Genomic DNA, 141,904 nt, shown 5'->3' with positions numbered 1-141,904 from the left:
GTAGTGGGTCAAATATCTATATCTATATACTATATAAATTTATAATGATTAAAACGGATCCAGTTATATAATAACTTTGGCCCAATATCTCAGTTGAATCATGATTCGTGAATGGTAAACAAAATGAACCATAAAAATATCTTAATTTCTCAGATCTTTAACAATATAATAAAAAAATGAATTTTAAAAAACTATTTATGAATCAATAAGAATAATTTCTATCCTCTAATGGGGAAAACAATGTCACCAACTTTTAGTAAAGTTAAATAAAAATATTACATTTTAACCAATTAAAATGTCCTACCATTAAGTTATCTTTTACGAGTAGAATTTTATAATTGATAGGGATTAATCACGGGAAGACCAACGTACTTTCTCATTTGTACACGGTTGCTCATTATATTTTTTTATTGATGAGGTTTACCCACATACTTTTTTTTACACGGTTGACCAATATTACCGACTATCACAGGTAATCCGGTCAACTTTGAGTCAACCGTGTAAAAAAAAAATATGTGGGTAAACCTCATCAATAAAAAAGTATGATGGGCAACCGTGTATAAATGACAAAGTACGTTGGTCTTTTCGTGATTAATTAAAAAAAATAAGTAGTGATGTATGGCTAAAAAAATATCTTATGTATGATCCCGCATACTTAATACATGCGAATCTTTCTTACTAAAAAAGGACTAACAAATAAATATTTCATACGAAGCCCAAAATACAAAAATTTTGAATATATTGACGTTGTGGATGTTGCATATCATTGCAACCCAATAATAATGAATGTTGGTGCCCGACCTCAAAACTTGTTTTTTCTTTATAACGAGGTCTTAAGACCAGTGCGTTGCACGTCCGGGATGAATTATAGTATTTTCATTTTTAACGTGTGATTTAAAAATGATCTATATTAGAACGATGTCGAGTTGTGTGTAAGAGTATAGTTATAATATGGACATAATTATGAAGATAGAATGTAAGGAAACAATTGACAATATAATATATAGTTGTGTTGATTAAAAAGTACATGTTTACGAACGTTGATTAAAATTGGATTAATCACGAGAAGACCAACGTACTTTCCCATTTGTACACAGTTGCCCATTATACTTTTTTATTGATAAGGTTTACCCACATACTTTTATTTTGTACACGGTTGACCCAAAGTTGACCGGTTAACCTGTTGTAGTCGGTAATATTGGTCAACCGTGTACAAAAAAAAAGTATGTAGGTAAACCTCATCAATAAAAAGGTATAATGGGCAACCGTGTACAAATAGAAAAATACGTTGGTCTTTCCGTCATTAATCCCATGATTCTAATAAAATTATGGTATATACAATTACAGTATTTGTATAACCTTTATGTATCATAAATGTTTCATAATTTAAAATCAAATTATCATTTAAAAAATATATAATATGTTATCCAAGCTATAAAATAGAAATAATAATTTGTAGTCAATGTCAGAATTAAGATTCCAAACACTAAATCATAATATCATATTATAATTTAAAGGAATCCTCATCCATATTATTATGTTTTTCCACTAATTTTGTACTGACTTCAAATATTTATTTCGTTTTGTTGGCAGCATCAATTAGCTTAGTTTTGTTTTTTTATTTATATATCATAAAACAAATATGCATATATTATTTACAAATAAATTCTTTTTATATAAAAGTTAAATTGTATTAAGTATAGAAAAATCTTTAAGATTATACTTAACATGTATAAAAAAGTTTATACTTTTTCAATAAGCCTACTCTTAAATTTTATAATTTTATGATGAGTATAGAATGAAAGTCCTTAAAGGTAAATTAAAATTTTTTATCTTACATTCTTACATACCAAAAAAATGCATAAATAATCTATATAACCGTGTTAAAATAAATCAAAATTTTTGATAGAATAAACGGCCTAAATCGTCCTTGTGGTTTACCCTAATAATTAAGTTTCATCCTTAACTATCTGAAATGATACTGATAGTCCTTTTAGGAAGGATAAGGATCACATTTTGTCCTTTACGCAAACAGACGTTTGCTCCAATCCGTTAGCCCTCGCACGTGGATAACTCGGGAGGGTAGTTATGTCTTTTGTCACTCTTTATCTTGTCTTTTTCTTTTTATTCTCTTTATGTGTTTGGCTGTATACAACAATGAAACACGTATACACATACACAATAGTACACACATACGCAATTACATCTACATATATTCATCTAAAAAAATTTATTATCCATCCAAAATTACAAATACAAGAAGGTCCATCCAAATACATACATACATACATATACAAGATCGAGCACAACAACCGGCCACCACTACAAGATTCGCCCACCACAAGTTGCCGCCACCATCCTCCAACATCTTGCTACCACCATCAAATCCAGGCACCACTTTGAAGATCTGCCCACCATCCTCCAACATTCGTTTTTTTGCGGAAACAAAGAAGAAAAAGAATAGTACGTCGGAAAAAAAGGATGGACGGATCTTTCTTGCGGTTGTGGCCGGATGTTGGCGGTGGTGGCTAGATCTTGGTGGTGGTAGCTGTAACACCCTGCTTTATAAATATGTGAATTTCTAAAAAATTTCAACTTTAAATATAACTCCGTTAATAAAATGCGGAAGCGACTTTTCAAAACAGATATGAACCATAATAGAATCATTAAACAACTTTAAATGGAGTTACTAGCATCGTACTGTCACAATAATAAAAGGAAATCCACAATCAATAATATGAAATGTCAACAAGTCATAATAAATAAGTCTACTTAATTCTACTAGCAAATGAGTACTAAAAGCCATCTTTATTTAACATCAACAGCTACCCCATCTCTCGCAAATCAACTAGCTCCATTAGTGCCTAACCTGAGGGCACAACACATTTTCCACAAAACAAGTGTCAGCTTTTAAAGCCAAGTAAGATAACAGGTTAGTATAACAAAAAGATTGCCAATTAAAATCATTTCAACAAAATCATCTCATGCACATATATAGGCATAATCATAGATATCAACAAGTATTAATCAAATAGGATAATAAACTCCTACAATGTGCCTCCTTAACAACATAACTACTTAACTCTTTAGCTCCTTAACTACTTGGCTACTTATTTATTTAGCTCCTTAACTACTTAGGTTATGCCATTTAAAATCAACAATAAAGGTTTTGTGTGTAGGCGGTCATAAGACCTCACAGGGAACCTCACACCCGACATGATGGGTAACCTTTTGGGGGTCCATCGGCGTCGTTATGGAAAGGCATAACCAATCCATGAGTAGTCCGCATTCTCCTTAGGGTCAATCACTCCCAACGGTGCTACTCTGCTCCTGAAATTGCACCTCACCAGGGACGGTATACGTTGCCCCCGAATGAGCTCCTTAAACACACTTGATCTAAATAGACCAATATGCAGGTTAAGCTTAACACTTTCTCCTTAATATCTCCTTAATTAATGCTCGAGACTTAACCACATTATATTTCTACTCAATTCTACTTATCACATTCGCTACTTTATTTTATTCTCCATTAAGGTTGCTACTCATTTGCACATATCAACATTAGGGCCCTTAACGTGCACGTGACATGACAACTTAATAATGTCTAGTGTACTATGTGTACAGGCATTCATCATATAACACAACTCAACAACAAGCTCCATTAAACAAAAATATAACAATAGTATCGTATCAACTAAAGCATGCATAAACAAATGTCCCAATAAAACTCCCACATACAACCCATACCCAATATAAGCATGAGATAGTTAACTTCATAAAAATGGAGTAACTATTAAAACTAAGTTTTGTTGTGTCACTCATGTGTCAAAAATAAGTTATCTTACCTCAAATTGGATAAAAACTCAAGGTAACTCTTACTTCTCCAACTCGTGATCACCTAAAGAATAAAATACTGCGATCAATACTGACCAACTAAAAATATATAAGTGATCCATCGATCATTGCACCTGATGCATTCTTCACTTAAATCTATGACTAATTATATCATAGAAATTCATATATACTATGTCATTTATATTATAAAGCCAAAAACATCTTATAATATATATCATAATTATAATTAAAGCTTCTAAATAATATAATTTAGTTTAAGTATTTTACAATTACTTGCATTTAGAATTATGGGTGGAGCTCGTCAAGTATCACACCTCTCCCATTAGTTACAGAATAATTTTCAATTGGTGTTTTAAGTAAATGGAGATATATAACTACACTTCAATTACAAAATTCTTTATTTAGCAATGGAACCGACTTCATTATAAAACTTGGAGTGACCTTAAGATTGTGACAACAGAAAAGACTATAATTTGACTAATACAAATATCGTGGCCTAGTTCTAATCTTTAACTTAATTAACAAGACACATGAGTATAAAATCATAGATTAAATAAATTACTACAAGTTTTAATATAATGATCTTGTACTTTACAGCTCACCCCCTGACTGATTTTCCTTCAAAACCACTTATATCAATTATGGATTTTACTAGAATATTTATATAATCGAAATCACCCTTGTTCCATCGTCTTTACCATGCATTAGCTTACAAAAATCCATTAACAAATATTTTGAGCTTCACTTTATTTATGCATTACAAACAGAATATAGCTTCTCCATAGAAGTTCCAACTCGATATATACAGTGGATGACATCCCCGAATAGACGAAACACGTTTTAGCACTACGACACCATTTTAAAGTTGATATTTGAATTGAACATAGAATTAACTCAAAAACTACATTTGATTACGCATAAGCTTTACGGGATTAAATCCCTTTAAAGTCGACATTAGATCCTTCTATTTTAAGAGCGTTAAATTCAACTAGAACCTAATTCTACTTCGCATGCTTAATGAAAACACTTAGAGGTACTCATACATAAAGTATATATGGCCATGTCTTGTGAGGAGTTAGATCATAACTAAACTAGCTACTTGTTTTTGTGTCCTATCGTGATCGACAAAACCTGACGTAAAAAGACAATATTTATTCTGATGAACTGAAACATCACTATTTAAAACAAGAATCATTACCTGAATCGCGGCAAATTGTTGATCTAATGACTCCGATGATGAACTAAGCTGAACACCCCAAAAAAAGTCCGACGAATTTCGGTGTTGTATGTGCCGCCTCTAGTTTTGGGTTTCTCCCTTTTTTTATATGGCAAATCACGTATTAACAAATTGTATAGGAAAACCCATGTGTTTTACTAAACCCTGATCCTTATTGGTGGCTTTTCTAATTTTATGTTAAGTCCCTCTTAGTTTCATCTAATCACATATACACCCAACTTAGCAAAATAATTGATCTTCCAACTTAACACATACATAATATATCACATACGGGTATTTAACAAGTTGTCAACTAAAATATACAGTTACTAAAACAAACACATTTTTTTAAGCCGCATATATATGATACATTACGCATCACATCTACGACATAGTAGCATCTACATGAAAAATCCATTTATCAAAATATGTCAATTTGACGACAACTAAACGACTATAGTTGAGACACGCAACGATCCTACCGGAAAGCGTCATTTGACTTACGACTAAGTTAATAATATTAGAAAAATATTTGGGATGTTACAGTGGCCGGATATCGGTGGTGATACTGGTGGCCGGATATTGGTGGTGAGGGTGGTGGTCGGATCTTGGTCGTGGTTGCCGGATCCTGGTAGCTGGTTCTTTCTTGCTCACCACCGTAACACCTGTCACAACGACTGCTTTCTTTCCCGCCGACGTATCCCACTGTTCCCTTTTATTCCTCGCCGTCTTCCACTCCTTTCCTTGTATATATTTTTCGATATATATAAATGTAGATATAAATATGAACGTATGTGTTCTAGTGCTTATTTCCTTTCTTTCTAAAATCAAATAGATATAGATATAATTATGATTTGGTATTGAATTCTTATTAGTTTATATATACATAGTTATAGTTATATATATGTATTTGTTAGGAAAAGTATATGGAGTTTGATTTGATGAATTGATTCTGGATAAAGAATTCGTTGATAAAGTTGATAGAATATCAAATTTGGTCTTTAGAGTGTAAAAAGACACAAATACTCTCATGTGTTGTGCACACAAGGGAGTTAACGGATTTGAGCAAACGTTTGTTTGTGTAAAGGACTGGATGTGATCCTTATCCTTCTTAAAAGGACTGTCAATATTATTTCAAATAGTTAAGGATGAAACTTGATTATTAGGGTAAACCACAAGGACGATTTAGGCCGTTTACTCTTTTTGATAAGAATATTATGTCCCTTGTCAAACACCCGCGAAAACCCTTGGAATCTCAAATCCTCTTTTCTTTTCCATCCAAATCTGTTCCCAAAATGAAAATCACAAAACGTTTCAATCGAGTTATTAAACCCCTAAAAACCATAAACAATCATGACCCAAAATCTCAAATCACTAAAGTCAAAACAAATTTAAAGCAAAAGTCAAAAAGAAAAGCAAACACTATAACAATCAAGCAAAAATCACAGACCCAGTTGGATATTTGTTCAAAAGATTCATTTTTGTTGGAGAAAAACCCGAAAAGATTGGATCTTGATTATTACCAAATTGATGCACTTGATCTTGCTCCAAGATTGCTTGGCAAGTATCTTAGGAGAGATGATGTTGTTCTCCAAATTACTGAGGTAAAAAAAGTGTTCAATTTACCTTTTTTTTTCTTCATATTATTGTATGTGTATGTATCATAGTTTAAAGTTGGACTTAGACACTTAGTATGTATCGAATTTCCAGTTCGTTGTGATTTTATATTTTTATGTGTGACACATTTCGTTAGGTAAACCATAGTATTTTTTTTACATGGCTGCAGTATACATAAGAGGTGCCTAGTTTGTTTGTCATAAGAGGTCAGATACATCATACATCAAACTGCAAAAGCTAAAACTTTGATACGGACAAATGGGTCGGTTATCCATCGATACGCACAAATAGGTTTTTGGTGTAAACTTGTATGTATCTTAAAACACATGTGAAGTTTTTGATAAACAGTTCTATTGAAGTACTAATTGCCTAATTGGTTAAATCACATACACTCTAATCTATGTTTGATGTAATTGCATGGATCAACTAGAGTACTGATTGGTAAAATTACAGGTAGAAGCATATAGGTCTAATGATTCAGCTTGTCATGGCCGAGTTGGAGTTACATCAAGAACTGCTCCTCTTGTAAGATTATATGAAACACTATTTCTGCTCTTTATTTTTGCTTGTTCTTATAAGTTTTCTGCTCCTGGGTGATGACATGACGCCACATTGCAAATATATGATGTATATAAAGTTTGTTTTTAAAATGTTGAATGGGCATATCTGTGTTATTATCATAAAGTCCCAGAAGAGAGTACTTACATGGATGTTGATGAGTTAGTAAGTAAGCTTGGGAAATCACGAGAGTCTATAAGCCAAGCTAGTCATATAATTTCCCTAGTAGCACCACATCATTTTTCTCAATGTTGCATTTGCGGCTCATAGACTTAAGAACCTGATAAAACATTTTATACCTTAAGTTTATACTTTAATGTTGTACATGCTAATATTTGTTAAAACTGGGATTGAAAGTAGCCTTACAGGGATCATTCTTTTCACTAAAAGTGGTACTCCATGTGTATAAGATTTGGAACAAGGTTTATTATGAGGTGTTTTATGTGAATTGGAAGTTCTTTTTACATACAATTTTTTTTTTTTTTTTTTTGTTTGGAATATTGTAAGTTTGGACCAGGTGGACATGCTTATGTATATCTTTGCTACGGCATGCATAACATGCTAAATGTTGTAGCTGACAAAGAAGGAATTGGGTCGGCAGTGTTGATCCGTTCTTGTGCTCCTGTCACAGGTAATGATCTATTTTTATTTTAGCAACGTTGAATAAAAATTGCTTGTTTACTGAACAATCACATGTTTCTTTGGTCCTTGAGTAATAGTCAAAAAATTTACTGAACCACGTAGAGTAAAATGTATTGTTTAAAATCTAGCTAGAAAGGAAGAAAAGATCAAGACAGACTCTGACTTTTTAGCCCAACAAACTAATCTTTAACTTTGGAAACAAAATTGGATTTCTTACATTTATGTGAGATATTGGAGAACATCTACTATCTGTACCCTATGTTACAAATTGATTAAGGCCTCTTTCTTTGTTTTCTGTGATGTACGCTGCCGTCTGATTGATATGAATTAACAGGGCTGGAAACTATCAAACAGCGTCGAGGTTTGGATACCGATAAGCCCGTTCTTCTTACCGGGCCTGGGAAGGTCAGTCTCCATTGCCTTTCACAGCTCTTATAGAAGTTGATTTAATACATTCACTGATAGATAGATTAATTTGAGTTGTGTTTTATCTTGAATGTGTCAAATTGAAAAGTTAAGATATGAGGAAATCAGGAAAACAGATCAAATGGTGAGATGGGTTAAAAGTTGCCCATATATTATTTAAACTCTTTCATCATTTTTATTACTCGTATAAGATTCACATTACTTTTTTAATCAAGTATTTAAAAAGAATGGAGATTAAAGTATTGCAGACATGTGGATTAACTCAACGAGGCATGTCTCAACCATTTTATAGATAACCTGTTTCAACCGACTCATGCTGGCATGCTGCCCTGCCTACCCATCTTTTTCCACTTCTACAGTACGTGTTATGTTTTGAAAAGTAATATTTACATTGGATAACATCACTTAGGTGGGCCAAGCACTAGGGATTTCAAAAGACTGGTCTAACCATGCTCTGTTTAGTCCTGGTAATGACTGATCATACATCTTGTTTTCTTTCTGTTTTCATTTCTTGATGAAATTTAACAAGTGTTTAATTGGACTCTGGTCTTATAGGTGGCTTGGAGCTATTGGATGGGCCAGAAGTGAAAGATATAGTAGTGGGTCCACGCGTTGGCATAGATTATGCTTTGCCTGAACATGTTAGTGCCTTATGGAGGTTTGCAGTTTCAGGTAGCCCTTGGATAAGTGCTCCTAAAAACACCCTCAAGGCACCTTAATTTGCAAATCATGGACATGACTGATGGAAGGAGTTTTTTTTTTTTGGGGTTGACAATCTAATTGTTGCATATGGTGTTTTTTGTGTGGGTGTTGAACCACAATGCAGTGTACATACTGAAAAAGGTTGAAGTAAACTAATGGAATTTAGCTTTTACTACATTATGCAATTACCTTGAATTCGTGGCTCCTGGATCGATATTATGCTGCATCTGAATAGGGCGTTAATCTGAACTACTGAGCCACAATGATTATCTCTGTTTCGAACCAATTAAGAGTTTGTGATGACAAGAACATATGTAGACAAATGCAACTCATAACAATCAAACAATCTTTTTCCCTTTTAATTTAAGATGGCTATTGCTGAACTGTTTCTTGGTGCATTCATCACTGTGTTGTTTGAGAAGCTGTCCTCTAGTGACTTGAGGAGGCTTGCTCGATCTGCAGGTATTTATACTGAACTCCACAAATGGAACGATAAATTGTTGCAGATCCAAGCTGTCCTTGTTGATGCAGGCCACAAGCACTTAAGTCAGACATCTGTTCAATTATGGCTTAACAAACTCCAACATTTGGCATATGACATTGACGATGTACTTGATGACTTGACCACTGAAGCCGCACGGCGCCAGATGAATGATGACAGTAGTACCAGCACTAGTAAGGTATTGAAAATCATTCCAACCAAAATTCATGCTTTTAAATATAGCCGTAAGATGCGTTCTAAGCTAGATGATATTACATTCAAATTGCATGCTCTTGTTGAGGAGAAAAATATGTTGGGTTTGATTGATAATGTTGGAAGGTCAAATAGATCAAGTAAACGACTAGAACAGCCAAAGAGATTCTGCTTTCACAGACTGACCCAGAACAAAAAACTCCGAGAATATATCTTCAAGCTCCCCTTCCAAAACCCAACTCCTCACCATCTCAAACAAAGGCGAACAAACTCGACGAAGCAACCCTTTTATAAAGTCATGAAGAAGAGGATCACCATGCTGCGCATGCATATGGATGGCCCCAGCCAGGGCACCACTCTTTAGACCTCTGCAACTATCCACAAGAACAGCCATTAACCTCATCTTCACCATCGGCTCTGAAAACCACACCAAGAGCCTCCTTAAAGAAAGATAATTTCCTGAACTAACATTTTCCGAAACCAGAGGAATCGGATTCATCGCCTGCAAATGAAGAACCGCCAACAACTTATAATATTCCGACAACTCATCCTGCAACGCTGCACAAATGGCTTGAGCTACAGTCCCAAAAAAATTAAATAATCTTAGATACTTTGCCATTATAGATTCTGCAAATACACTATTTAATGGGATTCTGGCATCATCATACAAAAAAAACACATCCCATGTCCTGTCTCCAGTATTGTAACCTTAATGAAGTCTAAAACCTATAACCTTAATGGGATTCTGGCATTGCAAAATGAAGCCTAACCTTCTCTAGTTCTCTCCAATGAGATTTTGCTTTTACAAACTGATCCGAAGCAAAAAACTCCAAAAATATATCTTCAAGCTCACCTTCCAGAACCCAACTCCTCGCCATCTCTAAAAAAGGTGAACAAACTCGACAAAGCAACGATTTCATAAACTCATCAAATAGAGGCTCACCATGCTGCGCATGCTAATGAATTGCCCCAGCCAGGGCGCCGCCCTTTAGACCCCTACAGCCATCCACAAAATCTGCCATTGCTGAACTAATTCTAGGTACATTTGTTACTGTGAAAAGTAAAGGACTATATATGCAATTAGTTTTAAAGTAAAGAAGGATTTATATAATTTTGGATATTTAAAGTCATTTATGAACATGAAGTATTATCCGTTATAGTCACAACTCGTAAGTCTAAGTCTCCTCCTTATTACATCCACACAAATTTAATGAATTAACTTTGCTTCGTCAATTTCCTCTCCATCCACCCAAATTTCCATCTGCAAAATTCCAATAATATTCTCTCAAATCAAAACCCATAACAATCAAACAATCTTTTTCCCTTTTCGATGGAAGTAGTTCTTGGTGCCTTTGTTACTGTGTTGTTTGAGAAGCTGGCATCTGCTGACTTGATCAGGCTTGCTCGATCAGCAGGTATCTATTCTGAACTCAACAAATGGAACGACAACTTGTTCCAAATCCAAGCTGTTCTTGTTGATGCAGGCCACAAGCACTTAAGTCAGACATCTGTTCAATTGTGGCTTAACAAACTCCATCATTTGGCCTATGACATTGATGATGTACTCGATGACTTGAGCACTGAAGCTGCACAACGCCAGATGAATGAAGCCAGTACCTGCACTAGTAAGGTATTGAAAATCATTCCAACCAAAATTCATGCTTTTAAATATGGTCGTAAGATGGGTTTTAAGCTAGATGATATTACATCCAAATTGCATGCTCTTGTTGAGGAGAAAAATATGTTGGGTTTGATTGATAATGTTGGAAGGTCAAATAGATCAAGTAAACGACTAGAAGAAACTTCACTGGTTGATGTATCTAAGATTGTGGGTAGGGAAGGCGATAAGGAGGCATTGATCGGGAAGCTGTTGGGCAATGAACCATGTAGTCAAAACTTCAGCGTCGTGTCAATAGTTGGTATGGGTGGGGTAGGCAAAACCACGCTTGCACAAGTTTTGTACAATGATCAAAAAGTAAAGGATCACTTTGAACTTATGTCATGGTATTGTATTTCTGATGAGTTCGATGTATTTAAAATTTGCAAGGCTATTTTCAAAGATGTGGGTGGGGATGACAAAAAATTTGAAACTTTAAATCAGCTGCAAGTAGCTCTCACAGAAAAACTCTCAAAGAAAAGGTTCCTAATTGTACTAGATGATGTTTGGAGTGAAAACTATAATGAGTGGGAACTCTTGCGACGTCCTTTTTTCGTGGCGGCACCTGGAAGTAAAGTTATTGTAACAACACGTAAGACCACAGCTGCACCGGTGAGGGACTCCATTCAAGCTTATCCTTTGGAAGTTTTGCCAAGCGTAGAAGCTCTATCTTTGTTTGCTCAACATGCATTGGGCAAACAAAACTTTGATTCACATCCGACGCTTAAATTGTATGGAGAAGGTATCATGATGAAATGTGGCCGATTACCTTTGGCTTTGATAACACTTGGAAGGGTGTTAAGAACAAAAACACTTGATGAAGAATGGGAGGAGTTGTTGAATAGTGAGATATGGAACTTACCGAATGAAGGTAGTAATATTCTTCCAGCCCTAAGGCTCAGCTACTATGATCTCCCTCCGCATTTGAAGCAAATGTTTGCTTATTGCTGCTTATTCCCCAAAGATTACATGTTTTACATGGATGAACTAGTCCTACTTTGGATGGCAGAAGGGTTCTTGCATAAGTCAAATGGCAACATGTCAATGGAGAAGTTTGGCCATCAATGTTTTAGAGAGCTAGAGTCAAGGTCATTTTTCCAGCATTCCACTAGTGATAAATCACTATACACAATGCATGACCTTATTAGCGACTTGGCAATGAATGTTGCTGGAGAGTTTTTTTATACGTTAGGTGATGAAATGAGGGTTGACGACGGAAAGGCAGTTTTGGAGAATTCCCGCCACTTTTCTTTTGTTCGTCAGCGTTATGGATTATACAAAACATTCAAGGCACTACATAGGGCTCAACGCTTGAGAACATTCTTACCAGTGTCAGTAAGGATGGATACATGGCAAAGTTTCTACCTATCAAGCAAGGTCCTTACAGAAATACTTCCTCAAGTCCAGTTTCTAAGGGTGCTAAGCCTAGTTAATTACAGAATCACAATGGTACCACAGTCAATTGGCAGTCTCCAACATTTGCGATATCTCAATTTTTCTAAAACTGACATCGCATATGTACCTCAAGAAGTGGGTAACTTGTACAATCTACAGAGCTTGCTGCTTTCTGGTTGTCAATGGTTGTATAGGTTGCCAAACAGTCTTACAAAACTGATAAACCTGCGACATCTTGACATCACTGATACTCCAAGTTTGAAAGATTTGCCCATGGGGATTGGTGGATTGACTGGTCTACAAACTCTATCCAAAGTTGTTATCGGAGATGCTAATGGGTTCAAAATATCCCATCTTAAGGACCTACAACATCTTCAAGGTCGGCTTACCATTAAAGGACTGCATAAAGTGAAAAATTCAATCAACGCAAAGGAAGCCAACTTGCAGCAAAAGAAGGGCCTTCGTCATTTGGAGATGGATTGGGGTAATGTCTTTGATGATTCTCGGAATGAAATGATTGAGTCTGAAGTGATTGAGGGACTAAGGCCTTTTGAGAAGTTGACCAACATCAAGATAAATAACTACATGGGAACAAAGTTTCCTAGTTGGCTTGGGGATCCCACATATGATTGCTTAACTCAGATTACGTTACGTGGCGGTAGAAGTTGTACAATGTTACCAACACTTGGACATCTACCGTCACTTCAAAAGCTGTTTGTTGAAAGCATGAATGGGCTGAAGAGGGTGGGTTCAGAGTTACTTGGAACTGCAAATGTTAATGCATTTCCATCACTTGAGGTTTTGTTTTTTAAGGAAATGGCGAGTTGGGAAGAATGGTCAACTATTAATGGTGGTGGCAAAAATGGAACTGATGCACCGTTTCCTTGTCTTAGTGAAACTTGTATCATAAACTGTCCGAAACTGGGTGTATTGACAATTGAGCCAATACATTCACTTCGGGTTGTACATGTAGAAAGATGTTCAGCAGTGGCGTTAAGAAGCATGATAGGTGTGTCTTCAACAATTACCAGATTGACAGTGAGGGAAGTTAACGGAGTTACTACTCTGCTAGATAGGGACGTTTTAGAGCATCTTAGGTCACTTGAATATCTAAGGATTTCAGGGTGTGACGAACTCACATACCTGTGGGAATCAGGAGAGGAGGCATGCAAGATTCTTGTGAGTTTACAGGAGTTGGAAGTAGTTGGGTGTAAGAACTTGGTGAGATTGGGAGAGAAAAAGGAGAATTTGGGGATTCGCATGAAATCTCTTAGAAATGTAAGTCTTGAAAATTGTGAGAGATTGGAGAGCTACCATTGTGGTTCAGATAGCAGTATGGAGAGGCTGGAGATATGGGGGTGTGATTCAGTGACATCATTGACTTTCCCAGAAGTGGACTTGCCATCATCCACTTTTAACTGTCTTGGAATTTGGGGATGTAAGACTGTGGAGGTGAATTGGCTTGGGAGCAGCTTTTTGTCATCACTTACATCGCTTGTTTTACATAGAAATCCAAATCTGAGGTTGTTACCAGAAGGAGGATGCTTAGCTCATCTTACAGAATTGAGTATTGATGGATGTGAAAACATAGAATCCATTCCAAAGAAAGGTTATGGTTTTCTTCCCCGTCTGTGCCTGAGATCTCTTCGGATCGTTAATTGCAAGAATATGAAGTCATTTCCGCATGAGGAGTTGCCAAGTCTCGAATCATTGGAAGAGATGTCGGTAATGGGTTGTCCAAGCATGGACGCCTCGTTTCCTGGTGGTTTGTGGCCCCCTAATTTAAGGGAGTTAGAAATAGGAGGATTAAAAAAGGCGATGTCAGAGTGGGGCCGGATGCAGAATTTCCCAAACTCACTGGTGCATCTAGCGTTGAGTGGTGAGAATTCAGGGGGAGTGGTTTCATTTGCAAATGAACAAGATAGCAATACTACTACTTCCACATCATCATCATGTTCTTTCTTACTTCCATCATCTCTAACTTCTCTATCCTTGGGCAATTTTGAGGAACTGGAAACAGTTTCAAAAGGAATGCAACACCTCACCTCCCTTGAAGAGCTTTCTATCGATAACTGCCGGAAGCTAAGAGATCTGCCAGAGACACTCCTCCCTTCTCTTTCACGTTTGTATGTGAGTGACGTTTCCCAGGAACTGAGAAAAAAGTGTATTAGTGATGGAAGAAGAAGAAGAAGAAAAGGAAAGTATTGGCCCATCATCTCCCAAATCCCTGATCATTCTATCGGCCGATAAAAAAAAATAATACGGAGTCATTATAATGAATGAATGAAGAGCGGAGTTGGAATGGATGATTGTAGGTGATCGGTTATTGATTTTTGAGTGGAGGTGGGTGGTGGCCCATCAAGGTTTTATTTTCATTTGGAAAATTCAATTCAAAATACCTAATAATAACACTCCATTATATATATTAATGGCTACCACAACTAAGAGAAAAAAATATAGTTGTACGATGATCTTAGCCATTGAAATGGATCAAGAAATAAATCTTAACCATCTAAATTAAAAGTCAAAATTCACTATTTTATATATGACAACTTTTTAATGTTTGACTACTTATATAATTATGATAATTACTTTGTGCTATTTAACTAAACTTCCAAAACGCTTTACAGATTCCAATCCATTGCTACAAACTACGGATGTGAATATTTTTTTTCCATTAATTTAATACAATTTTACTTTTAAAAGTAAAACTTTCAAGCTTATGCATGCAAGGGGAACATGGAAATCCATGTTGTATATAAATTGATACTCATATATACAATATTTTATTTTATTTTCAACATAATATGTGACTTAAAAAATAAATATAAAATTAAAAATATCGTAAGGTGTCACAATTAAGATAAGCTTTATTTTGAGCAAAGAGTTAACACATAAGTATTAAAATTCTCAATTAGAAAAATCCTTAATAACTATATCATCGACGTGGTTATGGCTTAATATCAAAAATTGATTTGAAAATCTCAACCCAAACCTGTCAATCCGTCAACCTAAACTTAACCACAAACAAAAAAAAAATAATCAGGTTAGCGGGCGGATTAAATGGTTTGGTGGGTTGATTTTAGGTGACATGATTGGTGGTTGGCGGATTAGTTTTAAGTAAAATGGGTTATGGATTGTCTGATCAAATAAGTTTGTAGATCCACCTATTAAAATTTTTTATTTAAATTTAAAATATTTTAGGTAGGTGGGTTGAGCTATTAACCCAAAAAGTGAACCCGACCCCCTAACCCTAAAATATCAACTTGTCGGTTACCGAGTCGAGATTTCACAACCTTATTTAGTAAGGTCTATATTGAAAATCTTAATATATATCAAGCCGACTCCATATATGTTATACCAAAAAAAGTAGAAGGTTTGTTATCTCAACATTATGACGGATTTCATATAAGATATGTATTTTCATATACTATATGACGTAAATTTTTGTAGTGAGTGATACATGTATTGTATAAGTTTATTTTGTAAGTTTATTTGGTAACCTGGTTATCGACCGGGTATAATCTAGAATATACATATGGCCCATGCTACAAAGAGAAAAAAATAAATTCAAGTTTTGATCTACGCCATTTAAAATAATACACAAAACAATCCGAGCCCTTGAAATTAAAGTCAAACTTGGTTAAAATGTTAACTTTTTAATGTTATATATATACACTTTTTAATTATGTCATGTTTTTATTATTTTCAATTTAAATATTTTATGTAGCTAATGAAATTAAAATGGTGATAGACTTGAAACCAGGAAAAAGGAAAGAATTTAAGAAAGCGCTCACATCTAAAAATCTTTATATCAAGTGCGGATAAGTATTGTTGTGTGGGATTTTCGATCGAAATATATAGAAAGAAAGAAAGGCTTCATAAAATGAGGTTTTAAATTTGTAATTTTAAATTAAAAGTAAATATATTTCAAGTGAGTGCAATGCAACATTGGTGATGGGTGACAACAGTGGTGTCGTGACGGATGACAGCAGTGTTAGGCATGAGCAGGGGTCAAAACCCGGCCAAAGCCGTGCAAACCCGACACCTGACAATGCAATAAAATTTAATTTGTCATGATCTTATACGTATTTGTTTAAAATAATTGTTATTAAACTAATACTAATAACATACGTGCCCATCTAAGTTTCGATATTTTTTATAATACTATTTATGTCTTTTATTTGTATAGGGGTGTCAATAAGGCTGGGTTCAGGTTGACGAGTTGAAAATACCCAGCTTGATAACTTTTGGGTAGAAAAACTAACCCGAACCTACTAACCAGATAACCCGAAACTAACTCGCCAACCTAACTTAATCAGGCTGGCAGGATAGTGGACGGGTTTAGGGTTGAAAGGTTTAACGTTGCTTGCTAAAAAAAGTTAGATATTTAGACTTTCGTCAATTTATTTATCTTTGTATGTAAAGTTCAACATGTACTGTTTCTAACCCGGTCAACGACCAGGTATTGATCTAGTTATTATTAGTTGCTGAGCTTTGGGTTTTGTTAATTTTTTAATTTTTTTATATGTATATGTATATCTGAATTTGGGTTTCATGTTCTTGCACTTGATTTAGCTTCCAAAATAGCTTCCTTTTTTTCATAAGTTATTCTTAAATTATGTATTGTCAAACATATTTTAATACATCGATTCATGACCATCTATGGACCTATTTCTACAAAACTTGTAATTTTGTGTTTATATACATACTAAAAGTTCATTCTTTCTACAACACTGTTAAGCCAGTCACTAGAGGTACGTTAATGATTCCAGACCAGTATGGGTATGAAATCTATGTATTGTAAACATAGCAATATCTTGTGAGTTTCATTTGATGTGACAATGCGATTTTTTTTTTTTTTTGTTGCATACTCTCATCTTGTATCACAATTCGATGGTAAACAAGTGTTTCTCTTAAAACATCAAACAAAGCCAGTTAACTTATACAAAACCGGAATCATGTTTCTGATTCGACAGAAGTTTGTCCAGTTTGATATTATGTGAAGTTTGTTCCAAAGTGTATGATGTCGAATTTTGTGCTCAATATAAGCATTCAGTTGATACCAAAGATATCTCTGAACTAGAAATGAGTATCACCAATAATCACTAAAACTTGACTAAATACTCATCAAATAGAACCTGTTTGAAGCAAACAGAACTAAAGTTTACATCAAAACAGCTGCTGTGCAAAATTGGGAGTTTACATATCCTGCCCTACAATTGAATGGCCTTTCCAGATACACTTTTCTTCCTACACTGTTCACAACAAACAGCAGGCTGACAAAGTTGTGGACTGTCAAACTTCAAGAACCCTGGATACAAATTGTTAATGTTGAACCCTATAAACCCAAGTGAGTGAGAATCTGTAATCCACTGATTTTTAATGTTACGCTACATATCTTGGGCTGGTGATAATCTTCGATACCCTGAGGTCACATAATCATTCTACAATAATGCAGTCTAATGAAAGAGAACATTAACAAGGAAACAATCACCCAAACCTGCATTTCCATTGGCAAACACATACCAAACTATTGACACAAGTTTTAAGACAAGAATTGGTGAACAAGAGCCCAAAGCTCACAAACGGCACCCATCACTCTTAATTAAGCCAATAAAAAACTATAATACACATTTACAATCTTGAGAATTTGGCTTTAAACCACGCTACCAAAGCAAACATAGTTGGACTAAACGGTTAGGAACATCAGCATACGTTCAATTGAACTGCATTGTGCTTGTGGATGATTATCGCGTTAAGTAAATCAAATCTGAGAAGAAAAGAAAAAAAACGAGAGAAGAAACGCATTAGTGTCACCCAAACCTGCATTTCCATTGGCAAACACATACCAAACTATTGACACAAGTTTTAAGACAAGAATTGGTGAACAAGAGCCCAAAGCTCACAAACAGCACCCATCACTCTTAATTAGATAACTATGTATGTAACTATGTATATTTGTATTATCATCATAAAATTCTAGAACAGATTATCATGTTGAATGGGCATATTTCAAATACTTACATGGATGTTGATGAGTTAGTAAGTAAGCTAGGGAAATCGTAAGAGTCTATACGTCAGGCTAGTCATAAAATTTCCCTAGTAGCACCACATTATATTTCTCAATGTTGCATTTCCGGCTCATAGACTTAATAACCTGATAAAACATTTTATACCTTAAATTTATACTGTAATGTTGTACATGTCTAATATTTGTTAAAACTGAGGTTGAAAGTAGCCTTAGAGGGATCATTCTTTTCACTAAAAGTGGTACTTCATGTGTATAAGATTTGGAACAAGTTTTATTAGGAGGTGTTTTATGCGAATTGGGAGTTCTTTTTACATACAATTTATTTCTTTTTTCTTGTTTGGAATATTGTAAGTTTGGATCAGGTGGACATGCTTATGTATATCTTTGCTACGGCATGCATAACATGCTAAATGTTGTAGCTGACAAAGAAGGAATTGGCTCGGCAGTGTTGATCCGTTCTTGTGCTCCTGTCACAGGTAATGATCTATTTTTATTTTAGCAACTGTAGCATAAAAATTGCTTGTTTACTTAACAATCACATTTTTCTTTGGTCCTTAAGTAATAATCAAAAGAATTTACTGAACCACATTAGAGTAAAATGTATTGCTTAAGATCTAGGTAGAAAGGAAGAAAAGATCAAGACAGACTCTGACGTTTTAGCCCAACAAACTAATCTTTAATTTTTGGAAACGAAATTGGATTTCTTACATTTATGTGAGATATGTGAGAACCTCCACTATCTGTACCCTATGTTACAAAATTGATTTAGGGCTTAAGGCCTCTTTCTTTGTTTACTGTGATGTACACTGCTGTCTGATTGATATGAGTTAACAGGGCTTGAAACTATCAAACAGCGTCGAGGTTTGGATACCGATAAGCCCGTTCTTCTTACTGGGCCTGGCAAGGTCAGTCTCCATTGCCTTTCACAGCTCTCATAGAAGTTGATTCAATACATTCACTGATGGATAGATTAATTTGAGTTGTGTTTTATCTTGACTGTGTCAAAATGAAAAATTAAGATATAAGGAAAACAGATCAAATGGTGACATGGGTTAAAAGTTACCCATATATCATTTAAACTCTTGCATCCTTTTTATTACTCGTATAAGATTCACGTTACTTCCAAGTATTTAAAAAGAATGGAGAATAAAATATTGCAGACATGTGGATTAACTCTACCAGGCATGTCTCAACCATTCTATAGATAACCTGTTTCAACCAACATATGATGGCATGCTGCCCTGCCTGCCCTCCCGCCCATCTTTTGCCACTTCTACAGTACAGGTTATGTTTTGAAAAGTAATATTTACATTGGATAACATCACTTAGGTGGGCCAAGCACTAGGGATTTCAAAAGACTGGTCTAACCATGCTCTGTTCACTCCTGGTAATGACTGATCATACATCTTTTTTTCTTTCTGTTCTCATTTCTTGATGAAATTTAACAAGTGTTAATTGAAATCTGGTCTTATAGGTGGCTTGGAGCTGTTAGACGGGCCAGAAGTGAACGAAATAGTAGTGGGTCCACGCGTTGGCATAGATTATGCTTTGCCTGAAGATGTTAGTGCCTTATGGAGGTTTGCAATTTCAGGTAGCCCTTGGATAAGTGCTCCTAAAAACACCCTCAAGGCACCTTAATTTTCAAATCATGGACATGACTGATGGGAAGGAGTTTTTTTTTTTGTTTTTGGTTGACAATCTTATTGTTGTATATGGTGTTTCTTTGTGTGGTCTTGAACCACAGAGACATTGTACATATAGAAAAGGGTTTTTGTAAACTAATGGAATTTAGCTTTTACTACATTATGCAAATGCTTTACCATGAATTCATGGCTACTGGATCGATATTATGCTGCATCTAAGTAGGGCATATATCTGAACTACTAAGCCACAGTAATATTATTTCTGTTTGCAAAGCTCTATCCATATACAACCAAGTTGTCCTCCGTTCTACATTTTTATTAAGTGACTGGGTTGGATAAAATATCAAACATGTTTGGGTAAAAGTTACTTTGGGATAGGTTAACCCAAAATACTTTTGCCGAATTTTACTAAAACACATCCTAAAAAATTAACTGTCTGGATTTTATTACAGATATCATTTCTGTAGTTTGATGATATCATCGAAATCTTAGATATAAATTGCTTGTTATGGTATTCAGCCAAAAATTAATTCTTGAATAAATCATATAATAAGACTGTAATCTTTAAGAAATAGATTGATGTGACTTTCATAAAACCCTCCCAAAATATCCAAACCAATGAACTTTTAAGATCAATTAATATTTTAGGTTTTTTTTTTTAAAAATTTTCAATCCCGTTGATACAAACCAAACGTATCTCCTCGTCCATATGCACCCTTAAAAAGTCATATGTGGACATGAAGAAGTGTTATCTGATAGTTTATATAATGTCAAAAATCTACTCCTTGTACCATCCACTCAAATTCAATCAAGTAACATTTTTAACCCTCTTTTGGTTGCAGAATTTCCTTTCAACGATAATATTGTCTCAAATTAAAACCCGTATAAACAATCTTCTTGATGGAAGTAATTCTTGGTGCATTTGTTACTGTGTTGTTTGAAAAGCTGGCATCTGCTGACTTGATCAGGCTAGCTCGATCAGCAGGTATCTATTCTGAACTCAACAAATGGAACGGTAAATTGTTGCAGATCCAAGCTGTCCTTGTTGATGCAGGCCACAAGCACTTAAGACAGACATCTGTTCAGTTGTGGCTTAACAAGCTCCAACATTTGGCCTATGAAATTGATGATGTACTCGATGACTTGAGCACTGAAGCTGCACGACGCCAGATGAATGAAGCCAGTACCTGCACTACTAAGGTATTGAACATCATTCCAACCAAAGTTCATGCTTTTAAATATGGCCGTAAGATGGCTTTTAAGCTGGATGAGATTACATCCAAAATGCATGCTCTTGTTGAGGAGAAAAATATGTTGGGTTTGATTGATAATGTTCAGAGATCAGATAGAAAACGAACTGAAGAAACTTCACTGGTTGATATACCCAGTGTAGTGGGTCGGGAAGGGGATAAAGAGCTATTGCTGGGGAGTCTGTTTGGAAACGAATCATGTAGTCGAAACTTCAATGTCGTGTCCATAGTTGGGCTGGGTGGGATTGGCAAAACTACTCTTGCTCAAGTTTTGTACAATGAAAAGAAAGTGAAAGATCACTTTGAACTTAAGTCATGGGTTTGTGTTTCTGATGAGTTCAATGTGTTTAGTATTAGTATGGCTATTTTTATAGATGTTGGTGGGGTAGTCACGACTTTTAAATCTCTAAATCAGCTTCAAGTGGCGCTTTCAGAAAAACTCTCCAATAAAAGGTTCCTGCTCGTTCTAGACGATGTCTGGAATGAAGACAAAACTCAGTGGGAACTCCTCCAACGCCCTTTTTGTGTTGGGGCACCTGGAAGTAAAATTATTGTCACAACACGGAAGAATAAGGTTGCAACAGTTGTAGACTCCACTCAAGCTTACCCTTTAGAGATTTTGTCAAGTGAGAAAGCTTTATGTTTGCTTGCTCAAAATGCCTTCGGTGAACTGAACTTTGATTTACATCCAACATTTAAATTGCATGGTGAAGGTATCGTGAATAAATGTGGAAGACTGCCTTTGGCTTTAATAACAATTGGAAGGGTGTTGAGATCAAAAACAAACTATGAAGAATGGGAGGACTTGTTGAATTGTGAGATTTGGAATATACTCAATGAAGGTAATATTCTTCCGGCCCTAAGGCTAAGCTACTATGATCTCCCTCCACATCTGAAGCAAATGTTTGCTTATTGCTGCTTATTCCCCAAAGATTACATGTTTGACACGGATGAACTTGTCCTGCTTTGGATGGCAGAAGGGTTCTTGCACAAGTCAAATGGTGACATTTCAATGGAGAAGTATGGCCATCAGTGCTTTAGAGAGCTAGAGTCAAGGTCGTTTTTCCAGCATTCAACTAGTGATAAATCACGATACACAATGCATGACCTCATTAGTGACTTGGCAATGAATGTTGCTGGAGAGTTTTTTTATATTTTAGGTGATAAGATGGACGTTGACGACGGAATGGAAGTTTTGGAGAAGTTCCACCACTTTTCTTTTGTTCGTCAACGATATGGACTATACAAAACGTTCAAGGCATTACAGAGGGCTCAACGCTTGAGAACATTCTTAGCAATGTCGGTTGAGACTGCTGGTTGGCAGGCTTTCTTCATATCCAACAAGGTTCTCATTGAAATACTTCCGAGGCTATCATTCTTAAGGGTGCTAAGCCTAGCTAAGTATGAAATCAGTGAGGTACCACAGTCTATTGGCGGTCTCAGACATTTGCGGTACCTCAATTTTTCTGATACTGCCATCACATGTTTACCTGAACAAGTCGGTGATGACCTGTACAATCTACAGAGCTTGTTGCTTTCTGGTTGTACAAAGTTATTAAGGCTACCAAACAGTCTCGTAAAGCTTATAAACCTTCGGCACCTCAATTCTTCTAGAACTGGCATCACATATTTACCGGAACAAGTCGGTAACTTGTACAATCTACAGAGCTTGTTACTTTCTGGTTGTCAACGGTTGTCTAGCTTGCCAGACAGTCTCATAAAGCTTATAAACCTGCAACATCTTGAGATCACAGATACTCCAAGGTTGAAAGAGTTGCCCATGGGGATTGTTGGATTGACCGGTCTACGAACTCTATCCAAAGTTATTATTGGAGATGCTAATGGGTTCAAAATATCCCATCTTAAGGACCTACATCATCTTCAATGCCGGCTTACCATTGAAGGACTGCATAAAGTGACAAATTCAACTGATGCAAAGGCTGCCAACTTACAGCAAAAGAAGGGTATTTGTGATTTGGAGATGGACTGGAGTGACGTCTTTGATGATTCCCGGAATGAGTTGATTGAGTCGGAAGTGCTTGAAGAACTAAAACCTTTTAAGAAGTCGACCAACATCAAGATATCGAACTACATGGGAACAAAATTTCCTAGTTGGCTTGGGGATCCTACATATGATTGCTTAACCCAGATTACGTTACGTGGCTGTAGAAATTGTATTTGCTTACCAACACTTGGACATCTACCATCACTTCAAAAGCTGTTTGTTGAAAGCATGAATGGTTTCAAGAAGGCGGGTTCAGAATTTCTTGGAGCTGTAAATGGTAATGCATTTCCATCACTTGAAATTTTGGAATTTAAGGATATGGAGATTTGGGAGGAATGGTCAACTATAAATGTTGGTGGCAAAGATAGAACTGCCACATCATTTCCTTGTCTTAGTGAGATTTCTATTATAAATTGTCCAAAACTGGGTGTATTGGAAATTGAGCCAATACATTTACTTCGGGTTTTATATGTAGAAAGATGTTCAGCAGTGGTGTTAAGAAGCATGATCGGTGTGTCCTCAACAATTACTAGATTGACAGTGAAAGAAGTTAATGGACTTACTACCCATCTAGATGGAGAAGTATTAGAGCATCTGAGGGCAATTGAATATCTAAAGATTTCAGGGTGCGACGAACTCACATACTTGTGGGAATCAGAAGTTGAAGCATGCAAAATTCTTGTGAATTTACAGGAGTTAGAAGTAGAAGGGTGTAAGAACTTGGTAAGATTGGGAGAGGAAAAGGTGAATATGGTTATTCACATGGAATCTCTTAGAAATGCATGTCTAAGTAATTGTAACAGATTGGAGAGTTACCATTGTGGTTCGCATAGTATTGAGAGGCTGGAGATATTAGGTTGTGGTTCTATAAAATCGTTGACCTTTCCAGTAGTGGATGATCATGACGTGCCATTCACTATTAACAGTCTTGGAATTTGGAAATGTAAGGATGTAGAGGGGAATTGGCTTCTCAGTAAGTTCTTGTCATCACTTACATCTCTTACCATTTCGCGATTGTCAAATCTAAGGTTGTTACCTGAAGGGTACTTACTTCATCTCAAGCACTTGAGAATTATGAAATGTGAAAACATAGAATCCATTCCAGAGAAAGGTTATGGTTTTCTTCCCCATCTTTGCCTGAGATCTCTTTGGATCATTGGGTGCAAGAACATAAACGCATTTCCACATGAGCAATTGCAACGGCTCACATCTTTGGAAGACATGTATATAGAGGATTGTCCAAGCATGGACAACTCCTTTCCTTGTGGTTTATGGCCTCCTAATTTAAAAATGTTAACAATAGGGGGATTAAAGAGTCGGATGTCAGAGTGGGGCCGGATGCAGAATTTCCCAAACTCACTTGTTCAATTATGGTTACATGGTGAAAATTCAGGAGTGGTTTCATTTGCAAATGCAGAAGATAAAAGCACCTGCAATACTACTTCCTCATCCTCATGTTCTTTCTTACTTCCATCATCTCTAACTTCTCTATTCATGAGAAATTTTAAGGAATTGGAAACAGTTTCAAAAGGAATGCAACACCTCACCTCCCTTGGTCATCTTTTTATCGATAACTGCCGGAAGCTAAGAGATCTGCCAGAGACACTACTCCCTTCTCTTTCATGTTTGGAAGTGTATTCTCTTTCTAGTGAACTGAGAAAAAAGTGTAGTGGTGATGCAAGAAGAAGAAAAGGGAAGTACTGGCCTATCATCTCCCAAATTCCTGATCATTATATCGGCTTATATCAAAATCAAAAGTGATGGGGGATGGTAGGTTGTTGTTGGTTTTGAGGTGGGATGAGTGATGACGGTGGGGGGTTGATAGTAGTTGACGGTTGGAGCAAGCATAACGATTTTCTTTTCATGGGAAAAACAGAATAGTAATACTCTCTATTAATTAGTGGCTTTTGATTTTCTTGTTCTTTTTGTTTTTATATATGTATGTATGACTCAATCTGGGGTTTGCTTTTACTGAGTTTTCATTGTTTCTTCTTTTTTGTTTATGGGGTTTGGATTTACAAATAATTTGGAAAAGAAAATTCAAACAGTTGAAACCCAAATATTTAAAATATATTTCTTCCTTAGTAGCTTTGACAACATTCATAATCCTAACTGGGATTTTTTTTTACTAAAAGTTGTACTCCAATACTCCATGGGCATAAGATTTGGAACAAGTTTCATTATGAGTTGTTTTATGTGAATTGGGAGTTTTTTGTTAATAAATATTTTTTTCCCCTCCCTTGTTTGAAATATTTAATAGTTTGGACCGGATGGACATACTTATGTATATCTTTGCTATGGCATGCATAACATGCTAAATGTTGTAGCCAATAAAGAAGGAATTGGGTCGACTGTTTTGATTCGTTCTTTTGCTCCCATCACATGTTTCTTTGGTCTTTTAAGTAATAGTCAAGAATTTGTTGAACCACATTAGAGAAATATGTATTGGTTAAAATCTTGCTAGAAAGGAAGAAAAGGTCAAGACAGACTCTGACTTTGAAGGCCAACAAACTAGTCTTTAACTTTGGAAACGAAATTAAATTACTTATATTTATGTGGGATCTTTGAGAATCTCTTACTCTCCCAATGTTACATATTTGAAAAATGTCAGGTGATTAATTTCTAACTGAACCTGAATCAAGTTCAAGTCCAAAAAGTAATAGTAACAAGTTTGACCTCAGCAAGGCGGCCTCTTTCTTTGTTTAATGTGATGTATGCTGCTGTCTGATTGATATGAACTAACAAGGTTGGAAACTATCAAATAGCGCCGATGTTTGGATACCGATAAGCCCGTTCTTCTGACCAGGCCTGGCAAGGTCAGTCTCCATTCTCATAGAAGTTGATTTAACACATTCAATGTTGGATAGATTGAATTGAGTTGTGTTTTATCTTGAATGTGTCAAATTAAAAAGTTAAGAACTTAAGATATAAAAAAACAGATCAAATGGGTTAAAAGTTGCCCATATATTATTTTTTTTAACTCTTATGCATCATTCTTATAAAAAGATTCACATTACTTATCTATTAAATATTTTAAAATATGGAGAATAATGTATTGAAGACATGTGGTTCAACTCAACTGGGCTTGTCTCAGCCATTATGTAGATAACCTGTTTGACCCACCCATGTTGCCCAGCCTGCTTATCTTTGCCATTTCTACAGTACAGATTATGCTTTGAAAAGTAATATTTACAGTGGATAACATCATACTCTGTTCACTTCTGGTAATGACTGATCATACATCTTGTTTTCTTTCTGTTTTCATATCTTGATGAAATTTAACAAGTGCTTAATTGGGATCTGGTCTTATAGGTGGCTTGGAGCTGTTAGACGGGCCAGAAGTGAAAGAAATAGTAGTGGGTCCACGCGTTGGCATCGATTATGATTTGCTTGAACATGTTAGTGCCTTATGGAGGTTTGAAATTTCAGATATCCCTTGGATAAGTGCTCCTAAAAACACCCTCAAGGCACCTTAATTTTCAAATCATGGACATGACTGATGGAAGGAGTTTTTTTTTTTTTTCGGTTGACAATCTTATTGTTGCATATTTTGTTTTTTGTGTGGGTCTTGAACCACAAGGCAGTGTACATACTGAAAAGGGTTGAAGTAAACTAATGGAATTTAGCTTTTACTGCATTATGCAAGTGCTTTACCATGAATTCGTGGCTACTGGATCGATATTATGCTGCATCTGAGTAGGGCGTTCATCTGAACTACTGAGCCACAGTAATATTATTTCTGTATTCAAAATGTCTGGATCATCATAGTATGCATTAGATGACCGGATGACACTCTCTAATATACCAGCAAGTTGAAACGAGCTGGATAGAATTAACATGCTCAGAAAGCTCGGACCATTAAGTACTAGCCCAACAAGAGAGATCGTTCAATAGCAAGACAATGCTCCTTAAACCTGTTCTGATTGTAAACAACATCCATTAAATGCTTATTAACTTTTTTTCCTGCTTTGCTGACTAAGGACTCAAATGCATCGGTTCCCCTATATCTAGGCCCCCCTCTCCTAGTCGTGGACCATTAAGTACTATGGACAAGTCTAAGTCTCCTCCTTGTTACATCCACACAAATTCAATCAATTAACTTTCCTTTCCATCTACCCAAATTTCCATCTCCCATAATATTATCTCAAATCAAAACTCATAACAATCAAACAATCTTTTTCCCTTTTCGATGGAAGTGGTTCTTGGTGCCTTTGTTACTGTGTTATTTGAGAAGCTGGCATCTGCTGACTTGATGAGGCTTGCTCGATCAGCAGGTATATATTCTGAGCTCAACAAATGGAACGACAAATTGTTGCAGATCCAAGCTGTCCTTGTTGATGCAGGCCACAAGCACTTAAGACAGACATCTGTTCAGTCGTGGCTTAACAAGCTCCAACATTTGGCCTATGACATTGATGATGTACTCGATGACTTGAGCACTGAAGCTGCACAACGCCAGATGAATGAAGCCAGTACCTGCACTAGTAAGGTATTGAAAATCATTCCAACCAAAATTCATGCTTTTAAATATGGTCGTAAGAATCGTTCCAAGCTAGATGATATTACATCCAAATTGCATGCTCTTGTTGAGGAGAAAAATATGTTGGGTTTGATTGATAATGTTGGAAGGTCAAATAGATCAAGTAAACGACTAGAAGAAACTTCTCTGGTTGATGTATCTAAGATTGTGGGTAGGGATGGCGATAAGGAGGCATTGATCGGGAAGCTGTTGGGCAATGAACCATGTAGTCAAAACTTCAGCGTCGTGTCAATAGTTGGTATGGGTGGGGTAGGCAAAACCACGCTTGCACAAGTTTTGTACAATGATCAAAAAGTAAAGGATCACTTTGAACTTATGTCATGGTATTGTATCTCTGATGAGTTCGATGTATTTAAAATTTGCAAGGCTATTTTCGAAGATGTGGGTGGAAATGACAAAAAATTTGAGACTTTAAATCAGCTGCAGGTAGCTCTCACAGAAAAACTCTCAAAGAAAAGGTTCCTAATTGTACTAGACGATGTTTGGAGTGAAAACTATAATGAGTGGGAACTCTTGCAACGTCCTTTTTCCGTAGCGGCACCTGGAAGTAAAGTTATTGTAACAACACGTAAGACCACAGCTGCACCGGTGAGGGACTCCATTCAAGCTTATCCTTTGGAAGTTTTGCCAAGCGTAGAAGCTCTATCTTTGTTTGCTCAACATGCATTGGGCAAACAAAACTTTGATTCACATCCGACACTTAAGTTGTATGGAGAAGGTATCGTGAAGAAATGTGGCCGATTACCTTTGGCTTTGATAACACTTGGAAGGGTGTTAAGAACAAAAACACTTGATGAAGAATGGGAGGAGTTGTTGAATAGTGAGATATGGAACTTACCGAATGAAGGTAGTAATATTCTTCCGGCCCTAAGGCTCAGCTACTATGATCTCCCTCCACATTTGAAGCAAATGTTTGCTTATTGCTGCTTATTCCCCAAAGATTACATGTTTTACATGGATGAACTAGTCCTACTTTGGATGGCAGAAGGGTTCTTGCACAAGTCAAATGGCAACATGTCAATGGAGAAGTTTGGCCATCAATGTTTTAGAGAGCTGGAGTCAAGGTCGTTTTTCCAGCATTCCACTAGTGATAAATCACTATACACAATGCATGACCTCATTAGCGACATGGCAATGAATGTTGCTGGAGAGTTTTTTTATATGTTAGGTGATAAGATGGGCGTTGATGAAGAAAGGGAAGTTTTGGAGAGGTCACACCACTTTTCATTTGTTCGCCAAGAATATGGACTATACAAAACGTTCAAGTCATTACATAGGGCTCAACGCTTAAGAACATTCTTACCAGTGTCGGTATGGACAGATAGATGGGGAACTTTCTACTTATCAAGCAAGGTGCTTACAGAAATACTTCCCCAACTACAGTATCTAAGGGTGCTAAGCCTATCTAATTATCAAATGACAGTGGTACCACAGTCAATTGGCAGTCTCAAACATTTGCGATACCTTAATTTTTCTAACACTGACATCACATGTGTACCTGAAGAAGTGGGTAACTTGTACAATCTACAGAGCTTGTTGCTTTCTGGTTGTGAGCAGTTATCTAGTTTGCCAAACAGTCTTACAAAACTGATAAACCTGCGACATCTTTACATCACTGATACTCCAAGTTTGGAAGATTTGCCCATGGGGATTGGTCGGTTAACTGGTCTACAAACTCTATCCAAAGTTATTATAGGAGATGCTAATGGGTTCAAAATATCCTATCTTAAGGACCTACCACATCTTCAAGGGCGGCTTACCATTGAAGGACTCCAAAAAGTGACAAATTCAACCTACGCCAAAGAAGCCAACTTACAACAAAAGAAGGGTCTTCATGATTTGGAGATGGAATGGAGTGACGTCCTTGATAATTCTCGGAATGAGTTGATTGAGTCTGAAGTGATTGAGGGACTAAGGCCTTTTGAGAAGTTGACCAACATCAAGATAAGTAACTACATGGGAACAAAGTTTCCTAGTTGGCTTGGGGATCCCACATATGATTGCTTAACTCGGATTACGTTACATGGCTGTAGAAGTTGTACAATGTTACCAACACTTGAACATCTACCGTCACTTCAAAAGCTGTTTGTAGAAAGCATGAATGGGCTGAAGAGGGTGGGTTCAGAGTTACTTGGAACTGCAAATGGTAATGCATTTCCTTCGCTTGAAGTTTTGGAATTCAAGGATATGGAGGGTTGGGAAGAATGGTCAACTATTAATGGTGGTGGCAAAGATGGAACTGATGCACCGTTTCCTTGTCTTAGTGAAATTTCTTTCATAAACTGTCCGAAACTGGGTGTATTGACAATTGAGCCAATACATTCACTTCGGGTTGTACATGTAGAACGATGTTCAGCAGTGGTGTTAAGAAGCATGATTGACGTCTCTTCAACAATTACTAGATTGACAGTGGAGGAAGTTAATGGACTTCCTACTCTGCTAGATGGAGATTTTTTGGAGCATCTTAAGGCTGTTGAATATCTAAAGATTTCAGGTTGTGATGAACTCACATACTTGTGGGAATCAGAAGAGGAGGCATGCAAGATTCTTGTTGATTTACAGGAGTTGGAAGTAGAAAAGTGTAAGAACTTGGTGAGATTGGGAGAGAAAAAGGATAATTTGGGGATTAGCATGGAATCTCTTAAAAAAGTAAATCTTAATAATTGTGAGAGATTGAAGAGCTACCATTGTGGTTCAGATAGTAGTATGGAGAGGCTGTGGATATGGGGGTGTGATTCAGTGACATCATTGACTTTCCCAGCAGTGTACTTGCCATCACCCACTTTTAACAGTCTTGGAATTTGGGGATGTAAGACTGTGGAGGTGAATTGGCTTGGGAGCAACTTTTTGTCATCACTTACATCGCTTGTTTTACATAAAATTCCAAATCTGAGGTGGTTACCAGAAGGAGGATGCTTAGCTCATCTTACAGAATTGAGTATTTATGGATGTGAAAACATAGAATCCATTCCAAAGAAAGGTTATGGTTTTCTTCCCCATCTGTGCCTGAGATCTCTTTCGATCCTTTGGTGTGAGAATATGAAGTCATTTCCACATGAGCAGTTGCCAAGTCTCACATCATTGGAAGAGATGTGGATAGCGGGTTGTCCAAGCATGGACGCCTCGTTTCCTGGTGGTTTGTGGCCTCCTAATTTAAGATACTTAATGATAGGAGGATTAAAGAAGGCGATGTCAAAGTGGGGCCGGATGCAGAAATTCCCAAACTCACTTGTTCAATTATGGTTACATGGTGAAAATTCAGGAGTGGTTTCATTTGCAAATGAACAAGATAGCAATACTACTACTTCTACATCATCATCATGTTCTTTCTTACTTCCATCATTTCTAACTAAACTAGTCCTCAATAATTTTGAGGAACTGGAAACAGTTTCAAAAGGAATGCAACACCTCACCTCCCTTGAACTTCTTTCTATCTCCAATTGCCGGAAGCTAAGAGATCTGCCAGAGACACTCCTCCCTTCTCTTTCAAGTTTGTGGGTGTGTGACGTTTCCCAGGAACTGAGAAAAAAGTGTAGTAAAAAAAGAAAAGGAAAGTATTGGCCCATCATCTCCCAAATCCCTCGTCATTCTATCGGCCGATAAAAAAAATAATACGGAGTCATAATAATGAACGAATGAAGAGCGGAGTTGGAATGGATGATGGTTGGTGATCGGTTATTGATTTTTGAGTGGAGGTGGGTGGTGGCCAATCAAGGTTTTATTTTCATTTGGAAAATTCAATTCAAAATACCTAATAATAACACTCCATTATTATTAGTTGCTCTTTTTTTTATTTATACTAGAGTGAAGGCCTGTGCGTTGCACGGCTGGGCTTCACGGGTTGTTTTGTACGTTTGTAAGATTGTCTTATTTTGAGGTTTTTTATTGTTTAGTTCGAGTTTAATGTCTGTGTGATCACCATTAGTATATGACGGTTTAGAATGTGAAAGGTTAGCATTTACTCTACGTTTGGATGTTATTAATTGTTGAATGATCACCATTAGTATATGACGGTTTAGAATGTGAAAGGTTAGCATTAACTCTAAGTTTGTATTCCTATAAGTACTGAGTTGGGTTGGTTTTTTTTTCGTAAACAGGTTCTTCAAAAATGTCAAGTTTACCTAAAAAGTTGTTTGTAAGGTTAAGTGGGGAAGTATATTTGATTAATGGGTCCGAAAGTTGGTATTTTGTGGTGGTTCATTATAGAGAGTTTAGAGCGTATCTGTGTTGGATGGACAGATGGTAAGAAGTCTGAGCATAATGTGGAGGAAGTGGTATTGTTGGATAATATTGAATGGATGGAAGAGTTAGTGCAAGTTGTACCGGATAATCTCTATTCTAGTAGTTTTTTTAGGGCTTTTGTACGTATATTCAGGAAAGGGTTGTTGTCTTAAAGGAAGATAAAATTACTGTGTCTGGTAGTTGATGCAGCTGAGAAGGCAAAGGTAGAAGAAGAGGTTGTTTCGGGTTCAGAGACGGTTGTTGATGATAATAGTAGTGGAAATTAATGATTTTGTTTTCAAACTTTTGGACGGTTGGTCTGGTGAACGCTCTGTTTTTGCACTCACCGGTTGTTGGAGGTCAAAAGGATCAAGACTTGTATAACTTTTAGCCACCAAAAACTTATTATTGTGACAACAACGGACCAAAGTAAAACTTATTTCCCTGCCGATAACAAAAACCCAAAGCAAGTCTTAAAGAAACAGTAAAATATGTTGAAACATTTGGGATGAAAACTGATATGTGTCACACTAAAGGGGATTGTTTGGCATACTTGATTAAATTGCATTGAGTATCATGGATTTCTTAGTACTAATATATTGCAATACATATGTTGTTCCAAAAAAAATACATATAAGGTAACACGAAAGATAAACATTAAAAACGAAAAAGCTAACACAAATCATACCTCAAGCTTACGAATTGCTACCAATAGATTACAATACATTGAGCTCGTCATTCATAAATCAACAAATTAGAAATAATTATTAATCAACCTTGACTATACCTTGCTATATTCTGGAATTGACTTGGTAGCTTTGTAGATCTGCTCCCAATGAAAATTCAGCCATGATTAAGTGTTTTAATCAGCAAGGTCATGAGATGGTAACTGTGAAGCATAGCATACTCGATCCATTATATATGGTTGGCCAGCCTCAAGCTGCACAAAACACACATCACATACTCGTTTTGTGTCTGTAAGACAAAACTTTATAGGCAGCAAGCTTCATAATCAAGCTTACTTAGCACCCTACTTGAAGCATGACTAAACCAAATGTAACTATTCTTTCCAGATGCCCAATAAATCATTTTGATCATCATATCACCAAATTAGTTCCATTTTAAACTTTATTCTGCGTCGCGTTAACTACAAAGGATTCAATAGAAATGTCAACTTAATCATTCTTCTTAGCTCTAATATCAACTACACTAACAACGTTGAAATTTAACCAATGCTTAACCTAAAAAAAACCCACATCAAGATTAAAGATTATTACCTGACCAAAATAATTCCTAGATTTACATTAGCTCCATTATCAAGCAACAATGCACCAACCTACAAATTACCCACAACCCATAAATCATTGAACTTTATGACAAAAAAGAAAGCTATGTAAAATATAAAATAGTGTAATTTAATTATCAGATATATACATATATTGAAAAAAGATAAAACTATATATATATACACATCATTATGGCTTTAAGAGCTGCAAAATGAAGAAGTGAATTAAGCCCACCAAAAGTTGGATATTTAGCTAATCATTAATTACCATCAAGCAACAAAAGAACATCGAGCAAGAAGGAAAGCATTTTCGCCATCTGAAACAAAAGAACATATTTCACCAAATCTATCAACCTCACTTCAAGAAAGCTCGATATTGCACGACAAACCTGATAATCATGTCGATTATGCCCTGCAATTGGGGTGCAAACCAAACCAGCCTTTCTTTGAAAGCCGGTAAAGCAACTGCAACATGTCTTGGGACCCACAACCTCCAAAGCAACTAATCGAATATGATAGCTAGCTCGCCCTACATGTTCAATTCTCTTTCTTAATGATTTTCAAACTCTAAATCGATTAGTCTAAAGGAACAATTATCCGGAATCAGAAACAATAATTGCATCAAACTAAATCAATGGAGTGTGCGACTAATTAATGATATTAGAATCTTATTAGACATTTTAAGTTATATCATGATTGCCATATAATCATCTTAAAGAGCCTGAAGACAAACAATAACAGGAATCAGGAAACTAAATGATAAATTGGTAACCAAGGTGTGTTTGAAAATTCTAATAAAAACCTAACCTTAATATTGTTTTTAGATATTCAGATTTACGATAAATTCAATCTTTATGTCCTGCAACAAAAATTCCAAAAAAGTGAATTAAAAGATGACGAATCAACGAATGAAAGGAGAGTAATTAAGAGAAACTAAAAAGAATCGAGAGAAATAAAAAAGAAAATGTTAGATATCAAATAGATACAGAGGACGATTTGTATTTCTATTTGATCCATCATAATACCCTTTAAGCAGCGTGGTTTGGATCAGTGATAAACACCCTGACCCCTGGAGACAGAGGTCAAAGGTTCAATCTCATCCCACGCAAAGGCCGGAGGTCCTTTTCTATCATTTAGGTAGAAACTGAAAGCAGCCTCTCTACCTTGGTAGGGGTAAGGTTTGCCTACATCTTAACCTCCCCCATACACCGTCGAGGTATTGGGGCTCAAAATCCGCGGAAGGCGGCACTGAGCAGTTACTTCTACTTCCATCATAATACCCTTTATTTATTATCCTTGAAACCATATGTCAAAATCAGTCGGCAAGAGAAAACGAAGATTACCTCAATAAATCAACAATAGATATAAAGAAAAAAATATCACAAATTAAAACTACAAAGATAAGCATAAGATCGAAAATAAAGAAAATGCATACATACATTCATGATACAGTGGCATGAAAATGATGTAAACAGATCCTGATCAATAACGATATGAAGATTCACCTGCAATTAACATCAACCCAATTGTAAAACTAATCATAAAAAACACTAATTAAACTAATAGAAATCAACACTACACAAAATTATGTTTACAAATATGAAACTATCTAGTTAGTGAAATACGAATGCAAAAACAGAAGAGAGTGTGATAAGAAAACTAAAAGAAGATGGCGTTCAACAAGAAAATCATTAAATTCATATTACATTATTACCTTACTTAATGTTGCATCTTAACACATCTCCTTTGTCCTTCAAACGTCCCTTGGGCTTCCATTCTAAACCGGTTGGACTATGAACACCCAAAAGTTATAATTATTATATTAAGATGATTGAGTTTTATAATAAAACCATAAACAAATTTTGTTTTTTAATAAATCGGCAGCCTGTTTTGATGAAGGAAAGAGAAAAGGAAAGGGTTTTTTGTAATTTTAATCAAGGGATTTTTGGTTTTTTTTTAAAAAAATGGGCAGCCTGTTTGGGTTGGGCACGACTAACACATAAATGAATGGGCTTTGAGCCTTTAACAACACAATCAACGAATTATGAAATAAAGAAAACCATATCAAATAATTAACCCTTATTAAGTATACAACACCATGAACTAATTATTTGATATTATCAAATAATTAACCCTCATTAAGTACCCTAATAAGTACCATCAATGAAACGATAGAAATCGGCAAAATTTCCCACTCTCATGATAGAACTTTTAGATATATATAGATGATTATCTGAATTTGGGTTTCATGTTCTTGCACTTGATTTAGCTTCCAAAATAGCTTCCTTTTTTTCATAAGTTATTCTTAAATTATGTATTGTCAAACATATTTTAATACATCGATTCATGACCATCTATGGACCTATTTCTACAAAACTTGTAATTTTGTGTTTATATACATACTAAAAGTTCATTCTTTCTACAACACTGTTGAAATGACTCGAGCCAGTCACTAGAGGTACGTTAATGATTCCAGACCAGTATGAGTATGAAATCTATGTATTGTAAACATAGCAATATCTTGTGAGTTTCATTTGATGTGACAATGCGATTTTTTTTTATTTTTTTTTTTTGCATACTCTCATCTTGTATCACAGTTCGATGGTAAACAGGTGTTTCTCTTAAAACATCAAACAAAGCCAGTTTAACTTATACAAAACCAGAATCATGTTTCTGATTCGACAGAAGTTTGTTTAGTTTGATATTATGTGAAGTTTGTTCCAAAGTGTATGATGTCGAATTTTGTGCTCAATATAAGCATTCAGTTGATACCAAAGATATCTCTGAACTAGAAATGAGTATCACCAATAATCACTAAAACTTGACTAAATACTCATCAAATAGAACCTGTTTGAAGCAAACAGAACTAAAGTTTACATCAAAACAGCTGCTGTGCAAAATTGGGAGTTTACATATCCTGCCCTACAATTGAATGGCCTTTCCAGATACACTTTTCTTCCTACACTGTTCACAACAAACAGCAGGCTGACAAAGTTGTGGACTGTCAAACTTCAAGAACCCTGTATACAAATTGTTAATGTTGAACCCTATAAACCTAAGTGAGTGAGAATCTGTAATCCACTGATTTTTAATGTTACGCTACATATCTTGGGCTGGTGATAATCTTCGATACCCTGAGGTCACATAATCATTCTACAATAATGCAGTCTAATGAAAGAGAACATTAACAAGGAAACAATCACCCAAACCTGCATTTCCATTGGCAAACACATACCAAACTATTGACACAAGTTTTAACGACAAGAATCGGTGAACAAGAGCCCAAAGCTCACAAACGGCACCCATCACTCTTAATTAAGCCAATAAAAAACTATAATACACATTTACAATCTTGAGAATTTGGCTTTAAACCACGCTACCAAAGCAAACATAGTTGGACTAAACGGTTAGGAACATCAGCATACGTTCAATTGAACTGCATTGTGCTTGTGGAGGATTATCGCGTTAAGTAAATCAAATCTGAAAAGAAAAGGAAAAAAACGAGAGAAGAAACGCATTAGTGTCAAGACAAGGTGTGGTCAGCTTGATAGCGTCTTTAAATGAAATGTAATGAAATTAACCAATGACAAGTTATCTGATATACCTAAGAACAAGAACTGTATAGGTAACGCTACATCAACTGGAGTATGACTTGTCGCACTGCATGTTCTGATGTTGGCCATTTCATCAATGAAACCTTACAGCTACACCAACTGGAGTATGATGGCCACTGCTTGTTGCACTGCATGTTCTGATCAATGAAACCTTACATCCTCCATGACTAAAACATTAGGTTGATTTCATGTGGTAGCTGTTTCAACAGCATTTTGCCGGAGTTTCAACACGAGGAACTTTAAATCACTGTGTTGTTGCACAGGCAATTGAGAAATGAACCCCTCGAAAAGAGCGGAGTACTCCTTTGAGACTGCATCTAGATCCCGTCTTGTATTTCGTAAGAACTCACTAGCACGCTGAAGTATGGCTTCCCCCTCTTCACTAAGCCATAGATCAGAATATGAGCTTCTGTTTTTAGCATTCTTCGGCTGCTTGGTCGTATCTTCCATGGTTCTGCAGATGTCGGTCAACGAGACAGACATAAATTAGTATCTTCCAAGATATAAACTAGAAATCACAAGATGGGTAACGGGGTCATCACAGGTTCAGACTGAAACAGGCTATTTTTAGCAGGAGTCATAACAAAACATGCTGGGTTGGTTGACCCCAAACCTTTCAGATCTGTATTCCAAATCTTTCATAAATAGCATTAGCCAGTGCATTATTTATAATTAGAAAAACACTATTATCATAATAACTATCTGAATATTTGAAAAGGCGATTTTTTAGGTTGTCTGAACTCTGAACTGAGAAAATATTTTTTTCGGGCACTTTCAACACGTTTGCCCCATTTGTCGCATTACACTGTTAGCTATACAAAAAATAATTAAAAAATATCCCTGTTTTGATATAAAACACAATAACCCAGATCAACATATTCTTAAGTAAATTGGATCAAAACCATAGCTGCATTTATTGAGAACATATTAAAGCAAATAAAATTTGATACCTTGCTTGAAAGTCGTAGATTCCTTCATAAAGCCGATCAGCATGACTACGGAACCGCAATATAATGTCAAAGAGCATGAACAGACTTTTGTAAAGAGCCTGAGAACGCTCGCCAAGAAGTGACTTCTCAACAATTGAGTGAAGGTACTTATCATGGGCAGCAAGCAGGTCATCAAAATCTTTTGATGCTTCCATTTCTTCACAAAACTTGGCCCATGACACCTCCAAGACTTCAAACATAATATAATACTGCAAATTTGAGATGAAATGATTCATTTTCCCCCTAAGAATATGGGTTGGCCGTGTTGCCGAATTAAGCGTCTTCTTAAAATCCTTTGGTAGGTTAGTAAAGAAACGAGAAGTGATCGAGTTTGGTTTCATAGTCTTAAAAGCACGGGTAAGTGCATGCTCTACCCTTCTAAGCTTCCACAAAAAATTAAAGATTCTTAGGTACTTTACCATTATAGATTCTGTAAATACAGTATTTAATGGGATTCTTGCATCATAATCCAAAGAAAACACATCCCAACCCCTGTCTCCAATATTATGTGGCATCATTTTAACTCTCAGTCTCTCCAAAATGTCAAGATCATCATATTGTGCATCAGATGACCGGATGGCACTCTCTAATAAACCAGCAAGTTTAAACGAGCTTATAGTATTAGCAGGCTCTGAGAGCTCGGGGCCCACTATATCCATTAAGTACTGCACAAAATCGCCTTTCCCTAGCAAGAGATATCGCTTGATAGCAAGACAATGCTCCTTAAACCTATACTGATTGTAAACAACATCCATTAGATGCTTATCAATTCTTTTTGCTGCTTCAGTGACTAGAGACTCGAGTGCATCGGTTTCACCATACCCAAGACCCCCTCTCCTGGTCGTGGTCCCTGTGGCAGCTGCAGCTTGTGTTGCTGCGTCAGCCCAGCTACGATCGTCACAACAAACTCTAAGGAAATTAATGGATTTCCCTGTTCTGAGTATACGCCTGGCAAGAGATGGAGAGATAAAAGAAGGAATCATTGCTGAGTGAAGTCTATAACCTTCTCTCCAAAGAGATTCTGCTTTCACAGACTGACCCAGAACAAAAAACTCCGAAAATATATCTTCAAGCTCCCCTTCCAAAACCCAACTCCTCACCATCTCAAACAAAGGCGAACAAACTCGACGAAGCAACCCTTTCATAAAGTCATGAAGAAGAGGATCACCATGCTGCGCATGCATATGGATGGCCCCAGCCAGGGCACCGCCCTTTAGACCCCTGCAACTATCCACAAGAACCGCCATTAACCTCATCTTCACCATAGGCTCTGAAAACCACACCAAGAGCCTCCTTAAAGAAAGATAATTTCCTGAACTGACATTTTCCGAAACCAAAGGAATCGGATTCATCGCCTGCGAATGAAGAACCGCCAACAACTTATAATATTCCGACAACTCATCCTGCAACGCTGCACAAAAGGCTTGAGCTACCGTCCCAACATCCTCATCATGAAACCGCTCAATACATTCATTAACATACCCTTTCACTTTCCTAAACAACCAACCAAGCTCACACAACCTCCTAACCATAATCTTCGTCGACTTTGGCACTTTAATCGTATCCGGCAAAACATATCCATCCACACTCTCATCAAACAACACATACTTTCCATCAATCCCTTGACACGCATACAACACGTCTCGCACCAAAACCTCCTCCGTCACAAAATTTTCCTCCTTTACTATAACCGCAAACTCCCTATACGCTACGTCTAACAAATTCTCGGGGTCTCTAGACACTAACAATACTCCACCATTATCCTTACCAACCACATTCTTATCATTATTCTTACTAACCCTAGTTTCGGGCTCGAATAAAGCCGGGAGACCGCCATCGGAATAACTAACGAGGCTCGAATTATACGTAGTTTTACGCTTACGGTCATCGGAAATGATTTTAAGCAAATAAAGTACAGACCACTTATTTGTAACACTTCCAGGACCAATTTTTGAAGTAAATTTAGAATATAGATCCGTAAACAATAAAGCATCAGATAATTTACCTTGTTTAACGAGATTACTTTTGATTGAATGTGCCATGGCGGATTCATCGGCGGCGATTGACGGCGTCATGCGGCTGTCTAGAATCATTTTGGCGTACTTGACATTTTTAGGGTTAGGGTTTGAGGCGGTGGTGGTGGTGGTGGTTTGAAGACGGTGGACTAGTTCGGAAATGAGATCGTCGACGCGGCAGTTGGGCTCCATTGACGGCGGCGATGACGGTGGTTAGTGGTGGTGGTGACTGGTGAGCGAGAGAGATGTGATTTTAAAAAGTTTGTGAGAAATAAACGGATTTTGATTATTTTTTTGGTTTTTTAGGTTTTGATCTAGAGTAAATTAATGAAATGATACCTCACGTTTGCGCCATATTACTGGTTTTATACCTTTCTTTTCGAAATTACGCTGATCATACCCAACGTATGCAAATCTCCACTCGGACCACTGGAGGCTAACGTCGTTAGCTGGCCGTTAAAACCTCCCCCACGTGACTTGCACGTGAGGGGTAAATATGTAATATCGCGTTTCCTAATTACTGAAATGGTAACTAACGTTTGCACGATATTGCTGGTTTCATACCTATATGTTTTTTAATTACTTAAATGGTACCTAATGTTTAGTTATTAATTTATTTTTATTTTTTTAAATTTGTTTTATTTTTCTTTTATAAAAATTCTCCAAAACTTGTTACAATTTAATGAAAATAGTCAGAATACACTTATAATCCACTCAAATATAATACCAAATAGCTATTTCATAACAAAATATAAGTTTTAAAGTTCACGAATAACCAAAAATAGCAATAAAGTATCATAAAATAATTTTAAAAAACATTTGCGAGGAAATTTTTTTTTTTAAAAAAATTCCGGAAATACCGCAATGGTAATACCAGAAATACAAGTCAGTATTTACTGCGACATGAAGCTTAAAGCAATGTTTTAAATACCCGTAAATACCGGCTGATATTTCTGGTATTCCTGGATATTTCTGGTATTACCATTGCGGTATTTCCGAAATTTTTAAAAAAGAAAATTTTATTTTTTTAAAAAATTATTTTTATGATACTTTATTACTATTTTTGGTTATTCGTGAACTTTAAAACTTATATTTTGTTATGAAATAACTATTTGGTATTATTTTTTAGTGGATTATAGGTGCATTTTGACTATTTTCATTAAATTATAACAAGTTTTGAAGAACTTTTATAAAAGAAAAATAAAACAAATTAAAAAAAATATAAAAAAATTAATAACTAAACATTATGTACCATTTAAGTAATTAAGAAACATATAGGTATGAAACCAGCAATATCATGCAAACGTTAGGTACCATTTCAGTAATTAGGAAACGCGATATTACATATTTACCCCTCACGTGCAAGTCACATGGGGGAGGTTTTAACGGCCAGCTGACGGCGTTAACCTCCAGTATGGTCCGAGTGGAGATTTGCATACGTTGGGTATGATTAGCGTAATTTCGAAAGGAAAGGTATGAAACCAGTAATATGACGCAAACGTGAGGTACCATTTCAGTAATTAACTCTTTGATTTATATAGGCAGGGAAATGAGTTTTGGTTTTTAGTTCTGGTGGGTTTTTTGTTTGGAAAAATGATAAATACATAGTCGTTGACTCGTAACTTTTGACTCGACTCGAAAACCTGATTTTTGATTCGTGATTTAACTCGTAAGAGTCAGGACATTTTTATATACTACATAATATTGTATAATTTATATATATGTGACGTATTTATAAACAAATAATAAGTTGATTATCTTAATATATTATCAAAATATCACATATTTGATACTTTTGAGTCATTATTTTACGGTTTATCTCCAAATTCATACGAAAATGATCAAAAATACATACACAACATACAAAATAATGTAAGCATAAATATGATATATGGTATATAATCATATTATCGAACTAAAACAAACATAAATTTGTGACTCGTATTGACTCGTTCACAATTACATCGCGACTCGTAAGAGTTGGGAGAAAAAAGAGTCACCCAACGAGTCGCCTCGTTTTTGGTATAAACGGACTCGATTCGTAAGAGTCAACTCGTGGCTCATAAGAGTCTAACAACTATAGATAAATATGTATCTTACTAATAAACAACGTAAATTTCTTCAACAATCTTTTACAAAGAACTGAATATCTTGAATATCTTTCCAACCAATCATAAGTAATTTTTCCGAAAGATATCATTTTCTTTTTTATTTTAATAACTGTCAAGATCCAATTTTTAATAGAATTACTTGTCATTGGGGTGTTATGCAAAGTAGTCAATTTTTAACAATGTCATTTTTTCTTTGAGAAGTAATATTTACATACAAATGTGGCGAATGAGTTATAACAATGTTATACACATCTAACACAGAGAGCAAATCCTTTAGAGCGTTATCAGGAGTTGATTCGACATGGTCGCATCCGTGTGGGGTATTAGTTATTTATCTGTTGTTGCCCTTTAAAAAGATAAAATTACTACTAAATTATTATTATTATTTTTAAATATCATTTTCTTTAATATAATCAAATATCTTTGTGTCATGCTATCTACATTTACTTCGCCTCTCATCAATCCTATTACTGCTTAAGACGATGGCAATGGTCTAGGCATGACCATGCCTAGCAGCAAACATCGCCGCCAAGGTTTAGGCATGGGCTAAGCATAGAGGCTTTAGGCAAAAAATTTCGCTTAGGCATGGAGTGTTGAAGTGTGAGAAAAGTGACCGTTGAAAGGTAACGGGTATATTATTTAAATATTTTGACCGTTCCAGCTTTTGTAAAAAAAAAAAAAAATACCCTTACTTAATTTAACATCTTCATCACTTTCACCCAAAAAACACTTTCATATTTCACTTTTATCTTCCATCTTTCACCCAAATCATCATAGATCCAAAAAAATCACTTCCATCTTTCGCACCCGCATCTTCAAGTCTCGATCTCAAGGTTTTCGTCTCTCGGCTTAAACGGCTAATCGTGGCCGATCTCAACCTTTTAATTGTCGTAATGTAGTAAGATGATTAATAAGATGAATGTTGTTGGTTATTAAGTTGTTAAAAATATATTTAAAAATACAAAAGTAAATTATTTGAATATAAGGAGTCATAGTTGCCATGGGTTAAACATGATAAACATGAAATGATGTAAAAGTATATTATTGATGGATTGCTAGGCATTGCTAGCCCATTGTCCTTACCTTTCCATAAAAAAAAAGTTCCATTATGCACCTTTCCAAAAAAAAAAAGTGTATTACTCTCCTTTTAACATAGAGAAGAATGTTAGTATGCTACTCCGTATTTCCTTCTTCTGTATATATAAGTTGACTGCTTTCATAAATCTCTACTCGTTATTGTTATCGTAATGACATTTCCACTGGTTATTTATTTTCTCATTTCTTTTTTAAATTTCGAATAATTCTAGCGGTCATTTGTAGCTCGCGATTATACTTATTTGGTTCACTAGTTCCATCCAAAGATAAAAGTTTAGGCAGCCTCATCTACTTTTCTAAGGTTCTATTGAGATGAAATCCCAGCAATTCTCTCGTCGACGCTGAGACACATCTCTTATCGTCAGTCTCATGCAACTAACACATTTAAGACGACTACTTGCAGACCAAAGTACTGGATCTTTTACATGCATCACTCTCGTTGGAAGTTGGTTTTGTTTCATACCTTGTTTCAATGCTTTAAAACCTCTCATAAAACTTGTAATAACATTCAGCAAAAACATAAAACAATGAAAAACAAGAAAAGCCTAACATACATTTAGCCACTCAACAAAATCGACTCGATAGTATTCAAACCAGAATGTATATCATGAACAATAAAGTTCAGACTGACACAGAGATAATTTGACACACCGTTGATGTACCCAGTAATATTCAGGGTAACCAGCCCATAATAACCAAATTTATTACTCCCGAAACTCGATACTTCTACATTCCAACAGAATAAAATCGGAAGCTTTTCAAACACCGAACCCAAAAACTGCCCTTATCTTGTGAAAGATTAGATCCCGCCATCCTCTCTCGGTGTTCTCCACAACAGTTGAATTCCCATACCTGCATTAGACGAATGATTTTTTAAGGTGTGCAGCACAAAAAAAAATCTTGGTAGAGGTAGCAAAACCGGAAGGCAGAATGCAAGATATACTGAATCCAGGACATAGAACAAGCTGGAATCATGTTATATTTCTTAAGGCATCTACGTAGCATATAAACAACCAAAACTTCTTTTAGATATAATAAGGATGTAAGCTTTTGAATGAGCTCTGGCAAGAACCAGTTGATCAATTGAAACAATTGGCATGTTCTACTTTTTCACGAAATTTTGACCCATTTTACTATTTTGGATTAGGTAAAGAACAACACATGTTGGCCTGTTTTGATGAAAGGGCTAAGACCGGCCCCTCTGCTGAAAATAAAATAGATAAAATCTTAAATGAACCTGTCTTCCTCCGGGACATCAGTCTGTGTCAACTTCACGACTGTCACGCCAGGCTCTGGCTCTTCTAAAACCAACCTCACCTGCAGAACAATTAGAGAATTAGACACACATTATTGAAATAAAAATCAGCTAATGATGGAGTTGACTTTATCATTTCTTTGAACATGACAAGAAAGTAAAACATCAACTTCAATGAGTAAAACATACAAGGCTGATAATCTACATAGACCCACTTTATTACACAAACATAAGCAAGAAGCTGAAGTTAACAATCAAGTTTTTCTTTTCTGTATTCTCCATTTGAGTGCCATTACACTTGCGGAAAGAACAAGCAGAAAAATAATACGTTCAATATCAATCGTTAATTCCTAAACAGCCATAAGAACAAAAAAAAAAGTGGCAGAAAGAAATACATGTCCACCTAAGAATCACATTCCTTTTTTTTTCTTTCGGTCATATCGACTGACAACTTATTTGTCGACTAAGCTCAAATCATTACTTCCTTAGCACAAGTAAGAAAAATCAGTGGGAGTTAGAATTGCCATATGTGACAGCATCCCTTAAAAGATTACTGCAACTTTTATATATCTAGCTGATCAATTTCAACTTCCACAAAAATATGTTCAAATCACTACATCGTTCCTTCAGACCTCAAAACTCCCCTCTACACTTGAAAGGTGTTAAACATCAAAACATTTGATGAGATCACTAATACATGGTATTAAGTTTCAACACCTGGTTCAACAACTGCATCAAGCATATGTTTTTGAAATAAGAACGGACATTACACTATCACACTTTAATCATCACTAACTATAGAACTAACATTACACTATCACATTTAACCATCACTATCTATACACCTACAAACCATGTGACACACATAACCATTAATTGAAGTAAACTCATTTGGACCCTACTATCCTTCCATACCATTACCCTAACTTTTGCCTGGTTAAGATCAAGAAAAATGAACTATTTGACTCATCCTTTTTATCGATCTAATATGATCAAACATCCACAATAGAGGGAGCCCAGATATGTATCTAGAAAAGATTATTTGCAAGGTAACTAAAAGGGTGTTTGGGATTACGTTTTAAAGTGAATATTTGATTATTACGTTTGCAAAACACATATAACCTAAAAAAATGTTTGGATGGAAAAGTGATTATTTGCTATGAAAACATAGTTTTGGAAAAGCATGTACATACATGCTTTTTCAACACACAATTTTGAAAATGCAAAATTTATTTTCACAAAAGCAAAATTTATTTTGATAAGGCAATAGCAAACACCCTCTAATTATTAGAACAAATTAAATCGCTAAATCCCCAAGATCAGCCTACTTTTCTTTTTTTATTTCACATTAATCAAAATGATGCTACCAGACACTGCAAAATCTTCCAAAACCTGATCCATATCATATCTTTTTCAAATTCCCCCAAAAGAAGCAATTCACTGATAGGAGCAAGAATACTAATTATTAGTACAAATTGAACTTATCTATGGTAGAACGAGAGTACGTAACTAATAGGTTTTTAACATCTAGACACATATGCACACTGAAAACATATTTGTTAAACTATCCATACTATCTGCATATACATAGTTACATGCACATAAACAATTAAACATACAACACAAGAAGTTGCATAAACATCAATAAGTAAACAATCAACAAGCACAAGTATATCTTTTAACAGCATGCAAACCAAAAAGCCAGTCCATATCTTATCTAAACAACACAAAATCGAATAGCTTACCGTAGAATGAAGCCCATCAGGCCAGTTTCCAAACCTCCATTTCTGAACAATCAATTTCCCTTCCACCAACTCCAAATTCGACCCAGTAACCGACCCATCAAAAATACTAATCTCACCACCTACTTCCTTACTTATCTTCGCATTACTCTGCGTAAACCCTTTCCATCTATTCTCATCCATCAATATCTCATACATATTCATCGCCCTACAACTAAACTTCTCACTCATCTTTATCGTCTTAAACCCTTCTTTCCTCTTCTCCTCCACCTTCTTCACCGCTGCAGGCGGCGCCGCTGCAGGTGTCGCCTCCTTCGCCACCTGCACGCTTTTCGCGCCTACTTTCTTAACCTCCAACTCCTCCTTAGCTGGCCCACCTTTCGCCATAGCCTCAACGAAAACCCGAACTTGTTTCAACACAAATTCTTTCCCTTTAACCAAAAAAGCATCTTTCAACCTCCTTCCAAGAGGCCCCTCATCCTTAACAATAACCCGAATATCGGGATCCTCATCGGCATTCTCATCACTAATGTACGGAATCTCAACAACCCCATCAACAATTAACAAAGATTTATCATTATTACTATCTTTAACTTCACCAATCCAATCAAGTTTCAAACTTAATTCATACCCAGGTATTATTTTCCCTTTTCTTACATTAACATAAGCTTCCCCTTCAATTTTATCAATCTTTTTAGTCTTAATAAACAAATTACCTTCACCTTCAAGAATTGTGTGATCAGAAAGCAGCTTTGATAGCAAATCTTTAGACCATTGCATACAGTCAGTTTCAGCCCAGTGCCAGTTGTGTACGTTGGCCCCATCTGGTCTGTCTTCTACAATCCATCTTTTGTCACCTTCGCCGTATTTGGCCATGTGGGTCTAGTGCAAGATTGTGAATTTGTGTGTGAAAAAAGTGTTGCGGCGAGTTGGGGTTTGTGGGTGAGGGATATAGGGAGGATATATGTATGTATTTGTGCGTGTATGTGTGTATCTAGAGGTTTTGAAAGAGTAGGAGAAGATTCGAGAGATGGGAATATGGAAACCCTAGATCTGTTATGGAAAGTTAAAATATTTGGGGGTACCGGCTTATGGAAGGATCTAGAAGATGAGTGGGTTGGGTTTGGTTTGGGTTTGAGTTGAATGGGTGGTCGTGGTTTGGTAAACTATCTAATGAGTCTAACTCACTTTGTAAAGGAAATTTTTTTTTTTGAATGATCAACAAAGGATGATGACAATGATAGAGGCGTGGACTAGGCCTATCTCATTTTAGCAGTAACACTCTCATCATATGAGAGGCATGAAAACAACATTAGAGAATAAAGGAACCATTATTGAGAAAACTTTGAGAAAGATAAATGATTTGATATTTAATTTTTTGTTTTTGTTATATAATAAAAAAAATATATAATTAGATGAGACATAGAGTCATTGTTGTCATTGGTTATGCATAAAAAAGATATGAAATGACATGACAAAATATTATTGGTGGATGGTTAGGCATGCGAAAAACATTAGGTGATAATTGTCATTATCCAAACACAATCATCAAGTTATTTCGTACAGAACAATTTATTGACGAAAAGTCACTCTTTAATTGTCCAATTCACCCACATAAATCTTAAGGCGTCCCGAGTTGCTTCATATCCAGGGAAAACCAAATAACATGTCTAGCTGTAGGCACAACGACACATTTATTGGTAATAATATCAATAATCGACCCTGGTTACCAAAAGATAGAGAATTTCTTAGCATTGACTTCCATGCCAATTGAGCTAAGGTCCATCGACGTCAACTCACTAAACGTGAGTGGTAAAACTTATTTACATCCAATTTTTGTATTCACTATATTGTTTATAGTAAAATTAGATATCATTATTGTGGTTGTTGTTGGGCGCCATCTTTAAACTTCTAAGATGGAATCAAACATGGTGAAATTAGATATCATTATTGTTGTTGTTGTTGGACGTTATCTTTAAACTTCAAATATTGAATCAGACATGGTGGGGGGTTTTGAGATAAGTTGATGATCTTGAACACTAAATTAAAATGAAAGGTTAAGATTTAATGATGTTTTTTAAATTATAACACTTAATTTTAATTCAAGAGTTAAAAAACATTCAACTTTATATCAAAACTAGAATAGAAGTGTTGTTTAGTGTAATTTAAAACATTGTAAACATTAATTATATGATAATAAACCGCATAATATTAATATTTTAGTTTTGAACCCGTCCTGAAAATATTTTTCAGGCGTATCTCTGATCAAGTCCAGCAGACATTTTGCCAAAAAGGTAAAGAGTTTGGAGGCCCAAACTGATGTGGCCCTTTGCCAAAAGTCCAAGACCAGGAAAAGGAAATAAAAAATAATCGACGCCTGAGAGATTCGAACTCTCGCGGGGAAACCCCATGTACTTAGCAGGCACACGCCTTAACCACTCGGCCAAAGCGTCTTGATGGTTACCTCTCATAGCTTTATTTTTATATACCGTTGAAAACACAAAGTCAATCATTACTCTCTTTTTGCTAATCTTGGCACCACAAAAACACTTCTACATGCCCATATCATCATGTTAATTAATACTCGTATATATTTAGGGGTTGTATATGAGTATACTTTTATGTGTTTTTAGGATCAAGTTCACAAGCAATGATGCAAACCTTTTTCCAGTTGTTACTCACAAAATTGATAAAGGAGCAAACAAGATACAAACCTTTTCTCATTGTATTTAACCTTTTTTCAGTATATGTAAATAGTATTGTAAAATGGCTTTGATGATGGAAACAGCCATTCTTTTTATGCCTTGTAACATGTGTTATTTGACTTGTTTCTATATTTCAACTTGGGAGCTCAAACAAAACTAGAACTTGGAGAAACTCAAACAAAACTTACTTGATCATCATCTCGACTATCGAGTTATTAAACGACCTTGAACACGACACCTCACCTTCTCATTTGATCTCGATTTTACAATATTAATATGTTAATAGTTGTATAATATATCGTTAAATAGACTTTTTTAAAAACATATTTGCAAATTAGTCTTTTTAATCAATTTAGAGCAGAGTTCTCTTGGCCTTCACACTAGCTCAATCCTTCCTGATCATTTTGCAAGACTATCTGATCTCTTGAATGCTAATAATGCCAATGCTGAACGGTTCATACATCCCGTCTTATAAGGACATATGGAAGGAAATGTTAGGCTTTGCTCTAGACTGATTCAATGGTACAATAAAGAGAATGTTTGCCCATATTGACGACGGGACCACATTCTTGAAGTCCTTTACTAAAAAACCAACTGAACTGCATGTTTGAGTCTGATCCTAAAGTTGATGCTTGTGAAAATTGGATCTGAGTTTTCATTAGAATGTCCCTCAACTACATTCATTAGGTTACCCGCTACCGTTGTCAGTTTAATCTATATGTTTAATTTCATACACATAGTTAAAACAAGATTAACGTAGAGCTGGTGATATGGGCAAGGTTAATGGGGCAAATTAATATTTTTACGTTTTGAAGACTTACGACTTACTTGACCTATTCCGTTTTTAGCTTAAACCTTTCAAAAGAAAAAGTTAGTATATACTTTAAAGATACAGCAGCACCCAAATTGTCCCATTTATAGGTAAATAAGTCGATATTTATCACCTCTAATAAGTGGTAAAGGCCAAACATATAAACATCAGAATGGATAAAATATAGTTCACATCTTAATGAAGAATCAAGCAGGTATCAAACTATTAACGTATCATTGTCAATTGACAAAATGTGAAAAACTAGAGCCTGTCTTAAGCTCATTTGGTCGATATGCTTATAGTTCGTAAACTGCAGACTGTGTTAAAATCACATTTTATGATATGACTATTACATGTAGATATAGTACTTAGTATAGAAAAAACTTGTTGAGCATTTACTGCAAACAAAATGGGATAAATGAATAGAACTATACATAAGCTTTGGTATTACTTGTATGATTTGAAAATATATATATGAGCAAGAATTTGCAGGTAAAAAGGACCGAAAATCATACATTATTTTGAATCATTTCTCTAACTTCTTCTATCACAAGCCACCCTTTATGGCCTCCGATCACCTCTGCTTTCATCTCCCCGTCTTTCCACAACTACACAAATTAAATGCAACATTTAGCTAATATGGACTAAAATTGTATACTAAACATAAAGTACATTCTCTATAACACAACTGAGCATAGCTCAATTGTGAACCACATCCGCAAAACATATGGGCCCACTGGAGGGACTTTCGGAGATACGACACAAAAAATCTAGATAAAACTCACCTGAATTGTTGGCATTTTCTGCATTTAACAACAATACAACACAGTTAGTAAGAAAAGTATGTTTCATTCATAAAATTAACAAGAAGCTTTCATGTAATTTAACGTTATGGAACTTTACGTACAGAGATGTTTCCACGTTTCACAAGCGTTTGTGGCACCTTGTTCACATCCACACAGTAAATTTTGAGCCTATTCAATAATTCAGATGTTAATCGCATGTTAAGCATCTAATTCCTCTGATAACTAGTAGCTTTCTAACCATGTAATGCAACATAACCAAAAGGAAACACAAATCTATAATCTTTGTTTGTATATTATAGAAAGTTACTTGGTGTCAAATTCTGCACCCAATTTCTCTAACTTAGGCTTCAAGTAAATGCATTTTCTGCACCAAGCAGCCATCCTACATAAAAACACAACAATTCACTCTGCATGTTTACCCACAATCTTTAAAACTTCCAATACATGACCGCAAGTACTAATTCATATGAGCCGATAATTCGTACACATTATATACTATCTAAAGCTAATATGTGACATGACAAAGTGATCAAGAAGAATATATATACCAATCAATGATGATGGGTTGAGAAGCTTGTTTTGCTTTCTCTAAAATGAGTTCCAAATGTTCAACATCATTAATAGGTTCCATTTCTACAAAAGCTGGCCTTGAAAAGTCCCACAAAGCTTCAACTTTACAATCTCTTTTCATGGTTTTCTTCCATTGATGATCCATTTTCTTTCCATCAAAACCAAACCCATAAGTTTTTATCAAGTTTGAGCAACACCCATTGCTCCAATTTGGTTGTTGTGCTTGTTGTTGATCTTTGTGATGGACTTCTCTATATAGAAGATGAGAATTTGGAGATAAAATTGACATTTTTTCTTTTTTAGTTATGTATTTTTTTTGCTTGTTTTTATGAATATGAAATTTTTGAAAAGATAAGATATTTTAGGCCTAGAAAAGACTTATTGAAATATATTTGAGAATTTTTTTTAAGTTTTAAGGATTTGTTGGCTTGTGGGAATTTTCTTGAATTAAAAGGGGGGAGTGTAGAAAATTGAAAGAATATAAGCTTATCCAAAAGATGAGTTGGAGATTGAATTTCATATAAATTCTGGGTCCATAACTTTAATCAACCCAAAATAGATATTTTTCCCCCTTTACAAACATTAACAAAGTTATTGGCTTTAATGAAATTTTTTGAAAAGTTGACTTATATTAAACTTGAGTCTTGTATAACTGAAAAATATCATATTACAAAGGTTTCTCAAAATAAAAGTACTACCATCAACTAAGTGGTTATGAATTATATATTATAATTTTTATTTTTTTTTTGTAAATATGTAATTGTGCATTGATACTTACTCGTTTATTTTTTTTAAATAAAAATATAAATTACTCACAATTTGTATGTGCAATAAAGGTTAAAAATAATTTGCAATTTTTCTTATATCTCCTTTTCTAAGTTGAAATTGCTATATATACAGAAAGTCTGCAAGAACCATTATGGTTTTTTTTTAAAAAAAATTATATTGAACATTAATGACAATATAAAAGGCTAACAAACATTCTTGATTTTAGATTATTATTATTACACTTGGAGCCTATGGGCTTGTTAATGGTTCCCTCGCTCCTACTTTGTAGATGGCCCATATATCCATAATAACCCATCTACTGGAGTCTGAATACTTATCCATATTTAAAAGCCCAGAACGATACTTAGTTATCCGCGATGTTTTAGTTTTCATATTCAGATGCTTCCTAAATGTACATCTTGCATGTTAAAAATAATACCAGGAAGGCAGTAACAACTAAAACCAAAGTTTTCAGCTAGTAATTATTGTCTGTTTTAATTACATCACATTTTAATGAGCCCGTTGTTAAGTTTACCCAATTTCTTGCATGGCCCATTTATTCATGTTAAACTGTGAAGTCTTTCACAGGGCACCTCTCCATATTCAAAAGCCCACATATCTTTGCTTTCGATTTCTGAATCGATTAGTATAAATTTGCAAAACAATGAACAGATATACAAATATATACTCCATGATTAATATATAAGGAGTATTATTTATTATTTATGACTTGCCATTTGATGCATGTCGTCATGCGTGTCTGGGTTTAAGATGGCATTATGGCAAACATCAATGAAGATTAATATTGAAATAAGGAATGATTTTTACGGTACTAATTTTTGACGATACACCACCAAATATGTTTTATTATATTGTACAATACAGTAAATTAAGCACAGGTCATCATATATATTACTACTAGCATCTTCCTGATAAGGCTGTAAACGAACCGAACGAACACAATACCTTGTTCATGTTAGTTTATTTAACTTAATAAACGGTTCATGAATAGATAAATGAATATAATGTTGTGTTTACGAACGGATAAAAGAACAAAATGGCTTGTTCATGTTCGTTTGTGTTCAAGAACGAATGTAAGATCAGGAACACCAAACACCATGGTGTGCCGTGGTAACTTTGCTGTTGGAGTGTTGGACAGTATGGAAGATTAGGAACATATGTCTTTTCACTTTGCAAATAAATAAAGTACTCAAAAGTGTGAGCTATCTTTGGTTGTCGAACAGATGCGAAATAAAACTTTCGGGTAAACGGGTAAACGCAGATTCTGAAAAAAACTTTAAAATAAAACTCTACATGTACCTTTGGAAGTACTGAATTCTTCGTAGAAATTCCTTTGTTACGAGTATAGTAATAATTGTAAAACGGTCAATGTTGTTCGAAAGTTTGGTTTTATGATCAATACAATGCTAACAAATGTATTAATGAAACACTTCATGTTCAACAACTAGAGTTAATGATAGTTGACAAAAAGTCTCCAGCTAGTATGATGATTGTGTTGATTTATATGCTCAAAATTACTCAATATAGTAAATTATTCGTATGGACAACTTTATAGCAAAAATTTATTAGTTTCGAGTAAATGAGAGAATACAAAGTTCAGATATATTATTCAAAAACTCAATTTTTTGAAGACCCAAAAAAGTTTTGGAAAGTGAATACTTGCAATTAAAATGTTTGCGACTTTAAGGTTGGTATTTTTTGAAAAATTGACTGCATCAATTACATCTTTTATTACTCACCAAACAGTAGTTGAACATTCAATTTCATGGTAATTGATTGGATCATCATCCATACATGATACATGCATCTAGAAACAAATTAAACATAGTTTAAACTAAGATAATCATTCATTATTTTTTAATTTGTAAGTATATATAACTAATGAAAATCAGTTAATATATACGAGTATTGTGGATAAGTGACACAAAACAATAACAAATAGTCAAAAACAAAAGGAGAAACATCTATTTTTTTATAATATTAATTTCTTAGTCAAACCTTAACATCTAATATAATGAGACAAAGCAGCTCCCTAATCTAGAAAAGAAACAAAGGAAAAACAAATAAAGATATGGTCAAAAAAAGGCAAAATCTTATATTTACATATGCAAGCATGCGAATTGCATTTCTATGGTTTTTTTTTTTTTTAATTTCCCTTCCTTCTCATTTGTTTAATTAGTCAAAAACACATGGGCCAAAACAAAATACTTGACGTGTTTATAGTACTACTAATGGTGGCTAGCGCCGGTGGCTAGCTGTTGGCGAGGAGTGGCTGCAGCAGTGGTGGTGGTAGTGGTAGCGATTCGTTCACAAGATGGACACATGGTTAACGTGGTAGCCGGTCTTTGCATGTAGAATGGTTGAGAAGTCTTTAAGGCTCGTAGTTCTTGAAGTTCTTTTTGCAATCTTCGATTTTCTTCTGTTAGGGTGTCACAACATCGTTTTAAATACTCACAATCGACTTCGGTTTGCTTCAATTTTGTCCTGTGATCAGTATAATAATACTTGTTATATACTTTTTAACTGGTAATTCATAAAATTTTGATTGTTTGTGAGAATATAAAAAGATCAATAACTATTGATGTACCTTGCCCTTCTGTTTTGAAACCAAACTTCGACTTGTCTTGGACGTAGATTCAATTGCTTTGCTAGAGCTTGTTTTTGTTTCTGCATAAAGTTATCCAAGAAATAAATAACAAGTGTCATTTTTATGTAGAATTGACATTAAAAATGAAAACATCTCTCTAGTAATGTACACACTTGTATAGATACGTTTATTGAACGAACTTAAATTTGAATTAATCAAAAATCTTAAACTTTATATAGCTAGCAAATGTAATGCATGATGGAGAGTGATAATACATGGCATAATGAGATGCAACATTTATCATGTCATAAAGTTAAACATTCATATAAAGTTAAGGTTAAAATAGTGCAAGTTTGTCGGACTATTATAATACATCCCACAGACATATAATCAATGACTAGTACAACATAACATATGGTAATTGACAAAGTAGCACCGGATATTTACTCCTTTCCATTCTACACCCAAATCATTTATTTCTCTAGTACTTGTTGATGTAGTGTGTGAAATATGTGATAGACATTATGGATTTTTGGCGGAATACATTCTTGTCATCTCCAAAATATGATCACACAAGTGTGGACCATTGGTTTCTTTTTAAGGTTTTAATGCACATACACAAGGATTATCTTGAAAATTCAAATATATATCTAGAAATGTTGGATTTTAACCAAATTTAAAGCTTAAAGTCACATGTAAAATCATGAGTTTGAAAATCACACTTATCCTAGATATCCCATAGATATCAAATCTTATATGGATCAATGAAATTATAGAAACCCATCATAATTTATCCAAGATTTCAAAAATAAAACATACTAACAACAAAACACAATTCCTACACTCGAGGTATAAAGGAAAAATAAAACATACACTTTCATAATCTATATCTATAATCTATAACTAGACCCTCGCTCTTTAAGTAATTAAGAACTTAAAAAGACTATAATACCCATTCTTCTTTTACATCTTCTATATATCACATACACAATTTGACTAAAATACCCTTAAAAAATTTCAACCCCAAAAACTATTATCACACACATATAACAAAACTCTTATAAATGACCTTTGAATTGAACGATCAACATAAAACATGTTATATTTAATTTGTTAGTGTCGACGCAACGCGCGGATATTAAAAAAAATGCACATAATCTTAAGTTGCTTAGAACGAGTTCTTGAAAAATGTTAAACTAAGTCTAAAGGACACTAAACATTTTCCTAGACCGACAAATACTTTTAAAATTAAAATGGAACCAAAAAATAGTTCAAAATAATATAAATTGTCAAATAAACTAGCTAGTAATTTGTACATTATAATCCCAAGATAAAATCTTTTGACTTTATGAACATGCAAATGATTCTAGAGAGAAGAGACTTACAGGATTAAGGGTACTGTGTTCTTTAAAGCTATCTTCAAGAAAAGAAGATTGTTCTTTGGTGAGTCGGAGCTTTTTCCGGGTCAACCCGTTTTCATCATCATCACTAATCATTGAAGAAGCTCTTTCACAAATAACATCATTCACTGTTGTTGTTGCTAATTCTAAGTCTGATGATCTTTTTCTTGAAGATGATATGCCACCTTTATTGAATATCGTTGAAAACTCCATCTGAAACGACGACGTTCCACTGTTGCTGTTGTTTGGTGATGACTCATCTCCGGCCACCGGTTCTTCGCCGGTTTCTTGATCAGATTGTGCCGCCATTGCCTTCACCGGTTTGGTTTGTGAACCCGGTTCAACTATCACTATAACAAAAACAAGATAGTATAAAAATTAAAATTTGTGATGCAAGATTTATAAATATCTGTGACATGTACTGCTTTATATCAAGAACAAGAAAAAGAACCATAATATTTTCAAAGTTACTATAAAGTATTTAAAATATCTAGCAAAAAAAATTTCATTTTAATTATATACCAATAATTGCATATTATAGAAAAATATTTGTTTTCAAGTAATGTTTAGACTCATGAAAAATATTCAAAGTTACAAAATATTTTTCTCTTTTTTTGAAAAAAACTTTCATACCAATACCAAGAAAGGCAATAATAATAGTAAATTATAGTAATATTTGGGTACAAATAATTAAAGACTACTTATTTCAAAAAAAGAAACAAATATCATAATGTTTTTAAAGTTATAAATTTCACTCTCTTATACTAATAATAGCAATTTATAGACTTATAGTAACCCCAAGAAGATATATAGTAATTAATCATTTAGCTATTATTATTGGTATAAAGAAACAAGTACATGACAAACATTTATATAATCTGGAATTAATAATTAAGCCAATTCAATTATATATTTTTTGTTATACATATATGGGAAATATATATAGAGAAAAAAAAAAGTTAACTAGTTAGGATTTTTACAGTTTTTTGAGAGCCATGGGAAGGACCGATGAGAAGTCGACGCCGGTGGTGGTGGTGGTGAACGGAGGACCGGCGAGAAAGGAAGGAGGTCAAGTTGCAACGGCGGTGAAGAAGAATTTTTCTCATTTTTTTCTTCAGTCAACAACATGTTTTTGAAATGAATATGATCTTGATGAAGAGTTTGAAGATTTTTGTTGGCTGATGATAAGCCCATGCAAAACCCTAAATCTTTGATAATATTATCATTATTGTTGTGATTTTTGGTATGATGATCCAATAAATTAGAAGTAGAAAATGGTTTTGGAGTATCACCTAAACTCAAAGCAAGCTCCATATTTTATTTTCTCTCTCTAGAATTTAATAAAAATCTGTAGTAGTAGTAGTAGTGACATATGGGATGGGAAAGAAATATATCCAAGGACAAATGAGACTTATATAAATAGGGTTTTAGGGTACAGTGTGTACGTATATAGAATTTAATTTTTAATTTATTGGTTTTTCTTTTTAAAAGTGATCATAAAGTAATGAGGGGTATGTACCGTCTGTATTGGTGGCATTTGCATACCATGACTACGGAGAAAAATTATTTTTTGAAATTATTCATTTAAGTATAAAAAATGATAAATTCTTTTAAATATAACTTAAGTTTTTTTCTAAAAATATAAGAAAGTGATATGTATTATCCATTAATTTTTTTTTTTTAATTTGTCACTTGATTTTGTTATCTTTCTTCATCTAATAGTTAAGAGGATTTTTAAGTCATTTTTTTTAAAAGGATTAATCATTTTCCTTTTAAGTAATTATGAGCATGGATTCTAAGGCTATCTCCAATGAGGATGTTTTTGGGTGCCCTTAGGTGTCCTTAGGTGCAATATTCTTTGGGTGCCCTTAGGTGTCATTATCTAAGAGCATGTTCTTACTTGTCCATACCTATTATATTTATGTTTTTAATTTGAGGTAAAGGAAATGTAAGGATTTTTGTATAGTTGGAGATAAAATTATAAGATTTGAAAAACTTATAAGGATATTTAAGGATTTATAAAGATATGATGTGACACCTTAATGACGTCTTATAATTGGAGATAGCATAATTAGTTTATCTATTTTAATGTTATTGAAAAAGTTATAAAATGGAAAGTATAATAAAAAGGTAGGAACACACGGCCCAACAAGAAAGACGAGGACAAAGACAAGTCATATTATATATATATATATGGCTACCACTACAAAGAGAAAAAAATAAACTTATCATTTAATCTTGATCATTGAAATTCAAAGTTAAATTAATCTTAACCATTAAAATTGAAGTCAAACTTTTTTTTTAAACATGGTAACTAATTTATTTTATTTAATTTATAATTTATATTAATGGTAACATATCAATTAGTCAATTTCTACACTTGCTGTCTTCGTAAAAAGCATGCAAAGTCTTCATGTTGTATGCATCTATTTTCAACCAAATTTATATATACATAAAATTTCAATTTTATCCATGTACAAAAGTGAAAATAACAAAATCCCCCGAAATAACAAACGATTAATTATGAAGTTGGTGTAGTTATATCACTATCTAATAAAAAAAAATTTAACTTTTAACTTTTTTATTTATTATAAAAAAAAAAATTAAGTTTTAAATTTTAGTTTATAAATTAGCATTAGTTCATTAATATATAATAATAATAATAATAATAATAATAATAATAATATATCTAATATAATATTTTTATTATAGCAAATATATAATATTTTATATATTATATTAGCATTAGTTTGAACTTTTAACTTTTGCTATCGATAAGATGCAATAAAGTATGATAGTTGAAATTTTATATATTATATATTTGATACAGTTATTTTTATGTATAATTTTTTACCTAGACCTATAAATAAGTTCTATTAGGATCGGGTTGACACGTTGAAAAGTTTCTGACCCCGAACCAAAGTTGAGTCGACCCAATCGTCTCGATTAATACATGGGTTGACATGTCAAACGAGTTGTTTTAGGTCAAATGAGTTATTTTTCGTTGACATGCCAAATTGGTTGGTTTTGGATCAAATGAATTGTTTTGAGTAATGTGGGTTGATCGGTCGAATGTGTGATACCCATATAAACTTTTTTTATTTGGTCATCCAATGTGTAAAAAGTGAGGTTTGCTCTTTAAGTTTAAGTTAAATGGATTGTAGGTTATTGGATCAAATGAGTTGATGGGTCAATGTACTATCAACATTGTATAAAATTTAAATATTTTTGGGTTGACGGGTTAACTTACTGACCCAAAAGGTCAAACCAACCCAAAAAATCAAGTTGATGGGTTACCGCGTCTAGATATCACAACTCTAAACTAACTATATATATTATAATATAAAAAAATGTACAAAGTTGATGATAATTTATTTTTTCTTTTTTGTTATGGGAACCATATATTTATATAATATATTAAAGGATTTAGCACGCGAGAATAAAACAAACTATGCCCAAAAATTTATAGCGTGCACAAACTAACGTTTTTTTTATTGTATGCATAAACTTAGTAAAAATATTCAATTCATGCAATGTGTATACGTGGCATCCCATATAAGCTATCACGTGAAAAGAAAAAATTGAACATGCCACGTGTAAGGTTTTGATTGGTCGGTCACAAAAAGTTACATGATTTAAACTTTTTTATTAAGTTTATGCATACAATAAAAAAACGTTAGTTCTTGCACACTATAACTTTCTGGACATAGTTAGTTGCATTCCGGCGCACTAAACCCTATATTAAACCGATAATAAGTTATTATTTTTGGGTAAAAAACTTTTAAATTACTTGGTAACCAATCAGTCATGCTATAATGAGAAAATATATATATATATCTATATATATATATATACATTCAAGCTTTGATCTCCATTTAGGGTAAATGCCTATGAACCCCTTAGTCTCATAGATAAAGTTTTTCTCTTAAGCTATCTAAAATAATACACAAAACAATCATAGCCTTTAAAATTAAAAGTCAAACTTTTGGTAAATAAGGTAATTTTTTAATGTTATATAAATACATTTTCTAATTACGACATGTATTTAATTTTTTTAATTTAAATTTAAATATTTTACATAGCTAACGAAATTAAAATGGTGTTAGATTTGAAGAACCAGTAAAAAGGAAAGAATTTAAATCAAAAGTAAAAATAGTTTAAGTCATATATGCATTGTTATTATTATACTAAAAGGGTACCCGTGCAATACAACATAGGTGACGGGTGGCAGCGGTGGCGTCGTGACGGATGGCAGCGGTGGCGATAGCGCTGTTAGGCATGAGCATGGGTCAAAACCCGACCAGATCCGTACAAAACCCGACACCCGACAATGCAACAAAATTCAACCCGTCATTATCCTATTAGATATATGTTATGCCTTTTACTAATAAAAGTTGGATATTTACACTTTTGTTGATTTATTTTATTTTTTTATATAAAGTTCAACACGTTTCGTGTACTCTTATATATATATATAGTTTTTGGGGTGGGTTATTTTAGGACCACCTCTTAGTTTAGGACCATTTAAGACATGTGTTTTTTGTAACTTATACACCACCATTATCATCTACTACGATATACAAGATTTTTTTTGTAAAAACACTAAGACTTCCCGGCGACGGGCCCACTGGAAAATTATGTGTAAGTTAACTTACACATGATTTTCCGGCGACGCGGTGGTCGGAAAATCATGGTGGTCGGAGATGATCATGGTGGTGTGTAAGTTATAAAAAAACACATGTCTTAAGATTGGTCCTAAAATAAGTGGTCATAAAATAACTTACATCTATAGTTTCTGACATATATATATAGTTTCTAACCCGGCCAATAAACGGGTATAGATCTAGTTCTTTTAATGTTGTTTTTGTTTATAACCAATTACAGTATATATATTATAGTTGTATGTATATCTTCTTTTTTGTTTTTGTGTTTTAATGAAGAATCTTTTTAGTATTTGATTTAGAGGTGGATGGTATTGTCAAAAACCAAATCTTGGTTGACATTTGACAATCACACGTGAAATTCTTTATTAATATTTTATGCCTACTTCTTGTGACTACTAGTAGTAGACTATAAATACATAAATACATTTGCATACGTATTACAGAGATAAAAAGATATGATAGGAAAATAAGAATACGTAGTCATCGAGAAAACAAATTTTTTACATCAAGTACTACTACTCTATATACTACTTACTGTCTTTCTTCTATCATATCAAGAAAGAAAAAAAGAAAAAAATCAGTTTACTAGAGCGATATAATATTGAGATTATATTTTGCTTATATCAGTTATAAAAATTACATCAAAAAATAATTCTGTAATAAAGTCACTTGTCAATCAACACACATACTACGAGTACAATTTATACTATACAGTATCTATTAGTAGTATATCGTTAATTATATCACTAATAATAATAATTATAAAATTATGACGTGTAGAATTTGATAACTAGTATAAAATACTCTCATTATTAATTTATTATAAGTAAAAAACTAGCTACATGTATATTAACCTTGATTAACTAGCCCTAAGGAGTCGGTAATTTCTGTACATTTATATACGTAGCTAGCTTAGGCCCTTGAATTGAAATGACTTGTGCATAATAAAATGGCTGCCCCGTATGCCCCTCCCAATGCCTGACCTCATACCAAATCAAATCCATCAAGATTTATACCTACCAAAATCAAAAGTAAATGTTAGTAATTTGAAAATCAATGAATGTTACATATAACCATTGTTTATATACGTGTAAATGTTTAATAGGTAAAGCAGTGTGCATTTATATTGTTGTCTAATACGAGTAATTAATTTGCTAGATATATATACTTCTGGACAGGGGTGTTCATCAAACCGTTAAACCGTAAAAACCGAACCAATCCGGGATGTATGGATTGGTTTTGGTCGGATTGAGTTACTAAAGTCTGGTCTGACAATTCAAGTTTTGAAAAACCGGGTTCATCGGTTCAGTTACAGTTTCAACAAAGAAAAAACCGCCATAAACCGGACCGAACCAAAGGTATATATGTATATGACTTTTGATGATATCTAGCCATTAATAAAAGGAATCATATACATATACATGTATTTTTACGATAATGTGTTAGTACTACAATGGATATAATATACATTATGTAAATATTTTGTTTCGACCTTGTATTTTTTAAAGAAATTAAACTTTCTCATGTATATTAAATGATGTGGAATCTATATGAAAATATTATATGATCGAATGTCTTTTGATTGTTGACTCAAACATATATTATGTTTTAATAGTTTCATAAATGTTCTAATTTTAAGTGTTTGTTATGACTCTTTGTCACAAATATACACAAAGATTATATGGAAATAAGAATTTAAAACTGTCAAACCGACCAAACCGGACCGGCTCACATAGTCTGGTCTGGTTCGGTTTGACAACATAGTTTGTCTGACTTGGTTTAATGTATATTAAAACCGGAAATACCGGTTTGGTTTGAGATTTAGTCAAAACTGGACCAAACCGGTCCGTGAACACCCCTACTTCTGGATTTTAGAGTTTTTAGTTTGTTAAAGTTATATTAAATAAATATTAATAATTGTACGTTTAAATTTTTTTTGTTAATATTTAAGTATACACGAATAACTTACAGATAATTTAAATTATTGAGAATCAATATCTATCTAGCTATGTATTTACTAAACAACTTTATTAACTTGGTTTCTTTTTTTTATCGAATGTAAATAAAAAGTAAAGTTACAATTAAACTCGTAGACCCAAAAAGCAGATCTAAACCTGATCATATTCCCCCTTCCCCTGATATTCTCGAGAGCTTTCGTTATGCAAATTAATTGAGGCATGTATTTGGTGTTTTTCTTACAGACCATGAATTAGATCCTTTACGAAGACATGTCTACAGAGTTATTCTATGAAGATGTCACTCTGCAGTAGCACAAAATCAGTTAAGACAATCTACTCGACTTGCCAAATCTTGAATTCAATAATTAAATGAAATCAAAAGCTCCATCATATCACTTTAGGTTGTTTGAAGTGGAGCGTTAATCAACCTACCTCTACCAATGTAAAGAGTGAGGGTTGGTCATGGGTGGGAAATTCTAATGTGCTAAAACCTTACTAAGGACGACTTACCACCCAATTGACAACTAGTCAGATTTCTAATCCTTACATCATATCGGATTATATAGAAAGGAAGGAACAATGTTGTTTTCTTCTGATATATGATCATCATGCCCAAAGATAGATGTTAAAAGAAATCAAATCAACCGGTTTTTATATGGTTATCTTCTAAAGCGAAGTTAGAAAGGTTTACATTACGCCACCATTATACAGTTAAAGGCCTTTGGTAGTTGGTCGACAATTTTTAAAGGGAAGTGATATTCGTACCACCTATTTTGATAAATTTACCACATTTATGCATTACATACTTGTACAGTATATTATAAAATATGTACAGTGTGGTTGATGACGTACCATCTCCCTAATAGCTTTGGGATAATAATCTTTGTTCTACCCTATGGAGGCTATTAGGCTCCAGCCCAGACGTAGCCTCCGGGCTTGAGCATGGTTGCTCCTTAGAGGCTCCGGAAATAGCCTCCGGATTGATCCACAGAGGCTCCTAACATAGCATCCGGACCCTCCTCCATTGAGGCTCCTGACATATCATCCGGACCCTCCTCCAATGAGGCTTCTGAGGTAGCCTCCGGAACTAAGTTGCGGAGGCTCCTGAAACCTTCAGACCTGAACATGACCTCATCTATGTTAAGTCATGGGCTTGATTTGGGCCCAAGCGTGTAAAGCCCATGACCCAAATCCTAAAACCCTAGCAGCATCTCTATAAATAGATGATGAAGGCACCAACCAAGGGGGACTCTCTCTCTCTCTCTCTCTCTCTATTTTCCCCTCATTCTCTTACACACACTCTTTAGCCTACTTCGGCTTGTGGCGTCACATCTTGTGGTCACCAATTGGGAACCACCACCCAAAGTAGCAACAATGTAATCTTCCCCATTACACCTTATAGATCAAGGATTAACCCCCATTATTTAAGGATAAATGTTATACCTAAACGGGTGTAGACTTATACTTAAACAGTGGTAAATACATCATAATATGTGGTACGATTATCACATTCCATTTTCAAACGTTAAAAAAAATGGAAGCATTATACAGATACATAATATATATTAAGGAAGATTCTATCTAGCGTTAAATGTTCGATTGAACTTATAGTATCATATCAAATTGGGGTAGTTTTAGTGATACTACATACATGTAATGTTTTTTCCTTTTCGTTCTCATTTTTAATTTACTATTGAACTTTCTACTATTAGTTTGTTTCGTTTTTCTCTATATTATTATTATTTGATACAATTGAAACGTTTTAAAATAAATGCTTCATAGCTAAAAAAATTTGTGTTTTTTTAATTTTAAATATCTTCTCTTTCTCTTTGTATTTTTAACTCCTAGCTAGTTCTTTTTTAATAAAATCCTTATGTAAAAAAATTTACACTAATTCTAAGTTAAACTAAACACAACACGAAAAAGCGTGAATCAGGAAAAGCGACCCAAGAAAAAAGAGACCAAAAAGGAGGGGTTTTGGTCGGGATTAGCACAAGAAATTAAGTTTGACCATTCACCTTGACCAGACAAACACACCCTTTTTTTACTGTTCCAAGAAAACTGCCTTTCATAAATTAATTGCAATTGTTATTTATGCTTTCACCTAATCTTTAAACAGAAAATAATGAATAATCAAAAGGGTCATAAAGGCAATCAGTTTGATAAACCGTTTTGAATGAAGGTACGGAGTCGCATTCCAATTAGCCGAAAGTTGAAAACCACATGAATTAAAATGATTGGAAAATGGATGGCGCAAATGCAAGAATTGTTTTGCTTTCACTTTATCATGATCGATACTAAATAGATCATCAACCCTATTGTTAACAAATCCATATAGTATCAATTTGTGTTGTTACATAATGATTAAGGTTGCGATTTATTTTTCTTACTTTGAAAGATACTACATTCATTAAAAACATAAACTTAAACCAATTTAGATTTTTTTACACAAAAAAACACAAAATTTCTTCTTCTTTTTTTTTTACCAATGTTGATCTGAGTTTTGACCCGATGCGGCCGATTATTGACCGATTCGGCCGATTTTTGACTGATCCAAACGAGTCTGACCGAGTTTTCACCGGATTCTAGCCAACTCGACCTGTTTAACCCCCGATTCTAATTCCGAATTTTCGACCGAGTCAGCCGATTTTTACAACACTGATTTTGACTCATATGCATGTTGTTGTTGTAATCATTTTTTAAACCATTTCCAAAGTATCTACCTCGTGTTTGGTTGATTTAGTGTAGTAATCATTTTTTTTTTGTTTCGACGGGGATGAAATGGATGTTGTTAGAATGGAGATTGTATTCCTTATCATCTAGATTTATTTTAATGATTCTCTTAACATATTGATTATATGACATGATAAATATAATTCATAACTATTTATACAATATTTTTCATATTATTATAGATATGTTTTTTAAAAGAAAAATGATAAACAGATATAAGGATATGTCTAAAAATCAACTATACTTTAAAATTTTGACATGTGTATTCCATTAGTTCTTTCTCATAATTTTATCCTTTAAATCTTTTAAATGTCATCATCTTATTAAGCTTGATTTTTAAGCACTTCTATTAGTTTGATTTATCATTTTTTTTTTAAAATGCATTATATATCATTAAGTTGGTCTAGTAGCAAGGACTTGTGTATCTTAAGTTCGAATTTTTATTCTAAATAATTAAACATAAAGAAATGTTAGGTAAACATGCATTACTTATTTTAGGTAAAGCAGAATAGTGGTTATGTAAAATTCAGGGAGCGGCTATGTATGTTTATCAAATTTAAATGTTTAATTTGTAAGTTTTTTTAAAGTAACAGTACCTACCTTAGATAAAGTCTGCAGTACGGATCATTTTCCTATTAAACATATATTAGGTGGCTAAAAAATGATTGAGTATATCATTCTTATTATTGTATATTTTTTACTTGAATAGTCGACATGGGAAAATTGGTGAATGAGATAATTGGTGAATGAGTGAAAAAGAAGGACCCACACGCATGGGATAGGCATTTAAAGAGCGACGAGTGTAACACCACTAGGTAAAAAGGGTAACACCATGAGGAAGATTGTGAGATCCCATGTCTGTAATGGTAAATTTAACAAAGAAATCATTGGGGCCCCTATCACTGTCAGAATAATAACGACGATGTCGTTGTTAATACCTTAATGGGTTGACTTTTGCCTGATGATGCTACCTTTTGCCTTAAAAAGGGGGTGTTTTGAAAAATAAATTGAAGGGGAAAGGGGGTGGTCAGATGTGTCACGCTTTTGGGATCATTGCAATAATTGAAGTCATGCTTGCTTTAATGATGAGGGAAGTGTGTACATATACATATAGAAAAGGCAATGTGACATTGACACCACCCCCAAGCACCACCCCTTCACACCTCCCATATTATTACTACCGTAATGCTATACAAAAAAAATCCTACTCGCAAAGAACAAGCCACAAGTGAAATATACTAGACAAATAGATAAATTGAGGTTCATTTAATTAAAGATCTTTTAGAGATTCATAACCATATGGGACTAAGCAAACGACGGACAAGAAAGATTTTCAAAGGGTATAGTAACGGTGACATGCTGGAGCATTTAGAAAGCGTGAGACGACTACAAATTTTCTAATGGCGGGATCAATGTTATGCTGATTTAAGCTAATAGTTATTGATGGCATAATAGATCAAAGAATGATAAAATTAGTTGTAATTGTTGTACCCGTACGTGCGAATTTTGCAAAAGGGTTTGTGAATGAATGAAAGTTACTTCTTAAAAGAAAAAAGATAAATTGAGGTTGATCTCTAAAGAATGAATTGGCCGGCCATAATTTATCATAAAATTGATACAGAAATTATTCAATAAGTTTGAGATTAAAAAAATAAAAAGAGTTAGCAAAAGCCATGAGAATGGTCTCGTCGGGTTGCTCATCAATTTACATCACAAATTTGAAATTGCATATGTTTTGAAATTTCATGGAACGATTGATAAATATTGATTGATGATATATCGTGGTTTAATTGGAATAGAAAATGTAAAAATGAAGAAGAGAGAAAGACACGTGATCGAGGGGAGGGAGGAGTAAATTAAAAAATGATGATGGGATTGGTGGAAATGATTGAACCGGCGAAATTTGTCCCCTCATGGTGGTGCACCACTGTCCTACCCTCACCCCCAATTCTGCTCTTTCACCAGGACCCCTCCCCCACCCCCTACCTATCATTGGCCTCGCGCCCCTAACCTTTTCTACGTTCATCAATTTACTAAAAAAAAAATTACTACTCTAAAATACGAGTACTACCAATATTTTTACTTCTTTCACGAAATAGGTAACAGTAAATTTGCACATCAACCTAAATTTTTAATTTTCGAATGTTGCATTTTATTCAAGTGACAAGATTAAATAATACCGAGAATGAAGCAAGTAATAATCAAAATGTACGTGGAAAAATGGACAGAGCTAGAATTATTTTTTATAAGGGTGCACGGAGTCGAACCGGTACCGGCGTGCACACCGCTCCGACCCCCCGGTACCGGTGGGGAGGGGACCAAGGGCGGTACTAAAGGGGAGGCAAGGGGGTCCAATACCCCCCTTCAAATTTAAATTTTGTCATGTATTTTTAAATTTTTTTATAAATTTCTAAAAAATTTCTATAGGTTTTTAACATATTGCCCCCTTTTAGATTTATTTTTCATAAGTTTTCTAAGTTTGTCCCCTTTGCAATTTTTTCCTGGTATCGCCTCTGAAGGGACGCGTCTGGGCATTGTGGTGCCGGTTCTCGTACTGCTGTTTTTGACCGTTAGAAAAAAGAAAAAAAAAAGAGGGGGGCCCACAAAGTAACGTCTCTCTCCTTCCTTCCTTCCTTCTTCTTTCTCTCTTCTTTCTTTCTTTCTTCTCCCTTTCTTTTGCACCGATCTGTTTCTTTTTTTTTCTTCTTTCAACAAAAAATTCACACACACAAATAACACACACATATATATATCTATATTTTCGGAATCATGAACCCTTTCTTCAACAATCCTTTATTTCTTGACAATCACGGCCCAACACCCCCAAATTTCCAATCAGACTCGAGTTCATTCGACGAGACGGAACGATATATTAATCTATTCACAATGGCGTATTATGCGATTCAACAAGATGTCCGTGATACTGCCTCCTTTTCAAGAATGTATACAAAACGCGACGATCGTGGTGAGTCTCACGACCGTCTTTTTCGAGATTACTTTGCCGAGGAACCGAAATTTAATGGGACGATCGGTTGTTTGTGAAGATAGCTTCATATTTGGAAAACAATTTTAGTTTTTTTCAAAGGAAGATCGACGCATGTGATAAATGGGGGTTTTCGGCTTTAAAGAGATGCACATCTGCAGTTCGCCAGTTAGGATACGGTAGTAATCCCGACAATTTAGATGACTACCTAAATATGTCGGAAAGATCGTCACGAGACACCCTTAATGCTTTTTGTGATGGAGTCATTAAGTTATATCGGCATGAATACTTGCGTAGGCCAACGCGTACCGATACGCAACACATTCTTGATCATCATGCGTCTTATCATGATTTTCCCGGCATGTTAGGTATATCTTTACTTAATATATATATATATATATATATTACGTAGTTTAGTTAATATTTTCGGTTTAATAAATGTGTTTATAGGGAGTCTTGATTGTACACACTGGGCTTGGGATAATTGTCCAGTAGCTTGGCGTGGCCAGTACACGCGAGGTGACCATCACGGGCCGACGATATCGCTTGAAGCAGTTGCATCACAGGATTGTTGGATTTGGCACGCATACTTTGGTGTTGCCAGTTCAAACAACGACATTAATGTGTTGAACTAATCTCCCTTGTTCAACCCTTTTGAAGCACCGTTGGTTCCTTTCACTGTAAATGGAACCGAATATCGGTACCCGTATTATCTCGTGGATGGGATCTACATAAGATATGCGATGTTTGTGAAAACGATTTCCCATTCAACCGGTGAGAAAAGGATTCGATATGCTAAGGCACAGGAGGCTGCAAGGAAGGACGTGGAGCGAGCTTTTGGTATTATAAAAAAAAAATGGAAAATACTTAGAGAACAGGCACGGCAAATGGAAGAAACCCCCATCCGTAAGATCATGTATGCGTGTTGTATTCTTCACAACATGATTTTAAAAGATGAGGATCACGCTATAAGTCCTGATTACATTCCGGATCCCCAGTTGTGCCACAGCCATCGGATGAATGACTTTTTGAGATATATGAGTCAAACGTTCATGAAGATCTTAAGATGGATCTCATTGACCATATTCATCGCACATTTATCCCGGGCATCGATCGCTAGTTTATTTATGTATTGTGTTGTCGTTTCGTTTTAATATTGTAGTTTGATGTTTGGATTTGTTGTTTTATTTTGTTGTTTGTTTTATTTTTAATATTGTAGTAGTTTTAAATTATTAAATAAAATGTTTTAGTTTTAAAAATAAATAGAAATGAAATTAAATAGAAAAGGGTGGGGAGGTGCTCCTAGCAAAAGGGGGGGGGGAGGGGAGGAGAAGAAAAATCGGGGAGGGGAGGGGGATGAGTGGGCAAGCTCTCTCCCCACCCTAAGGTAGAAGGGAGTGGGGTCGGGTAGACTATCGGGTACCTCGAACCCGATCGGGTACACGGCCGCAAGCTTCCGGGTAGCAATCGGGTAGTGAATCGGTTACTGAGCCGATCATTGGGTTCAAAAGTGGAACGTTAAAACGTGTGGGTCCCCCCTCAACGGCTAGTTGACCCTTTCATAAGTAAAAAAAAATAGAAATAGTAGAAAGTTGCAGGCGAGATGCACAAGAAGAAGAAGAGGTGAAAACAACTTATATATATATCATAAATTTAAATATTTCATAATGGCCCCTGAACAATTGTTATATCTATGAGTTTTATATGATTAGTTTGAAAAATTCTTTTTTTTTTATCCCTGAACTATTATTTCTCATTATTTCTATGTTTTATTTTTTTTAACTAATATTGTTATATAATGTTTAATTTAGTTTTTAATAAAATGTTTTAAGTTAGTAATATATTTATGTAATAAAAAAATGAAAAAGATAAAGAAATTGGATAGATTTGGGTAACAATTGAGTATGTATTGTTAGTGATTTGTGTAAGAATTGGTTAAAATTGGGTAGTTATGCGTTAGAGGATTTTGATTGGAGGATGAGTTGGGTAGGATTGGGTAAGGAGTGAGTACTCACTCCACCCTAACTGGTTCAAAACTTTTAAATGTTTAGTAGGGGTCAGGTGAGCTCGTTCATGAAATACTAGCGCGTCTCTGAGTAAATATTTGATATTCTGTAACATGATATTCTGTAATTAATTACATCAGTGTACCTACATTGTTATTTTTGACGTTGTTTGACGTGGAGGTCTCAACAAATATCCTCTTGTTGTTAGATTTCTAGTTACAAGAATAAATCTTCTCTTATTATATGAGACAAGGCTATACCTGATGCTCTAGTAATGTTTGGTTTACAAAAACATTCGTTCCTCTATCATGTTTTTTTTAGGACGTTCACATCGTAAAAATCAAGTCTCAAAATAAGTATCTACTTTTGTAGGTTTCACGTTTGTAATTGACACGTAGATTAGACAGAAAATTTTGATTGCCAAAAAACATGAAAATATATACATTTTTTTTATCAAGAAAATAAGATTTTGTAACTTAGTGAGTCATGTAAAAGCTCCCCAATAAAAAATTAAAGTCTGTTTCCTTCCTAAATCGGTGAAATTAATCTTTTGGGGAAAATGACATATACAAAACTTTATATTATGTCTTTTACAGTTGGTAACTTTGTGCAAACCTATTTTTTCTACGATATAAAACTATTGATATTTATTGATAATAAAAATATGGAAGTGCATTCAGTAATGTATTGAGATCATGGTATTGTCACTTTCCTTCTCAATTTATGTCCTTTTTGTTTCCCTGTTTTATCATTTTAAAGTACAAATATTAACTCTTCACTCGTAAAGTACATGTTTATTTTGGCCTTTTTTTCACTTACAAAACAGTTGTTCATATACAACAAAAATTTGAATTCATTATGTAACATACTTTAGGCATATGCTCATAAGATGTTCTTTTTGACAAAAAGATATTTGCATTTTAGGAATGATGATAATTTTTATATGATTATTTTGTGAATAAATTCTAACTTTGAAATGTAAAATCTGTAAATACAGTTAAATTTGTTTACTTAAACAAAAAAGCAAGAATACAATAATGAGAGAATTATGTTATTTGAAAGCAAAAAGGACAGTTGAAAATGCAGAGTGATTTGACAAGAGAATCTGAGAAGACCGAGGGAGAGGTCTGTACATGAAGATATGGTGAGAAGGCATTGAGATCCTTCTTAGCTGACCCTATGTAGTCACCTATGGTCAAAGCCTAATCTCTTAAAAACATATATCGGTGAGGGCAATTTAGTAATTACACGGTTCATTTACAAAGAGTAAAATATTTGAAGAATTTAAAAATAGATTACAAAATACGCTTTCGTATTCATAAAGATTCTATCAAAAAAGACAATTTTGTCTGTTAATTTGGTATGTTATGAAATTTGTGATAAGCTTTACAAATTACGGGGCCCATGAGGTTATGACTTATGAGTGAGAAATTAAAGATTGTTTTGAAACTTGTTTCGAGAAGAAATGAAATCTTTCGAAGTAATTGGATATTGACGGAATGTTTTTGATTTTTTGAGAATTCAAGTGACGGAAGGAATCAAATTCCTTCCTCTATCCCCAAGTAATGGAGATTTCATCAAATGATATAATGTTTACATTCCTACGGAATGAGATTCTTACTTCTTTGAACAACCAAACGCATTAAGGAATGAAATTGAATTCCAGTTCCATCATATTCCATCAAATTCTGTGAAACAAACGCGACCTTGGAGTTATAATGTTTTTTCAATAGTACATACTGTATTTTTTTAAGGTGAATTTCGCTTGAAACTTCGTGTCGTGATTCGACAACGAGAGGTCTAATATACGTTGTTTTATCCGGGTCCGCACTAGAGAGCTCCGTCGAAGTAAAAATGCCTATTTCAAATACCCAATGGGGAAAAACCCTTACTAATCCGCCCAAAGGCACGTCGATTAATAAGGGTAAATCCTGCCAATTACACTTGAACCTGAGTATACCCAATCCAAATCCTCATAGAATGACTACCTATATCCCAAAATTGATGGAATAGAAATTCAAACCTGAGACCAATAGTACATATTACTGTATTTAGGATCGGTCTTTAGATTAAAGCCATATTTGACTTTTATACTAAGCATGTTAAAGTTATATCTATGTGTCTATGTGATATACTTGTGTATCGCTATCTTTATTATATATAACAATCTTTGTCGTTTAATGTAATTAGGAGGGGGATGAATAGATGATGGCTTTAAGACTAATATAAAGTTTGTAATCAATTGTTTGGTAAACGAAAAGAAACCCGAAAGAGAATTAAAGAATTATTTGTTTTATGATTACTAGAAGATGATAGATTGCTCGAAAAGACATCTCATGCAAACCCTAGCAATGGATTTATTTTGAGGAGACAAAATGATTATAAATCGCCATGCTTTCTCTTATTTGATTATATCTAATCATCATCATCATTAGTATCATTTGTTAGCCATAATCATAATCATCATCATGATGCATTCTTGAATCCAATCCTACCTTTAACTTTCTTCAACCTGGGATGCTGTTTAATGTTGGCCAAGGGTGGGACATGTATCCCACAAACAAATGAATCATGTTTTTTTGACATAGATAGATGGACTACCATTATATAATCACTATGTTCCCTCAATATATATATACTTGTGATTGTGATACTATTTCCATCATGCCAAGACATGATGTGTGTTCAAGATATATTGGTGCTATAATTAAGTTGCACAAATCAATAATATTTCTACTCATCATTATTAACCTTCTTCATCATGATTCATGACATTATATATTTTGCAATTTAATGTTACATTTTCCATTGTACTACATATGTTACGGTTTAATGTTAAAATTTAATCTGTCGTATATACTTTATATACTCCCTTAATTTAGCGGAGTGCACAAGTCTTTTAATTCATATCGCTTTTCCTAACGTGAGTCCAAACACGACCATGAGAATACTATTTTATACGACATATGCACTTTACTTAGATTAGTTATGCTAACAAAGCATATAAAAATCAAACTTTACTAGCTATTGCATATGGAAGATCATTAAATCACCATAAATTTTGATTATATAACTTTTATAGCAGGCTATACAAGTTAATAGCATAATAGTTACAGTATATTTATTAAAAAAAAGGTATAGATATTATCTCTCATTATATATTGTATCTTTAATTTGCATTTGTTTTGTATATCATGGTAAGTGCAACATAAACATAGACTTCTTATTCACTCGATTACAATATCATCTATACATTTCTTATTTACTCAATTACATGAACAATATAATATATTATAGTACTTAGGTGTGGTAACATTAACATACAAATTCACTTGTAAAATTTTATATTTTAGTAATCAATACAAACAAAGATATCCTTGGAGATGTTTGAGTTGGGTTGGTCTTAGGCTTATTATCGAAGTTAATTGCTCATGCTTATTAGCATATGTAGTATTACATATTGAAATGTAAATGTTGGATTTAGTTGTAAGTGTTAGTGAAAATGAGAAAACACAGCTTAACAGAAAAATAAGGAACGGATCGGAATACTTTCACAGATCGAGTATATTTTGTAAAAGTAGTTAAAAGATGATTCATGATTCCTGGAAAACTAATGGGCTAATTATTTTAAGAGGTGAATATGTGATGGGATTGATCAATAAGCATGAAATGATTAAAGCATATTAATTGTGTGCTTGAATATGAAACAGACTCAAATGAATAATGGCATGCCTACTCATTCTTGATGCATTGATTAACCTATTTAATTTCCATATCATTTAGATTTGTACAAAAACTAGGTCTTCATTAGATTAGTACCCTCGCAGTCAAGGTCCGAACAAGGTGGGGTTTTTAATTTGTTGATTTCATTATGTAACTATTTTTTTACTCTTTTAGACTGTTTAGTGACTTGCTAGCCGTCTTTATAAGTAATATACTCTTTTGCCTTTCAAAAAAAAGTTGTATCAATATCAATTACAAGGAGAAAAATAATTTGAGATATCTATAAATGAACCATTCATTCAAACAACATAAGTTTTATATTTGTGCCATGTATATTATGTGAATATTTGAAAAATAAAGAAAATAAAAAGAACAATATGGAAAGTGATGATGAAAGGGAGAGTTGACCAAGATCAAAATGAAGATTTTTGCTTGGAATGGACTCATTCAATATTAGACAACTTTTCCTACTCAGACTTGCTGGTTCTTTTTACCAATCATCAAGCCCACTTAAAGCAAATCACCATAATCATGCCGTTCATTATCATCCCATATATATAATCTACTCACCAATAGATCTAAGTCATAAGAAAGATGTCATTTATCTAATATCTGTATTATGTATAAAACCTTAACATTGTTTATAACTATTATAGATTTATAGTAATTTAATAGTAATTTAATTACATGTACCCTACATTAATAAAATCTTGATTAACTTTATATAAAATACTCAACAATTTAGATGTTGCAATATGTCATTATTAAAACTTAGTGGTGTACAGCACCACCCTTTCTTAAAGTTCCTTTTATAGTTGGTCTTTCAGTTCAGTTTTGTGTTTTTAAGTTTGGGCCTTTTAGCCCAGCAATAATGTTTAATGCTTTAGTAAATTATTACAGGGTATATGGACTGGCAAGCCCAGTTGGTTCGGGCTTAACTATGGGTCTTTACTATTTGTCTATATGCAATAAGCTCAACAAAGCTTCTCTGTTTACCCACCCAAAAAAGCAGATTTTTCAGTTTTTGACAATTGTATAGTGAAAAGCTTTGGCAACTTTTATAAGATATACGGCCAGATTTTGAAGTTGTAACATTGTTGTCTGGACGGCTTGCCAAATTTTGATTTACAAAGATTTGGATGTGGATTTTGAAAATGTTATGACATTGTGTTTCTGTTTCATGTCTTTCTATTATTTGAAGTTGTAACATTATTGTATGCGTGTTTGGCATATTCTGATATTAAAATCGAATTAGTTAACAAATAACACAAAAAGTTAAAAAATAAATAAATTGTGAATCAGGATTTTTGTTAACTGGAGTGAACTTTCTCACATTACAACATGTGGAAAAATATATATACAACAACAATAATAAAAAGACTATTAACTCGGAGCAGAATAATATGAGCATCTAATTGCATAACACTCTCAAGTCTCAAGAACCCAAGTCTTTTAAACGCATCTATTTGCAGAAAAAGAACTGTGTACAAAAGACACTTTGTAACAAGAAAATCACTCAGACTCGAGCAGCCGAGTCTTTAAGAGTCAATTGCAGAAACCTAATGTATATCATAGATATTTTGTACCATAAACTCAGCGTTACTGAAATCTCCATTGAGTTTCTCTAACGTAATCTCCTCCTCCTAGAGCGAGAACTTCCACTATCTACATCTGAAATTCTAGACGTTGAGGATTCATTTCTTCTCCTTGAAGTCGCAGAAACAGAGGCCCTTGATTCTGCTTCAGCGGTCTGGCTATCAGACTGCAACATACCAGCAATGCTCGACATCGAATGTCTATCAACCAATGAAAGCTCTTCTTGATTCCTTTCATCAGGGCGGTCACGAAAATAAGACTCGACAAAACTTTCTGCAGATGTAAGATTAGGGATAGTATCATCTTGATTTGGCAAGTCCACTTCAGTATCTGGTGAGGCATAAGGTTCTGTATCTCGTCGTCCACTTCTAATCCCTCTGGAAGTGAAAATCCTATTTAGCAACGGGGTAGTTGGGCTTTCTTGTGGATTGTCAGAAATTGGATCCCGGGTAAGATCAAATCTATTATCAAGTCGTCGAATCATATCAAACACCGGCATATTTACTGCATTTCTTTGAAACACTTGTCTCCAACTTTCAATTCTATTTGCTTGCGGCCTGCTTGGAATCTTAACACTTGAGCTTGAATCTACTACCTTACTTACAAGTGTGGCGTTTCCACGACAGTATATAGGAGTTATAGTTTTCATGGTTACTTCTCCTTTACAATTAGGACACTCTTTTGCATCAGAATGAACAAACAACCATCGGTAAAGACAGGGCCAACAAAACAAGTGACCACAACAAGTCACAACAGGTTCAGTAGCTAAATCCAAACAAATATTACAATCAAAGAAGCCACCTTCATCTCCATTATCCTTCTCGACATCCTTCTTATCACCATATCCGTTCGTGCTGACCACCCCAGAAGACGTTTCATCATCACCAGTACTACCACCTGCCAACAGGAGACCCGTGCTTCCAGTATTCACTGGAAAAGGAATAAGTCTCGAAACTGGCAGTAGAGGCTGCCTAGAAGCAGCACGATTGGAAACGACTTCTCTCATTGATCCAAGTAGCCAATCTTCAAAACTCATTGTATGTAGCTGATCATTTCGAGAAAAATGAACATCGGGGGCTAAATTAAGGTCAAGATTCATTCCATTCTGTTGCAAATTATCCCCCATTTATAATATACAAAACCCTTCAATATAATTAAAAATATCCAACAATATCAACATAAAATATTTTAACAAAAATTCACAAATCCATTCAATATGTTCAAGCCAACAATATTAAAAAATAAAACTTAAAATCTGTGTTCATGCCAACAATGTTTTATATAGACATATTTAAAACACCATGTAAATGTATTTACCAAATACATCAAAAATTTAATTTTTTAATCACCAGACCCTAAATTCATTAAATATATTTTTAATCCAAACAAACAAAGATTCAAACTTTATGTCAATTTGTATCAATCAAACAAAACCCAAATCCCAAAATCATATTACAAAAAATATATATAAATTTCCCCCATTTTTTTTTCAATTACTAATTAAAATTTTTTAATTTTTTACATGAATTAGACCACTAAAACCTATAAATCTAACAAAATTAATTCACACCCAGTAAAACTTACTGATTTCAGAGCTTAATTATAATAAAATTGTAAACTTAATAATTAAGTAAATTCGAAAAGGAATCAAGATTAGGGTTTTAATTAGGGGGAAAAAGGAATTAAGAGATAAAGAACCTTAATTGAAAAGGATCTGGATCGATAGAAGAAAGGATTGATCTCAGTGAATTCGCCATAGAGTGAGATACCTCCTTTTTCTGGTCATTTTTTTTTGGTTTTATTTTATTATTATTATTTTTTTGTGTGTGTTATTGTTGGGCTTGTCCAAATTTATTATTTATTTTTATCTTTTATCAAAATATAAACATGGTGATGATATTTAATTGTGAACTTTACTGATGAGATAGCGAGTGTTTACACGTTTTCATTTTTTGGATTTTAAGTGTGAAAGATTATGGTGTTTAATGCCATTATCAAAGAGTGGTGTAATATAAAAAGCAATTGTACAATTGTTTAGGGCGCGTTTGGTTCACATAATGTTTTTGGAATGAATGAAATTTTTTGAAGAAATTAGAATCTGAAGGAATGAAATTTAATGGGGTGTTTTTGATTTTTTGAGAATTTAAGTAACGGAAGGAATGAAATTCTTTCTCCATCCCCATTGAATGAAAATTTCATCAAATAATGGAATGTTTACATTCCCACGAAATGAGATTCTTTCTTCTTTGAACAACCAAACGCACTAAGGAATGGAATTCAATTCCAATTCCAATTCCATCAGATTCCATCAAATTATGTGAAACAAACGCGACCTTATTGTTTGTGATATTTAAAGAACACCATTTATTTATTTATATATGTGGTTATTTTTGAATTTTTATTTGTAACCTCAAAATAATATTTTTAAGACATAAAAAAATGTGACATAAACACTCTCGTTACATGCTACACATGTTATTTTGGTTAGTCATAGGAGATCACAAGTTTTGAAAGCTTACTTATGAAAAATCTACGATAAGGTGAAAATGTTTATAAAGAGAGTGTTGTTATAGGTGATGACACGAAGGGTGTACATCAATGAGTGTTTGTAGTGAAAGATTGTAAAGGATGTGGAGACAAAGAGAGCGATTCCGTATGTATGTATATAATATTTTTATAGATATTAATTGGATATTTCTGTATGTATGTATATAATATTTTTATAGATGTTGATTGGATATTTGTAGGAATGATGAATATGTTAGGGCTAATTGGTTTAAAATGTCTTAAACTTGTCACTTTTTTTCTTATTTGAAAGACAAAAGTAAAATTTTATATAACGTGAGGTATATCGTGAAGGACACTTTCTATTCGAGGGTCTAAAAATACCGGATGTAGGGATGACAAAAATACCCGTACCCGCACCCGATTTGACCGGGGAATCCCCGATTTGACCGGGGATGGGGACGGGGATGGGGATATAAATCTAACCCCTGATGGGGATGAGGGCGGGGATGGAAAACCGTAAATCCTCGAACTTCAAAATACTATATATTTATTAAATCACTTTAAGTTCTTATCTATGTTCTATAATCAATTTTAAGTTTAGAGCTTTTGTTTAATACTTTTTATATGTTATATTTTATTAATCATTTACTTAACATATATATTAATTTATACATAGAAAGAAAATTACCAATTACACATTCCCCTATATATCTTCTATTAAGTTAACTTCATGTTTATTCAAAAAAAGATATCCCGATACCCGATAGAAACGGATATAGGGATGTAATTTAATTCCCCGACGGGGACGGGGATAAGGATTACAAGTAAAAATCAGGTATAAGGATAGGGATTGAGACCCCTAACAATACCCGCCTCATTTCCATTCCTAACCGGATGGTTGTATTGTCACATGTAGGTTGGTTTTCTACATGTGGCTTGCCACTTGGCATCCACCTTGACAAGTTTTTTCCCTCGTTGATTTAACCAGATGATGAAATCCTAATTTTGAAATAAAAAAGTCCCAATTTAAATCATCATAACATATTTTCAATTTTCTTATGCCTAATTAATTTCCTAAACCATAAATTGGTCCGTAACAATAAAAAAATGCACTAGCCCATTATCTAACAAATTCTGATCACACTATCACAACCACCATAATTTTACTACAGCTTGACCCCTGGTTATTTCTAATTTCTACCCTAATTTATCACTTTCTTGTTGAAACACAAAATCTGGAATCTCAACAAATCAATAAAATATTACTTGATGATTAGTTGAAATGCAAAATGCAATTCATTCTCATCTTTTTTTTTTATTCGAAGCTAAAAAACTAAAAATCAAATGCAATGAAAGACAACTACCAAGATACAAAACTAAATATATGTATATATATGGTATATGTATATACATATTATGTATGTGTACATCAATGTACACAGAAAAATTAGGTTACTTTTATTGAGAAAGAAGTCGCCACCATCAAGATCCGTCGGCAGTGGCGAATAGCGATTCTTCAATGGTGGTGGTGGCAGCCTGAAGAACGGTTAGGGGTGTTCATCTGGTTTTCGGTCTATTTGGTTCGGGTTTTTCGTTTTTTTAATTTTTATTTTTCAAAACCAAAACCGAACCAAAACCTAATTCAAAATTAAAAAACCAAACCGAAAACCAAATTAGAATTCAGTTCGGTTTCGGTTTAAAACCGAAAAAACCAAATATGAAAAACACAATTTCACCTTTTTTTTTGTCTAAGTCGTGTTCAATCAAAATAGGTTCATAATTTCCATTTTCACCAATGTGGTAATTTAGACTTAAAACACAACATGGATAAATAAGTAAACATAACTCAAACTGCTAAACTCTTGTTTGTCATCAATATTAAAAAAAATTCCATCGAGTTCTTCATTGTTTGTCATTTGAATTTTTCTAATTTCGGGAAAAAGTTAACATAACAAATAGACATAAAAAGTAAAAAATACATAAATAATTATCCATACAAAAAAATACATGCATTAAATATTTTTAATAATACATTATAATAATATAAGTTATTCGGTTTTTCCGGTTTAACCAAATTCATTATCATATAACCATAACCAAACCAAAAACCACATATTTAATTTGGTTTTGGTTACAAACCAAACCCAAAACCAAATTCAAAAACGGTTTGGTTTTTTTCGGTTTTTTAAACAGTTCGGTTTACAGTTTAACCGGGTAAAAACCAAACCGCGAACACCCCTAAGAACGACGACATTGGTGGAAGGTGCAGGGGTGGTTCGGGGCAAATGGGATTTTTTGGACTATGGCAGCAGCTTCGTGTAGCATTTTTCTTTTCTTCTTTGTTTCTTTTCAGATTTAGTGAATACTAATGGAATCGTTGACGTTGACATTTCTTTGTAAAACCCTAAAAAAAAGAAAGTAACTTTATGGTAATGTAAACAGGGCCATGAATCTGATAAAGATGGAAGGTTTACGGGCGAATCGATGATGATTAATTTGCAACAGATAATGATGGTGATGATGATGGCTAGGACACCAGAAAGAAAGATTATGACGGTGATGATTAGTTTGTTTCCAGATATATTTTTGATGATTGATATGATGGTGAAAATATATATAATATATAATAATAATAATACATATATGTATATTCAGGCTACAGTACAATGGTCAACACACCACTTTTGCTAACGTGTTAGTCAAACTTGGTCAAAAACACACAAAACTAGTACACGTAGACTTCAAATACCGGATGGTGGTTTTTGGTCTCTATATTATATGAGAAATGTCACGAATACCCCACATTATATGAAATTTTGCGTCGCCACCTTAAATAAGAAAAAGTGACAAGTAGAGGACCTTTTAAACCAATTAATTGTTTTGAGTAAAAAATGTTTATGAGAAAGAGGTTTGAAAAACTTATTTGACATGCTGATTAGGATGTTTATAGGAAAAATGACTTGAACTGATGCAGACAATCCAAGATGAGTTAGAGCTTTTATTGGGTTTAGGGTCTTGAAAATTGAAATGTATTATACATATATGTTTATTGGATATATCCGAAGACATGTGACAACCATATTAGTTGTCACAGCCCAATGCCACGCTATCATATGCATACAATGAACACTCGAGTATTTTATTACAATAAACATTCTTAATTCATGTATATTTTAATAGGTAGTAATGTGTTGTCTTGAATGTTAACGGTTAACTATTAACTCGCTTTTAATTTTTTCTTTTATTTATAACAAGTCTTATTTTTGTTAAATGGTATGATAATCTCACTCTAACTCTTAAAATTAATGTTGACGTGAAAAAAAGTTTAAATAGGTAATAATAATAATTGGAGCATATGGTTAAAACGAAAACAGAAAGTTAAGCTCACGCCAAAATCCAAAGTAGTCACACTGTACATCTATTACAGAAACGACGTCGCATCTCCTCTATCCAAAAAAATCAACAAAGGCTCCCAATCACACCAATAATTTTCCATCAATTCAATAATTAAACACACACAAAAAATCCCAAATTTATTTTTAATAGTAAATCATCAAATTTATACAAATCAATCTCCTTTTACAGGTTTAATTTCAATCTCTCATCATTTTCATTTATTTAATTTCTATTGATTCCCATTTAATTCAATTAACTCGTCTAAAAATCCCTTCAATTTTTTTTTTTGTAGCTTTAATTTTGAGCTCCAAAACCCTAATTTCCCTGCACGTATATAGATTGATCATCATATGGGTATAGATAATATATGCAACTAAAATGTTCAATTTTGTTTAAAATTGATTAATTTTACGAGGATCACAATTTTTTTGTTGTTGTTGCCCAATTAGGGTTTCTAGGGTTTTAATTGTTAATAAAGATTGAAGATTTATCATTTATGATTGTATTGTTGTGTACACACACACACTATATAATTATGATTATTATTCAGGGTGTTTAAAAAAAGGTTTTTTTTTTAATAGGATTGTAAAAAAAAACTTGCTTTTGTATGTATTGAACTTTCATTTTTCGCAGTTTGATGTATCTGTCGTCTTATGACGCGTAAACTGCTAACGCGGTTGTGGCAACTTATGCGGTAGGCACATTAATAAAAAAGGTACACATTACCTAATTGATACGTACAAAAACAAGAATTGTAACTTAGGGAGTGTTTCAGTTGCATTTCAGGGTAGAGAATCTGATTATGGCATTTGCAAAACGCATATAATATGATATAGTGTTTGACAGACTAATATCTGAAAAAGTTGATTGTGTTCTCTTAGAGAAAAGTGTGGCTTTGAAGAATTAGGTCCAGCCCTGCTATTTGGAAGCATCATTCTTCAAACACGAAATCGTTTTTTTGCAAACATAGTTGCAATTTGCTTACTTCTGATGTGCCAATGGCACATATATTTTGAATTTCACAATCATCTATACTACACATTATTATTTAAATTACATAATTTGCTTTCTTTCAGTAATGGAATACTATGATTCTACTTGGAGTACATGTTTTTCTGTTGTGAGTAATTTGAGAAAATTATTACTTTGTTTTACAGAGTTTTGACCAAGATGACACCTGTTGGTCCGTTTGTTAAAGCTTCTAGGCCTGATGACGGATCTTCAAAAAGGTCTAGTGAATTCCAAAGTAAGCAGCAGGGATGCCCTATGAGTAAGGAAGTCCAAAATAAGCAGCAGGGATGCCCAATGAGTAAGGAAATCCAAAATAAGCAGCATGGATGCCCGATGAGTAAGGACACTCAAAATAAGCAGCATGGATGTCCGATGAGTAAGGATACTCAAAGTAAGCAGCAGGGATGCCCAGTGAGCAAGGAAACTCAAAATAAGCAAGATTCTGGAGAGTCCAATGTCATTCCTGCAAAATGCCCTTTTGGATATGATTCTCAAACTTTCAAGCTGGGCCCATTTAGTTGCCTAATATGCCAAGCACTACTCTTCGATAGTAGCAGATGTGTTCCCTGTACCCACGTCTTTTGCAAGTAAATACACAAAGCTATAAGCTTCTTTTTGTGTGCTTATGTGTATTCATTGAGGGTTGTTTTGAATTACAACTGATCATCTAAAGTAGAAGTAAGAATTATTTTGTGGCCAACTAAATAGATCACACTATTGATGTACTTATTATTTAGAAGTCGAACTCCGATAATCAGTCTCTACCAATCGAAACAAAACTATCAATTATTTAACGGTGACGCGAAATTACCAAATTTTACATTTTGATTCGAAACACTAGTATTCCCATTTAACAAAATGTTTACTTTATTTTTTCACAATGTCCTTTTTTGGTATTTTATCTGTTGATCCCTCGAATTGTCAAAGTTTTAAACACTCGAATATCTAATACTTCATTTGCTACAACTTCAAAAAGGTAAAACCACATCTACACATATCCTGTTTATTGAATATCATATGATCACTTGAGAATATTCAAACACCTTTTTGATGAGCTCTTTTTATCCTTCATTGCACTTTATTGATTGTTACGGCTCTTCTTTTCTTATGTTAATACAGAGCATGCATATCACGTTTCAATGATTGTCCTTTATGCGGTGCTGACATTGAGAAAATAGAAGCCGATGCAAATCTTCAAAGTGTAGTGGATCGCTTTATTGATGGTCATGCTAGAATTAAGCGGTCCCCACTTGATACAGATGAAAAGCAAGCAGTTGGTGAGAAGAAAACAGTGATATATGAAGATGTCTCCTTGGAGAGGGGTGCTTTCTTGGTTCAACAAGCTATGAGAGTAAGTCACAGTTACATTAATAAGCATGTTGTTAGGATGAAGTTAGAAAGAGGAGTTGAACTTGAAAAATCTAGATTTTCTGTGAATTTTTTATTTCTTTAGATAGGTTTGTAAATATAGGTTCAACGTCCCAATACTTAAAAATGTAACTTTCAGAACCCACATCAAACACTCCCAGAATTTTGTTGACTCACAAAGTCACAATTTCTTGCTCAGCTTCACTAAATGTCGTTCATCACATGTAGGCATTTCGTGCAAATAACGTAGAAAGTGCAAAATCAAGACTAAGTATATGTGCACAAGATATCCGAGAACAGTTGGAAGTAGCAGGGAACACATCTGAGCTATGCTCACAGTTAGGAGCTGTACTGGGCATGCTTGGTGACTGCTGGTATGCATTATATGTGCTATAGCCTATAGCTTTTAATGACACTATCTGTTGATTTTTATGCGTGCTTGCCTTTTTTTATATTAATAATGATTCCCCCCAGTAATGAGGCATTTCTTTCTGCAGTCGTGCAATGGGAGATGGTAAATCTGCAGTTGCTTATTTTGATGAGAGTGTCTCATTCCTTTCAAAAGTAGAAACAGATGACCTAGAGGTAAAAATAGTCTAGTATGTCATACGCATAGCAGTTAGACATATTTTACCTGCTTACCTACCAATGGGTGGATCTAGGTTAATGTTTATGTCGAATGGGAGAAGCCAAAGATTTGACTAGAATGGAAAAGGCTTCGAATTGTGTTCAAATTCAAGTTTACTCTTAACCCAGGTTTATTTAAAAGTTAGCTTACCTATACCTATCAATATATCTATATAAAAATCGTTTGGCTATAGTCTTAAAATTTGAAATTTTAAGAACACTGTAATTACTAAATTGTCTTTTGAATTGACACAAAATGGCAAGTTTATCAATAGGCAACAAGTCAACATTAATTATTTTGTTAACAATAAAAACACAATACTTCTTTAAATAATTAAATGTAGTGTAGGAAATCTCTTTTACACCACTACTGTCCACTGACAAAGCTGGCAGCCAGTGGAGCCAGACAATGTCTGCCCATCACCATTAACCTCATATCTTTACTTAAAATTTAGATTTCTTTTTAATCTTAAAAAAATTAAAATTTATTAACGTCCATGCATTGCATGGGTACAATTCTAGTTGATATTAGCTTGGCTTTTTATGATTAAAAAAATTTATAAATTGAATAAAGAAGGCTTTGTGGGCCGGCCAAACACGACAGACCTGTTTTGACTTGCTTTAAAAGTCACTCGTTTTGACCCATTACTTAAACCCTCTATTTTACCGTTTCTATACAATTGTAGCTTGTTCCCACTTCCCAGCTTCCGATGTTTTATTGTAACCACGTCCGAATCTTCTTTTATATGGTTTCCTCGAAATGAAAAGGTTACTTGTAGGTCGGGATACGTTCTTAATCTCAGTGAAATTTTTGCAGGTCACACATACGCTTTCAGTTTCCTTGAATAAAATTGGCGATCTTAAGTATTATGAAGGTGACTTGCAAGCTGCGAGGGACCACTACTTTCAGGCTTTAGAAGTTCGTCGAAATGCTATCAAGGATTCTTCTAAAGCTCCATCTCAGGTTAGTAACTTTTTTGGTACGTTTGATGTAAAATATTATGACCGGTCAATATCCATGTTTGACTTCTTATGAAAAAACGAGTGTATGATCAAGAGTTGGCAATTTCAACCCTCTAGCTAATGAATGCATTGGTTTGGGTTTTGTTCTAACAAAAGGAAATTAAACTGGCTTAATTGGTTGAAAGACATTCAGTCTACTTGTTTGATGCATAGAACCTCAAAATTTTCTATTCCAGAAAAGTAGATTATTGTTAGAATAACTTTTTACCATCATACTCAAGACATTACATTCATAATTAAAGATGGCAAATTGAGAAGAAAATCATCATGGGTCAACCTGACAAACCTGTATGTAAGTTGACCTAAACCTATTTTGACCACCTAACGTCCTAACCCACCCACTGTCACCTTTACTTCACGACTATACAAGTGCAACTAGATAACCTAATCTATACCACAGTATCTGAGAAAGGCTTCAACCATTAGGAACATATTTGCAACTGTTTTGGACCTGTTGTGACTAATTTTCTGATAAGGCGAATATTGACATCATATTTCATTGCAGTATGTCTGATATTGGGCAATTTGATCTTTACATTCCACATGATTTTATTCTTTTTTGTTCTTTCCAGGTTCTTGATGTGGCTGTATCTCTTGCAAAAGTTGCCGATGTTGATAGAAATCTTGATGCAGAGGATGCAGCAACAGAAGGGTTTCAAGAAGCCATAAGCTTGTTAGAATCTTTAAAAATTAACTCTGAAGAAAATGCACTCGAACAGCGGGTAAATATCTTATCTTCCCAGTAATCAAATACAATAAATAATTGTTGGAAATGAAAAGTTCAGAGGTGATGGTTTCAGCTCATTGACCTAAACATGGGGCGGTTCATATTCATATCTAATGGGTCAAACCTGTAAAACTAAAAAGCTTGGCTAAAAAGGAAATGTGTCAAATGGTTAAAATCTTCCCAAGGTGTATACCTGCGGTATCGCTATTGTGTATAGTTTTTGTAATACGAGTGATATCTAATACGTTAGCTGTGTTGACTTTTATTTGTTTTGACATAAACCCAACCAGCGTGACTCTAAACAAGTATATGTATATTTTGACATGGTATACACGTCTAATATCGTTCTTCTTCTATCTGTAGCGACTATCGGTGCTAGATTTTCTTAATAGTCAACTCTCCAAGAAGCAATCTGACTGAATTTCAAATCGGAATGATGAGCCGTCTCTCACTTCTCCATAGAACCACTAGCTTTCCAGTTTAGTGAGTTCATAGTAGGGGCTGTTGAAGTTGATATATCCCTTTCCTTATGTAATATAAGGAGCTAAGTCGTACATTGCTCAAGAATAATCTGTAATGCTCATTTTCTGGTTTTTCTTGTATGTACTATGAAGCATTGGAGGTGAGCATTTTGGTGTGTACTGCAGCACATTTTGTATCTTGTACTGTAATTGCTCGTGTAAATAAACCTATATTGTAACTTTTGAAACACTTTTTTATGGTTCATTATATGTGTTTATGCACTAGTTAATTAGTTATTGTCAAGTGAACTCTTCTAACCGATATCTTTGTTTGTCATCAACAATTTGAGAGTGGGTCAAACTGTGTTGGCTAGAGTTAAAAAACATGCCAACAAAAATGGTTCTTTTGCGTGGAAGATTTTCCCCAAGAACAAAAATGCTATATATTATGATAAATCTAACTCTGCAAATAAAATGATTTACTGTTAGTATTCTATGCATCGCTAGTACCAACTGTTTAACACGTTCTCATTTTAGATTTTTTTTCATAACCAATTTCCTGATACATAAATTGACCCATTCATATATAGCACCTGGAAAGAGAAGAGCCTCTGCAAATTTAGATATATTTATCGCGAATGCAATTTTTGTATGTAGTATGAATTATGAAGTATCTAAAACTACCAATCATTCTAAGCTAGAAGCTTTTTGCTGTAATTTAATTCATTAAAGATGTCACATTCCTCTAATTTGTACGTTTTCTTAAAGAGAACAATAAAAATTGAAAACAAAAGTTCATATATTTCTGAAAGAATTTCTCGGACTTCTGTAACCTTCCTGATGATTGATCAAAATGAAATCATCCCTGGTTAAGAAAGCTTTACAAACACTACAAGTTTAGAAACACTCCACCGTCCTAATATACAACTTTACATCAGGGCCAGTTTGGGCATTGTCATGGGGCGAAAGCTGGAGTCACATTTTGCAAAATGAAAACCAACTCAACTTTCATTGGTCTTCTGTCAAGTCTGCATATGGTAGCCAAGAGTAAATGCATGAATTTCTGAAGGACCCGTTCCAGGCCTGCCAATAACCACAATCACTTGTAAAAAAACTAAAATATTTAACGAGGAAAGAATGAGAAAAATGTGTCTTACTCTCCTCTCATATAAGTACCGTCTAGGTGTTCCAGTATTAATATTAACAGAGGTGGGAAAATGGGAGGGGAGGGTCAGCAAGTAAATTTTAGTAAAGGTCAGGTTCACCTGAAACACTCTTGTCCAACTTGAAATATAAATTATTATCTGTTCTGTATATAACTGGTGTGATACATGTGGTTACTAAAACTATACTACAGTATTACAATAGAGCTCCACTACTTCAAAGTTCAAAGAGTTCTGCTTTTAAGTAATATATTTCATCTAACCCATTTGACTAACAAAAATTAGTAGAACATAACCAAAATTGACCCATTTGGATGTCAACAAGTAGATGTCATATGTGGAAGTTTGCCCATTGGTCGTATTCCCCATTTAGTTAATATGCTTAACATAACTACTTTTGACATAACACCACTTTAATAAGCAAAATCGGTCATTTCATTCCCTAGTAGATTAAAAAGTACAACAAATTAATATCATGAGCATAGATTGAATATAAACTACCAAACAAACTATTCCAGGACACCATGATCAAGATACCTCTTGTTGATGATCACATAGTGATACTTGGGTTTTCCGACCTTGATGTCCTCGATGTACTACATAAAACAGAGCAGAAAGAAAACAAATGAACCACTTAAATTTCCAAGAAAAAACAGAACACAAAGAACATCAGCAAGAGCACTTACCAAGTTCAAGGTAACAAGCATTGACGAAAAGGAAAGAGATTCATAAGGGATTTCGTCAAGTGCAAAAAGTCGACAGTCTGATGATTCGGGGCCAGGTGAAAAGTGTGGCGTCAGCAACTTCGCCAAGAATATTATGTAACTCTGCCCCAAAAGAATGAGTCAGAATACCATAGCAATTGAATGAAAGAGGACACTGAGATTTGGTCATTCAATCATTGCTTCCTGTTACAAGCAGTCATCTTTTATTTGAAACACATAAAAGAACGCTATAGTTTACAAGAATAGTTAATTTTTGACAAGCATGCACGCAAGTACAATTGCAGATATAACACTCATGTTCTCTCAGCTTGTCTAAATATCGCATTCGTGCAAAATGGGAAAAAGAAGAAAGAAAGAGAATAGGATGTTATCAGGGCAGTGTTTGGATTACCGTTTTTGAAGTGACTATGCAAAACTGAAATATCAGAATCATATTTCCAGTTCTAATGAAACAGGATGCAGGAGATAATGTTTGGAATGCTTCTGCTCTTTTAAGTTGTAAAATTCAGATTGATCTATAATAGCATTTGGCGGATTCTGCTTTTAGGAAACTATTCAATAAATGGCCAAAAAGAACATCTTTTCTATAAAAAGAGAGGTGTCATGTGAAATGGAAGTGAAAGGCTCCAGCATTAGGTAATGTGTTTTACCATTTGATAACCAGCTTGTTGCAGCTAATATGAAACTGATTATGCAAAGTTACGGAGTACTATTCTAACAACCACCTAAAAGAATTAAAAAGCAGAATCTGTTTATAGAAACATAAGAAACCGATTATCAAAATTTCAAGTCACAATAATCAACTAATCAGTTTCTCATTGTGACAGAGAGCCACATGTTGATGTCATCATGTCTTACTTGGCCTATGAGAGGGATGTCTAACTGAGCAAAAGTGGAAAGAACTTCCACTTTTGCCCCTGCTTCTTCCCACGTCTCCCTAACTGCTCCTTCAGTAGCTGACTCCCCGACCTCCATGTAACCCGCTGGTAGAGTCCTGCAAATAAAGGTTCATTCATTGAACATTATTTGGTATGTTGTTATCATCTGATGAATTCAAGTAGTAGGTTATTATAAAAAGTACATACCAAAGACCATAAGAAGGTTGGATATTCCGCTTGCATAGCAAGATTTTGTTATCATGCTCAATTAAGCATCCAACAACCTGAAAGTATCAACTTTTGGATTATAGACAATGTATAATGATCAAATGCCTAATATAACCTCAATATTAGCGGACCAATTTCTTATTATTACTAACAGTAAAGAGGGTGCAGTAACAATTGCTTGAAAGACTGACCAAACCTGTCAGATATCCGTAGACTCGCTTAATCGTGTTTAGTTTGTATAGGAGTGGATAGGAAAGTATACCATTTTTGGATTCTCGTATAATATTTTTCCACAAAGGGTACAAACTGCTCGTTCTTTCTCCTCTCCCTCTGGTATTACGTATTTTGTTGGGCCACCACATGACTGACAGAAATTAATCTTACGGGGACTGCCCTGCACAGTGGTGATGTTGCAAATGAGTGGCAAAAGGTGGTGAGCATAGAAAGAAATGGGGTAAAACATGCACATATAAGCAACATACATACATGTACCATATGTTCACATAAAGATCAGAAAACAAAGCTTAAATTCAAACTTGAGCTCATAAGATGCTACCCATGCATTGGATATAGGCTCTTCATCTGTGAAATTAACCATGCATTGGATATAGGCTCTTCATCTGTGAACTATTACTTTTAGTCGATTCTATAAAAAGCAATTTTGACAGACGTGATGCAATAGTGGTGCATTGTTTATTTGTAGACCTGATTTAGTAGTACATTATTAAATTTAGTACAAATGCCCAACTTAGGGGCATTATTGACTGTACAAAAAGATTCTTTGAGATTCGGCAATTTAAACAAGGTTGCCTGATTATTGAACTTATTGAAGCATTTTTTTCAGTTTTCGGGGGTGATCTACACAGAAAAGTGTCGTAAAAATGGTTGCTAATGTGGTTCTTAACATTGAGTTATAAGATTGGGGAACCTGACATAACGTTCAAACCTCATCTAGTGCAAACTAGAAAGAAAGAAAATGACAACTCTTGTTTGGCGATGCGAGTCCCCATTTGGAAGAACTTCACCTGGTCCAAGTTTTGTCTAGCGGTGGATTAGTCCGCCAAGATGCCAGATGCCACCGTTACCACACAAAAAAATGTTATTTTATGAATACAATAGATAATATGACCAGCAAACCTGGTCTGAGCTATTAAACTTTAAACATAAGCCGTTTGGATAATTCTCTCCACAAAGTAAAGGCTTTTTAGCTTTATCTAAACACAAAAGCTAAGAAGCCCCTTCAAAAATCTTAGCCAAACACCCCCTAATTAAACAAGACACATTTAAATATTCATACTCACACCTTAGAAAAAACAATAAGGAGGTGCTTGGTTGGGGCCTTGGGGGTATTTACTATTTAGGGGTGGGGAACGGATAAAATAATGAATAACAATGCTTTGTTAAGAATAATGTGGTTAATGAATAGTTAAAGTAGATAATGTGCCATTATGGACTAAATTGGGGGGAACGGTTATTTATACCCACTAACTTTCCTGCACAATTGTTGCTACCAAGTTCTTATCTTCTTTTATTTTTATCTCATCCATCCCTTCATTCTTCTTTTCCTCCATCAAAAAACTATCACATATTGTTGCTACAACAATATATCACAAATGTATCTTATACATACAAAAAAAGGGAAAATCCACCGATTAAAGCAAATTAATTAGTGATTCAAACACCACTAAAGGTATCTCTTTTTATTTCACTTTCGATGTCGAGTGGTTAGTTATTACGAGTAATTGTTTTTTGAATACATCGGTAATCAATTTTTTTTGGAATAGAAACTACTAATCAAAGTCATAATAAAGCTCATAGTTCTTATCAAAGGCAAATGACATCAAGATCCTTTTCATCTTTAGATATAGGAAAGGATTAAAATGAGTTATAAATTAACGTGAGTGACACTATGTTCTTATTTTGTTACGGGGGTTTATAGCCATGTCGGATGAGCAAGATAATGCGGAAGATGGGGGAAAGTTGGTGATACATAATTGTAAATAATTATTTTCGTTTATCATCTTAAAAGATTTGGTAATAGTTATAAAAGAGCTTATTGATGAACTTGTTAATTATCAAGCAATATATAAGATAATGGTAATGATTATAAAGAAACTAACAAGCAATATCAATGCAATGGAAAAACCCATTCCCTTTTTGTCTCCCATTCCTTGTTTCGAACCAAACGGCCCCTTTAATATAACCCTTGATCAAGATACAATACACAGTTTATGCTACAATACTTATCATGTCAATTATGCCTATACAATACAAATCATTACACCAAGCAATAACAAAAAATAAAATATGATTTCATTTCACTATTCAAGATAATAATGACCCACAAAATGTATATCGGCAAATACAAACAATGCTATTTTTTGAAATGTAAATTTTCATATAAAGTTAACACCTTTATCGAAAAACTTACAGTTGTTCTAAAAGTAGGAGATGAAGATGATGAAATGACATCTGGGCTTGATTCCGAACGAATCGAAGTAGCTCGAAAATGTCGAAAACAAGGGGTTCTTGAAGAATTTGTTAGTAAAAGGGGTGGTGGTCTTGTTCTTGAACAACAAGATAATGATGATGATTTTGAAATAAAGTTATAATTTTTATGAATCTTTAATCTATGAAAAAGAAACATACATGAAGAACCAATAAATTGTATGCTTCTAAGCATGATTTTTAATTTTATTTAAGGATAAAATGTATAGAAAAATATATGTATTTACATCCAATTCAAGAAAATCTTTGGGAGAAAAAAGGATGAAGGATTAAAGAATCTTTGAATCTTTATTTTGTTGGGAATTTGATGATTTATTTGAATTGAGTGAATACCTGAATGGATTTTGTTGTTTACATATATCCTTTTTGTTTTTGTTTTTATTTAATTTGATGATTCCCCAAATCCAGTTGTGGAGATCATTAATCTCTGTCCTAAATTTTCGTACTTGAAAGACCAAACAACAACAATGGTTCTTGTACTATGATTCAATCTCAGGTTTGGTCCTTCACTAAAACAGTGAAAAGGACTGTGAATGGATATTATTTAATTGATTCATAAGACTTTGGAACAACTAGAAAATTATAAAAATGAAACTATAATTTTTGAACAATAAAAGGCCAGTAATCAAGTCCGGCAATGGGTTTTCCAACAGGCCTTACAAGAAGCTCTAGGAACCCTGAATAGTTGTTTAAACAGCGAGTTACATTTACGTACTATCAGTGCCAATATTGGCATTTTGGGGCGATGAAACAAATAACGGATTAGTCCTTCTACTTTAGACATTATTTTTGATTTATTTTTTTTTCAAAAAAGAATTAAGAAATACTCATGGTAACCATTCAAGCCGACGAAATTAGCAATATTATCCGTGAACGTATTGAGCAATATAATAAAGAAGTAAAGATTGTTATTTTTTTACCGAGGGTAACATCTGTCATTTAACCGAAAATGATTGATGGAACCGTCACAATTGTGCGACCAAATATTTTATCTTTATACTTTTAGTTGTAACCAAAATTATAGGTTGCGTAGGTGACTCAACAATAATATAGAATTAGGCGATTGTTTTAGGCCTTTAAAAATTTAGGGCCTCAATATTTTGTATATAAGATTTAATGTTTGGACTTTAGGCTCACTACCATTATATAATTGAGTAACACTCTAACACCTTTATTGATGTTTGCATCAAATTGCGAATTTTTCTATTAATAGTAATTCAATAAGATAGGTCGAACTATTTTTTTTTTCTTTTAATTCTTTGTTTGATGAACTAGGCTCCCAAAATAAATCTCGTTTAAGGTCTCTAAAAACATTAAGCCGACATTGATGGGTTGTAAACTAGTTTGATCGTTCTTACTTCTTGATTCTTGAAGGTGGTCAACAAATGATTTAAAAATGATCACAATGATACATAATTTGGTTGAAATAGCTTTTAAGAAAAATGAGATGTAGTTTTAAAATTGATACCAGCGTATAACCATGCAATTATCGGCATAACAAATTTGTGGCGAAGCAACTCATTTTATTTATAGAATTAAAATTATTAACACGATAGTGGATGTTAGGTTTTGTAAAATATAGGGAAAATATCATCACTTTACCTAAGCTTAGCAACTGTCACTTTAAAAAATTAACAAATTAAACCTTTGAATTGGATAAACATACATGGTCCCCTGAATTTTACATAATCCCCATATTTTACCTAAGATAAAAACTTCAACATGTTTTACGTAATCTTTCCCTAAAATATATCACTAAAAAGGTGAAAAAGCTAAAGATATTAAAAGTAAATGACATTAAAATAAGAGTGTTGGTTGTAAAGTAAATAATAAAGATAGATATACAATGGAATATATATATATATATATAGGGTGACTATCAAATGAGAATGAAATTAAAATGGAAACAAATGAGAACACTTAAAAACTACATTTTGATGCATTAAAAGTCTATAAAACTGATATAGTGCATAACTAATTATCATTATTTAAGTATTTAACAACATATCGATCCGTCAAAATTCAAAAAATCACGTTTTTTTTTGGATACATCAATTTGATAAATATGCATCCAAGAGAAAAAAAAACATGATTTTTCGATTTTGACGGATCAATGTATTGTTAAACACTTAGATAATGATAATTAGTTAATCACTATATTAGTTTTATGGACTTTTAATGCATCAAAATGATGTTTTTAAGTGTTCTCACCATTCTTATTTTAAAAGTGTTCTCACTGGAGTGTTACCCTATATATATATAGGAATGTTATTTTTAGTACAAGGGTTTGAAAAGTACAAGGTATTTCCTCCTTCTTCCTTCCATCTCCGACCACCACCACCACCACCACCATGATCATCTCTGACGAGACTTACACATGTGTAAGTATAACTTTTTTAGCATTTCAGGTTTAAAATTTCTAGGCTGTTTCCTTCGCGAGACAACCACCACCAACCACCATCATTTCCGACCACCCCAACCACGGCGTCGGCATCAAGGGCTTCGCCCGTACTGTAGCAAACCGTCACCATCTCTTGGATCGTTGCCCATCAGATCCATACGATTCCCATATGCGTCCGTTGATGGCCAGCTTAGAACGGATGAGGGCCTCTGGCCCGTACTGTATCCACCTGAAAACGAATTTGATTCTCGCCAGAAAGTTAACTTACACATGTGTAAGTCTCGCCAGAGATGGTCGCCGTCGCCGAAGGATCGTGGTGGTGGTCGAAGATGATGATGGTGGTGGTCGGAGATGATGATGGTGGTGGTGGTGGTGGTGGTGGTCGGAGATGGAAGGAACAAGCATGTGTAAGTTAACTTACACATGTACTTTTTTAAATGCTTGTACTATAAATAACCCACCCCTACTAGTATATAAAATTTATATTTACCCATATTGAAATGCTATGAATGGAAATGATCATGTTGTCTTTAATTATTTAATTTCTACATTAAACTCTTATTTTATCAATGAGTTTGCTAAATACAGTCTTTAAGGCTGTGTTTAAGGTGCATAAATTGCTTGTATATATACCATGAAAATCAGGGGGCGAGACTTTTAATATGGAAGGTATAACTTTTTTATGCACGTTAAATACAACAACATTTCCCTTTTATCAATTTACATGTTACATTTTATCACACAACCCCGTTACCTCCAATTCTCATCGTCATCGTCATCACTGCTAGATTATCATTATCACCGCTTCCACCGTATTTTGCGTGTATCGTGCTAGTGGAAAGTGAAAAGTAAGGTCATTAAAGTAAATCAAGCGGAAAATTAGAGGGACATAAATAATTGGGAAGAGAATCTATCACATAGTGACGTGGATGGGGATAACAAACATCCCATCAAATTGTGTCTAGTCCCCCACAGGCACAACTATTACAATGACGGTGGTCGCCGGTTGCTCCTCCTCCTGTCTTATTTCCCGACCAATTTCCTTTCCACCCTCTCACACTACCAGCGCTGGTCAGAAATCTTCTTCCCCCCCCCCCCCCTCTGTCTATCTTTATTATTTGCTTACACTTTGTTTTACAGATTATATATATGTATGTATATATATTTGTTTTTAATAATAGAAAGAACCTACTTGTATTTATTTACTGCATCATTTTATCCATTGATGATTATCTTGTTTCATACTCCTTATTATATTGAAATTGATATCTTGCCCTTTAATTCCATGCCTTAAAACTCTGCATAATTTTAAAACCCCATTACAATGTGAATGTATCTACTTTTTAAGATATCAGAAGAAGCAGCTTTACAAATGCCCGTTTTTTGTTTTGTTTCGAAGGAAGCGTACTTTCCCTGGTAATCGATGTCCATAACTTGGTATTTCATAGAGATGATTGCACTAGAACCTTTAAAGCACGTCGAATTTTACTTGGCGTCAGTGCTGTAAGTAAGAAGCTATCAAGATTTGGGGAAACTGATTATGGAGTTGTTGATGAATCCTCCACTTTGCAACAGGTATGATGGTGAGTCATCACAAGCGTTCTTTTAGAATTTCCCACTTTCTTATTATGCTTAATTAGTTTTGACTAAAAGCCCGCCTGCCTGCTAAATACTGTAATAAGATCCACTGATGGTATGGTAAACCGGGAGTTCTTGTTTTTGTGCATTAAAAGTGTCTCTGGAACTGTTCAAAATTTTCTTGGAAATTATGTTCTTGCACTGGTTGCGTAAATTTATGGTTGTCATTTGGCAGAGAACGGGCCTTGTAGGATCCTTACAAGCAGGAGCTGTTATTGCAAATGCCTTGTTATTAACTACACCTTTAGAAGCACTGGCAGAAACCTGTGAGGCGCCGCTATCTGTGTTTAATATGAACATGCCTTTGTTACTACTTGTAGCCCTCATTGGTGCCACAGTTGGAGGTAAGAGTCATTCTGCTCTCAAAAAAACATCTTTGAAACGAACTGCTTCTTCCTAAATTTTACGTGTTGCAGGACTGCTTGCTCGACAAAGAAAAGCAGAGCTGTTAAGGCTAAATGAACAGCTTCGCCAGATTAATACAGCTTTAAAAAGGCAAGCAAAGATAGAATCGTATGCACCTGCTTTAAGTTACGCTCCTGCTGCTGCTAGAGTATCAGAGAACGAAGTGATTGTTGATCCAAAAAAGCAAGAGTTGATATCCCATCTGAAAAAAGGCAAGAACTTTCTACGAAATCAAAATCCAGATAAGGCATTTTTCGAGTTTAAGACTGCGCTTGAGCTCGCTCAGAACATTAAAGATCACATTGAGGAAAAGAAGGCTGCAAGAGGACTAGGTTTCCATTTCTTTCCTCTTTTCTTTTACTGTACATAGGTTTAAGTACTAGAGGTTGCAATTTCGACCCATTACTTATTAATGGGTCCATTCGGGTTGGGAAATAGTTCTAACGGGTCATACAAATTAAATAAGGAACCAAGAAAAATTTCGGTCAAAAGTTGGCCAGATTGTACTTTTGCGCATAAAGCCTCCTAATTACTTAGAAGTATTTTGTGTAAGCCCGACCCAATTCATTTGACCCCATCCTTGTTATCCAATCTACCTGCCCTTTCTGACGCCTCTATGATTATTGAAACATCATATGGCTGTCATCCCTATCTTTCAGGAGCATCATTGCAGAGGCAGGGAAAGCACCAAGAAGCCATTAAATACCATTCAATGGTTCTATCTATCTCAGAAAGGGAAGGAGAGGACTCAGGAAATACAGAAGCATTCGGTGCAATAGCTGATTGTTACACCGAGCTTGGTGATCTGGAGCGGGCAGCTACTTACTATGACCAATACATTGCAAGATTACAAGCAGACTGACCTGTTTAAATTATCATATCGGAAACTGGGTATTTTTTTTTGTAGTAGAGGCATGTATTGGTTTCGACGGGGTTCATCATCTATGTATCTCTCTTGGTTTCTTGTAATAAACTTTCTTGAACCTTATGTACCTCTTCGAGTTTGAAGTGTTAGAAGACTGGCTACGTGTATTCATGAACGTGGGTTTTACTCAGTCAGGTCATTTGGTTAGTTGGTTTGTTTATGAGTCTACGTATTTTGTGGTTTGAATAAGTTGATAGCACACGTGTGAAGAAGAAGTCATCTTATATGACCGATTCTATAGGGCTGATTAGTTAGTCTCTCTGTTTAGCTATTTTGTAGCAAAGTTTGTTTATTTCTGTTGAGTCTTGATGTGTATTTAAAGGCATTGCCTTTCTCAGTTAATGAGATCAGTTTTTGTGAGGAATATACCAGTGTTTATCAATTGGTATCAGAGCGAATTTACTAACATATTGAGTGAAAAAAAAAAAACACAACAAACACAAAACTTGATCATGAGTGGAGAGAAGCTAAAAATTCCGGTGTTCGACGGGCACTATGATCATTGGAGTGAGATGATGGAGAATGTGTTGCGTGCAAAGCAACTGTGGAACCTGGTTACACCTGGAATTGTTGAACCTTCTGTAGGAGTGGCTCAAAGTGATGCTCAGAAGAAAACCCTTGCAGAATTAAGAATGAAGGATCTTCAAGTGAAGCACTATCTGTTCCAGGCCATCGACAGGGTGACTTTTGAACAGATCTTGGATCGAAGCACATCCAAGGCCATCTGGGATGCCATGAAGCAACGATTTGCTGGCAATGATCGTGTGAAGAAATCAATGCTGCAAAAGCTCCGGCGTGATTTTGAAGTTCTGGAGATGAAGCTGAATGAAACCATACCGGAGTATTTTGGAAGAGTACTCACTGTGGCAAACCAGATGCGAAGCAATGGGGAGGTCATGGAAGATGTGAAGATTGTGGAGAAGATACTAAGGACCCTCACAGACAGATACATGTATGTGGTGGTATCCATTGAAGAATCAAGGGACATTGGTGCCATGTCCATAGATGAATTGCAAAGCACTCTCATCGTTCATGAACGAAAGTTCAAACGACCTGAGAGTGGAGAAGAGCAGGCACTCAGAGTGGACTATGATGACCACAGAGGACGTGGCAGAGGCAGATTCGCTCCAAGAGGACGTGGTCGAGGAAGGGGTAGAAGCACTTTCAACAAGGAGACAGTTGAATGCTACAAGTGTCACAAACTGGGACATTTTCAATGGGAATGTCCCCAAGAAGCAAATTATGCAGGTTTTGAGGGAGAAGAAGAGGTGGTTTTAATGGCTCAAATCGATGATGCGGATCAGTCAAAGAAGAAGTGCATGTGGTATCTCGACTCTGGGTGTTCACATCACATGTGTGGACACAAAGAAAAGTTCACGCAGTTAGACACTTCCTTCCAGCACTCAGTTAAGTTGGGAAATGATACAAAGCTGCAAGTTAGTGGCCGGGGACGGGTGAAAATTACTTTGAAAGAAGCTGAGTACACGTTACAAGACGTGTATTATGTTCCACAACTCAAAACAACCTCCTAAGTATTGGTCAGCTTCAAGAGAATGGGTTATCTGTATTGATTAAGTCAAATGTCTGTAAGATCTATCACCCACGTAGGGGTATGATCATTCAGACTTCAATGAGCTCCAACAGAATGTTTCCACTGATCGAGAAGGTGAGCCAATCTGATGTAAAGAAGGAAGAAGAATGCTTGTACTCAAATGAAGTTGTACTTGCAGATTTGTGGCATGAAAGGTATGGACATTTGAGCATGACTAGCATGAAGAAGCTGCAACAACAAGAATTGGTAGAAGGACTTCCAAAATTCAGTGTGGGGGAGCAAGTATGCACTAAATGTTTGGTTGGCAAGCAACACAAACAGGCTATTCCAAGAAAGAGTATGTGGAGGGCAAAAGAAATACTGGAGCTGATTCATTCTGACATTTGTGGTCCCATATCACCAATGTCGAATTGTGGCAAGAGGTACATACTTTCTTTCATCGATGATCACAGTAGGAAAGGTTGGATATACTTGCTGGCAGAAAAGTCTGAGGCATTTAATTGCTTCAAAATGTTTAAGAAAAGAGTAGAAACCGAGACAGGGAAAGAACTTAAGGGGTTCAGAACTGATAGAGGTGGGGAATTCACCTCAGATGCTTTCAACCTGTTTTGTAAGGAGCAGGGAATTCGAAGGCAGTTGACCACTGCTTTCACACCACAACAAAACGGGGTCGCAGAAAGGAAGAATAGGACGGTTATGAACATGGTGGTCACTCTTCTGGCTTCAAAGGGAATGCCAAAGTTCATGTGGGCAGAAGCTGCGGTATGGACTTACTATGTACTTAATAGGAGTCCTACTAAGGCTCTTGCCAATAAAACTCCCTATGAAGTCTGGTACAAGGAGAAGCCAAATGTTGAAAACTTCAGAGTATGGGGTTGTCTTGCACATGTTCACATACCAAAAGAAAAGAGAAGTAAGCTGGATGATAAGAGTTTTGTTTGTGTTTTGACTGGTATTAGTGATGAGTCTAAGGGGTACAGACTCATTAATCCTGTCAATCTGAAGGTTGTGACTAGCAAGGATGTTGTTTTTGAGGAAGACAAGGCCTGGGTCTGGGATCTACCTAAGACTCAGATTCAAGAATTGAAGTTAACTTGGCAAGATGTAACTGAAGATGAAGACAACTCAGATGATGAAGTACAGGCTGATGAAGATGCTGAAAACAATGGTCAAGAGGGTGAACCCAGTCAACTTGGTGATTCACCAGTAAGGGAGGGCAGACAACGCAGGACTCCCTCTTACTTAAACGATTATGTGACAGGAGAAGATCTGGATGTTTGTGTCAATATGGTGCAGGAGGTATCTTGTGATCCAGTCAAATATGAAGAAGCAAGCAAGGAGACAAAGTGGCAACAGGCAATGGATGCTGAGATTCAATCAATTGTGAAGAATGAAACGTGGGTGCTGACAGATCTTCCCAAAGTTGCTAAATGCATAGGAGTTAAATGGTTGTATAAAACCAAGTATGATGAACAAGGAAAGGTTAGTAAGTACAAAGCTCGTTTGGTGGCCAAGGGATACTGTCAAGAGCATGGGATTGATTATGAAGAAGTATATGCTCCAGTGGCTCGAATGGATACTATAAGGTTGATTATTGCTGTAGCTGCACAAAAGGGTTGGAGTGTGTATCAATTGGATGTAAAGTCAGCTTTTCTTTATGGGACTTTACAAGAAGATGTGTATGTCCAACAACCGCAGGGATATTTGATCAAAGGAAAGGAGCAGAAGGTGTATAAGCTTCACAAAGCATTGTACGGGCTGAAACAAGCTCCTCGAGCTTGGTTTAGCAGAATTGAGGCTTATTTCATGGCGGAGAACTTTACAAGAAGTGAAAAGGAACACACATTATTCACGAAGAAAGATCCAAAGGAAGGTATCTTGATTGTGAATGTCTATGTTGATGATCTGATATACACAGGAAACTCACTGAAGATGCTACATGAATTTAAGAATTCCATGATGAAGGAGTTTGAGATGTCTGATTTGGGTCGCATGAAGTTTTTTCTGGGAATTGAAGTGAGACAATTGAAGAATGGAATTCACATTTCACAGCACAAATATGCTGTGGAGATTCTCAAAAGGTTTAATATGGAGAATTGCAATGCTGTTATCAATCCAGTGGTGCCAGGAGTGAAGCTTACAGCAGATGAAGGTGCTAAAGTTGATGCAACTTTATTCAAGCAAATGGTTGGAAGCTTGATGTACATTACTACTACAAGGCCAGATATTCAGTATGCAGTGAATCTCATCAGCAGGTTCATGTCTAGTCCCACTGAGGATCACATGGCAATCGCAAAAAGAGTGTTAAGGTATCTTCAAGGAACTTTGGATTATGGTATTTGGTACAAGAAAGGAGGAAATGGAGTTATGGAAGTATTCACAGATAGTGATTTTGCGGGAGACATTGACAGTAGGAAAAGCACTTCTGGGTATGTGTTTTTGTGGGATGGAGCAGCTATTGCATGGGCTTCTAGAAAGCAAGATGTTGTGGCGTTATCATCTACTGAGGCAGAGTATATTGCTGCAGCAACATGTGCATGTCAAGCAATATGGATCAAGGAAGTGTTGAATGAATTTGGAATGGGAGCAGCAAGCTGTATGGTGATCAAGTGTGACAACACATCTACCATAAAACTCTCTAAAAATCCTGTGTTTCATGGCAGGTGCAAGCACATAGGTGTTCGTTTTCATTTCCTTAGAGACTTGGTGAAGAATGGAGAGATTGAGTTAGTTCACTGTGACACCAAAGAACAATTAGCTGATGTTTCCACAAAACCAATGAAGAGGGATGTATACGTGAAGCTGAGGACTAAGCTGGGAGTCTGCTCAAGTCAGAATCAAGTCAAACTTGAATTGGAAGATGTTCAAGTTTGAGGGAGGGTTTGTTAGAAGACTGGCTACGTGTATTCATGAACGTGGGTTTTACTCAGTCAGGTCATTTGGTTAGTTGGTTTGTTTATGAGTCTACGTATTTTGTGGTTTGAATAAGTGGATAGCACGCGTGTGAAGAAGAAGTCATCTTATATGACCGATTCTATAGGGCTGATTAGTTAGTCTCTCTGTTTAGCTATTTTGTAGCAAAGTTTGTTTATTTCTGTTGAGTCTTGATGTGTATTTAAAGGCATTGCCTTTCTCAGTTAATGAGATCAGTTTTTGTGAGGAATATACCAGTGTTTATCATGAAGACCATGAATTACAAATTGCGAGGCATTAGCTTGTTACACCAATCTAACACGCGTAGATTTAACGATTGATAAATGATAATAGTGATCATCAAAAAGAAAATTTTTTTTTCTACCAACACACTAAAACAATATTGGAGCATTGCTTAAACAACATTTGGCAAAACAGGACTGGAGCATTGCTTAAACAGCATTTAAACAACATTTGACATGTTCTTTACACGACATGTGTATATGTCATGTATAAATTCAAAGTTATTATAATTATAAATAAATCAATTAATGATATATAAATATCTTATATAATAAATTTTATTTTTAAGATACATATATTACCAAAAAAAACTTATATTAATTTAAATATATTTCGACCAACTAAATATATAACTCATATATTGATTAAAATTATTGTTATTAACCGATGAGTAAAAGTAGGTGTGTTTACAACTTACCGATGAGTAAAAGTAGGTGTGTTTACAACTTACAACCGTAACAGTGTAAGACACCATTAAACCAGTCTTTACAATCTTGAAGATAATAGTATGTTTATGCTCTAATTTGTTATTGTATATATATAAAGAAAGTAGGTGGATAGAAACCTCATAGTCCCTTTAAGCCTTAAGGCATCCAATATTTCTACAAGGGAAATACCACCACACGAAATTGGTTAAACTAAAGCAAAGCCTCGAAGCCGCGTCCTTAAACTAACATATATTTATTATTTTTTATGTGTCTATTATGAAGATAAACTCTGTATAATTATATTCTTATTAAATCAATAATAATTGTTTATTATGAGGTTTGCTTACTTAATAAAATTGTATTTGTTTCAACATATTGGTTATCATACTCTTCAACAACTGATGCCATCAATTTTACTTTAATTTGTTTATTTGTATTATTTATTTTATGTTTGTGTTTTTAACGTAACAAAGCAATATTTTTGAATTAAATAGATTCTATTATTTCTTTATAAAAAAAAACCAACATTATTGAATTATAATGTTTGTAATCAATCATATGATATACATAAATTAATCTTTACATTATACGAATATTAAGACTAGTTTTTATTATACATAGTCTGATACTCTTTAGCAATCACTAGTTATTGTTACTATTTATTTATTTTTATTCTAATTTAAGAGAAATCAGTTTAAAAAATAACATAAGTGAGAAAAAATTTTTTACAGTAATATAACACGTGCAAGTGTGCAACACATAGTATTTTATGAAAACTCAAAAAGAAAAAAATCATGTACAACTAAGCATAAACTCTATTCCAACTTTATTTTGTTTTTAGAAAAATAAATTTGTTAACTGATTTTTTGTTAACGCGTTTTTTTAACCGATTAAATTTGAAAAGTTTATTTACATTCGAATAAGGAAAGTAAATCCAATCCGAATATCATTACGACTCATAAACCCCAATATATATATATATATATATATATATAGGGCCAATGAACTCTTTCCATAACCCAAACCATATCTTACACATACGAAAAAAAGAGTACGTGCTGCTTACTCTTTTCGATTCGATCGATCACGTCCTTTGATTTTCTTTTAGCATTCATGCAGTTCGTAATTAGATATGTCGATTTCGATCTTTGTGTTACAGAAGATCGAATTAGTATGTTCTTGATCAATAATAAAGTTACTTCATTGATCAATATTTGTGTTACAAAAGATCGATAAAAAAAAAGTACGTTAACTATGGAGAAATACGCATTACTTGAAGAAGTGGGAAGCGGATCATTCGGGGTTGTCTGGAAAGCTTACAACACGCAAACGGGTGAAATCGTGGCGATCAAGAATCTGTTCACATTGAACAAGTCATGGGAAGTGGAAGTCGAGGCACTCTACAAGTTCAACAATCATCCAAATATCGTGAGCCTCAAGGAACTATCCATCCAAGAAAACAACGACACCGCATCGATGGTCTTTGAATACATGGAATGCAATCTTTTCGAATGTATGATGAAACGAAAGATACCCTTCTCGGAAGCAGAGATCAAACAAATATGCATACAAGTGTTTCTTGGTCTGGCCCACATGCATCACAATGGCTACTTTCATCGTGACCTAAAACCCGACAACCTTCTTGTCTCTGGAAACGGTACGGTCAAGATTGGGGATATGGGCTCGGCCCGTGATACCAAAAATACTCTGCCTCTGGAGCATGAGATCACAACGCATTGGTATCGAGCACCTGAGGTTTTTCTACGTTCGCAGAAGTACGATTCTAAGGTTGATATGTGGGCAATGGGGGCGATCATGGCTGAATTATTCAGCTACACACCGTTGTTTGAAGGTCTTACTAATTCAGATGTAATGGATAAGCATTGTAGTGTTTTAGGCACCCCAACAGAAGAGACATGGTCTGAAGGACTTGATCTTGCAAGGAATTTATATTATAAGTTTCCAAAAGATGTTGCTGGTGTGCCATTTTCAGAATTGTTACCGAATGCAAGCCAGGCTGCGGTTAATCTGATTGCTTCGCTCCTTTCATGGGACCCCAAGGACAGGCCCACAGCCATGGAGGCGCTTCGACATCCCTTCTTCCGCGACTGTTATCATCCTCCTATTCCACCGACTATTTACTATAATTCCTTCCCAAGTGTGTTTCTTAAGGCGATGAAGCGAGAGGGTATGAAAGGGATCAGTACAAGAATTCCTTTTAAGAGTAGTCGACGTGAATGCGGTCAGATATATATTGGTTCGGTTAAGTTGCCAGTAATCCCAAATCTGACATTCTAGTTAGTTTTGAACTACTGTAATTGATGGCATTATGGCAGAGTTGCTTGTATTGGGTTTGGATTTGGTACATTATTATGTTAATGTTAAGGAAATCTTTAATTTGTTTGATATCTTTGTTATGTTATGTTATCATTTGGATTGATATGTTATCATGTTTCCTATATATTAACATGTCTGATCATGTCTCAAATTTAAAGTTTAGTTTGTTGTTTCCAATTCTTATTTACATGCTTCAAGTTGTGGTTTGGTGTGAGTTTAAATATTTCTTGTTTTTTAAATCTAAAAATTGACATCATCATCTTTAGTTGACATCTTAAACAAAAACTAATAGTATAAATCTGTACACTTTGAATAGAATGATTGCATAAAAATATCACTCTTGCTTCTTCTCAATTCAATAGTCACGAACCAATGCGAATGTTAAACAACTAAGACAAATAAATAAATTCAATAATATCCAATTTATTATATGTACCAATCTCAACTGTGGGGTATTAGAACACAAGAAACCATGAAAAATGGTTTATAGAGGAATTTATAACTTGTACACCAACAAAATCTAAAATATCTAGCAGAAGCCAATGCACCTCATGTCCACCATAACCATGTTAACTTTTTAAGTGTCTTCTGTGTATTGGTGATCCTAAAAAGAACAAACTACATCAACTAAATCAGATGATCCTCCCCCACAGGGACTTAAGTCCACTGGTCAATAGAGCAAGATTCTTAATTCAGCGCCAATTTGTCACATAAAGATTGATATGCAGCACTGCAGACCTTAAACTTCTCCTCGGCAATAGCCTGTTCATGCACGCCATCTTATTAGTCTTATTTGAAACTGATTAAAGCAAATGGTGTGAATGAGTAAAGGGGCGATGAAATATGTACTATATGCAACTACGGGTAGCAACCGCCACCATGCAAGTTGTAATATATCTATCATACACAGGTCAAATGCAAAAAAGTAACTAAAGTTGAAACATGTCAACTGGTTAAACGGGTCAGAAGTTCCTCAAGTATAATAATATGATTACAAAATCTTAAATCACTCAATTTAGAAGATCAAATCTATCTTTTATTATAAAATGCTATGTAATCAAAAGTACTCTATAACACATTAAATAATCGCAGACTTTTTTTAAAAACGACAAAAAAAAGTGTTGGCAGGTCAGCGGAACTTGACCTATCATAACGGCCTAACCCATTCTGACATGCTTGTTTTGCCAACCCTAATCTTCACACACAAAGTACATGAATTATAAGGTTTTGTACTCATACTTTAAGGACAGGTTCATTTTTGACTAGATACATTACCAAGGTAATTCGTTGATCTTTAATAATGGTAAGATAAACTAGGAACATCATATTTCTCCTGCTTACATTTTGAGATAAGAACTTTGTTTGAAAAATAAGTAAATTATGGTGTGAGATTAATTATTAGATGGAGGTTGTCTTTTAAGTGGACCTAAATATGTTCACATAACCCCGCAATTCTATTTGAACCTACAACCTCCAAGTACTAAAAACTGTGGAACCAAGTGTAGAAATCTTGTGCATTTACATGACATTTTTCGTCAAAAGTCAACTATTATACAATGATATATCCACATTGTAAATTGATGAGTACCTATATCAATTTCATATTTAATGAGTAACGGGGTAAGAAAGATTAAGCTAACATGGAAAAAATCAAACGACTTATAAGTCACCCACAGTCTATCTATAATGCATATCTCCTAAATCATGTTACTTCAAATATTCAAATAACTACCACCAATAACAATGCTTTATTAAGCATTATAAACTATCAACTCTTCGCATTTTTTTATATTATTTTCTGTAAAATGGACCCAAAAAAATTGTTGAGTCATACAAACCAACCTGACAAAATGACCCATTTCTACCATATCTATTACCCAACCCATCCCACCTGCCACCACTAGCTAACAGCAACCAAACTCTTTCCTTTTACGGATGTAAACGGAATGCATCATACCTTGGAAGAACCCGTGTGACGATCTGGATGCCATTTAAGCGCACAAGCTCGGTATCTGAAAAACAGAGCATGAAATGTTAATGTTCATGTCATCAACCACAGAGTGAACCATCATATGAAACCATGCCTTTAGTGTATCGTGTTTTTATTTGTGCAGAGATCACTTGATAACCTACACAATTTAAGTTTCTTCTTTTCTCAGTTTGTACTAGAGGTTGGAATGATTAACAAGTCAAAACGGGAACGTTTTTAATAGATGAGTGACTTGCTGCCAAGACCGAACATTGGTCTAGACTTTCACCTTTTTTATATGAAAAAGTAATATGCCAAATATCATTATAAAAACACGTAACTACGTATGATTTCAATAAGAAACTAAACTATTAATAAAATAACTTAGGACACTTTGCTTGTCATTCAATCTGATTGGTCTGATTAACCAATTTGACCCCATTAACCTAGTTTTCTTACCCATTTGATCTGTTAAAGACAAAACACTACCCGAATCAAAAGATTGACAAAATAAATGGGTCAAAAATCAAGATCACCACCTTTACTTTGCATCAAACTGATCCAGAAATTTCAAATGTACATAACAAATTCAAGCATAGAAAATGTAAAATCTATGTGAGTCATGATTTAAGAATCCGAACTGCGAGGATAATAGAACTTCAGATCTTACGCATTTTTAACAGCTTCAAGGCTTAAAGGACCAGAACCACTCAAACCAAGGGCAATCCTATCTTTACTTGTATCAGTTTCAACCCTGTCTGACTCAGATGAAGATGAGTCTTCATCATCTGATTCAAACCGGTGTCTCCAATTCCATGAGGTACGCTTATTATTAGAATAGCCTGATGAGCTCCGCGGTTCATCATTTATAAAAGACCAAAAGTAGAACCCATTTCCACCAAAAGAAGAGCGGAATATCGTCTCAACTTCTTCAACATCTTCATAGAACTGGAATCCCTCTGCAAAATTATGTAAAAGGCAACTTTTTACATGAAACTCATAATGTTTTTTTGTCTTTATAGACAAACATATTTGCAAGTAGCAAATTTCATGGAGAGGCTCTTACTTTTGCGGGCCCTAGCCTGGGCTCCCTTATTGTTGCCTCGGGTCCCATTGGATCTTCCAGGATCACCTCTATACCACGAGCTTGAAGATGGATCAAAGTCATCATAATCACGCCAGCCCTAAACGTATAAAAAAACACCCACAAGAATGTCCAAACATTCATGAGCTTGTAAAAGTTATAGCAAGACAAAAAGTAGACAACAATGTATTATCTTCACATCATAAAGTTGCACAAAAGAAAATCAATGCAATTTAGAAATGACTGAAGATTTAATCCCCTGTTAAACAGGAACCTAGTTCTCCCAAAATAAACTAGCTAGCAAAATGGGTGGGTTGAGTAGCATGTCAAAACATGTGGGATCGCATCAACTCACCAAATGGAAACATCCATTTTTCTTTACGAAATGTCATTCCCAACAATATATTTATTATGATTACAAGATGAAAACAAAAAATAAATCTTTTCCTAAATAAAATACTTTTGGATGTTTAAACACTTGAGTATGTAACGGGCAGCTTCTAAGCCATTCAATCTGTATGAACCAGTTTTCAGCTAAGATGTTTATCCCATTGGATGCGTTGGCATTAAGATTGAACCCAACTCGATTACATATATGGATTGAGATTTCCCATAACAACCTATAATCTCATACTTTTTCCGAGGTTTGCGTTGTACAAACTTTTTACCAAAGCAAAGAGCAGCTAAACAGTGATACTAAACGTGTGATTATAGGATTTACATGGAAAAGGTTTTCTGCAAACGCATTAGCGTTCTTCAGCATTTCTTGTTTAGCATAAAACTTTCTTTGTCGTCTTCCATTGAAGTTGGGTCTCTGAAAATACCAGAAAGCAGCAATAATCAATTTCAATTTAACAAAAGACTAATTTGGTAACTGTATAGTTTCCATGACACGGAAACAAATATGCTTTGCAGCTTGCATGTCTATTCACTGCCAAACTAATCGTCCAGTAAGGTAAAATACACATTATCTCAAGACAAATATGTCCAAAAAGGTAGATAAAGCTTGCAGACTTTGCACTAATGAACATTATTAGATCAAGTCATTTTTACATAGGTATCTGTTAAAGAAATCCTTATGCATTCAATAAGGCAGTGATTCTTTTCTACTTTTTTAAAACAAAAAATGTTGACACACCACACAATTATTTACGTACCCCACCCCCCGCACAAACCTATAGCTTGCTGGTCGTGACTTAGGCCACCATAAATACCGCTAGGCCAAATGCCCATTGGTAAAGGCATTTCATGCTAAAAGGCCGGTTTACAAAAACAAAAATTGACTAGATGAGGCCGTCTATGTCCCATAACCCTACAAGTATGCCCCTTTACACTCGCTTATGCGTTTATAGAAAGTCACAGTACAAATCGTCCATGAAACAAATGAGACTGAGTTAAGAACAACAGTATGACATGCATAAGCAATTAACTAGAGAATTTATCAAATAAACATCAAAAACATGTATGAAATTCTTCTCACCCTTGAAGAACTCCTGTAAAAGCTTCCAGGCTGCTCAAACAGAAGAGGCAGAAAAAGGATAATAAGAAATAAACCAAAAAAAAAACCAAATCTACAATACTAGTCATACTATACATGTGTGTGTTTTTAACTTTTTATACGTATGTATAAAACAGGTAAACGGAAAGGGATCCCCATACAGGCTACCCGGGGAGAGTCCAGCTTTGGTTCTGATGCACACGGACTAACGAGTAATCCTCAGCCTATTTTCAGACTCTTCCCTGACCATCCCAATATGTTTACACGGAGAGATTCGAGCCCACGTCTCCTCTGAGACATTCGGGTCGCCTTACCACTAAGCCAAAAATTTACTAAAATTTTGTCATTTCTATGTGGGTCATGCAAAGTTTTGATCTTTCTTGTTTTTAAGCTCAAAAATCACATCTTTTTATCAACAATAATAATCGATGCTAATGAATCAACCTATTTCATCAAGTTCACTATAATTGGTAATTATATGTGAATCATTTTTCTTTATCATCATATGGGCATTGCAAATTAATTAACTTTTTCTTCTTCCTAATCAAAATATGTTCATTTCCGCAAGAAAAAATTAATACCAGTGTATAATAAAAAAAAATGGAAAAAAAGAAAAAGAAAAAAAAAGGGGGGCTTACAGATTCCCAATGGGTACGTCTTCTACGATTAAGAACAGGAGTTGAATGAAATAAAAGGGATTTAATATTAATGTAATTGTAATTATTATTTAAGTTAATTAGGGGTATTTTTGTTGTTGCCCTGTTCATTATCTCTGCAATGAAAATGAAAAAGGAGAATGAAAGGCGGTGTTTGTGTATAGGGGAAAAGGGACAAGGCAAAGGTGGAAATTCGATACTTTGGTTTGGACTTTGGAGTAGTTTATTTATTTATTTGTTTATTTTCTTATAGGGGCAAATTAAAACGATGACATTTGTGATTTGTGTAGGGATTTAGAAAAATCTCAACTTTAGATTCCGTATTGTTACCGTCTTGATTTCGATATTTGAAAGTGGTATCGACGATTTAGAAAAAATCAGTAAAGCGCATGGTTGATACTAAAAAAATCTCGATATTTGTATTTATATTTTCAAACATGTTTCTAAGATATCGGTAAGGCGCATGGTTGATACTCGTTCGACCCGCATAATAGCCGGACCCAGCAGACAGGTATTTCTTATTTTCAGATTCTCGGCAGACAGGTATGATTTTTTAAACATTTCTCATCTTCCGTCTTGCACTCCTTTGTGGCCGGAGGTCCCTATGGAAGCAGTTTCTCTACCTTGGTGTAGAGGTAAGACTGTCTACAGCTTACCTCCCCCATACTCCACGCAGAGATTGGATCCTGTCGTTGTATCAAAGATACACTATTCACTTTTAATAGTTTTTTGGATTGATGTATGTAATGAAAAAAATTGCACAAACATCAAGGATACCGTTCTCATATTAATTCTGATTTATATGGGACCAATATCGACACGAGGATCGTGACGAGACCGGGATGACAATTCCTACATCGTTTAAGGAGCATCTTATTTTGTTTTAAGCCCAATTGTGACTGCAATAAACATAAATCTCACTCACGTTTTTTTGTTTTCTTATTTTATTCTATATTTTGAAGTTGATTAATAATACATAATATATTTCTCGCAAAATATATGGTGAGTGTATAGTTAGAATACTTCATTTGAATTGGATGGATTGTAAAGATGAAATGAATATTTGTATTCTCTTCTAACACATAACTTGTTTTGGAAGGGAATAGTTTTACAAAATTTGTGATTGTAAATTCAGATTTTCACTTTTCGTATATGTGAAATTTTGTGATCCATGTTCATATTTCATACAAATCAATGAAGTAAAGTAAAATTAGCACAACTTTACTTTCTAAGTTTGACTTGTATGGAAAATTAATCCCAAACTTTGACAATTATGAAATGAAAAAACTTTGTAATTCACAATCACAAGTTTATAGACTTACATCTTTTTGATTTATTTATCATGATATTGTATAACAGATTAAATTTCTTTTATAAATTCATCTTAATAACATATATGTTAGATGCTACTAGAAATATATATGTATTCCATTTATTTAAACATAGAACAAAAAAATTGTAAAAGTACCAAGTATTGTTTCGCTTAAAACTAAGACCATTTGATTGTTAGTATCAAAAAAAAAAAAAAAAAAGATCTCATTCATCCCAAAACTTGGGTTTTTGTGTTTTGTTTTTGCCATGAACACAATGACCAAATTTATGAACCCCTTCCAACTCCTTGCAAGCCACCAAAACTTGATGGTGCAGTCGAGTTGGTGAACCCGCGCATTGATAGCTCATCGATGCCTACATTTGTCTGTTGGTCCATAAAAACAACAGCTACTGTGATATCATCATGGACACCGCGTCTACAGCCTTTCTCCATCCTCTTCACTTCTTCATACTTCTTCTTCCCTTTCCGAGCTGCCTCCATCATTGCTGATTTGACAAGTCTTCTTGCAATACCCTAAAGTATTTAACAAACAAAAGTGTCACATGGTATCGGCCCATTTATTTATAGGCCAATGCTTTACTTCTAACGGGTCAAAAGCTTTACAAATCATACATTTTTTTCGACAAGAACTCCAAACAAATCATTTATTCTAAGACTTATATAGAATTTTAAAAAGTATAATCTTTGTGACCTCATTTGACACACTAATTATGTATAGAAATTTTATAGTTTTGCATACAGATTGCTTTGGTTAACCCTATCAGGCACATTTTTAACCATTGCCAAACCCAACTTGCTCCAACTCTCATGAATTAAACCAATGGGAACCAAACAAAACGTTTGGCTGATGCATTATAGTTTTTACAGTTCAGAAAGAATTGAGTGCACACAATTAAACATAAACTTTGAGGAATGGAAACGAAGAAAACAAACTTACTGATCTGGGGTTATTGTGAACAATTTCGACTACTTGCTGATTCGTCATGTGTTCCCATAATCCATCCGATGCAAACACAATAAACTTATCGTCAGGTCTTAAAGTTCTGGTGTACATAGATGGACCGTTTTTTAAAATAGGTCGTCGGATTGGTTCACGAAGGTGGAATCGTGGGAATGATGAATCAAGAGCAAATTCTGGCTTCTTCAAGTATGCGTCTCCTATGGTTCTTGAAACCTAAAACAACCAGTCGACAGCCACAAGATCAAAACATTTAGAGTAGAACAACATAAGAGCACAGTTTGGTATTTATTGAAGTAAAGATGGTGAAATAGGTGGTCGGGGTGGGTGGGTAACATATCAAAACAAGTAAAAATTGATATGGATTAAACTGGTCAGGTTGGCTGATTCAACACCACCTTTTGTTCAGCAAGCTAACTTTTTTAAAGAAAATGATTTAGGAATTTTTATGAGATATATATTTGTTTGGGTAAGTTGGTGCTGTTTCCTATATAGCTAATTCATTTGGTTTATCTGTTTGACCTGTTTACGAAAAGAACATATATAGGATCAACTAGCTAATATGTAGATAGGTCGATATTGCCACCTCAAGAATGATGGAATATGATACCTGAATAATGCCTTTGATTCGCCACACGCCTTGTTTCATAACAACAATATGTGGATCATCTGGGTGATCTTGCTTGAGCTCTTGCCTGATTTCATCCATACACGCATTATGATCCTCAGTGATTTGCTCAGCCACAATTTTATTTGATTTGCGCTTACTTAAACATCCTATGACAGCTCTAGAATCTCCCATATTAGCAACATACAATGTGCCTTCTGTGATGAGACCAGCCAAACAACAAGATCCAACTGCAGCCATTAACGGTTTGATCCCACACGTCCTGCGCACCAAAGAAAGAAATCCATTTTCTGTAGCAGAAACAGCATTTTTAAGGATTTCTGAAGATATCAATCCTTTTTCTCGAGCAAGACCTGTCAGTCAAATAAAATTTAAAACCATCAGCTAATAGTTAGAGGCTTTCCTTGATGTATGCAAAGATTTGTACCAACCAACTAATCAAGAAACTATAGAGGTGGCAATTTCAACACAATCACTTATGGATGGGTCAATATGGGTTATAGATATCTCTAACAGGTCAAACATGATAATAAAAGAATAGCTTAAACGAAAATAGATGAAATGGTTAAAATAAAAGAAATAAGTCAGAGTCATCTAAAGCATATTATCAGCGCATAAGATCTACTAAATCCTTCTATGCTGAATTTTATATTCTTAGTGAAACGATATACGAGTAGCATTCGGAATCATACTTGTAAAAGTAACTGTTCATGGGTTGTTTAAATTTTGGACAAAAAACGTTTGGGATCAACCAGAAGTGTACTATATTATTACTCATTTTGACCTATTGGTTGTTGCCCAACCCGCCCATTTTGCCACCTTTCATGAACTGTATGCAATTGATCTGCACATTTTGGAAAAAATATCATATACACAAACTGATCAAAAATAAAAACAACTGATCGAAGCAACCTTAGGGCCATCATGATGCCTAATCAAGGTACAGTCTTTAAGTCCTAAAAATGATGGAATTAAGTACAACCCTGCTACGCATACGACATCAGAGTCATATGAGCTTTTATAAGGATTAATATGATTAAAAGTAACATGTAAAAGCAAAAAAGGAGACTCACGTATGAGATGGGGAAAGAGATGATCACATATGTATCGTGAAGCTTCCGGGCCACCGTGGCCATCATAAATGCCAACAAAGGTGGCATTTTGACCGATCTCCACTTGGCTATGATCTTCCAATACCTCATTGGCTTGTACAACTGAAAACGAATATTCTCCAAATGCATGTTTCTCAAGATCCTTAAACCATAGGAGCGGATCATTGTCATCACCTAAGCTATCATCCTTGTTCGTACGGGCATATAGACTTATAGGTAGCCATAACGCTGATGCTAGCTTTGCCACCCAAGAAAACATCCTTCATTTCCCTCTCAATCACCGTCCTGTTAAATTTCCAATGAAAAAGAAGGGGGGAACAACAATATCAAACACTTGGATATACCACAACACCAAGTAATAAATTAAGATCAATTTATACAACTAAACCCGAGAATTGTGACCAAATTTTTGTAAGAATTGGATGAACTGATCCTGATGCATACCATGAAGTGTCAGTACAAGGAAAAGACCTGAATACTTCAGATTCTATCAAAAAATCAAAAGGGCAATGTGCACCAAAACGTATCCAAGTATCTTGTTTTGCTATTAATGTATGTAATCAATTTACCATTTTAATGGGGACTAATTGTACCAAAAGGAATTCAAGTTGTCGTGTTTTGCTACTTTGTGTGTCCAACTTTCAAATCATAATCATCTGTATCAAACATTAAATTTAAATCATCGTTGTCGCATGTATCCAACTACTTTTTCATCAGGTAAGTAGGTAACTATTATTTTTTCCCAATGTGACAACCATATAAATTGTCACGTCATCAGAACCAATGTCACATCATGTTCACAAATCACAAGTCTTAAAAGATGTACTTACAAAAGTTAAGTATTGAATCTTTGATACACGCAATAGGTGATTAAAAAAATACAATTTGGTACACTTAGCCCTTTCTTAGCATACCAAACTTTTACTATTGCTATTATTATACATTTATACTTCATTATATATATCTAGTATTCTAGTGACTTCTATAACCGGTACCCAAAAAAATTTTAAATTTTGTCATATATTTTTGCTGACGTGACAACCATATAACAAAAACACCGTCACCAATTTACACATACAAATATAAAATAGTATCAAAATGAAACTTGGTTACACTTTGACCAAAATGTAGTTTGTATGAATGAGATAAAGAGGTGGGAAACTTACAGAAGAATGAGGGTAAGAAAGCAGTTGCTAACTTGGTTTTGCTTTGATAAATAACTCCAGCTTTTTTTAATCTTTTTTTACAGTTTTAGTTAAAATTTTAAAGGAGAAAAGATGTGGGTTTGCCACGGCGGTGTTGTTTGAGTGATGAGTCGGAGAGCGACGGTGAGACGGCGGTGGAGACAGAGGAGTTAGAGTGGAGAAAACCGTCGCTGGGAGAAGTGAGGGAACAATAATAAGGACATATATACGGTTTGAAAGGATTGTATATTGTACACTATGGCCCTTCATTTATACATGATGTGACAATTTCAATATTTCTTATCTTTTATCTTATCTAACTACTACCAATTTGGACTTGTGGTGAGATTTCCTCATGTTCTTGTATAAAGTGGTTAAATCCTTTCTAAGTAGATATATATCAACTAGATGACATATTACAGGTAGTTAAATATATATTCCTACATTTTAGATAACAACATAAGAAAGAAAACCTCATTTTAAATGACATATTACAGGTAGTTATATATTCATAATTTTTATTTTTTAGAAAAATGACAAAAAAAAAAAATGCATGAGACTTTTTTTTTAGTAAAAGGTTACTCTGATGATTTTATATAACACCACCAAACATTATAAGTAATAATGGGTGTCAGGGGTGGTACCAAACGGGAATGCCCCCTTCGAAATTGGAACTTTATCATGGATTTTTAAATTTTTTCTATATATTTTTAAATTTCGTTCCCTTTTAGATTTGTTTTTTCATGATTATTTAATCTTGCTTCCTATTAAAAAAACTTTTTAGTGCCGACTCTGTTGGGTGTCATATTAGTTATACATATGGCATATCATAGTGTATGCGTTTTATTTTTCATTATCTATATCTATGAATTATATTATTTAACACTTTGCTAATTGTATCTCATGCCTTTAATGTTCGCATCATGTCAAATAAATTGATTATTTGTATAATTCTAGTCAAGTTGGAGCTGAGCTTGGTAACCATACGATGAAAGTCCGTCTCAATTTCCTTGTTGATCTCAATAACTTTTTTCCTAAAATTACTCATAATTTTAGCACGTATATTAAACACGACTCTCGCTTTAATAGAATCGACTTCTGAATTGCGAATTACCACGATATGATTTAAGTTGTTGTAATCAATACCTTATCAAACATATAGCCGTTTGATAAGGATTTTGGGTCATCTCATCTTGATAAGGATTTTGAGGAATTTTATCAATAGCTCATGTGATGGCTCAAGTATTATTACCAATGTGTCACGTACAAAAATTGTACTTGGCACCTGCAAAGTGCAAACCACATAAAGGGTTTCACATGAACAAATGAGAAAAGTCAGGGGGGTGTAATAAAGTAGATAAATGTTCCTTTCCAGAACTTGAGGAGGAACAGCACCAACACTCGAGTGATCCGTGAGCTCACTTATTAGACTAGACCAAATAGATGGACTAGAAGGATTTTGCTGTAGTTGACCAAACCCTATCTATTTGATCCCTGGTCAATTACATTTATGCCCATTCTATAATTTTCTTTTGAATGGTCAGGCTATTATTATATTTTCTTTTGAATGGTCAAGCTATTATTATATTTTCTTTTGAATGGTCATTGCTCAAGCTATCTATACTTCTATATCTACCAATATATATATATATATGTAACAAGGTCTTAAATTCTTTTATGGAGAAATAAGGATCGTTAGATGAATTCAAACTTTTAATTACAATCCTTAGATCTAAATAATAGTACCATTACCAAATTTAATATTAAGTAAACACAACATTAGTTCATCTACTTTGGATAATTTACACTTTTTTGTTTTCCATCACTAATTTACAGTTTCCACCATTAATATTCAATCACTAATATTAAGAAAACACAATATTAGTCCTTGTATTTGAAATAATTAAATTTTGTATATTTAATAAAGTATGTATATACCTAGGAAGCCATAAATCGATCGATTAGTGTAATGTGTAAACATAATGAACTAATATATATATATATATATATATATACTCATGCATGTATGAGTTTATATTGTAACTGTATTATTAAGTTATCAAATCGTTTATAATTATATTATATACATTAAAGGTCTTTTAGATTATCCGACTATTATTTAACTAATATAGATAACGATTAATTTATTAATAAAAGAAAAAGCATGTCATTCACTATATATACTAGATACTAGATTAAACTCGTATGTTGTGCGGGATAACTGAGAACAAAAATATAAAAACAATAATTGATAGTTACATTATTATTCATAGTTATGGTAATATAAAGAACTATCAGATTACGACTGATAAAAAAAATAAAATTATAATTTATGAATATATTATATACGTTAAGTATAAAAGCAAGACTAATGAAACATAAATATTTAAATCATAAAAGTCTTTCTCATGGTATATAATTATTAAATATAATACAATAAATACTTTTCAAAAAATAAACATAATATAATAAACAATCTTATTTGATAAAAGATAATTATCATTGAATTAATTAAAAAAAAGTAGTATAACATATATAATCTTTGTACTTATATATAAAATGGAAAATTAAATATTAATGATTAGGATTATGATTAATGATTATGATCAAAATTGATGATAAAGATTGTACATGGCAACATAGATATAACAATTTAAATGGAAAATATGACACCTCTTTAAAAATCTAATGTGACAAAAAAACTAAAAATGTCACCTATGAAACTATCATCTCTTAGTTACATAGAGAGATTGAATACATGGTATATAATTATAAACACATAATGAGTTTGAATTTTTCATTACATGCCTTAAATTTTTTATTAACTTAGTTTAATTTCGTACGCATATTTAAATTTCAATGCAAGAACAATTACCTTTTATATATTGACAAAATATTACAAGAAAAAAAAATTAAAAAAGCCATTTTTGATGCAAATAAAACTTTACATAACAATACAATTGTATTTTAACATGTTTTATCTATAATTAATAATTATGTTATTCTTAAAACTTATTGTGTTTATTTCGCGTATTTATATTGTCTCGCGTAATATACAAAAAATATAATTTTACTTTTATATATACAAATATACGATTTTCTTAAATAATTATTAACCAACTGAAATATTTTATTTCATTTAATTAACATTTGCTTATGTTGTTGATCCTATTAAATTGAAAAACTTATTACTTGACACTTTTTAATAAGTTATTCATTATATATTTTTCCTAATAAATTTAGAAGTTTAAATTTAAGGTCTCTTATAAGATTATATTATGAACTTTCAAATCTTAATTATTGTATTATATCTTGCTTTTACATAAGTTATGTTAATTAAAGTAAATATTAAAAGTTTAAGATTTTAATTTCCTAAATATTTTAGTTTTTAAATTTGTTACATAAATCCAATATTTGTTTCAAATATTATTAATATTAATAATAAAATTCAACCATGATTTTAAAAAAATATTTTGAAAATTTCTAAAAATTTAACTATAAGTACATATTTCGAAACCTCAATATATTGATGTGAAATTAATTTTAAAAATTTCAAAAGGTTAACTATAAACACAAAAAGTAAACTTGCAAAAGGTGAACTACTGGTAAGGTCTTAAACCTTAAGGAAATCCATCAGGGTATAAATCACACTTTCGAAGTTTGTATGAGTGGATAATTAAGAGGGTTTTCAATAATACTGGGTTTCATCTTAGACATGCGTGGTTCAAATGCTAACTACTTTTGTTTTGTTAAATTTTCTTTATATGTATATTTATATAAACATTAAACTACGTGAAAATTGTAAAAAATGACTAATATAGTTACACTAATTAAAGAGAAGTCAAATCCATATAGAGCTCTTATTTATATTCCGTTAAACAAATCTGTTTATATTGAATTTCAAACTATCACTTGACACAATAATTTGAAGTGTTACTAATTGTTTATAAAAACATAAAATCTCTAAATCATGAAATTTTATGTTTTTTTTTCTATATAAAGACATACATTAACAACAAGATTCTAACTAATTTACAGCACCATGATACTAATTAATCTATTTTCAACATCTTTTATATATGGTTGTCAATGTATGATATTGTGAAACGATAACTTGTCACTAATTAAATATGTTATCTCGCGTATTTTGCGGGACAATAATCTAGTTTATATTATAAACAAGTAGATTCTTAAAAAAATTTAAATTAACTACATTAATAACCTACATTATCTGTCGCCGTCACCAATCACCCCCGCTACCAGCGCCGCCGCACTCCATTACATCGCCACCACCGGCGCTACAATCGCATGCCGCCGCCACCACCACCAACATTACACCGCTGTAACATACGGGTGCTGCTCTAGTTATTATTAATAGGATTTTGGTATTCTTAGCCTTTGGATAAAGATAAACTGTTCATATAAAATAAAATTTAATCGTCAGGTGCGACCTAGAGGATGTTTAATATGTAACATAGGTTCATAAATCTAAGTTATGCCTAAAATAGGCCTAAAAACATGTTTAAAAACTTCAATGGATGACACTTATTCTTTTTTTTTTTATATAATCACCTTTAATCATGTCATGTGTCGATATTAGATTTTTAAGTACACCATTAGGCTTATTACTTAGACATATCAAACATTTTCCTTCTATATAATAATATAACGAGAGAAAGTGTCAGCGCGTAGCGGCGGTAAAATGGTGGGGATGATAGTGTGATAGCCAAATGTCTTAGTCATACGGGTTCCATCATCAGATTTAAAAATCCATCGAAAGTATATCGAATAACCTCTCTAATGAAAGAGCATGAAATTTTAAGAACACCAATATAATATTTATAAATTATCTATGTACAGTTTTTAAGATAAAAGATTTTGAATAATTAAAGGAATAAAATAATTTATGAAGGAGAGGAAAAAAAATGAGTATTTAAGGTTTGAGGTGAGAGATGAAAATAAGTGGCTGAGATTTCTATTAAAGGTATTATATTTATTTTAAGTAAATATATTTAAATTAGTGAGCAAATAATAGGGACATTATTAGGTTTTCAAAAACTTAGTTGAAAAGTTAAAAAAATTTGACGAAAACAAAATTTTTATAATGTTTATTGGATAAAGCAAACATTTTAAAGCATTTGAGGTGATGAACAATAATTGAACACACATAAATTTTAATTCTAAATTCCTTGCTGCTTATAAAGGCTATGAATAGCAGAATCATATTATGATAAAAATAAATAAATTATTTGGACTTTGAAAATTTATCATTACTAATACATATGTTCTAAACATATAAAAACATTTCTAACTTCAGTTTCTGTCAAATGAGTTGAGATAAGGCTGATACTTTGATAGTCATGGCCTTAATTGCATGCTTGATTCTCTAATAATCGCTCAAGGAAGCCATGAACACATATAGCCATGGGGTTGACTGGGTGAGAGGGTCGCTCACCTTTTGCCGCTTTTGCTAATTTCCAATACCAACTAACACCTCTTTGACCACATACTCTTGACACAAAATGCAAGTCCCACTGTCCACATAAGTAGCTCATTTTTTTTGGCTTCCTTTGACACCACATGACGTAATTCCCCTCTTTTGAGGTAGCCCCACCTCTCTCATCATAAAAGAGTTGTCATATAAAAAATATATTGATTGCTAAAAAGTTTGCTCAGTAATAATCAACGGTGGAACTTGAACTTCTTTATAAAGGGGGTCAAAGAAAAATTGGCTTAAATGTACTTCTACATATATTCTTTCCCAATTTTCTTGCGGGGTTAAATACATATAGATTTGTTTTTTTATCCATAAATATTAAATAATTGTTAATTACAATCCAATATTTTGGAGGGATCATCCCTTCCGGCCCTATAAATGTTCCGCCACTGATAATAATAAATAACTCATGTGTTCAAAGAAAAATAATAATAATAATTTGTAAGATGTATATGGCTATATACCATAGAAGGACAGTTACTTTGATTTATTTTTTCGAGTATTTGTTGTGGAACCGGTCGATAGAAAGGTATGTATGTATGTATAAGTCAACCAAAATGGTCGTTACAGCAAACAACTAATAAAAAGATTACTACACATAATAGTACTCTTATGTTTCAACTGCTTAACAAACCAAATTAACTAGCAGTAAAACACACACATACACTTATCGTTTCTAGTGGAAAAAATAAAGTTGCCTCATACACACACACACACACACTTGTGACTTGTGAGGGAGACCTCACAAAATTAAATAAAAATATAAAATTCATATAACATCATTGTTGTGACAACAAGCTCCTTCGGTCAGGTGTCGCTTAGCAAGCGTTTATGGCGGTTGTACTGTTTTTCCATAAAGATGTTTGATGCTCCATCCACTGTTCTTCGCCATGTCTAATTAAACAGATTCAAAATAAATAAGTTGTTCAAGAATAAGTTTTTTTTTTTTTTTTCAAAGTTGCTAAATACTACGTAAGTCATTCCATTTTGATCAATTAATTATAGAGCTGAATTAACAAAAATGTCTCACTATGTTTACCCAAAATAATAAAAGTGAATTAAAAAAGAAGTGATTTATAAATTTACCTTCCCAAGTGTTCCGAAAAAGGATCTATTTCTGAAGTTCCTAGACCGAAAATGAGCTTTCCCGATCCTAACCAAAGCAGAGGATCTACGAACAGGAAGCAGCAGCGACTTCCGTTCAACAACTAATGTCGATGATCCACCAAACTCCGAGCTTTCACGCCTATTTCTACTAGTAGTAGTGTTGGAAACCACGGGAGGCGATAACGAATGTAGTGCTCGTTTCTGTCGTTTCAAGGACCGCTTTGTTTGTTCAGGAGAATCTAACGCGGCGAATTTGTTTAGGAGTTGGTCGGACGAAGCTTTCGTTACGTGTTGTACTGTAGCTGCTGTTGATGTTGATGTTGATGTTGGTGTAGTGTTTTCCATGTTTAATTAGTACAGTAGTTAGTTGTTATTGTTAAGGAAAATTAATTAATAAATGGATGGAATTGTAAAAAGAGAGTGTGAATTGAATGTGATTTGAATTTGGGATTATTATGGTGGGAAAATGAGAATGGACCGTTGGTGATGTGGTGAATGGTGATCTGAATGTATGTGGGAATATAGCCGTTAGGGACCAACACACTGATGGGCTCTATTATTATATTATACTACTATTATATGTGTGTATCTTAAAATAGTTATAACCAAAGTGGTTACGAGTATTATATTTCCGAAGAAAATACAGTAATAATTGTAATAATAGTAATGGTGGATGGATATAATATATAAGATAAACCAACGCGCCTATAATGATGAAATTAACGGATATATTTTGTGAACTCGGAGTAGGAATGTTAATGGATAGGATTTGTGTTAGGTAAAGGCATGTTCAATTGTTCATATCTATTTAATTACAATCTATTCGTTCATATCTATATTTACCAGTTCAAGGCGATAAATAGATAATTGTTGGATATCAGAAACAAATTTTCATAACGTTCAAAAAAAAAAAAATTTTTTAAAAATATATATATACAAATTGTCATCCATATTATAGTTTAGTCCATCCAAGCTGACGAAAATCACTATATTTTAAAAGCTTTACCATGTAAAGTATTATAAAGTGACAGGTAATTTTGGTTTTTTAGAAAGAAGTCTCAAATTCGAATTTTTTCTTAAAGCAAATCATGACCGTGGTCAAAAATATAGTTTGGAAACAACCACTGGGAAAATAATAATATCCAGTTAGATCATTTCTAAAGATAAGTTAAAAGGTATTGGTGAATGAATGTGAAAGAAGGTAAACCCATTAAGTTTAGTTGGTTAAATAGGAAGGTGATGTTGGAGTCGGCGAATCATTTCACCTAGTGGAGTAGCGAGATGATGATGGAATCTTATTTTGGCTTTTTTTCATAAGTATAGTAAATGAGGTGGAGATCATTAGACCAAATAATAAGTGAATGGTTAAGTAAAAAATAGAAGGTGAAAGACATGAGAAGGTGATGATGATATGACAGGACAAAGTATATATGAAAAGAATAAACTGTTAATGTGAGTCAAATATGACACATCATCTCGGGTATCCCATATTGAGAAATTCTTATCCGTTTTCTTTAGTATTTCAAAATTATTAATTTAGCATTTCATTTAAACATTTTTGCGTTTATTTTTTTACTTTATATATTGAGAAATTCTTATCCGTTTTCTTTAGTATTTCAAAATTATTAATTTAGCATTTCATTTAAACATTTTTGCGTTTATTTTTTTACTTTATATTTAACAGCTTCACGTTTATATATTTGCATGATCTTGGCTAAAATCTCAACACCACCAAATATAAAACAATATACTACAGGACAATTGATATCAACAAATTTCTATCTTTATGTACATACACCAACATATAAGAAACACCATCCCGTGGTCGGCGAAGTCGGATGTGATCACCTTTCGGTCGCATGTCCTTGCTGAAAGTTCAAAAAGCTGTTCACCTCGTGTGTTGGGCGGGCACGTGTATAGTTGTCTTAATGACTGCCAAGGCCCCAAACACTGAACTAAGCTATATAGCAGAAAGTGTGACAAAACTTTAACCATCATAAAGCTTAAGGATCACAAACTTCGCTTGCAAACTGTCAAAAATGAGTATAATAGTATATGATCTCTTACTAGTTCTTTGATAGTATCTTCAACTTCTTGGTCGTTACTAAGTAAACTCATGAGCAATATTAACTATAAAGAGGAGTACAGACAGATTTTCGTCACACTGCACTCCAGCCAACAGCCTTTTCCACGCCCCGTTCCTTCATAAACTTTCTCATCCTTTCAGCCTCCTCCCACATCCCTATTGAATCATACAAGTTTGAAATAATTACATAATATCCATCATTCTGCGGGTCACATTCGATAGCACGCTTTGCAATCCTGATGCCCATTTCAGGATTATTGTGGGTTTTACACGAACTTAACAAAGCACCCCATAAACCTCCATCGGGAACTATCGGCATTGACTTAACCAAATTTTCAGCCTCAACCAGATAACCTGACCTGCCAAAAAGATCCACCATACACGTATAGTGTTTGAGCGTGGGTATTACAGAATAATCTTCCATTTTCCCAAATAACGCTTTCCCTTCATTCACAAGCCCTGCATGATTACATGCTGAAAGTACAGCAAGAAAAGTAAGCTCATTTGGTTTAACATTTGATAGCTCCATCTGCCTGAAAGTGTCTATTGCTGACATGGCGTTTCCGTGCATACTATAACCAGAAATCATCACATTCCAAGAGATAACATCCTTATTTGTCATTTTGTTGAATATTTCTTCTGCTTTTTCAAGTTTCCCACATTTGGCATACATATCAATCAATGCGGTAGCAAGGGTTACACTTGACGAAAGCATTTCTTCATCTATATACTTCTCTTTAATCTCTTCTCCTTTCTCGAATGATGCCTTATGGGCACAGACAGAAAGCATTATGATTAGTGTAGCTACGGTAGGCTTAACGTCTTCTGAAATCATCTTATAAAACAATGAAAAGGCCTCGGAATATTGTCCACAGTGCGTATAAGCAGAAATCATTGTGTTCCAAGTTACAATATCCTTATTTGCCCTACAAAAAAGCTTCCTTGCTATTGTAATTTCTCCATTGTTAGCATACATGTCTATAAGTGAATTGGACCATGAAACGTGATCTTCCATTAAGTTTTTTACAGCATAACCATGAAGACACCTCCCCATACGCAACTCGCCCGTTTGTGAACATGAAGAAACAACTGATACCAAACTGTGAGAATCGGGATTAATTCCTAAATGCAACATTTCCGTAAACCGTTGTATGCATTTCACTCTAGATCCTGATCTGAAGTAGCCATGAACCATCGCGTTCCGAAGCTCTTTGTCACGCACACACACACTACTATTGAATACATTTTCCGCATAGCTTATAAGTCCAAACTTGAAGTACAATGACACCAATGCAATCTGAACCATTTGATCTCCATCATAATTTCTTCGAACCAGAAACCCGTGAAATATCTTTCCAGCAGAAATGGAAGTCGAGTTAGCTAAACCAGATAACACGCAACTAATCAGCAAAGGGTCCGGATTTATCCCTGTAACAAGCATTTCCATAAATCTGTGTATACATTGTCTAACACGTCCCCATTTTCCATACACGCCAATAATCATTGTCCACAATTTTATATCATCCTTCACTGGAACTTCCCGAAATGCCAGGTAAGCTTCTTCAACCGTTCCACATTTAGAGTACATTGACAAAATCGAAGATTTAACAACTAACGACCGCTCAAGCCCAGATTTCACCGCCGCCCCATGTAAGCACCTACCTGCATACACATTCCCCAAATCACCACATGCCTGAAACCCACCTTCCAACGTTCTAAAATTCGGCCGCTCGTCCTCTCCACGATCACACAACCTATACATATCACAAACACACTTCAAACCATTCTCACACTCACCATTCTGCACATACCCAATAACAAGCGCAGTCCAAGCAACCACGTCTCTCACACGCATTTCATCAAACACCTTACGTGCATTCTCCACACACCCACATTTCGAATACATATAAACAAACGAACCACCAGCCGCTTCAAATACAAACCCACATTTCAAAACCAAACAATGCAAACCCGACCCGTAAACAAAATCCCCAATCTCCCCACAAGCGGAAACAACCATTGGAACCGTAAATTCGTTAGGCAAAAAGTTACCCAAAACCCTCATAGAACTATAAATATCAAGACAATGTGAATACATTCCGTTTGAAAAATAAGCTTTAATAATCGAGTTCCAAAGAAAAACATCTTTATAACCATTAAACGTATCGAAAACTAGTTTAGACGAGTCGGGACTGTCTAGATACGCGTAAAGCGATATAAGTTTTGATGCTATGAAAACATTGGTTGAATGATTGCCTGTTGTTACTATATGTCCATGGTATTTCGTTAGTAACGGTTTTTCGAGTGTTCGGATTGAGAGGAAGGTGTTGATGATAGTATTGGTAGTTGATGATGAATGAATCAAGTTACTGCTATGAAGATTTAGGCAAATTGGGACTAGTTTCTTGTATCTATTATGCATCATCTTTTCAAATGATGTGTAAACGGATAATATTTTCACTTTAACTATGGTCATACCATGATGATTTACAAAATCCTACTTTTTTATACTTGCAGATAACATTGTTCTGGATTCTTTTTCGGTTGATATTTTTCTAAAAATTACTGACCTTCTCAACCAAGCTTGTAAATTTTCAAATAAGTTGTATACCAAAATCAGTAATAAAAAGAAAGTCAAATGGAGGTAATTGGATATCATTCTGTGATAATTTTTGGCCCACTGCTTGTAGGAAAGATGTAAATTTGTTGGATGTAAATGTGATCAACTAGCCAACTTGATCAATTAATCAGTAAGTAAATAAATCAGTATTGAATAGGCGAGTCAATAACTAAATACAAACAATTGCACAAAGTTGAAGGATGTGATGAATAAGAAAGAAAGAAACTGCTCAGGGCCGTCTTCCGTGGGTTTTGAGCCCCAATACCTCGATGGTGTATGGGAGAGGTTAACATGTAGGTAAACCTTACCTCTATCTAAGTAGAGAGATTGCTTCCATTTACTACCTAAATGGTAAAAAAGGCCCTCCAACCTTTGCATAAGATGAGGATCGAACCCATGACCTCTATCTCCATAGGCTAGGGTGTTTACTATGAATGAATAGGGTAAAATGTTTTGTCCCGTTTGCATATTCTGAATCAGGTAATATACTAATGATATGATAGATTTATATGCACCAAGGGGATGCATATATAATGAAAAATCAAAAAGATAACTAACATAAAATTGACTGATTTCAAGAAGTGACATCATATTTGATATAAATATCTAATGCTAATACAAGTGGTTACAAGGAAAATGCAGTTACAGAAGATGTAAATTGATGGGCAATGCATTAGTAACTTGGGTTAGTTCATAGCTGTATATAAGTGCAACCCTGATATGTAGTTTATAAGCTGATTTGAGTCCCAAAACTGAGAGTGTGGCACTCGAGGTTTTTCAGGTTCACCTACATGCCAAAATCATACTAGTTAAGCTTTTGATTGGAATTACATGACAAGTATCCTCCAATCAAATTACTATAACCCCTTCAGCCAGTTATCTTCTACTATACACGTAAGAGTGTATGACCACCTCAACAAAATGTCATTGGTTTTCTGTTCTCGATTCCTTAATGCATTATTTAATAGGCTTATAGAGTAAGAGGGCTTACCATAACCGCAACACCAGTCTCGCTAAACTTTGGAATGGAAATGAGTCTCACTACCTGACCCTCTGACCCTGCATGGAAGATTTGCCAATATTTTTACCAATGATACATAACTACATACTTCTGAAAGAAAGATTGTTAGATAGGTCATAAAGTTTCCAACAAGAACCTTTTAGTATTCGAGTCGCATATTTATCCTGATTACCAACAAAGTAAACATGTGGACAGCTCTCAAGAAAGAAAGGGTCTCTATCAGTGAAGGGATAACATCCTGTAAACCAAGAATTGTTGAATATCAATATCCAACCAACCATTCTATGGAAATGATCATAAAATATCCAATTGAAGTCATAATTTTTGACACCAACCATTCAAACAAAATATAACAGAGTTGGATACCTTCACCTATTTTTATACCAGTGGCCAGTAGGTCACTTCTGTTATGTTTTATCTCTAACGAACAAATTGATTAAACAAAACAATTAAGCTAAACAATAGAAAAAGGGTAATATGGGTTAAGTGGATCAAATAGATTAAAAGTAGTCAGAAATGTATTCAAAAGCAATAAACCTCCTAACTCGCTTCATTTTAAGCATTATTGAAGCAATCCTACTTAATTACACTGATTGCCTACAGCAATTACGTTAAAAAAAATAAAGAAAAGGGCATTGTGGGCCAACCCAACCCATCTTGATATAAACTAGTAAACCGAAATGGATCCCTGTTCAGTCTCCCGGTAAAAGTCAAGCCTTTGGCTCTAATGTATGCGGCGTAATCAGTTTCCCAGAGCTGTTTCCAGGTTCTTCTATGGCCATCCCAAGATGTTTACCTAAGGAGATTGGAACATGGGCCTATTCTTAGGCATTCAAGCCACCTTGGAGATGGTTCCAACCCAATCCCTTTTGACCCAAGCTAAACATGTGCCCATTTGACCCGAACATGTTTGACTTGCTACCTATACCTCCTACCAGAGCACTTTACCATCTTCAGAAAATAGATCTGGCTCTTCGGATTAAATCTTATTATAAGACTCATGTGTTTTTATACAAGACAGATGCAATTAACTAACAAACTAGATAGATGACTTTTAAAAAACTATAAGAAATTTTAAAAGTAACAAGCTACTATATGTTACCAAGTGTATTAGGTGCAGTTGGAGCTAGGTGCCTCCACCTCAATGTCCTTTCCATGAAGCTTAATTTATCTTCAGCTTCTGAATACCTCTCGAGATCATCAATGTTTTGACCAGATGTTCCAAGAAATCTGAAGATAAAAGAAACAACTTAGACCACAAGTACTTAACACTAATAACCAAAACTAGATGTGGCAAGCGGCAACATGGGAGGAGTGAATAATGGGTGGGCCCCAACAATTAGACATGGTTGATGTGAAACGCTCTGACTAATGCAGAATACAGTATAATCTTCCATCTCATTCAGACCATTTCCACTAAAAATTTAACAAAAAAAAACGAATTTACCCATTTGACCCATTATAGATAAAACCCAACCCAAACTAACCCATTCACAAATGAAAGACAAGTGCAAATTATATGTCTTACACTCTTACCTCACATTGTCCACATCAAATTGATGAGGATTAGTGCAGGACCTAAATGTGTTATAGGCTGATGATCCAGGAAAAAGACATCTGTTCAAAGGCTGCAAGGAAAGGAAAAACAAAAGGTAAGAAAACCGCACTACCACATGAAGAGCATTACTTATTTTTAATTGGAAGTATTAAAACCTGCTGTGGCAGGGCAAAGTTTGCAGGGTCATTGTATCCTGGCATGATATCTACAGGTATACCTGCAGCGATCTGCATACAATTGTATAGGATTAGAATCTGGCTGCTATTGTATTAATGGTTGTAGTGGTATTTTCTTCAGGTACCTGAGTCAAAAAGATATCTAGCTCCTTAATTGGCTCAGATAGCTTAGATTGGTCCTTAGAAGCCAAATTCTGCAATCAATGAAATGGTGTGCATGATGTAAAACATTGAATTCCTTTGTGTTGCAGTTATGAGATTATTATATGTCACTACATAATGGAATACAGGATCTGCTTTAGAATATAACATTGCCCGAACCTGCTGAGAACATTATTTTGATTCCCAAATTACAAGTAGTTGCACACTACTTGAATTCTTGAACGCGTAAAGTTTCTTGTTTCAACCTTGGTTTTGACCCATAACGCAACCCACCCATTTTTTTATTTTTCCACCTCCAGAGAAGGATGTTGAAAATATATATGGTAAATTGGTAATAACAACTAATGGCAGTACCTGGCCATTAAGAAGCCCATTCTGTATTTCAACAGAGTTTCCAGCAACTACTACTTGAACTATTTGAGCTGCTGAGTTTTGTTCCTGTTAGAAGACATTGAGTAATGAGAAACAGTTGTATAAACCACATCATAATGTAGAACACAGAAAAAGGTTTGGACCTTCTCATCTCCAAGATGTCCAGTAATGTGATCAACAAAAAGTTGCAGTTGAAGTGGGTTAGAAGAGCTGCTACCAACATTCAGCCCAGATACTAAAACAACATATTTGTCTTCTCCTGTTGAGGGGGGAGAAGTTGAGAAAAAGAAGAAAAAAAAAATACCCAGATTGCAGATTAAAAACAAGATTTACCACAACTGACAGGCAATCAGAAATTGTAAGAAACCCATCTCAACTTAACTGGTGATAGTTGCACACATACCACGGAAATAGAAACATTTGTATATCTCTAATCATATGGAAATGTTAGCACTAGAATATCAAAAAGAAGTAAAGGTACTAACAAATACTCCATATCAGCTTTATATGTTTCATTGGTTGAGTGTACAATTCAAAAACGAAACGACTTTTTTAAAGACCTCTTATAGATAACTTCGACAATCAATCATTCCTGTACAATACATGACGGTTTTCAAACAAAAAATGGTTTTAGTCTAATTCTAGAAAAGCATCGGCTTTAGCTTGTTCATTTTAGGGATGAGGTTTATCTCAAGCAAGCACGTCGCTCCGTCTTGGATAAGAAGCAACTAATTTGTCATTAAGCATACCTATTTCTCGATAAGATGCTATTTATACGTGTTCATACTTCATATCCTCAAAGGTTATAGTACACAAGAAAGATGTACCCATTTCAACTTTTTATTGCAAATGTCGTAAAATGGTTTATCTTTAAAAAAGGTTAATTCTTTGTTGGGATGAAATAAAGACAATTCTTACAACACTAAATCTATACTTCATGTAGAGCCAAGAAAAAGAACCTTGGGAAACAGGAAGAGGACGAACCTAATTTATTTGGTACATCCAATTGTGGTGGTAAGCCGGCTTCAAGAATATCTTCAACTAAAAAATCACCTCCACTAATTTCTTTACCATGTAAAGCAACGACATTCCCTTTGGATAACAACACATGATATATCAGAATGGAAAAACTTCTGAAGTACATTGTTGAAACTTGAAGTTTAAAGAGACAGAGAAATACAGCAGAAGAACCAGAAATCCTTAACATAATTAGAACTTAGAAAGTTACAAGTAGTGCAATGGTAACACAAAGAACCAGTAATCCTTAACATAATTAGAACTTAGAGACAGATCTGGCAATTTAAATAAGAATAGCCTGTTGAAGCTTTGTCGAGCTGGTATTGTACAACTTATTCCAAAGTTCATCACGATAAATACCTGTCACATATACAGAAGGTGATAGGACATCGCCTTTGAGATTTACTCTTCCACTTTCATCTTCAAGAATCAAATTATCATCTGGGTGGACAAAATTATCAGGGGTCACAAGTGGGGTAGCAGACCTCTGTATAAAATACAAACAAGAATCATAAGTTTATGACCATGATCCAAAACACAAAATAAACAGTGCCACTCATTACAGTTTTACCTCTTTTGAATACTCACTGAGAACAGTAGGCTTGAGCTTCATATGCTTATAAAGTGTTCCAACAATAATGCACTCCTTGCCTTCCTCAATGCCCAAAACCGTACAAACTACATAATAACAATGCATAAAACATTTTAATAAGAAAATCTCAAACCCTAAAAGAGTGACATAGCAAACAGAATATCAAGTGTCCAAAGCACACACAATACATATAAATATATACCTGGCAAGTGAGGTTTCCAGTTGGGAAGTAGAGAGTAAATGAGAGTTCTGATCAAGTGTAACCTGATATAGTATATTTGACTATATTGTTGACCTTTGTACATCTCCTTTTGAATCTCAAAAATTTCATCCTGTTTATAAAAATTATACGACTCAGTACAAGCTATAGAAGCCATAAAAATGCACCAAGTGAGTTAGGTGAATTATGTTAGCGCAAGAAGTCGGAAAGCAACAAAATTACCATTGACTTATAAAGTGATTGTTTGCGTTGAAGTGTATCCGTTTCAATATCCATGGCTGTCATTGCTATTGCAGGCACCTTAGCAACTACAAATGGAAAGGATGCAAATGTTAAATCGTCCAGCATACCAACTGTTCTACATCACTCGTATAATAAAAAAAAAACGTATCCCCCCCCCCCCCTCTTTTCTCTCCAATTTTATGATTCAATACAACCAATCACATTGTGCCACCTCATCCTTCCTTATATCCATGTTACCAAATACCCTCTGTTACACAGGAAAAACACCACTTTGGAATGATAAAAGGCAGATAATTATAAAATTTGGGGGTTTGGTTGTGGAAAACAGCCCTTGTTTTCCATTTTCGTTTTCCAATAAAACATGAAAAACAAAAAACGCGTTCTAATCATAGTTTTCTAAAAATGTTTTCGAAGAAAACAAAAACAATGTTTTCCATTTTTCCATAGATAACTTTAAAACATCTTTTTCTTGTTTTCCATTTCCATTTTCATTTTACATTTCATTCCTCCCCCACCCCTCACATCTCTAACATGTTTTCTAATTAGAACGCGTTTTCAAAATTCTTATTTGTTTTCTAGGAAATAAAAACTCCTTTCATTTTCTAGAAAATTAGAAATGAAAGACTAGAAAACATTTTCTACAACCAAACGTGCCCAAAGGTTTACAGAAATAACAACAACTAATGCATGTGTCTAATACATCAACCTAGTGATATGCCTAATCCACCGGTAATGATCCCTACTGATGACCCCCAGCCACAGACAACAACTGTCGGACACATCTTAAAATATCTAGGTAACGCCAAGAAGTTTGAGAAACTATCAGAAAAAACAAACTCATCGCTACATTGTGTTGGTAACATACTTCTTATATAGATTTAATAACACTTAATATTGTAAGTAAGAAATGTAAACTTCCAATTCTTCATTTGCTTTCTCATATAAAGATTTTTACCTCAGCAATTAAACCTATAGGATAATAAAAATAAAAATAAAAGCAAATCAAATCAATTTCTTCTTTTCCAAACTTCCAATTGCTTATAAGTGAAACTATATCTAGACTAATAAAACCTAAAACTAATATTACATATTAATAACTGTAAGCAGCGATTCTAAAATTATATATACATACACCTGTAATATTGTAGTCGGTAGAATAAGGGGTAGAAACAAGCAGCAGCAGCAGCACAGGCGAATAGGAGAGAGATTGGAGAAAATGAGGGGGGCGGGAACGAGAAGGAATTGGGGGGAAATAATTGGCAATGAACTATGTAAATAAATGTGTTAGTATACTTGTATATACTTCATTTTTATAAGTTATGGATAATTAAATTAGTTGGAGAACACTGTTAAATGGGGGATGTAGCTCACATGGTAGAGCGCTCGCTTTGCATGCGAGAGGTACGGGGTTCGATACCCCGCATCTCCATTTTTTCATTATTTTGTATCTCATACATATGGAAAAAGTTAGGCTATCGTTCTTAGACTACATCATATGGTTTGTTGATAGAGTTTTTTTGGTTTTCACAAGCTGCACGTAGATTGATAAATCGGTAGACGTATGTATGGTTTCAAACTAGATTTATGTCCGAATGTCACTGGATAAACAATTCGAGATTGCGAGAGAAAAGGTAAGCATTCTTTGCAACAGTTTTTACACGGATTTATAAGCATTATATATGGGCTTCATATAACTACGAAAGTTGGTGGTAGCCACTTACAAAATGAAAACTCAAGTGTTTAAAGCTTTTGCAAATCCAACTTTAGTGCTCGCAATCTAAACCTTTAGGAGTGTGACCATCAGACACACAAACCATTACGAGGAAGAAATTGAAAACATAGTTTAGTTATTGTATAACAATTATCATATTAAAACAAATTGGATAAGATTTTGATCATTATTTTCAGTGTGGTTTGAAGCAGTGATAAACATTATGGCTCTGAAGATAGTGGTCTGAAGTTCGATCTTCATCTCATGCAGATGCTAAAGGTCCTTTTCTACCAATTAGGTAGAACTTGAAACCAACATCTCTAACTAGGCAAAGGTAAGTCTGGTTTGAATCAATGGTAAACATTTTGGCTATAGAGACAGTGGTCAGAGGTTCGATCCTCATTTGAAGCAAATGTCGGAGGTCCTTTTCTACCATTTAGGTAAAACATGGAACCAGTCTCTCTACCTTGGTAGAGGTAAGGTATTGTCTACATTTTAACCTCCTTCATACACCGTCGAGATATTGAGACCCAGTTACCGTGTAAGATGACACTAGGAAGTTCAGTTCCTTTCCTTTCTTTATGTTATAAACAAATATATAAAAGGTGGTGATCTGTCCATCATCAACTTTTAACCGTATACCACTAAATATACATTAAAGTGTTGTATAATACAATAATGTAAAACACGGTTAGTGGTGTACTAATACATCAAATATAAAAGGTTAATGAATAACGAGGATGGCTTTTCCATGGTTTATTTGTACCAAACATACACAACTATGTTATGTTATCTGTATTTCTACTTAACATCAATTGAGTCAGTCTGAACATTTTTTTCAGCAGTCATAAGAAAAAATTTCTAAATTTAATGTAACACAAATATCAAAAATGTACGTGTAGAGACAATTTAACTTGCTGAAAGAAAATTTAGAATTACAATGCAGCTTCTGGCTCAAACTACTCACAGATTATGCAACGTGTTATCTGTTTGTTTCAAGTTTCAACATTTGGCAAGGTTTATGACATAGGAGCAGGTTGTACTTGACCGATTTATTATTGTGACACTTCTATGAAAAGTTCCAACCAATTCATTTGGGAATTTCATAAGATTTTCATTATTATTTGAACTAAAAAATTGAATTACTTTCTAGGTTGTAGAAAATCTGATTTTGATATATAGCATCAAACAAATGAAAAGAAAAAAGATGAAGATAAAAGCAGATCGATCCATAATACATAAAAGTCTAGAATTATGATCCATTAAAGTACAAAGTTATTCATTCATTCATCTGACTACACTTCCATGTTCATCTTGAACGGCCATCAAAAACAAAGCATACACTACTACTTAAATAAACATGACTTGAAAAGGAAGACGATTTTGCCATTCTCTTGAATCCATCGATCAGATCTTATTACTGTACCAGTAGACTCCGTCCTTAACCTCCTCGTCTTTGTCAACATAGATGCACTCCTTTGTTTCCCTGTACATTGCCTTAAAAACAGATGTTCCGTCGAATTGATAATATTCTCCCAAAATCGGCTTGATTGCCTTTGTGGCTTCCATGGCATGATAATGAGGCATTGTGGAGAACAAATGGTGTGTCACATGAGTGTCAGTGATGTTATGGAACACCTTGTTCAAGATTCCATAGTCTCGGTCCACTGTGGCTAGAGCACCTCTTAACCAGTCCCATTCAGTGTTGTCGTAGTGAGGCAATGACGGGTGTGTGTGCTGCAAGAATGTGATAAGGACTAAGAACCCGTTTACTACAAGTAACGGTCCGGCGTACATGGATATGACCCATGTAAGTCCTTTAGCTAGTGCAAGACGGAAGAGGACGAAAAAAACAGTTAAAATACCGACATCGGAAATAAATATTTGGGCTCGTTCACGGTTGGAGTAAATGGGACTGTTTGGGTCGAAATGGCATGCAAATCTGTCATAGTATCGGCCAGAAACATTGAACATGAGGTACAAAGGCCAGCCGAGGGTGAGGGTGACAAGAAGGGTGAGGATCCGCCCTGGTGGGTTGTTTAGGTATCGAGCGGATGACCGGACACCAGATTTCAACTTTGGGACAAAAACTTCATCGTGTTCAATTGAGCCGGTGTTGGAGTGATGGCGGCGGTGACTATATTTCCAAGAGAAGTAGGGGACAAGGAGGGCCGAATGTAAAATAAGGCCCACGGTGTCATCAAGCCATTGGTGGTCGCTAAAGGCGTGATGGCCACATTCATGGGCTATGACCCAAACACCAGTCAAGACACACCCTTGCACGGCCCAATATACGGGCCATGCCACATAGGCAAGCGGGCTAGGAAGGAATTGGATGTAATTATTAGCTAGGTAATACAAAACGAAAGCAATTGTGAGGTCGTAAAATACATAAGAAAAGGAACGGATAACGGATCGATTAAAACAATGTGGTGGAATAGCTTTCTTGAGATCTCCGACTGTGAATGGTGGTTTTTGGTAAGGGACTCGTTGGATCGTTTCACTCTCGGTTTTCTTTCCACCATTTGCTGGATCCGACATTCGCCCACCTGCACCCATGGTTCAATGGCCTGGCAAAAGAATAACAGAAAATGAAATGTTATGTAATGATCAATATTAACTTTTAACTGAGATCGGGGTGGGAACAAATTATACAACCCATCCATGAAATTTAGTTCTATAAAGGAAATCAAAATGGACCAGTTGGCGACGAAATAGGACAGGCTTTAATTAGGCAGGACCATGTGCTAAAGTTTCTTTTAGAAAATAACAAGTCACTGCAGAGGTGCAGAGTGCATGAGGGGCCAGGGAAGTGATTAATTTTCGAATCTATGTACATGGTTTAATGTTGTACACAAAACATCATTTGCCACATGAATCACTACAGTTTATAAAAATGATTGATTTTGAGGAAGGTGAAAAAGGGTGTTTATATCAAAATTTTCATTAAGTTCACTAAAAATTGTTCATTCTTTGGAACTTCCATTTTACTTATTATTTTCAAAGAAATATTGGGTAATATGCAACATGACTTCTGATATGATTTTTCGTTAACTTTGGAAGCGATTAAGAAGAAAGCAAGTAGAAAAGTGACCTCTTGCCCCAAATGTAAAGTCAGCTAATTATCTTATTATATAAACCAGAGATAAAATATCAGCTAAAATCTTAAGTAATATTAAAAAATGATGGTCTTTATAAATGGGCAGAGGGCAAATTGCATATAGTTTATTCAATGCAATGTGCAGGGCGATATAAAACTAAGCAAAATTGTATTAATAAAATCAGAGATGGGTAGATACAAGTGGCCATAGTTCAAAATAATATTGGATCTGTATCTGTGTGTACAAGAAATCTACATTGCCTATTTCAAGAGCTGGGGTCCAAAGCAGTGAAAGACAAACTACATCAATGCATAGAGACACAAACCAAACATTTAAGAATTCAAGTACAATTTTTTCTTATCTAAAAGATTTGTTTTCTCCGAACCGAAAACATAAATGAGGAAAAAATGCCACATGCGTTGCATGCTTAAAGAAAAAAAAAAGGTCTAATCTTGCTTAGTGTTCCAACTTTGACTGCTAACTTATTAAGCATACTAAAGTCATACAACTCTTTGGCCGGTTGATAGACACACTGAACAGTAAATATTTATTTTTTTAGTAACACACCACCTAGTGGTCAGCTGTCATAGTCATAAGAGGACTCGGATTTGAGCCTCATTAGTTAAACATCTTAAGGTAACCAAAGAAAGTGTTCAAGATGGTTACGGAGTTACCCCGGTAAAACCACATATACTAAGTGACTAAGTCAAAAATACTCGGATGGCGATTTCCTCAAGTTCTTCAACTTGAGAGGTAAAGTTAGGGGAATATTGACCTCAGATTAAAATTAAGATTCAAATATCATCTTTAAATCTTGTTCTTTAATTTTAATCAAAGGGTTAATATTGCTCCAACTTGATCCCTTAAGTTATTTCCAACTTGTGGAGATCTCCATCCAAAAAACTCAATCTCCCAAGTTAACCTCAACAAAGAAACTCTCGCCTTTTTATACAAAGAATTGGAATACATTTGAAAGACTTTGGGCAACTAATAAAAATAGTAATCGGACAAGGTCATTTGGTCATGCCTGTAAAGAAAATATAGGAAATGAAATTGAGCCTCAATGAAGAACTTGCTCAGGTACAAATAAATTAAATACGAAAAAACAAAATAAAATAAAAAATAAATGAGAAAATTAAGAAATGTCATAAGCACGAAAACAACATATAACTGGAAAGGCTAGAAGAGAGAATATGCTAAGTGAAAGGTAGTTGATAAAGGCACATTTTCAAGTCTACAATGAAGTCACCACCAAGTTGCCAAAGTTGGCTGAGGACCATGTGAAACACAAAGGGACAACCACTAAAAATAGACACCAAAAGTGGTAGAGTATCCAGCTCTTAAGTTATAAGTCTTGAAGAAAATCCACTACAGTCCTTATTGCATATTTGCATTACAAATTACCATAAACATTAGTTATTACATTACCCTTTCCAGCTACAACACCTCAAATGGATGTAAAAGATGGCAAACTTTTAACTCTAAAGTTCATAAAATATGTTAAGTTTAGTAACTATTGCTGTACCTTTCAAGTTTCAACCCCTCTCTAAAAAATGATTGGTTGTCAAATATCATATATATACATAAAAAAACACTGTCATAACTTCAACTTTTGTTTAAGACTTCCACTAAAGATATTATTTTCGAATGGCATGCGTAAACTATTTTATTGTTACATTAAGCCGGCATCCAATTAGACGAACAACTTTTTTTAACAGCAACTGTCGAATGGAGCAACCAGAGCTGCTCTCAAAAGATTGAAATTTGACCATTTAAAGTAGTAAAGATATTATTAGTATCATTGCTTTAATCTTAAAAGAGGAATAACAAATAATTGAATAAAGCAACACACAATCAAAATTAATAAATATCAATAAACATAAAAACAACACTTTCACCACCTCAAAATAAATAAAATAAAATAAAGTTAGCAATACTCAACACACATTTTCACCTAAAATCAACTCTAAAATTTCCAGATCTGTATTAAATATTACATATATGTGTGTGTGTGTATGATCAACTATAGATAAATAATAATATTTTTAGATCCATACAAATCAACTATAGATATAGAATATGTATATATCGATTTGAAAAAACCACCTGAATAAATTACCACATTTTAATCCAAAACTTCATAAATAGATTTATTTTTTTTTAAAAAAAATATGTATATATAGATGAGTATAACATAATATATAATCAGGGATGAAGATAAGCATCTGCAATACAGATGAGTAATATATATACATACATATATATTGTATACATATATGAGATTTAATTAAAGTGTGTGTACATTGATTTGTAAAATAAAAAAGAAAATGAAGAAGACAAAGCACCTGAACAAATATGTATAAATAGATATAAAATTTGTATTGCATATACCTGGAGAGAAGGGCGTCGAAAGGGAGAAATGTGAAGGAAAAATGGGCGAGCGTTTGGCGATGAGGATAGTAGTAGCCGGCCTATTTCAACGCACGTAATGAAGGTGGGATGGGGGTGGTATTTAAGCTCTTTTCTTTTTTAACTTTAGGTTTATTTCATCCCGGTGTGCGTGCTGATGCACTTGTGGCCCCACCCCACACCATGGTACGTATAATACTTTACTTTACGAGTTTTTTACTTTAAATTATTTGAGATATTTTTAGTCTATTTATTCTAGCATTTATAGTGAACCCAAAATGCTTTGTGTTAAAAAAAATGACCAAAGGGAATTTTTTTTTGAGAATTATGATTAGTTTAGTGGTTTGAGAGCAAGTGAGAGCTAGCATTTGCTTAGTCAGACGGTTCAATTTACTTTGTTTTACAAGTTGTTTAGCATCCGTTTGTTTTCTTAAGGCCATCGGGTTCAAAAAAATCTTAGTTAATTCTTATTTATATGTATGTATGGTTGTTTTTATATCACATGTTTCGTTTCTTGCAGAAGGCTATGTTTATTAAGCTTTTATGCTTTTATGTTGTTTAATATGTTCAATATGGTTGTTATTGTATAATCTTTTATCAAACTTGTGCTAAAGTATGTTAGGTCGCATGTTTGCTAATTTTCCCTACTATAAAAACCTTTACTATTTTCTATTTTTACCTCTTTTTGACCGGAGGTCCGTATGGAAGCAGTCTCTTTACCTTTAGATAAATGTAAGATTGTCTACAACTCACCTCTCCTATACCCCGCTTAGGGATTAGGTCTTCTTGTTGTTGTTATTTGAGATATTTTCGTTGCCAATAAAAAAGTACAGGTGCACCCCATGGAGAGTTACTAGGTCGAATAAAACCCTTGTCAAGTAATTCTTGTAGTTGCTTCGTCTCTCTTGCATTCCCGTTGGAGCCAAACAATAAGGAACTTTAGCAATGGGGTTGGCTCCCAGAATAAGATCAATTGAGAATTCAACTTGCCGTTCGGGAGGAATGCCCGGCAAGTCTTCGGGAAAAACATCGGCGAATTCATTAACAATAGGGATGTCTTCGATAGATAGGGGTTGCTTTTCAACATCTACGATGTGAGCAAGATAAGCATGACATCTGATATGTCCATTTATATGCATATTCCCATATCGTTTCTAAGTCGTTTTAAGCTTAATTATGTGCAAATTATTTGTATATTCGATGCTTTGATGGTATTGTTAGTGATTTCAGGCTTAGAACAGGTACATGGGCTAGAAATAGCATTTGGAAGGATAAAAGTTGCATTAGGATGATTCTTGAACGAGTACGAGCAAAGACGAGTTGAAAAATACAAGTTTTGCAGAAATTGGAAGCTTGTGCGGCGCACAAACTAAGCATGCGGCGCACAGAAAGTTGAGAAATTGGACAGGAAATTTGGCGATTGTGCCTGTGCGGCGCACAAAAGGGCTATGCGGCGCATAGCGGGTATGGAAAGTCTGAAATATGGAAATTTGAGGTTTTGTGCAGCGCATGGAGCTTTTGTGTGGCGCATAATTAAGGTCGGCTGAAGGGTTTTTGATTTTTCACTATAAATACAAGACCATAACCCTCCCATTCGATACACAATCACTTCTAATCGATTTTAGGGTTCTTTGGGGCTATTCTCAGCAGCTTTTTTGTCCATCAAGGTCTAAGGGTTGTTCGTGAGCTTTAAGGCATTCGGTTGTTGATTTTCTTAGCGTTTACTAGTTTTCTACAATTGGTACAATATGTTCTTCTATATTTTAACTCTTTGTGCTATGTTAATGACTATGAGTAGCTAAATCATTTGTCATCCACTGAGATGAAGTGATACATTGAATGATGGTTGCATAAATCTTTTGAATTCAAGTTGATCTGATTTAACGTTGTGTCGTAATCTTAGCTTATTAATTCTTTGTTATTTAACTCTTAATTACGGATAGTTTTTGCATAATCTCAGTGGTAACTAGGTTGTGTATAAGTTATTTTGATTGCTTGGTTAGAAGCAATTGTTTCTATGACGGGTACGGTAAAAAGTAATTGATAGTTAATAAGGGTTAACGGGTTAATGGTTGGGTACAATCAATAGACACAATTGTTATCTAAATAACCAAAATAATTAATTGGCTAGGAAAGTTATGAAACGCGTCTTGGGGTACCGGTCTTAGTAATG

At 34.3% G+C, this 141,904-nt stretch overlaps 20 protein-coding genes, 1 long non-coding RNA gene and 2 other non-coding genes across 27 annotated transcripts; 10 read left to right on the top strand and 13 right to left on the bottom strand.

Moving 5' to 3' along the window:
- Positions 1-6,323: 6,323 nt before the first annotated feature.
- LOC122580968 (DNA-3-methyladenine glycosylase) lies at positions 6,324-9,191 on the top strand. Its single transcript, XM_043753116.1, has 6 exons — positions 6,324-6,675; positions 7,142-7,213; positions 7,754-7,877; positions 8,223-8,293; positions 8,724-8,781; positions 8,870-9,191. The coding sequence occupies exons 1-6, from the start codon at positions 6,367-6,369 to the stop codon at positions 9,031-9,033; spliced, it is 798 nt and encodes a 265-aa protein (XP_043609051.1). The 5' UTR covers positions 6,324-6,366; the 3' UTR covers positions 9,034-9,191.
- Positions 9,192-10,859: 1,668 nt separating this feature from the next.
- LOC122580965 (putative disease resistance RPP13-like protein 1) lies at positions 10,860-15,185 on the top strand. Its single transcript, XM_043753111.1, has one exon. The coding sequence runs from the start codon at positions 11,041-11,043 to the stop codon at positions 15,010-15,012; it is 3,972 nt and encodes a 1,323-aa protein (XP_043609046.1). The 5' UTR covers positions 10,860-11,040; the 3' UTR covers positions 15,013-15,185.
- Positions 15,186-18,240: 3,055 nt separating this feature from the next.
- LOC122580967 (gamma-tubulin complex component 3) lies at positions 18,241-40,625 on the bottom strand. Of its 2 annotated transcripts, none has more exons than XM_043753114.1 (3): positions 38,305-40,625; positions 37,345-37,808; positions 18,241-18,535 (listed from the first exon to the last, which is right to left on the bottom strand). In XM_043753114.1, exons 1-2 carry the CDS (start codon positions 40,548-40,550, stop codon positions 37,541-37,543), a joined length of 2,514 nt encoding a protein of 837 aa, XP_043609049.1. In that variant the 5' UTR covers positions 40,551-40,625; the 3' UTR covers positions 18,241-18,535; positions 37,345-37,540. The 2 variants fall into 2 exon arrangements, with proteins under 2 accessions (XP_043609049.1, XP_043609048.1); XM_043753113.1 differs by lacking the exon at positions 18,241-18,535 and adding an exon at positions 36,933-37,220.
- On the top strand, positions 18,790-20,464 carry LOC122581491 (DNA-3-methyladenine glycosylase-like). The gene is made up of 5 exons (XM_043753722.1): positions 18,790-18,807; positions 19,149-19,272; positions 19,631-19,701; positions 20,126-20,183; positions 20,271-20,464. The coding sequence occupies exons 1-5, from the start codon at positions 18,790-18,792 to the stop codon at positions 20,432-20,434; spliced, it is 435 nt and encodes a 144-aa protein (XP_043609657.1). The 3' UTR covers positions 20,435-20,464.
- LOC122581490 (putative disease resistance RPP13-like protein 1) lies at positions 21,340-25,455 on the top strand. Its single transcript, XM_043753721.1, has one exon. It carries the CDS (start codon positions 21,340-21,342, stop codon positions 25,453-25,455), a length of 4,116 nt encoding a protein of 1,371 aa, XP_043609656.1.
- Positions 26,078-27,331, top strand: LOC122580969. The gene is made up of 3 exons (XR_006320933.1): positions 26,078-26,510; positions 26,857-26,918; positions 27,007-27,331. It is a non-coding gene; the product is annotated as an uncharacterized LOC122580969 (long non-coding RNA).
- On the top strand, positions 27,800-32,200 carry LOC122580966 (putative disease resistance protein At3g14460). Its single transcript, XM_043753112.1, has one exon. It carries the CDS (start codon positions 27,884-27,886, stop codon positions 31,835-31,837), a length of 3,954 nt encoding a protein of 1,317 aa, XP_043609047.1. The 5' UTR covers positions 27,800-27,883; the 3' UTR covers positions 31,838-32,200.
- A 3,467-nt stretch (positions 40,626-44,092) lies between the features above and the next one.
- LOC122581895 (activator of 90 kDa heat shock protein ATPase homolog) lies at positions 44,093-47,726 on the bottom strand. The gene is made up of 3 exons (XM_043754212.1): positions 46,565-47,726; positions 44,802-44,881; positions 44,093-44,416 (listed from the first exon to the last, which is right to left on the bottom strand). The coding sequence occupies exons 1-3, from the start codon at positions 47,435-47,437 to the stop codon at positions 44,323-44,325; spliced, it is 1,047 nt and encodes a 348-aa protein (XP_043610147.1). The 5' UTR covers positions 47,438-47,726; the 3' UTR covers positions 44,093-44,322.
- Positions 47,727-48,932: 1,206 nt separating this feature from the next.
- Positions 48,933-49,014, bottom strand: TRNAS-GCU. The gene has a single exon. It is a non-coding gene; the product is annotated as a tRNA-Ser (tRNA).
- A 1,457-nt stretch (positions 49,015-50,471) lies between these two features.
- On the bottom strand, positions 50,472-51,854 carry LOC122581852 (thioredoxin-like 3-1, chloroplastic). The gene is made up of 5 exons (XM_043754158.1): positions 51,432-51,854; positions 51,191-51,265; positions 50,985-51,051; positions 50,863-50,880; positions 50,472-50,685 (listed from the first exon to the last, which is right to left on the bottom strand). The coding sequence occupies exons 1-5, from the start codon at positions 51,740-51,742 to the stop codon at positions 50,587-50,589; spliced, it is 570 nt and encodes a 189-aa protein (XP_043610093.1). The 5' UTR covers positions 51,743-51,854; the 3' UTR covers positions 50,472-50,586.
- A 2,385-nt stretch (positions 51,855-54,239) lies between these two features.
- LOC122582705 (homeobox-leucine zipper protein HOX11-like) lies at positions 54,240-57,543 on the bottom strand. The gene is made up of 4 exons (XM_043755130.1): positions 57,210-57,543; positions 56,215-56,579; positions 54,830-54,909; positions 54,240-54,726 (listed from the first exon to the last, which is right to left on the bottom strand). The coding sequence occupies exons 1-4, from the start codon at positions 57,541-57,543 to the stop codon at positions 54,471-54,473; spliced, it is 1,035 nt and encodes a 344-aa protein (XP_043611065.1). The 3' UTR covers positions 54,240-54,470.
- Positions 57,544-75,687: 18,144 nt separating this feature from the next.
- LOC122581409 lies at positions 75,688-77,740 on the bottom strand. Of its 4 annotated transcripts, none has more exons than XM_043753636.1 (2): positions 77,591-77,740; positions 75,688-77,035 (listed from the first exon to the last, which is right to left on the bottom strand). In XM_043753636.1, exon 2 carries the CDS (start codon positions 77,016-77,018, stop codon positions 75,921-75,923), a length of 1,098 nt encoding a protein of 365 aa, XP_043609571.1. In that variant the 5' UTR covers positions 77,019-77,035; positions 77,591-77,740; the 3' UTR covers positions 75,688-75,920. The 4 variants fall into 4 exon arrangements, with proteins under 4 accessions (XP_043609571.1, XP_043609574.1, XP_043609572.1 ...); XM_043753639.1 differs by having other exon boundaries at positions 75,688-77,000; XM_043753637.1 differs by having other exon boundaries at positions 75,688-76,997.
- Positions 77,741-81,852: 4,112 nt separating this feature from the next.
- Positions 81,853-87,278, top strand: LOC122581631 (protein NCA1). Its single transcript, XM_043753875.1, has 8 exons — positions 81,853-81,985; positions 82,954-83,394; positions 83,927-84,158; positions 84,404-84,549; positions 84,673-84,760; positions 85,620-85,766; positions 86,398-86,547; positions 86,916-87,278. The coding sequence occupies exons 2-8, from the start codon at positions 82,967-82,969 to the stop codon at positions 86,970-86,972; spliced, it is 1,248 nt and encodes a 415-aa protein (XP_043609810.1). The 5' UTR covers positions 81,853-81,985; positions 82,954-82,966; the 3' UTR covers positions 86,973-87,278.
- Positions 87,279-87,794: 516 nt separating this feature from the next.
- Positions 87,795-92,891, bottom strand: LOC122581838 (nudix hydrolase 23, chloroplastic). Its single transcript, XM_043754146.1, has 7 exons — positions 92,439-92,891; positions 90,270-90,401; positions 89,987-90,063; positions 89,760-89,895; positions 88,863-89,003; positions 88,714-88,772; positions 87,795-88,096 (listed from the first exon to the last, which is right to left on the bottom strand). Exons 1-7 carry the CDS (start codon positions 92,688-92,690, stop codon positions 88,036-88,038), a joined length of 858 nt encoding a protein of 285 aa, XP_043610081.1. The 5' UTR covers positions 92,691-92,891; the 3' UTR covers positions 87,795-88,035.
- Positions 92,892-95,824: 2,933 nt separating this feature from the next.
- LOC122581181 (protein FLUORESCENT IN BLUE LIGHT, chloroplastic-like) lies at positions 95,825-97,999 on the top strand. The gene is made up of 5 exons (XM_043753349.1): positions 95,825-95,987; positions 96,316-96,491; positions 96,730-96,898; positions 96,971-97,291; positions 97,619-97,999. Exons 1-5 carry the CDS (start codon positions 95,906-95,908, stop codon positions 97,819-97,821), a joined length of 951 nt encoding a protein of 316 aa, XP_043609284.1. The 5' UTR covers positions 95,825-95,905; the 3' UTR covers positions 97,822-97,999.
- A 6,335-nt stretch (positions 98,000-104,334) lies between these two features.
- Positions 104,335-105,378, top strand: LOC122581489 (cyclin-dependent kinase F-4-like). The gene has a single exon (XM_043753719.1). The coding sequence runs from the start codon at positions 104,335-104,337 to the stop codon at positions 105,376-105,378; it is 1,044 nt and encodes a 347-aa protein (XP_043609654.1).
- A 442-nt stretch (positions 105,379-105,820) lies between these two features.
- On the bottom strand, positions 105,821-110,828 carry LOC122582043. Its single transcript, XM_043754390.1, has 7 exons — positions 110,607-110,828; positions 109,951-109,980; positions 109,192-109,284; positions 108,453-108,570; positions 108,057-108,345; positions 107,375-107,429; positions 105,821-106,179 (listed from the first exon to the last, which is right to left on the bottom strand). The coding sequence occupies exons 1-7, from the start codon at positions 110,733-110,735 to the stop codon at positions 106,105-106,107; spliced, it is 789 nt and encodes a 262-aa protein (XP_043610325.1). The 5' UTR covers positions 110,736-110,828; the 3' UTR covers positions 105,821-106,104.
- Positions 110,829-112,101: 1,273 nt separating this feature from the next.
- Positions 112,102-116,049, bottom strand: LOC122581907 (probable protein phosphatase 2C 43). The gene is made up of 5 exons (XM_043754224.1): positions 115,822-116,049; positions 114,617-114,940; positions 113,526-113,896; positions 112,895-113,131; positions 112,102-112,470 (listed from the first exon to the last, which is right to left on the bottom strand). The coding sequence occupies exons 2-5, from the start codon at positions 114,912-114,914 to the stop codon at positions 112,222-112,224; spliced, it is 1,155 nt and encodes a 384-aa protein (XP_043610159.1). The 5' UTR covers positions 114,915-114,940; positions 115,822-116,049; the 3' UTR covers positions 112,102-112,221.
- Positions 116,050-121,914: 5,865 nt separating this feature from the next.
- On the bottom strand, positions 121,915-123,067 carry LOC122583861. Its single transcript, XM_043756236.1, has 2 exons — positions 122,423-123,067; positions 121,915-122,230 (listed from the first exon to the last, which is right to left on the bottom strand). The coding sequence occupies exons 1-2, from the start codon at positions 122,786-122,788 to the stop codon at positions 122,144-122,146; spliced, it is 453 nt and encodes a 150-aa protein (XP_043612171.1). The 5' UTR covers positions 122,789-123,067; the 3' UTR covers positions 121,915-122,143.
- Positions 123,068-124,181: 1,114 nt separating this feature from the next.
- On the bottom strand, positions 124,182-126,954 carry LOC122581488 (pentatricopeptide repeat-containing protein At4g39952, mitochondrial). The gene is made up of 2 exons (XM_043753718.1): positions 124,511-126,954; positions 124,182-124,375 (listed from the first exon to the last, which is right to left on the bottom strand). The coding sequence occupies exon 1, from the start codon at positions 126,952-126,954 to the stop codon at positions 124,603-124,605; it is 2,352 nt and encodes a 783-aa protein (XP_043609653.1). The 3' UTR covers positions 124,182-124,375; positions 124,511-124,602.
- A 749-nt stretch (positions 126,955-127,703) lies between these two features.
- LOC122583838 (DNA polymerase delta small subunit) lies at positions 127,704-133,747 on the bottom strand. Its single transcript, XM_043756218.1, has 15 exons — positions 133,645-133,747; positions 132,490-132,575; positions 132,250-132,379; positions 132,027-132,133; positions 131,816-131,942; positions 131,423-131,530; positions 130,582-130,697; positions 130,421-130,504; positions 130,030-130,098; positions 129,884-129,955; positions 129,707-129,798; positions 129,273-129,400; positions 128,307-128,408; positions 128,141-128,208; positions 127,704-127,936 (listed from the first exon to the last, which is right to left on the bottom strand). Exons 2-15 carry the CDS (start codon positions 132,550-132,552, stop codon positions 127,877-127,879), a joined length of 1,326 nt encoding a protein of 441 aa, XP_043612153.1. The 5' UTR covers positions 132,553-132,575; positions 133,645-133,747; the 3' UTR covers positions 127,704-127,876.
- A 119-nt stretch (positions 133,748-133,866) lies between these two features.
- On the top strand, positions 133,867-133,939 carry TRNAA-UGC. Its single transcript has one exon. It is a non-coding gene; the product is annotated as a tRNA-Ala (tRNA).
- A 1,490-nt stretch (positions 133,940-135,429) lies between these two features.
- On the bottom strand, positions 135,430-139,818 carry LOC122582919 (delta(12) fatty acid desaturase FAD2). Its single transcript, XM_043755347.1, has 2 exons — positions 139,714-139,818; positions 135,430-136,791 (listed from the first exon to the last, which is right to left on the bottom strand). Exon 2 carries the CDS (start codon positions 136,778-136,780, stop codon positions 135,629-135,631), a length of 1,152 nt encoding a protein of 383 aa, XP_043611282.1. The 5' UTR covers positions 136,781-136,791; positions 139,714-139,818; the 3' UTR covers positions 135,430-135,628.
- Between the last annotated feature and the right edge of the window lie 2,086 nt (positions 139,819-141,904).

This window comes from Erigeron canadensis, chromosome 9, assembly GCF_010389155.1.
Source record: "Erigeron canadensis isolate Cc75 chromosome 9, C_canadensis_v1, whole genome shotgun sequence".
Classification (NCBI taxonomy): Eukaryota; Viridiplantae; Streptophyta; class Magnoliopsida; order Asterales; family Asteraceae; genus Erigeron; species Erigeron canadensis.
Note: the sequence above shows the minus strand (reverse complement) of the source record. Positions and strands in the feature narration are given on the sequence as shown.

Excerpts from the sequence above, each read along its gene's own strand:
- LOC122580968 (XM_043753116.1), top strand. The coding sequence starts at position 6,367 with ATGAAAATCACAAAACGTTTCAATCGAGTTATTAAACCCCTAAAAACC. Across the intron at positions 6,676-7,141 it reads TTGTTCTCCAAATTACTGAG|GTAGAAGCATATAGGTCTAA; the intron begins GTAAAAAAAGTG and ends GTAAAATTACAG. Across the intron at positions 7,214-7,753 it reads CATCAAGAACTGCTCCTCTT|TTTGGACCAGGTGGACATGC; the intron begins GTAAGATTATAT and ends GAATATTGTAAG.
- LOC122580965 (XM_043753111.1), top strand. The coding sequence starts at position 11,041 with ATGGAAGTAGTTCTTGGTGCCTTTGTTACTGTGTTGTTTGAGAAGCTG.
- LOC122581491 (XM_043753722.1), top strand. Across the intron at positions 19,702-20,125 it reads TTCTTACTGGGCCTGGCAAG|GTGGGCCAAGCACTAGGGAT; the intron begins GTCAGTCTCCAT and ends AACATCACTTAG. Across the intron at positions 20,184-20,270 it reads CCATGCTCTGTTCACTCCTG|GTGGCTTGGAGCTGTTAGAC; the intron begins GTAATGACTGAT and ends CTGGTCTTATAG.
- LOC122581490 (XM_043753721.1), top strand. The coding sequence starts at position 21,340 with ATGGAAGTAATTCTTGGTGCATTTGTTACTGTGTTGTTTGAAAAGCTG.
- LOC122580966 (XM_043753112.1), top strand. The coding sequence starts at position 27,884 with ATGGAAGTGGTTCTTGGTGCCTTTGTTACTGTGTTATTTGAGAAGCTG.
- LOC122580967 (XM_043753114.1), bottom strand. The coding sequence starts at position 40,550 with ATGGAGCCCAACTGCCGCGTCGACGATCTCATTTCCGAACTAGTCCAC. Across the intron at positions 37,809-38,304 it reads ATCTACGACTTTCAAGCAAG|AACCATGGAAGATACGACCA; the intron begins GTATCAAATTTT and ends CGACATCTGCAG.
- LOC122581895 (XM_043754212.1), bottom strand. The coding sequence starts at position 47,437 with ATGGCCAAATACGGCGAAGGTGACAAAAGATGGATTGTAGAAGACAGA. Across the intron at positions 44,882-46,564 it reads CTGATGGGCTTCATTCTACG|GTGAGGTTGGTTTTAGAAGA; the intron begins GTAAGCTATTCG and ends ATTGTTCTGCAG. Across the intron at positions 44,417-44,801 it reads GATGTCCCGGAGGAAGACAG|GTATGGGAATTCAACTGTTG; the intron begins GTTCATTTAAGA and ends CGTCTAATGCAG.
- LOC122581852 (XM_043754158.1), bottom strand. The coding sequence starts at position 51,742 with ATGTCAATTTTATCTCCAAATTCTCATCTTCTATATAGAGAAGTCCAT. Across the intron at positions 51,266-51,431 it reads CAACCCATCATCATTGATTG|GATGGCTGCTTGGTGCAGAA; the intron begins GTATATATATTC and ends GTTTTTATGTAG. Across the intron at positions 51,052-51,190 it reads GGTGCAGAATTTGACACCAA|GCTCAAAATTTACTGTGTGG; the intron begins GTAACTTTCTAT and ends ATTATTGAATAG.
- LOC122582705 (XM_043755130.1), bottom strand. The coding sequence starts at position 57,543 with ATGGAGCTTGCTTTGAGTTTAGGTGATACTCCAAAACCATTTTCTACT. Across the intron at positions 54,910-56,214 it reads AACACAGTACCCTTAATCCT|AAACAAAAACAAGCTCTAGC; the intron begins GTAAGTCTCTTC and ends AACTTTATGCAG. Across the intron at positions 54,727-54,829 it reads TTTCAAAACAGAAGGGCAAG|GACAAAATTGAAGCAAACCG; the intron begins GTACATCAATAG and ends TACTGATCACAG.
- LOC122581409 (XM_043753636.1), bottom strand. The coding sequence starts at position 77,018 with ATGGGGGATAATTTGCAACAGAATGGAATGAATCTTGACCTTAATTTA.
- LOC122581631 (XM_043753875.1), top strand. The coding sequence starts at position 82,967 with ATGACACCTGTTGGTCCGTTTGTTAAAGCTTCTAGGCCTGATGACGGA. Across the intron at positions 83,395-83,926 it reads TGTACCCACGTCTTTTGCAA|AGCATGCATATCACGTTTCA; the intron begins GTAAATACACAA and ends ATGTTAATACAG. Across the intron at positions 84,761-85,619 it reads TAGAAACAGATGACCTAGAG|GTCACACATACGCTTTCAGT; the intron begins GTAAAAATAGTC and ends AAATTTTTGCAG.
- LOC122581838 (XM_043754146.1), bottom strand. The coding sequence starts at position 92,690 with ATGCTTAGAAGCATACAATTTATTGGTTCTTCATGTATGTTTCTTTTT. Across the intron at positions 90,064-90,269 it reads TATACGAGAATCCAAAAATG|GTTGTTGGATGCTTAATTGA; the intron begins GTATACTTTCCT and ends TGATACTTTCAG. Across the intron at positions 88,097-88,713 it reads TATGTGATCATCAACAAGAG|GCCTGGAACGGGTCCTTCAG; the intron begins GTATCTTGATCA and ends GGTTATTGGCAG.
- LOC122581181 (XM_043753349.1), top strand. The coding sequence starts at position 95,906 with ATGACGGTGGTCGCCGGTTGCTCCTCCTCCTGTCTTATTTCCCGACCA. Across the intron at positions 96,492-96,729 it reads AATCCTCCACTTTGCAACAG|AGAACGGGCCTTGTAGGATC; the intron begins GTATGATGGTGA and ends GTCATTTGGCAG. Across the intron at positions 96,899-96,970 it reads CATTGGTGCCACAGTTGGAG|GACTGCTTGCTCGACAAAGA; the intron begins GTAAGAGTCATT and ends TACGTGTTGCAG.
- LOC122581489 (XM_043753719.1), top strand. The coding sequence starts at position 104,335 with ATGGAGAAATACGCATTACTTGAAGAAGTGGGAAGCGGATCATTCGGG.
- LOC122582043 (XM_043754390.1), bottom strand. The coding sequence starts at position 110,735 with ATGAACAGGGCAACAACAAAAATACCCCTAATTAACTTAAATAATAAT. Across the intron at positions 107,430-108,056 it reads CTTGAAGCTGTTAAAAATGC|ATACCGAGCTTGTGCGCTTA; the intron begins GTAAGATCTGAA and ends TCTGTTTTTCAG. Across the intron at positions 106,180-107,374 it reads GTCACACGGGTTCTTCCAAG|GCTATTGCCGAGGAGAAGTT; the intron begins GTATGATGCATT and ends GTGCATGAACAG.
- LOC122581907 (XM_043754224.1), bottom strand. The coding sequence starts at position 114,914 with ATGTTTTCTTGGGTGGCAAAGCTAGCATCAGCGTTATGGCTACCTATA. Across the intron at positions 113,897-114,616 it reads TCTCTTTCCCCATCTCATAC|GTCTTGCTCGAGAAAAAGGA; the intron begins GTGAGTCTCCTT and ends TTTGACTGACAG. Across the intron at positions 113,132-113,525 it reads GAATCAAAGGCATTATTCAG|GTTTCAAGAACCATAGGAGA; the intron begins GTATCATATTCC and ends TGGTTGTTTTAG.
- LOC122583861 (XM_043756236.1), bottom strand. The coding sequence starts at position 122,788 with ATGGAAAACACTACACCAACATCAACATCAACATCAACAGCAGCTACA. Across the intron at positions 122,231-122,422 it reads TTTTCGGAACACTTGGGAAG|ACATGGCGAAGAACAGTGGA; the intron begins GTAAATTTATAA and ends CTGTTTAATTAG.
- LOC122581488 (XM_043753718.1), bottom strand. The coding sequence starts at position 126,954 with ATGATGCATAATAGATACAAGAAACTAGTCCCAATTTGCCTAAATCTT.
- LOC122583838 (XM_043756218.1), bottom strand. The coding sequence starts at position 132,552 with ATGACAGCCATGGATATTGAAACGGATACACTTCAACGCAAACAATCA. Across the intron at positions 132,380-132,489 it reads AATCACTTTATAAGTCAATG|GATGAAATTTTTGAGATTCA; the intron begins GTAATTTTGTTG and ends TTTTATAAACAG. Across the intron at positions 130,099-130,420 it reads ATGGGCTTCTTAATGGCCAG|AATTTGGCTTCTAAGGACCA; the intron begins GTACTGCCATTA and ends CATTGATTGCAG.
- LOC122582919 (XM_043755347.1), bottom strand. The coding sequence starts at position 136,780 with ATGGGTGCAGGTGGGCGAATGTCGGATCCAGCAAATGGTGGAAAGAAA.